Source organism: Aspergillus eucalypticola (assembly GCF_003184535.1).
Source record: "Aspergillus eucalypticola CBS 122712 chromosome Unknown BO83scaffold_53, whole genome shotgun sequence".
In the NCBI taxonomy this organism is placed as follows: Eukaryota; Fungi; Ascomycota; class Eurotiomycetes; order Eurotiales; family Aspergillaceae; genus Aspergillus; species Aspergillus eucalypticola.
In genome coordinates this window covers 1-126,098 of record NW_020290327.1, presented here as the reverse complement: position 1 = coordinate 126,098, position 126,098 = coordinate 1, and the positions used below count along the sequence as shown (strand labels likewise).

The window sequence follows — 126,098 nt, the reverse complement described above, 5'->3', positions numbered from 1 at the left end:
ACTTTGATTCTATATATTATTAATAAGACTAATACAGAGTTTCTAATTTAAAAAATCTATTATAATTAATTACTATTTAGTATATTTTCTTAATATAAATAATTTATTTTTATTTTATTTCTACTTATCCCGCCGCAGACAAGCAGGATGAAAATAATAAAAAATTAAATTAATTATTAAAATATAAATAAATTAATATATTTTTATTCTTATTTTTAATTATTAATACTGTCTGTAATATTACACCTGAACTGGTAGTTATTATCAAATATAATAAGTCTAATAAATAATTAGTTATTATTAATTTCCTATTATTAATATTTCCTGTATAAAACCTGCTAAATCCTGTATAAAACTTATATTATTATTTAAATATTTATTATATTATTTTATATATATTTATAAGTCCTCATGCGCGCTTCTTAAATCTCTGGAATTATATATTATCAGTATAAATAATAATCTAAATTTGAATATTAATATTATTTATAAATTACTTATTCATAATTATCTTGCTTATATTTTATTTTAAGAATATTATAATTATATAGTCTTTTTCTAGTTTACAGACAGAGGGAACTAACTTTATTTAAAAAAATTAATATTATAAAATATTAATTATATTTTTATTTTATATATTAATATTATAGCATGTACCAAGGCATCTAAATAACATAAAATAATATATTATAAAATATAAAAATAAATTAAAGAGGTTATTTTTTATATATTTTTATATTTTTATAATATATAGCTTCTTTTGTTTAAGTAAATATTTTAAATAAAATATAATAATATTTATATAATTTATTTTATTATCAAAAACCTCTGACAGTATATTAATAAAGATTATTAAATTAAAGAAATATATATAATACTTATTAAAAAATATTAGTTTTAAGATATTCATTACTCTGGCTATTAAATTATATTAAATTTTTTATTATTTTAATATTATTACAGCTTTTCTTAATATTGAATTATATAAATTAATATATATTAAGTTACCAGACAGCTTCCAAAAAAATAATATATATAATAAATTTATGAAATTATTATATAATTTAGATGAGATATTTTATAAGTAATATAATAAAGTTTATAATTTTTTAATAATTTATAATTTCAAATATTTATATACAGATTACTCTGTATTCACAGAAAAATATTTTTTTATATTTATTTATATTAATAATCTGTTTTTACTTATACTAGATAATACTGTAATTAATATTTTTAAAATATTATTAATTAAATTTATTAAATTTATTAATATTAGTCTCTGCACCCGCTTCCTAAATATTAATATTATATAAATAAATAAAAATATCTATTTCTTATAAAAATCTTATATATAAAATTATTTAGAACATTTTAATTTCTTTATTTATAAGATTTTTCTTATATTTTATAACTCCAAGAATCTCTTATTAAAATTTAAAATATAATAAAGTAGTAGATTCTGATAATTTTAAAATATATTAAAAATATAATAATATATTTTTATCTAGATTATAATTAATACTTATCTAAATATTATATTTATAATAAGTAAGCTATTTTCTTTTATTAATAATCTAGTTAGATTTTATTTTTAAATTATAAATCTTATTTAATATAATTTTATTAATTTACTTGACCGCTGTCTCTTCTATAATCATGATAAATCTAGATTTATTATTTTTATAATACTAATTAAGCCGGCTTTTATTTTTTTAATATAATATTTATTTTTTATTATATATTTTAACTTGCTGGGGGGCCTATCTCATAAATTTAAAAAAATAAATTATTATTATATCATTTTTAACTGAGAGTAAATATATTATTTTTAACTAAGAATAAATATATTATTTAAATATTAAAAATATAAAAATTATTCTAGCTCTAAATATTATTTGTTAAATTAAATATTTAAAATTTTAATATTATATCTGTCTTAATAACTTATTTTATTATTATTTATACTAATAACTAGTCTGCTATTATTTTAGTTAAAAATTCTAAATTTTATGCTTATACAAAACATGTCTCTATTAAATAATATTTTATACATTAAGAAGTATATAGTAAGAATATTAAATTTATTTATATAAATATAATTAAATAAGTAGTTAATAATTTTATTAAATTATTTAAATATATTATTTATTTCTGCTTTATTAACTCAGTATAGTAGATTATATTTAAAATCTTATTTAATATTTTTTTATTTATATATATTTTATTTCCTGTTTAGAAAATATAAATAATTTCATGTTTTTTTTATATATAATCCCGCTGACTATATTCTTGTTCATGGAAAGTATAAAAGAAAATCATGTAATTTTAAACTTAATTATCTAATTATCCAATTATTTTCTCTTGTAGTTAGCTAGCTAGTCTGTATATATATATAATATTATCATATTGCTTCCATAGTAATAATATAAGAATTACTCTAGTTTTAAATACTGTTTACTAAGTCAGATATTTAATACTAAAATATTATAATAGTAAGTAATATAATTAAAATATATAATATAATTTTTATTTATTTTATTTAATACATATAATCTTATTTTATTTATTTTATCTTATTTATTTATTTTTATTATTTATATATATTTTTCTATTCTCTCATGTTTGATATTCTAGTTTAAATATATTAAATAAGATTATTTAATTAGCTCTTATATAATATTAAATATTATAACTATTTATTCTTTTTTTTTCTAATATTGTAAGTAACTAATTATTTAATAAAATTATTAGTATCTATCTGATATGTACTTAGTAATATTAAAATAATTAAAATATAATAATTCAAACTCAATCTTTTAAGAAAATTAATTAATTAATAATTTTTCTAAATTATAATAGCTAGAGAAAGCCAGGCTAGCTTAAAAAAAATCTAAAAAATATCTAATTATTCTATTATATAGAGAAACTAATAATCATAAAAAAATTATTAAATAAATTTAATAAAATATATTAAAAGAATATAAAAAAGTCTTTTAATTTAAATCTTAATTTTATAAATAAAATAGAATTGGAACTAAATATTATAATTAATAAATATAATATATTTATCTTGAAATAGAATAAATTAATTAAGAAGTATAATAATACTTTCTAGAAATATAATATATAGATAATATTAATAATATATTATATAGTTTATAATAACTAAAGAGCTAAAATTCTTATATTTAAAGAATTTTTAAAAATTTCTAATCTTCTAATATTTAGTAATAAAAAGACTCTGATCTTTAAGAATTAATTAATTATAATATAATAAAAGCTAGAAGCTAATATAAATTATTAAATTATTTTAATTATTTTAATTATCTTTTATATATATATAAATAATTAATATAAAGAAAATACTTAAAAACATCTAGTATTTTATTTATATTTTAAATTAATTAAATCTTATAAAATATTACTGATATATTAGCTCATCTATAAATAATTTTTATGAATTTAATTTTTTTAAGAAAAGTTTATAGTATTTATAACTAATATTAAGCACTGAAAATAATATTTAAAAAAAGTTTTATAATTTTATCTCTATATTTTAGTATCTAGCAGTAGAGGCTGGTATTATTAAAATTTTAAAAAAAAGTTATTTATATTAATAATTATTATTAGAGTTTAGAGAAATAATTATAATCTAGTTTATTAAATAGTAAAATAAATTTTAATTAATTTATTAAGTTTTATATTAGTGCTTCACATCTTATTAACATAATAATAGATTAATTTAAAGTAGTTAGTTTATTATTTATTATATTTTATTAATAATTTTAAATATTATTACTTCTACTACTCCTGTTTTCACTGGTATTTAATTTTTTATGAATTATTAGTTATATCTTAAGTTTAGAGTCTGAGAACTATATTTATATAATAATTAAAAAATAATATTTTATTTATTATAGATAAAATTATCTGATTAAAATTATTTAAAAAAATAATTTATATTAAATAGCTAGAGACTATAGAAGGAAATAAATAAATAAAAAATAAAATTTAAAAAAAATTTTTAAATAAAATAAAATAAAAAATTAAATATATTAGACTTACAGACTACTAAATTAGAAAAAAAAATTTGAAAATAAATATCCTAATATTAAGAAATAAATTAGTAATATTTATTTATATTTGAATAGATATTAGAGTAAATATATTTATATATATAAATATTAAATTTATATTTAAGTTAATATACTAATTCTAAATTAAAATAATTGTTTTATCAATAAATATATTATAATAAGATCTAATAAAAAAGCTACCATGTCTTTAATATATATATTATTCATTTTGATTTTATTATTAATGAATAATAACTTAATAATATATTCTTTTTAAATTTTAATTTTAATTGATATATAATATTATACTAGCCAGGATATAATTCTTAAAATATAAAATCATACTAAATTATTATACTACTAGTTTATTTAATTTAATTATTTTTGATTATAAATAAGATTATAAAATAAGATTATAAAATAAGATTATAAAATAAGATTAGAGTAAGCTTGCTATACTAATATTTTAAATTATTTCAAATTCATATTTTATAAATTAAAATTATTAACAGAATATTATTTATTAAGACAAAAACAGAATATTATTTATTAAGACAAATATTTTTATAAAATACTCAAATTATGCTATCTCATGTTAATTTTAAAATATAAATTTATATTCTTAATTATTTACTAAAACTTCCCGCAGGAGACCTCAATTAAAGTAAATTATAATTTTAATAATGAAAACATCTAGTACGAGTAGTTTATATTATTTTTAAAAACTTTCCAAAATATAGTAAATAACATTAAATTAATATTAATAAGGGCTATTGTATTTTTTTTAAAACTAAAAATTTAAGATATTTACTATAATCCTGAATATACTAAGAAAATAATTTTAGATAAATAAGATTCCATAATTTAAGAGTTTAAATTAATGAAGAAAGAATAGATTAAATGAATTCTTAAATATTATTATAATTTATTTAATTTTTTTAAAAGGGAAATTAAATACTTTTCTATTATTTTATTTTAATAATCATTAAATAAAATTTAAAAAAAAACTGCTAAAAGTAGTATTTTTATATAAAATAATTCTAAAAAATATTCAAGATAGTTATTAAAATTTTAAAAAAGAATTTATTATTTTTAATATAATATAATTTTCATTTATTCTCATGGTATAGAAGCCTGGAGAAGATTTAAATTTTTTTATAGATCATTAAAAAAATAAATATTTTAATCCTAAGATTTTCTTTATTTTTATTAATTAACAGGATAATTTACCTGCTGAAAAATATTAAAATTTTAATTGATTTAATACTTATTAAAAGATTTATTAAAACTACATGAATCCTGGCTTTAAAAATCTAATAAAATTTTATATTTATTATAAAATTTATAAATATTATATACTGCTATATAGTTTTTTAAACAATTTAATAACTATTTAAAAATTTGATAATTAGAATTTTATAGATTTCTTAGATAAGTTTATTACTGTTTATATTAGTAAAACACTAATTCTTAGTAAAAACAAAAGAAAATATAAATTTTATACTACTGGTCTCCAGGCTATTATTTATATATATAAATTTTATAATTTTTATTACTAATATACACATGGATCTGGTTAAGATTATTATAATTATTAAATAATAATATTTTATAAGTATTAGTATTAAATTGTAAAAAAATATAATCAAATTATAGAATTTATAATCTAATTAATCTAGAAGAATATGTTATATATAATAATACTTGTAAGAAATATTTTAAAAATTAAAAAAGACTGATATATCTATATTTATATTAATATATTATAATTTTTCTATATATATATATATATATATATAGGGATATAAACTAATATTATTAATAAAATAGTAATAAAAAATTCTTTTCTAATAAATTAATAAAATATAATATTTTATATCTTATTATTATAAGTTTATGTCCTTATCTGAATATGATTATAATATTTATAATAAAAGATATTAATAATTATGTTAATTTTAGTAAAATAATGTATAGAGCTAGAAGAACTATAATATTTAAAAAAATTAAATATTTCTATAAATTACTAAGTTTTGCAATATTTTATAATTATTAAATAATTTAATATCTAACAGGTCCATTAGATGAAAAATTTTTTCTTATGACTTTATTATTTATTATTATCTAGAAAACAATGATACTCTAGTTAATTATTTTACTTATTTAAAATTTATTATTATATAGCTAAGAGATTATTATTTTAGAATATTAAGATTGTATTAATCAAAATTAAACAAAATTTCTGAGTTCTAGTCTATATTTTTTAAATTTATTATAATAATAGTTCTTATAAAATTAAATCTTTATATAATTAATTTTATATTAAATATTAAATATAATTATATATTCTCAAATTTTCTTAAAAAAATATAAGAATTAGATACAAGGAACTCTTCTAAAAATAAAAATCTAGAATAAAAATCTAAAATAAAAATATGAAATAAAAATATAAAAATAATTATAATCTATAAATATTTTACAGATCTTTGAAATTCTTTATATACTTAAATATATTTAGAAGTAATTAAATAATTATTATCTTATTAAAATTACTCTTCTTATACTAGATAATACATTTTATTTAAGACTAAATTATTATTATATTTTACCACTTTGTGGTCTCTAATGAAAAAATTTTTAGAAATATAATTATTGAATAAAATTTATTATTAATCATTACTCGCGTACCCAGGACACATGAAGATAATAATTCTTATAAAATATTAATATCATTAAAATGTTCAAAATAAAAATATCTAATATTATATAAATAATTACTTAATATATAAAAATAAATATATTTATTATAATTTATTTTTAAGATTATTTTATCCTATGCTAGTTTTTATATATATATAATAATATATTTTAATAAATCTTTATAATATTCTTTAAATAATTATTATAGTTATAATATAGTCTTTATTATAATAAATTATTTTAATATCTAATCTCTATCCTATATATTAAGCCGATCTTTATATAAAATATAATATATTTATTGAGAATCTAGATATATATTTAAATAAGTTTATTAAATATAATTATCTCTAATTATAGAGACTAGTTTATAATTAAATTCTAAAATTAATTTTTTAAGATCTTATAAATTAGAGTTTTTTATTATATATTATCTCTAAACTAATATATGAAGATTATTAATCAATATATATTTCAATAGCTTATTCTATTTATTAATTATATTCCAAATAATTAATCAAAATTATTATTTTTAATTAATTTTATTATTATTGCTCTCCTGCATGAATATACTAGATTATTATCATTTATAATAAAAAATTACAAATCTAGAATATTATTTAATTAAATATTTTTATAAATCTTTTATAACATATAATTATCTAAGATCAGGTATAAGAGTTTATCTATTAAATAAAATAAATCTAATTTTTTACTTTGAAAAGTATTTAAAAAACTTAAAATTAATAAATTTAATAAGTAAATTATTAACACTGTCCAGAAAACTTTAATATTCATAATAAAATCTTTATTTATATAAAAAACTAGTACTAAGACTAATTTATTCTATAATTTTTCTAATAATTAATACGGGCTGGTTCTAATTATTAATAAAATAAGAAATATATATAAGATTTATTTCTTTAAAAATATATAAATAAATATATCTAATCTTTCATTTTATACAATAATATTTATAAAGTATTTTAGAGATTTTTAATTATATTCAAGATATTATTATTTTTATTAATTAGGATAAAAAGTTAAAGAGATAATTATTAATCAATTATATTATAATTATTTATAATAAAATTAAATAGCTTGCTTTAAATGATATAAAGCATATATAATATCCAGCTAGAAACTTTAAGAATACTTTATTTTGTTTATATAATTAATATATAAGATATTTTATCTGCTCTGGATCTTTTAAATAACTGTTGTAATAGCTAGCTATTACTAAGACTAATAAGTTTATATTAGATTATAAAGATAATAATATACTCCTAACTAAGAATAACTAGTTTTAAAAAAAAGAATAATATAACAATAAGTAATATAATTAAGATATATAATATAGTTTTTATTTATTTTATTTATTACATGTGATCTTATTTTATTTATTCTATTTACTTTATTTTATTTCATTATTTATACATGTTCTCTTATATCCCTTTCCTTTCCCCTCTCATGTTCAATATTCTAGTTTAGACGCACTGAATAGGATTATTTGATTAGCTCTCACAAATATTATATCTATTTTAATAACTTATTTTATTATTTTTACTAATAACTGATTTATTACTATCCCAGTTAAGAATCCTGAATTCCATGCTTGTACAGAATATTTTTATATTAAATAATATTTTGTATATCAAGAAGTACATGTTAAGAATATTAAAATTATCTGTATTAATATAATTAAATACACAGCTAATAATCTTATCAAGCTATTTAAATACATTGTCTACTCCCGTTTTATCAAGTAATTAAAAATAATAGATTATATTTAAAATCTTATCTAATATTTCTTTATTTATATATGTTATATTTTCTATTTTAAAAATGTGAATAACCTCACATTTTTTTATATATAATCCTATTAACTATATTCTTATTCATGAGGGATGTTAAAAATATTATATAATTTTAAACCTAATTACCTAGCCACCCAGTCATCTTTTTATATAGTTAGCTAGTCAGTTCCTATACACATATAATAATACTATCATCATATTGCTTCCACAGTTATAATATATACATTAATTATAATTAATAATACTTATAGATAATATTATGTACATTAGCAGTGCTTATTTCAAGAAAAAGTTTCTATAATATATTTTACCTTTTTTCTTAATATTTGTCAAACTGTATCAATTATTCTAGGATTATATAGAATTTCAAGATAAAATTCCGTCTATTATACTAGCTACAAGAAATTATATAAGTCTATTTTTTTGAAATTATTTTATTAACTGCCTTTGTGGGCACCAATATAAGATGAAATATAATGATATTAATATTATCCAATAATATCATATCTCTATATTAAAGAACTTTCATAATAATCTTTATTAATAATTATTTAATTTTAGTTCTTTAATACGGTGACTTACATGGATCAGAAATCATTTTACTTTAGTTCTAGATTTAACAATAAAACCAGCAGCTGATTAACTAGTTTAAAATTATAAGATAATTTATAAAAAATCTATAATAACCATGTAGCTATTTCTCTGTATATAACTCTTTTTAGAAATAATGAATTTTAATTACCTTTCAGATTAATGACTAGATTGATTAAAAATTAAAACATTAAAGATTATAGTCGAATATGCTTTATATAAGATAATAGAGATTAAGATCATTGATATTTAAGTATTTACTATATATAATCATAGTTTTATAAAGCTATTTAGTATTGGAATATCTTTCTGTAATTTCAAGTTATAAATATTATATATATAATTATTTATATTTCTAGCAAGACCCTAAGAAGTCAAGACATAAAGATATCAAAAGTAATATTAAAAAAATAATGTTATAATAAAATAATCCTGGAGGGTCTGTGTAAGGAACTCTTCTAGGGGCAAAATTTCAAAACAAGACCATAAGGCCAGCATTATCCACAGATACTCTGCGGACCCCTAGAACCCCCTATATACTCAGGTACACCCGGGAGTAGGCGGATAATCATTATCTCTTGTAAGGATTACTTTCCTTAGAGTCTGTATATGTATAATTACAAATATAATTATTTAAGTAAGATTTTTAGATATTTATTAAGACATATATCTCTCGCCTATTCATCATAATTAAAAGATATCTTTAGTAATTAGCTTATAGAGTATTAAATTATCTAATTATATTTAATATACTAGATCTACTAAATCTACATTCCAATTTAAAAGTTAGGTAAAATTCATCTAAAACCTTTCTTAAATTTAAACATTAAGTCTTTTGAGGATCCCTTCTTCAATTAAACTGTTAGTTATATTGTATTTATCTATATTCATATTTATTATACTGCTTTTATATAGCTGTATAATTTATACCAAATAATAAAGTTAAAAAATTATATTATCATGGATCTGATTTTATATAATTTGTTTCATATTATTCTTAACCTTTTAATATCCCGATTATTCAGAATCTTATTAAGAATAAGATTAATTACATATCTAATATTGACAACCGTGAGCCGTGAGAAAATATTTATATATAATAAACTTTATAAAATCATAAAACTCATAAAGAATTGACATTTAATCATTTACAATAAATTATACTAATTTATTTACTAATCTGAGTAAAATATCTTACAAAAAAAGCTTAGTTCAGATTTTTTAATAAAAATCTAATAAAAATAAAAGGTTTTAGAGATTAAATATATATCTAGAGAAAGTATTATTACCGTCTATTTTAGGGAAAAGGAACGAGATTATTAACATTAATACCTTAATATTTATAATCAACAAAATATTATTATAAGAACAAGAATAGCCAGTAGAAATTCATTTATATATATATCATTTTTAAAAAAAATTATAATAAAATAAGATTGTAGAATCTTACATCAAGGATTATTTATAGTAATTAAAAGTTTCAAAGAATAGTTGTATTAGCTTGGAAAAGTAGATCTTATAAGGAATTACAATAAATGACAAAATCTTGAAATACTTTATAACTAATAAAAATTATTATAAAAGTAAATATGATAAATATAATACTTTATAAAAATTAAAATTTATATCATATATTATTTGAAGACTCAGAGTCCTATAAATATCCTATTATTATATTTAAATCTAAGAATTATTCATAAAGAATTATAAGAAATTAAGAAAAGTAATATTACAATAACTCTTTGATATATTCAAAATATATGATAAGAGAAAGAAAGATATTTATTATATTTAAAAAATTATAATTTATAAAAAGAATCTTTATAAAAATAACTTATAAAAAGTAATTGAAAACGCTATTACGGAAATACTAAATTATAAGACTTTATTTATAAAACTATTCAGAAGAATACTGTAAATACTAATCTAAGATAGATGAATTTAAGAGCTTTCTTAAAAAACCAAAAAATAATATATATTTCAGTCTTATAAGAAATAAAAAAGTAGATAAACTTATTTAAACAAAAAAATAATATATAATAAATAAATAGAAATTGAAGCTTTAGACACTTATAAAACTATTATTCAATCTTATTATAAAATATTTTATAAATCAAAAACTTTATATATCATAAAACCTGCGGGATTTATCAAAAAAATTTTTGTACAAAATAATAAAGTTTATTAGGACTATTTTAAATATCTATAAAATAATAAAAATACTAATAATAGACTTTATATATGTTCTCATAATAAAGCAGGAATTGTAATTTCATGGCGAGAGAATAATCTTTATCATTTAAAAAACGATAAAGATATGAAAAGTTAAATTATGAAATCTAAATAAATTATTTATTTATTATAGATTTTAATTATTAAACATATTCAAGTTATAAACAGGTACCATGATACTTATAAATCAATAATAAATCATATTAATTCTACCATATAAATTTTTGAATTAAAAAATCCGTAACTCTTACATTTAGTATAAAAAGAATAATGTGTTCTTAATTATAATATATTATATATTTTTACTTAAGGATATATTTTTGATTTATATGATAAATTAATCTCATGGAGCTGGACTTATCGCTTTAAATAATAAATAATATTTTCAAAAATATTAAATAAAAATATTAAATAAAAAGTAGTTCTACTATTTAGTAATACTTATGATAAAGTTAAATTTATTTTCTTATTTAAAAAATCCAAGAAAGAAACTTCAGATAATAAAAATAAGTCAATAAAAAGTTATTTCAATAATAATAAAATAAGCCTGCTTGATAATAATAATAATATAATAATATATAAAAATAAATAAGTACATTTCATATAAAGATACTATATTCTGTAAAATACAAGATTTATTCATAGAAAGTAATCTCTTTTTTACAGAAAAGGAAAATAGAGATAATTATATATAATAAAACTATATATATATTTTATTTTAATTATATAAGAGAGATATATTAATAATATTAAAAAAAGTAAGAAAACATAACATAAAAATAAATTATATATAAATATTCATACACGAAGAGAAAAGAGCTGAAAAAAAAATAAAAATATATTATTTTTTTAAAAAAAACTATATACAGATTCATTAGAAATCCTGAGTCCCGAGTCCTGAAGGGAAAGATTAATTTCTAATATATATACTATAGAATTTTAGAAAAAAAACTTTAGGAAAAGTTAAAATTTTATAATATTCTTTAGGATTTCATATATAAAGATATAATATTTCAGAAGTCTTAAAAGAACCTTTATAATTAAAAATTATAAAGAAGTTCAATATTCTTAAATAAATTGTAGAAGGTATCCTACATTTGAAAAAATATCTTATAAAAGATATTTTGAAGAAGTCTTATGAAATATATAGTAAAAAATATTTTTATAGTTTAACTTTTTCTGTAAAGGGTTATAAGCAGGGATTTTAATGATATTTGATTTATTATAAATAATAATATATATTATTAATCAATATAAATTAAAACCATAAAATAGAATAATTATTATAATTTTTATTGAAACTTGTAGTCTTAAAGCCCAAGATCTTAAAAAGAATGATTATAAGAATCTATATCCCTATATTTCATATGATAAGAAGTTTTTAGAAAATTTTATATTAATAACAATTTTATTATAAGATCTTGTTAAAATTATTGTATAATTTACGAATTATCTAAGGATATTTTATTATTTATGAATAAAAATAAGTTATTTAATGAAAATATCTTAAAACAATTAAAGCCTCTATTTCATATCTATATTTAAGATATATTTCTTACATTATCTCATTATATTCACCCTTATGTGAATAAGATACTGAAGAATAAAAAGAATAACAGGAATAATCTTATTTTTTGTATATTCATTTTAATATCATACTTTCTCTACTAGTTAACATAATCCCATCCTTATGCACTTCAAAAGTAAATCATCCAGAATTAAACCACTCAGCTATTCAGCAAAAGACTAGAATTCAAATTAATAGACTTGAAATATATATTACTTATAAGCTTTAATTTATCATCTTTTATTGATAATATAATTAAATTTTTAACTCTCTGTTTAACCAGATAGATACTTCTAATCAATGATTAGTCAGTTAATTGGTTTATAAACTAGCTTTCAATTGAAAATTGCACCTTAATCACGCACATATGTAATAATTAAGTATATACTTGATTAATTAAATAAATTATATAATATGACTATATAAATCTGTAATTACTTAACATAGAATTATATTATAATATTACTTTAGTATATTTCAAAAATAAGTTATCCAGAACTAAACCACCTAGTTATCTAGTAAAAAATTAGAATTTTAAATTAACAAACTCAGAACATGTATTACTTAGAATTTTCAACTTACTATCTTATATCAATAATATAATTAGTTATCACACTAGTTATATGGAGGAGGATATTAGAACAAAAAATATTTATTTGGAAAAATTATTATTCTGAAATAAATTCTACATCTTTCAAGTAATGAATAAATTTAATAAGTTCACAGAATAAGTAAGTATATTTATATGAATAAAAATCAATATTTTATAATATAATAGCCAAGTTAGCAGGAGTAAAACCATCAGGAATATAATAAATTATAATAATTATAAGAGTTATAAGATTTTTAATAATGGTTCTATACTCTTTCAATATCTATAAAATATTAACTTCTTTATATTAAATTACTATTTTTTCAAGAATCAGTTTATGTCGTGGATATGAACTACTTTTATTATTCGAAAATAATTCCATACTATTTAATAGTTCCTTTTTTACCTAGTTAACAGGCTTTCTATCTTAGTAAATAAATTTTATCATATTTTAATTTTTTTCTTTTTATACTATCTAAGAAAGATATTATTCATTTAAAAATAAAAAAGAATTAGAAGTAATCAGTAATTGAATTAATCTAGAATTATTATCAAGTATTATTCCCACTGTTAAAAGCATAATAATTAAAATATTATAATTATTAGTTAAAATAAACTAATAATATATACTAAAAAATAACTTCCCTTTAAGAAATTTATTTCTTTTATAAAATTTATTAAAAAATCATCAATTCTTTTCTGAATCAGATACAAGAAAAATTGAATTCACAAATATTTTTTATTCTAGATTAAATTTTAATATCTAAAGATAATAGACATAGATTATTAATTGAAAATATAAATTTCAGAAATCTATTAAGGGATTTTTATCAAGCAATATAAAGTCTTTACTATTATTAACTATACAAATCCAGTATGTAGGTGGATATATATGTTATCAATAATAAAAAAAATTTTTTTAAGAAATTATGATTCTAATTTAAAAGCCAGATCTTTATTTTAATTTGAAATATTATTACTCTTTGATCAGATATTATTAAATTTAAATTATTAGATCTAGGAACATGTTCTATATGTATATAAAAAATAAAAAAAAGGTAATCATTATTTATTATTTTTTAGATTATAAAATATTAAGTTTAATTAATATAAATTATATAAGCACTTCCAAAGCCATAACAATAAATCAATTAAGAGTTAATATTTTAGATTTTAAAAGATTCTTTTTAGAAGAATCAATAACTAATTATAATATTTTATATAAAAATATTTAATATCTTATAAACTTTTTTTCAACTAAAATAAAAAAAAATTAGTTAATTGAAATTTATTAATCTTTATCAGAGAGAAAAGTAAAAAAGTTGAAATAAATTTTATTATTCTAATTTTTCTATTTACATTATTTACAGTAGAGATTATTTATTATGTTTATATTTTTATTTATATTTAAAATAGTTTTAAAATCTTTATAAATTTATATAATTATATTATATAATATATTATCAGTTATCAGTTTATTGAGACTTATCAGTTTTATTATATTCTAAATATTATACTCATAACCTGAAAGTACTAATTAATTATTATCTATATTCATAATACACTACAAGGTCGAAATTCTTGGGACACCTGCCTTCTATCCTAAGAAATAATTCAATTTAGAACTTGATATCTCTACCAAACCTTTTCTATATTTAAAGAATGTTTGGTGTTTTTTTTAATACTAATATTATATATAATAGTCCTTAGATCTGTAAACAGCCTTGATATATTTTAATGTTGAATGAACAAATTTATCTAGTATTAGTTATAATATACTTTTCTAGTATAGGAATAAAGTATTATTAAATTTTTCTATTATTTTTTATATCCCTCCAGCCAGAGATTTAGATATTTCTTATATAAAATAAATTTTAGAAATTATTCAGGTATATTCAAAACAGATTTAAATCAGATAAATAAATTAATTATCTCATAATCTAGATTTTATATAATTTAAATTATCTTTCAATTTTATCTACTTAATAAATTAATATGTTATCTTATTAAAATAAAATCCTTATATATAATTTAATTTTTAAATATCTAGATATATAAATTTTATATATAATTATTTTAATGTATCTCTGGATCTCGCTTTATAATAATTAAATCTATACAACTACTAATATAGCTAATTATTAAATTATCTAATAATAGACCTTACCAGAAAATGATTTATGAGTTGAATTATATTAATAAATTTAATAACTTTTACTAATTATTCAGAAAATATATCCAGTATTTATAAGATATCATATTTAATAAAATAATTATTTAAGAATATAACTTTATTTTAAATTGAATATATTTTTGGATCTATTATCTATAGATTTTACAGTATTATATAATATTTTTAATTTTAAGAATATTATATATAATAAATTACTGAACACAAGACTCTAAATTAATATATTAATTCAACTAGAAATTACTGTATTTAAAGCTTATAGAGAATTGCGGGGTGTGTCTTGTGTCTAAAGTAAAAATTCATAGAAATAATTATAAAATATATTAATTTCTGTGTCAGACGATCTTATTTTAGTAGTATAATAATTATTTTAAGATATTGGATTTATTAACACATAACACGCGGGAGCAGAATGTCCCGAGACTTTTAATAGCTTATTATATATAAAGAGCTTTCATTATTATTACTAATACCTGAGAAAGTACTTATATTCAGATACTATTATATAAAAATCAATAAAGATTCTCAGCTCGATAATAAGTGAATATTATTAATAGTTATATTATAAAATTTATACACTGTTTATTAGTACAGAATTATTAGTAATAATCTAATATATGATTTAAACTTTTTATTCAATATATTATTGTAACTCAGAATTCAGTAAAAGTATATATTATTATGATGATTTCTAAAGATATTCAAATTTCAAAAATTATTTTGTAATATATTATTGAATCTAAAAATAATATTAATTAAACTAAATAATTTTAAAATATATTTTTTAAAATTATTTTCATAGTCTAGTAAACTATACTATCAAATTTAAATTTACTAAAATATTCTTATAAAGTTTTCCCATATCCTCTTCCAGAGACTGAATTGAAGATTTTATAAAAATATATTCAAAGATAAAGAATTAGATTAAATTTAAGCCTCTCGAAGTTCTGCAGAAATTTATAATTTTTTATATTTATAAAATACTTTATACCTTCATATAAATTATAGAGATTTTAATAAAGTTTTGTTAAGAAATACTATTTCACTTTCAAAAATTCTTGACAATGTTCCTGGTAGTAAATAGTTTTTGAAAATTAATATCACAAATATTTACTAGCAAATCTAGATAAAAAAAATTAAATAATATTCTATATTTGGCATAATTACTTTGAGTATATAACTATATTATTAAACTAATTAATACTTCTATTTTTTAATTATATATATACAGTACTTTGTGGACTTCTTAATAACTGTTATATAATATATTGAAATAATAATTTTATATCTATATTAAATAAATGTTTTATTTAAAACATATATATTAAATACTAAAAAACTTCAAGAAGCCCAGCTTTATATGAGATTATTAAGATATTATTTTATTGATTCTAAATTAAATTTCTAGAATATATCATTTATGTTAATAATATTTTTATAAATTTTTAATAAATAAATAATATTATTTTATAATTAATACTTAAAAGCTGTTATAATATCTAAGTTTCTTTATTGTCATTTTATTTAGTAATTTATTTAGAATTATTTCATATTATAGTTTCTCTGATCTCTCTACTTTATAAAACAATTAGTAAATAAGAATGAAAAAAGACTTATTTAATTTTATATATATATAATTCTTATTATCTAGTCATTATTTTTAATGAGTATTCTTATTAATATATTCGAATCCTATGAAAATGTGGTATTTAAGAATTAATATATTTAAAGAAATTAAAAAAGATTTCATTTAAATTTAATAAGATAAATATATTCTATCTATAATTTAAAAAGTTTACTAGTACTGAGCTAATATTTTGAATTAAAAATTATTTACTATTATTAAATTAATTAAATAATGACAATAATATTATAAAGGAGCTTGCTGTTAGGGGCGATGCAGGAGACGTGATAAGTTCGATTATATGTGCGAACACTAGCTATCGTACTGCTTGGAACTGATCGCTGGCCTCCCGCAGTGTTGGGGGGGCCAGCGAGGTGCGATATAGGAGTAGATCACATGACCTCGCCTACTCCACGTGATCCGCGACCGTGTGTTACTCACATGACCTGCCAGGTCGCAGCGAACCCAACGGCTCCGCTCTAACACTTGCTAAACAATCAAGATCTTGTTCAATTATTATAATTTATAATCTTCTATATGAAATCAGAGTTAATAAAAGATAAATTTGAAAAATGAATTTCTCAAAGTACCTTCTGGGTTTTATATAAAATCTATTTCCAAAAGAATTTATTTATTTTAATCTAAAATATTTCTTAAATATATTTTTCCTGGTAATCAAACACATAAAACTATTAATTTAGCTAGTTTATTTGGCTTAATTTTTTGATATTTTTTTTATCTGAATAGTAAAGAAGATTTGATAATTTTTAATTATTATATTGCTTAGTTAATCTGTCTATCAATTTTTAATTAAAATTTATTTTATTCTAATTTTCTATTCTGATTTCTATTCTAATTTTAATTATAATTATGATAATATGTTTTGTATTTTAATTAAGTTTGATGAATATTTACATGTTTAAGTTTAGAATAATATAATAAATATAGATCAATAAGAATTTATATAATTTATATATCATTATAATAAATATAAATAAATTAGTCCGGTTTAAATTAAATCATCTTAAAAATCTATATTTTTGATAGAGATTACTTACTAGTTTAAGTGAGAGATAAAAAGTTTCAGTTTTTATAATAAATAATAATAATATTTTTACTCTTATAATATCTAATTAATTAGTTTATGAAAGAAATTACTTATATAAGCCTCTAAGCTTGTTTTATTTATATTTTTATAAGTAATATATTACTAGCTTTTTAAAGAAGAGGATTTTTTAATTTTTTTTATTTAAGTAGGCTTTACTTGGATATTTAAAAGAATAAAATATTTTTAGTGGTTTCTGCTTAGCTATATTAAATTAACAATTAATTTTACTAATATAATCTGCTTTTGAAATCTATAATTTTCATTATTTTTATCTTAAATAGTATTAATACTTAAAAATTTTATTACTCTATCTATTTTCTTAATATTATAGGTATACATTAACTAATTTTTAGAATTTTCAAATTTTTTCTGATTCTTCTAATGAAAAATAAATTCATTATTATCTATAATAATAATCAAAATCAGATAATTATTTATAAAATTATAAAGATTTTTATTTACTGGCTGTAATCTTAGTTTAATACAAATTTTTCAACTAGTTTATTACTATAATAAGAGTAATTTTTATAATCTATATAAAGCCTTCAAAGATATAGATATCTTTCTTTATTTACAAAATTAGAAAATAGTATATAAATTTCTCTATTTAGCTTATATTCATTTCATTTATCTAAAGTATTTCAAGATTAAATATTATTCTTAGATATTGGGACTTTAAAATTAAGGTCTTTAATTTTTTTAAATAAATACAATCAAGGAACTTTCTGTATATAAATTCAGGCTTTAAAATTTTATTAAATTTATTTTTTTATTAAATTTATATATAAAAATCTATTCTAATAAATAGATTTAAAAATTTTAAGATTTTCTTCTGATATAAGGATCTATATTCATATTGTTTATAATTATTAATATTTAATTTCTATGGCCCCAATGAATTAATTCAAAAAATTACTTTTATAATTTCTTCTAGCTTACTAGAGATGATAGAAGATTATATTTTTATAATTTTAGCATTTTATCTGAAATTTATGTTATGAATAATTATAGAAATAATTTAATTTAATTAATTTGAGTTAATTTATGTATATTAAAAAGTTATATATCTATTATAAAGATCTAGAATCAGATAATTTTAATTCAATTTATTTTTAACCAATTGAATTATCAAATTTTTATAATAATGTCCGTATTATCAAATATATATAATAAAATAACTAATAAAGTTAAAAATTAATCTTCTAGAATTTAATCTGTTTGACTGTCTCGCTAAATTTAATTATTTTTATTAATCTAATTATTTTTATTATTTTCATTGATTTAATAGAATTCTCAATTTTCTTCTTCCATATTCATCTGCTGGGAATCAGTAATTCTATTTTCATTAATAGATTAATAAATTTATTTTATTTTTCTAAATTTGGGGCTTCTGGTGGATCTTGTCCTAAATTATCTTTATGAAATTTATTTATACTATTATATAACTAGCTCTATATCGAATAGTTATCAAAAATACAGTCTCTTGCTGATATAATCTTTTATTCAATGTGATTTATATTTTTTATATATTTACTATTATATAACTAATCAGATAGCTAATCAGAGTTCTGGGATTTAACTTATTAGAATAAAGTAATTTAGTAATCTATATATGAATTTTAAAATTATATTACTTTAATTTAGTTGAATCAGGCTTTTTATATAGAAAATTAAATAAATTATCTAGATGTTCATATAATTTACTGTGTAGGATTCCTAGTTATATATTTCATTTAATATAAATATTATAATCTCAACTGCTCTCAGGCTATGAAAATAAAATAATTCTGGTTTATTATTAAAATTTATATTTTAAATAATTAAGACTTCTGTTCTTTCTGTAAATATATTTCATCTAAAATAGTTTTTTTGATCTTAAACAATTAAAATACCGTTTTTTCATAGAATATAAATAATAAAATAAATTAAAATCTTTATCTGAGTGAAAATATTAAAGGTTTATTATTAAACTATATTTATATAGATTATATTGTTTATATCGAAAACAAAAATAAATAAATTTTTTAATATCCTGCATTTAACCAAGATAATATTTTGTAAATAAATAATATATATAATTTATATATTACTTAATTTTCATGCCTAGAGACATATAAATAAGGTTTTAATATAAATAATTAAAAGATGTTTAATTTATATTAGTTATTCAAAATTTATTTATTTAAATTCATAATCTTGTATATTTTACAAAGATTAAATCTACTTGTTTTGAATAAATTAAATATATAAACATTTATTGATAAGTTTTAACATCTTTAATAATTTTTTTGTCCGGGTAGCCCAAGTATTATTACTAAACATAATTATTATCCCATGATTAAATTATATTTATACTATTTATATAATTAACTAAATATTTATATAATTCATCATTTTTCAATTTATTTGCTGATTTATTTTCTTGAAGAATATAATTTTAATCAAATTATTATATTTGATTCTATTTAATAGATAAAATATAATTTTCTTTTTTGAGTCTGTAAATTTGTTGTTTTTTTGTACTTTAAACATAATCTTATATAAATTTTAACATAAACTATTTTCCTTTACTTTGCCTGCTGAAATGGCTTTTAAGTAAAAATAGAATATATATATAATATCTTTTGATTTATTTTTGAATAGTTAGCTTTAAATACAAAAATAAAACTGATATAAATAATTTTATGGTTATATATTTTTATGTCTGTATTATTAATTAAAACAGCTGTTTTATTAATTATTAAAGATATTTAGTAATGTCACGGTGCAAATCCAGAGGACCTACCCGGTCTACTCAACTTAACTGACCTGTTAGACCTGCTTGACCTTCCCTCTCTTAAACCACTTTGTATATAATTCATAATCTTCTTAATCTTCTGTCTACTTCTGATCCTGTTATAATTCTCTGATTTACATTTTATTTTTAAATCTGAGAATACTCTAATTGAATAATTAAAAAGAAAAATTCTATGAAGATTTATATTAAAAAGCCTTCAGCTAGAATTTCTAGTTTTATTATCTTATACATAACTAAGCTGGTCGGCTAATCAGTATTTTAATATTATATAATTCTTATTTATAAAATTAATAATTAAATAAAGACTTAAATATCCTGCAGTCTCCTGTAATATTCAATATTGAATTTATTCAATATATAAATAAATATCTTAAATCATAATATAACTATTATAGTTAAGTCTATATTTTTATTATAAAAATAAATCAAAATTATTTGTATCTCTAATAGATAGTATAAATCTAAGAAGAAACTTTTTATATTAAACAAAATAAACTCTAGAATTAACTTATTAGTTAAAAATAATTATTACCATCTGAGAAATTATATTTAAGAAACTTGATCAAGCTTAAAAAGAATATATGAAAAATAATCTAAATTATTATGATAGTAAATATTTCTATAGAAATTCTAGAACCTGTTTTAGTAACTGAAAATATTATAATTATTTTAATAAAAGTAATTATAATAATTATATTAATTATATTAATTAATTTTAAATTTCTTATCTGCTTTTCTGTCTGAATAATTATTTAATTTTAATAAGTTAAGAAAAAATTATACTAATTTTTACTGCTTTACTAAATCTAAAGAAAATTAATATTGATTATTATATTATTATTATTTATGAGATTTATATTATCAATTACCTTAGAGAAAAATCCTACACCTAAGTATAATTCTATATTGAAAATAAAAAATATGTTTTATAAGATTATATACATATTATTGTCCTACTCAAATATTTCTTTAATAATTTTATTAAAAAATAATTTCAAATAATTTATATATATTCTGTCAGGGATATCAGAGATCTTATTCTTATTTTATTAAGATTTAAAAATTAATCTGCAAGATTAAAATATATATTTTAATATTTTTTATTCAATATCTAAATGAAATATAAATTATAATTCACAAATCATATTAATAAATGATTATTTTTGGAATAAATAAGTTAATTCTAGTATATTTTCTGCAAGATATTGAAAACTGCCAAAAATAATACTTTTTTAAAGTAAATATTATATTTAAAGATTAAATAACAATTTATAAGTATGTATCTTTGTTAAAAATTCTTTAATAAATTTTTTATAAATTTATCTAGCCAGAGGTTTATTATACTAGATTATAAATTAATAAATTTATTTATGTTGGTGCTGGACACTTGGGTGAACCTTACTATATTCTGCCGCAAGCGGCCGCCCACTGTTGTAGGGAAGGCCAATCTCCCCACCATCCTACATAGCTTGAACAACTTGAGCAAGATAATGAAAAACCATACAAGATTCGTTCATCACTCCTCACTGGTAGCACCATGTGGAATATAATTATAAGATATATAATAAAAAATCTTTTACTATTATCTACAGCTTCGAAGAATGGTATTCTAAATTAAAAAAATATTATACATTTAAATCATTTCTAATTACTAAAATTTTAAATATCTTATATTTATTAAATTATTTAATTAATAATAGACCTGTTAATCCGAATTTCTACTAAAATTTAATTTTAACTTTATATATTATGTTAGAAAATATAAAAAAAATCTAATAATTTAACCAGAAAACCAGACAATTTTTTCAAAAAATGAAATAAATGTTCATTATACTAGAATTAAATTATTTTAATATATAAAAATCCAGACCCGGTCCTTATTAATAACTAAAAGATTTTTATAAAAGACTTTTATAGAAGAATCTTGATTTCTAAACCAACTGAATTTAAAGCTTTCTTCAAAAAATAAAGGTATTAATATTTATTACTAAAATTAATTAATACCTTTATTTTAAAAATAGATAAGAACTCCAGCTAATACCAGAGATATAAGAAACTTTTAGTATTTTTATGAAAAAAAAATTTTTAATGTATTTCTGGTCTTCTGTAAAAAAAAGAGATTTTTTTATATAATAAAAATAAATTTTAAATCTTAGATAACAATAAACCCAAAAAATTTTAATAATATTAATATATAATAAATTAATATTTAGATATCCAGAATAAGTCTATATATATAAACTTTTAGTTTAAATATATTGTTGACTTAATATCTATTAATATATTTTTTTCTAAAAAATGAAAAAAATTTTTAAAATTATTATTAATGTCTGAAAAAATATAATAAAATATATTTATAAATTTTATTATATATTTATTCAAAAGCCAGAGCTATGATACAGTTTCAATAATAATTATTATTTAGTAAAGATAAAATATTTAATCTTTTATAATATTACTGCTAATATATTCATAATAAATCATAATATTTATATAATATATATAAAAGCTATACAGCTTAAAATAATTAATTTTTGTGAAATAAAGATCTCTAGTTTATTACTAAATCCTAGAAATATTTAATATAATAATTAAAAACTATTTATTTATTTTTATTATATATTATTCTGAGATTATTCTGAGATTTTAAAACAAGTAAGATTGTATTAAGTGATATCTCCAGGCTTATATAAATCATTCATAAGGTAATTAAAACTAGTAAGTTTTTTAATTAAATTTATATTAAATTCTTTAGTAGCTAGAGATACTGACTAGTTTAGAATCAAAATATAAATAATTATAGAACTTACTTAAACTAAAATAAATATTATTTAAGTGACTAAGTCTCTTATATTAAATAAATTATCAAAGGAAAATATTCTATAAAATACTTTAAGAAATAAAAAATGTAACTAAATATTTATTATATCAGAATTCTATTATATCAGAATTAATTAAGAAAATAGACTAGAATATTCTAGGTTTATATATAATTAAAAAAATTATAAATATATATTTTTATTAACTGACTCTGCTGTCTAATATAAAATATATTTTATATTTAATAATAATTTATTTACTTATATTAATAATAATTTTATATTTTTGAAGTATCTTATATAAAAGTCAATGGACTTAAGAAGTAGAAAATAGAAAATATTTTCAAAGTTATATAAGATTATTAAAGCTGTGGATATTTGTATTTAAATTATATAATTAATTAGATAACATAATTTAATTTTATTACAGATCTTATACAGTACCGGGAAAATATTTATTAAATTAATAAGATTTTTCATTATTATTATTTTAAAAGAAGTCCGGGCTGTGATAATAAGACATGACTGAGACATATGACCTAGTTTTCATTTACTTTATTTATTACACATGATCTTGTTTTGTTTATTCTGTTTACTTTATTTTTTTTACTTATTTTTATTATTTATATATATTTTCTTATACTTCTTTCCTTTTTCCTTTCATGTTTAATATTTTAATTTAGACACTCTGAATATAAGTATTTAATTAATATTTATATAATATTAAATATTACAGCTATTTATTCTTTCTTTTATAAATACTATAAGTAGCCAGCTATCTAGTAAAACTGCTAGTATTTATTTAATATATACTTAACAATATTAAAACAGCCAAGATAGAACAGTCTGAACTAAATTTTTAAAAAAATTATTAATTAATAATTTCTTTAAATTATAATAGCTAGAGAAAGCCAGGCTGGCTCTATTCTATATAAAAAAAACCTGAGATAATATCTAACTATTCTATTAAATAGAAAAATCAACAACCATAAAAAAATTATCCAGAAAGAATTTAATAAAATATATAAAAAAAATTTAAAAAAGATTTTTAATTTAATTCTTAATCTTATAAATAAAATAAAATTAAAATTAAATATTATAACTGATAAGTATAATATACTTACCTAAAAACAGAATAAGCTGATTAAAAAATATAATAATATTTTCTAGAAATATAATATATAAATAGTATTAATAATATATTATATAATTTATAATAACCAGAGAGCTGAGACTCCTGAATCTAAAAAATTTTTAAAAATCTTTAATTTTTTAATATTTAATAATAAAAAGATTCTGACTTTCAAAGACTAGTTAATTATAATATAATAAAAATTAAAAACTAATATAAACTATCTAACTATATTAGTTATCTAATATATATACATGAATAATTACTGTAAAGAAGACATCTGAAAATATTTAATATTTTAATTTTATTTTAAAATAACTGATTCTTACAAAAATACTACTAATATATTAAAATATTTAAAAATAATCTTTACTAATCTAAATAAAGCTTATAACGCCTAGTACTAATATTAAAAATTAAAAATAATATTTAAAAAAAAATTTTATAATTTTATCTTTATATTTTAATACCTGACCGTGGAAGCTGGTATTATTAAGATTTATTAAAAAAATAATCTGTATTAGTAACTATCTTTTAAACTGAAAAAGATAATTATAATCTAATTTATAAATAATAAAATAAATTTTAATTAATTTATTAGATTTTATGCTGTTACTTCAGATCTTATTAATTAAATAATAAAATAATTTAATAAAGCTGGTTTATTATTTTATTATATTTTATTAATTATTTTAGATATTATTATCTCTGCTCTTCTTATTTTTATTAATATCTAAATTTTCTGAGTTACTAGTTATACTTTAAGTCTAGAGTCTAAGAACTATATTTATATAATAATTAATAAATAATACTTTATTTATTAAGAATAAAATTATCTAGCTAAAAATTATTTTAAAAAAAAATAATCTAGATTAAACAGCTGGAGATTATAAAAAAAAATAAATAAATAAAAAATAATATTTAAAAAAAATCTCTTTTCTAGATAAAATAAAAATTTATTTAAATATATTAGATTTATAGATTCTGCTAAACTAAGAAAATAAAAATTTTATAATAAATATTTTAATATTGAAGAATAGATTAATAATATCTATTTATATTTCAACAGATACTAAAGTAAATATATTTATATATATAAATATTAATTTTATAATTAAATTAATATATTAATTTCAAAGTAAAACAATCTCCTTAATAACTGAATATATTATAATAAAATTTAATAGAAAAACTATTATATTTTTAATATATATTATTTATTTTAGTTTTATTATTAATAAATAATAATTTAATAATATATTCTTTCTAATTCTTAATCTCAGTTAGTATAATATTATACTGGACAGGATATGGTTTATAAAATATAAAATCTTATTAAATTATTAATATTATTAATTTATTTAGCCTGACCAGTTCCTGTTATAAAATAAGATCAGAGCAGATTTATTATATTAAATTTTATAAAATATTCTAGACTAGTATTTTATAAATTAAAATTACTAGCAGGATACTACTTACCAGAATAAATATTTTTAAAAAATATTAAAATTATTATATTTTATATTAATTCTAGAATATAAATTTATATTTTTATAAATCTTCCGGAGCTTCCTGCAAGAGATATTAACTAAGATAAATTATAATATTAATAATTAAAATTTTTAATATTAGTAATTTATATTATTTCTAAGATCTCGCAGTAAGAGTATACTAAATAAAATTAAAATAATATTAATTAAAATTATTATATTTTATAAATATTTTTTAAAACTAGAAATCTAAGATATTTATTATATTTCTAAATATAATTAAAAAAATAATCTTGGAGAAGTAAGATTCTGTAAATTAAAATTTTAAAATAATAAAAAAAAATAAATTAAGTAAATTTTATTTAAATATTATTATAATTTAATAAATATTTTTTTAAAAAAAAATTAAATATTCTTTTACTATCCTGTCTCTATAATTATCAGAAAAAATTAAAAGAAAAAAACTTGCTGGAAACAGTTTCTTTATATAAAATAATTCTGAAAAAACTTAAGATTATCTAATAATATATTATTAAAAATTTAAAAAGAAATTTATTATTTTTAAAATTATATTATTTATCTTTTTTATTCTCATGGTATAGAAGCCCGGAGGAGGACTATATTTATATATTAATTATTAAAAATTAAATATATTGATTTATAAAAATCTTTATTTAATTTTATTTATTAATAAAATAATAGACTGGCTGAAGAATACTAAAATTTTTATTAAATTTAATATTTATTAAGAATTTTATTAAATTTATATAAATTCTAGTTTCAAGGATCTAATAATATTCTATATTTATTATAAAATTTATAAATATTATATATTATTATTTAATTTTACTAACAGTCCAGCTTCTTTCCAGTAATTTATTAATAAGATTTTTATAGATTTTCTAGATAAGTTTATTATTATTTATATTAATTATATATTAATCTTCAGTAAAAATAAAGCTGAATATAAATTTTATATATATTAAATTCTAGAATATTTTTATACTGCCAGCCTTCAGGCTGCTATTTATAAATATAAATTTTATATAATAAAGATAAAATTTCTAGACTTTATAATTTTTATTAATAATATATATATAGATTCAGCTAAGACTACTGTAATTACTAAATAATAATATTTTATAATTATTAAAAAAATCTAGTTTTTTTTAAGCTTCTATAACTTTTACTGCTAATTTATAAAAGAATATAGTTAAATTATAAAATTTATAATTTAATTAATCTGGAAAAATATTTATAAGAAAATCTTCCAGACTTTAAAGAAAATTTTAATATTTATATTTATATTAATATACTACAACCCCTCTAGATTTACGCGGGTGGAAATTAATATTATTAATAAAATAATAATAAAAGTTCTCTTCTAATAAATTAATAAAATATAATATTTTATAATTTATTATTCTAAGATTATGTCCTTATCTAAATATAATTATATATTTATAATAAAAAATTATTAGTAATTATACAAGCTCTGGCAGAGTGGCGTATTAAATTAAAAAATTTATAATAATTAAAAAAATTTAATATTTTTATAAATTATTAAATCTTAGAGTATTTTATAATTACTAAAAAATTTAATATTTAATAAATCTACTAGATAAAGATATTTTTTTATTATTATTTTATTATCTATTATTATCTAGGAAAAAATAATACTCTAGCTGATTATTTTATTTATAAAGAATTTATTATTAGATAATTTAAAAATTACTATTTTCAGATATTATTAAAACTAGATTAATTAAAGTTAAAAATTATTTTTAAACTTTAATTTATATTTTTTAAATCTATTATAATAGTAATTCCCGTGGAGTTGAATCTTTATATAATTAATTATATATTAAATATTGATTATATCTATTTATCTTTGGAATTTCTCTGAGAAAAAATATAATAATTAAATAATAAGTTTTTTTAAAAAAATAAATTATTATTATATTAAAATTAATTAATAATTCCTGATAAGAGAGATCTTTAAATATAATTATTAAATAAAATTTATTATTAATTATTATTTATATACTCTGGATACACGAAGATGATAGTTCTTATAAAATATTAATATTATTAAAATATCTAGAACAGGAATATTTAATATTATATAAATAATTATTTAAAATATAAATATAAAATATTTATTATAATTTATTTTTAAACCTGTTCTATTCTTTATTAATTTTTATATATTTATAATAATATATTTTAATGGATTTTCACTTCTTTCTAAAAGACTATTACAGCTATAATATAGTTTTTATTATAATAAATTATTTTAGTAAGTATATAGTCTCTATTTTATATACTAAATAAATATTTATATAAGATATAATATATTTATTTATAAACTAGATATATACTTAGACAAGATTATTAAATATAATTATCTCTAATTAAGAAGATTAGTTTATAGTTAATTTCTAAAATAAATTTTATAAAATTTTATAAATTAAATTAAAATTTTCTATTATATACTATCTCCAAACTGATAGACAGATAAAAATTATTAATTAATATATAATTTAATAACTTATCCTTTCTATTAACTATTTTTAAAATAACTAATTAAAATTATTATTTTTAATTAATTTTACTGTTACTACTCTCCCGCACAAATTTACTGGATTATTATTATTTATAGTAGAGAGAGATTATAAATTTAAAATATTATTTAATTAGATATTACTTACAGATTTTTTACTGTATATAATTATCTGGAATTAGATATAAGAATTTATTTATTAAATAAAATAAATCTAGTTCTTTACTCAGAAAAGTATCTAAGAAATCTAAAATTAATAAATTTAGTAAATAAATTATTAATATTATCTAGAAAATTTTAATATCAGTAATAAAATCTTTATTAATATAAGAAACTGGTACTAGAATTAATTTTTATAAAAACTTTCTAATAGCTGGTATAAATTAATTCTGATTATTAATAAAATAAATAATATATATAAGATTTATTTTCTTAAGAATATACAAGTGTATTTAATTTTTTATTTTAAAAAATTATATTTACAGAATTCCTTGGAAATTTTATTTAATTAAATTCAAGATACTGCTGTTCCTATTAAAGTTAATAATTAAATAAAATAAAAAGTTAAAGAGATACTAGTTAATTAATTATATTATAATTATTTATAATACAGGATTAAATGGCTTGCTTTAAATAAAATAGATTATATATAATATCTAACTAGAAATTTTAAGAATATTTTATTTTATTTATAAAATTATTATATTAAATATCCCACCTGTCCTGGACTTCTTAAGTAACTGTTATAGTAGCTGGTCGCTGCTGAGGCTGATAAGTTCATGCTAGATTATAAAGATAATAATATATTTCTAACTAAAGACAGCCAGTCTTAAAAAAAAAGATAATATAATAATAAAATATAACTGAGATATATAATCTAGTTTTTACTTATTTTATTTATTATATATAATCTTATTTTATTTATTTTATTTATTTTATCTTACTTACTTATTTTTATTATTTATATATATCCTCCCATACTCCTTTCCTTTTTCCTCCTATGTTTGATATTTTAGTTTAGACGCTCCGAATATGAGTATTTGATTGGCGCTCACACGGGCCAGTGTCTTAACAGAACTTAATCTAAAAAATATATTACTATAACATAAATGTAGAGTACTTACTTAATCTGTTTAATATTTATGAAATCTATTTAATTTCTTCTTTTTTATCTATTTTATATATAATTTATAATCTTTTTAATCTTCTGTCTGTTTCTGATCCTGTTATAAATTTCTAAGTTATATTTTATTTATAAATCTGAGAATAGTCTGATTAAATAGCTAGAAGATAGAATCTCAAAGTCTTATATCAAGAAGCCTCCAGCTAGAACTGCTAGTCCTACTATCTTGCCTGTGACCAAACCAGTCAGCCAACCCGTACCTTGACAAGTAAAATATTATTAAATATTATTAATATATATATCAGATCCTGTATCAAAGATCTAATTATATTAATAATCTAATTAACTTTAATAAAGATACTTATAAAATCATAAAATTAGATAAATTCTTTAAATTTTTATTGAAATTCCTAATATTTTTCATAAATCTTTTCTTTACTTTTTCAAAATATATATTAAAAATGATTATCTTTATAGATTCTTCTAAATTTTATAATAATTTCTGAATCAGATTTCTAATCTTTCGATTATTTTATTTTATATATATATAGATATTATTGAAATTAGAAATTATTTTTTATTTATCATTATTAAGAACGTTTGAGTTGATTATAAGCCTTAAATAATTAGTTAAATTTATTAAATCATTTTAAATTAATTTCTAAAAGTTGAATTTGCATTTAATTTTTGTTGATGATGATTATCGAATCATCTGCTTCTATAAGTTATCTTTAAAAAAACAGGAATTAATAATAAATTTCTATTTAACCAAGTAACTTCTTAATCTATATTATTTAGAATATTAGTAAAAAAATTAAATTTATTCTATAAAATTATATCATATATATAATAATTACTGAATCCCTAATATGTGTATCTGTTTGTATTTAGAATATAAAAATTTATATAATAGAATATAAATTTCAAGATTAAAATGAGATAGTATATAAAATAAATGTTATTTTTCAATTAACTTATATTTTATTGCCTCTGTAATAGACATTAATATTTTTTCCAAATTTTGAAAATTTTTCACATGTTATTTTCATCTAAAATTAATCATTTATAAAATTAAGATAGTAAATTATATATATATAATAATATTATTGTTAGAGTGGATCTGCCAGTTTGCTGCGACCCGGCGGGTCATGTGAGTAACACACGGTCGCGGATCACGTGGATTAGGCGATGTCATGTGATTTGCTCCTATATCGCACCTCGCTGGCCCCCCCAACACTGCGGGAGGCCAGCGATCAGTTCAAAGCAGAACGACAGCTAGTATTCGCGCATACAATCGAACTTATCACGTCTCCTACATCGCCCCTAACAATTATCAATAATCCAGTAGAAATCACCTGATGAGATATTTTATAATTTTTTGTATAATTAATAATAGATTTCTCGTTAGTCAGCTGATAAATTATCATTTAAGATATTTACTTAGTTTAGTCTGTTTAGTTACTTTAATATATTTAATTAACTTAATTAATTAGAGTTAATATATTATTATACTTGTTTTACTTCAGCAAGAATTCTAATCTTTTAATCTATATTGGCTAATCACGGGAAGTAATAAGTTAATTAATAAGCTTTTTTATTTCTGATATTATTTCAATAATGTTTAACTAATAAAACCTATTGAACAAAAATTTTAAGGTAAAAATAAGCCGGGCTTCTAACTGTCAAGCAGCCTAAGAATACTAAACTAAAATAAATAAGTAGTCTAGTAGGACTAGACCTGATAAGAAAATAAGATAATTTCTTTAATTTTACAGTTAAAGAAAATATAATAAGATAATAATTATATAATAATTATATAATCAGATTACATAATACTAGTCATAAATAGGAGACTAAATATAATCATAATATAAGATAAAATAATAGACATAAAGAATATAATTATTATAGTTATTAAAGAGAAACAATCCAATTCTTAAAATTAAAAGAAATAGATCCTTAGATAGAAAGTAAATGAATTAGATAATTAGTTTAAAAGATTTTGAACATAATTGAGCAGGAAATAAAAGGTTTTATTCATCTTTAATACACTATTTATAATAAATAAATCTTTTATAAATCATTAATTCAATTAGAAAATAGAGAAATTATTATATAATATAATCAGAATAATATAAGAATTATATATAAAAGAGAAAATACTAAGATCCATAAGAAGTAAGTCTAATATGCTTTATCAACATTAGAAACTCTATATATTTATATATGGGGCATATGATTAATCTAGATTTTCATGGAAACGATTAATTATAAATAAGTAGATAAGAATTCAATTAAGAGGGTAAAGTTGAATTCCAACCGATAAATAATATATATCTTTACTATTCTATTTAAAAGTTAATAGACTTAAAAAAAAGATTAAAGGATATTTTTAAATTTATATATAATTATTAGGACTGTAGACGCCCCCGGTTAATCTATATTATTAATAAATAAGATACTGTTACGGACCCCTGCTAGTTAATCTACTAGTAAGGCGGACTCGCCAGGCAGAAAGCGCCGATAAGGGCAGCGCTCGGGCAAAGCCAAGTTGTTATTTAGTAGAATTCCCGATTACCCTTACGACGCCCAGAACGGCCACGTATCACGTGACCATCTACCATCATGCCTACCATTGAGGGTATACTTAGGGTATACTGGAACCTTGGACTACGATTGGATCGACCATCGATCTACCCAGAAAGGTATATGATATGGTATACGGAGGATAGGATATATAAGGACACTCTCTCATGTACTTAGCTAGTTCTGTTCTCCGTGCTCAATAACACTGTCTTTAAGTAACCATACGTTTGGAAGCTTAGCGATAGAACACTCGTCCGCACTTACTTACGGATAGCTGCGCGGCACTATCTGGCCCTACTTCTCTTCTCACGTCCAAGACCAATTGTCCTCGGATAGTTATCGGCCTGATACCTCCTCGACCCAGTTCGACGGTACGTATACCAGTGAAGCTAAGCTAACCAGGACAGAGAAGCGATCCTAGGGTTTGACAGATACCTTAATCTTACCATAAAATCTGTATAGTATTTTCAGAATATTCATTAGTTATTAAGAATTCTTATTATTGTTATTTTAATAAACCTGAGCGCTGAGCCATTGCCTTAACAGAGATTGGCTTAAAAACAGAAATATATCATTATAGTATAAACCTAGAGTATTTATTTAATCTGCCTGATCTAACTAACTTATTTAATCTATTTATTCTTTTTTATTTCTTGATTTATCTATCTCTAAATCTATAATTTTTAACCCACTTAAATCTCTGCTAAATTAATAATTCTCTTATAGTTTCTTAAGCTATATCTTATTAATGAATCTGAAAATAATCCCACTAAGTAGCTAGAAGATAGAATCCAGAAGACTTATATTAAGTAGCCTCTAGCTAGAACTGCTAGTCCTACTACCTCACCTGACCTGCGACCAAGCCAGCCAGCCAGCCAGCTCCTTGACATAGACTTAAGAATTATATATAGTAAATTTATTTATTTTAGTTCCTTTACATGATTATTACAGTAACTCATTGCGGTTGAGGGCCTGAGACTCATAATTATATACTGAATATTATAGATAATAATATTCTGCTAACTGAGACTAGTTTAGTCTAATAAATAAAAATACAATAGCAAGCGGTATTTGGAGATAAATAGCCAGATTATAGAGTATAAAATCTATTTATTATCTTTATTTTGCTTTATTTACTTATTTTTATTATTTATAAATAATTTCTTATATATCATTCTTTATCTTCTTATGTTTTGTAATCCAGTTTATATATGCCAATCAATATAGATTTGATTGACTCTTATACCAATTTACTGATAAAAAGTTCTAGTCTTTTTACTATCTGAAGTATATTAGATTAAATTCTGATAGTAGCCAAGGCAGACTGGTATAATCACATAGAAAACCTTAAATCAATCTAAGGATGAATCATATCTGTCCTGAGCTGATAAGCTCATAATACTCGTATTTTATCAGATAGCTGAGTAGTTTGAATCCAGAGTATTCAGAGTTGGTTCCTGACAGCTGCCCCACATCTAACAGTAAGGTACCCGACCTTCACAGTCTCCCCGATGGTATGCGAGAAGCATCACACCAATTTGGACCAAAGGGAGCTATGCCACGAATACCCAGTAGAACAATTTTGGATGCACATCGACAGGATCATCTTCTTCCATTGCTTCTACAGGAATGTCGCTCCCTTGATCTGGCCAAAAGTGAATTGGGCTGGATGAGGAATCGGGCTGTTTCTCAAGCCCAGTCAAACCCTTTAAGAATTGAGACCACCAAACCCAAACTTCACCAGGGATGGCGAAGTACTCTGAGATCAATGTGCCGGGCACGGTCTCGAGGCCAACCTCTCCAGTACATACTTGGTGACCAGCCCTTTGGGGACTTGGACATCCTGTGTAGGAAAGAAGTCCTGATACCTAGGTATTTTGTACAAGATCGACCATTCCTGTATAGAATGTGCTAAGTGGGCAATTATCTTTCTAGGCCCGAAACTGAGACATTCACCTTCCACGCTGCCAACCTGATTTCGCGCAATGTCGTCAATGCCAGTCAATCTCTGATCAACCCTCATGCTATATCTGTACGTGTGATAGACCTTTGCACGGGAACAGGATGCATATCCCTCCTTTTGCATGCTCTTGTCGCGCCACATGTACAGCACTTGTCCATCGTCGGGATCGATATTAGTACTACAGCAATTAAACTGGCGAGAAGGAATTTGAAATATAATATCCGACAAGGAAAATTGTTGGATCGAGCGATGGCGGATATTACTTTCAGAAAAGGCAATGTCCTCTGCGGTGTACCTGTTGATGCATCGAATGAGGAGCAAGCTCTGGGCGATACTCCCGAATCAACGCTGCGTACAGCGTGCCATCTCGATGTGATCATATCAAACCCACCGTATATATCTGAGAAATCATATGGAAATGGGACCACTGCACGAAGTGTTCGGATGTACGAGCCGAGGATTGCATTGGTCCCTCCAGTGCTCGGTGACGCTCTGAAAATACCGCTGCACCGGCAGGAGGATATCTTTTACTATCATATTTTGTCATTTTCCTTCAAGAGGAAGGTAAGACTTGTAATGCTCGAATGTGGTGACCATTCACAGGGCGAGCGTGTGGCAGCTTTGTGCCGTGCCTTGGCAGCACAATATCTACAAGTGGATGATTTGTGCATCAGTATTTGGCCAGCTAATGATGGGACTTTGAACAAGAGCGCTCACGACGTTTCTGAGCCATGTATGGTTATAGTACAGAGACTTGGATTGGGGAATACTACGACCTGTGGTCAACCTACCTCTGATTCGAAGTGAAAGCACATTGGCTCAGCATGATACAATGTGGGGACTAAAGTGCAGCCAAGTCAATTGTATGACCAAGGACTCACTTGTATACTCTTCTATCGATAAGAAGGGAACAAGCACTGTGCAGTAAGTGGGCTAATGGGGATTCAGAGCAAATACCCTATCATGATGTAGGGCAGCCTGGGTGCGATTTTTTGATACAATAAAAGGTTATTATACCATCCGTTGATGGAAGATTAAACCGGTTATCCATGTTGACCGCTGCCATTATTCGTATGGATGCCCTAGGTGGTGACATTGGACAGGTCATAAAGGACTTGTTGGACATGAACATACTAATCACATGGGAGCTGTATAAATTGTGTTAGAGTATACTGTGTTAAATCTATCAGGCCTCATGTGGAGACTCCCGCAGCCTATTGATACCATTTGCTACACGAACGGGGAACTCACAGACCTGCGCCTCCCCCCGGCGTAAAAGAAGACGTTGATTTGTCTCTACTCCTACCACAGGGACCAGTAAGTCTCATAAAACAACGGTATCGCCAAAATATATTCTGTCCTAATCATCGAATTCGCGATCCGCACTCATAATCATAATATATATTCGGATTTTTCCGAGACCGTACAATATGTTTCACAATATGATAGTGTCCCACCAGGAACACAGTAAATAAGCGTCTGAAATCAAAAGCCATGGGTATCGCGAGTTTAAAGCATACCGAGTAGGCAAGGCCACTGGCGCATGTACAGAAGGGCAAGCCAGCATACAAAGAGGAAATGTCCAGTAAGTCACCTCCAAGTGAATGTGCATCAAGGAAGGTTAGAAAGTCAGCATGTACCCAATCACAGCAGCAGCAAAAGCTATAAGTTTTGTAGCACCCATCAGCCCTGCTGTAGCATGGCCTCCACTCGTTGCGGATGGAATGCTAGTGAAAGTTGCACCAGTCGGGCCACCAATCCTTGCACCAGAGCCATCAACTGCCACCGTCGTGACAGGATTAGCGACTTTAGTAGCACCGGGCACAGAGTCTTCTCCTGTTCCAATTTCCAAGATGTCGTTTCCCGTCGCATCAAAGTTAGTGTTGGCGAGGGAAATCTCATTGTTCGCTAGGTCGTAGACAACGTACGCACTGCGTAAAAAGGTGTCCCCCAAGACAGCGGTACTATCACCAGCGGGGACGATTCCAAAGACACAAGCGCGTTCTCCGTCCTGAAATAAGAGATCACCCACGTCGAGAACAAGCTCGTCTACCCCAACAGCAATAGTAGGCGATGAGAAAGTGTAGGTGATATTAGTGTTGTTTTGTGCCAGACTGCAAGGCACATAGCCAACACCAGAAGATTGTTCGTACACAACACTAAAATCATTATAGATGTCTTCGACGATGGAATCTGGAAGATATGTAAGGGAACTACCAGAATCAAGCAAAACGGCAGCCGGAAGCGCATCTGACGAGTAATTGCGACTGCTTGATCCCGAAGTGAAGCCGACTCCAGTAAGAGCGATTATGAATTCGGAATAGATGCCATTAACCTTCTGAATTGGAAGGGTTTGTAGTTCACCGTGATATTTCTTCGTATTCACGCCTCCAAAAAGAATGGAACCCGTATTGGCATCTAGATCGTTCAACCATAGGCTGTAGGCATTAGACTTTATCAAACCATTTTTCACCATTGCCCTGGGAAGGTTAGGATAGGCGCTATCACCGAAGCGGCCGACTTGGACCTCATTCGAAGTATAGCCGATGCCCAAAACACCCTCTATAGATAGGAGTCAGTTGATGATACACTAAAACGAGCGCCTGTTGGCGCATGGGATTTCTGTAACTGGGAATTCCACGTACCGGAGGAACTTGACGTATACCCGATACCAAATTGGAAGTCCTCCAACGTCGAACCACCTATATGGAGAGTATCGGTTGCGTAAACACCAGCCGCACCGGTTCCATCCGCATAAGATATATTGAAGTCAGACGAGACATATGTGTACGTTGTAGACTTGTCAGAATCGTAAGTGCCGGATGTACTGCACGGATCTGTCGACGAGGAGCAAAGCGTAGAATTCGCTGCGTTGCACCAAAGGTCACTGCTCCCAGTGTCCAAAACCAGTCGTAGGCTCTGTTTTGGCGTTCCAAGGGTTATATTACAGAAATAGAGCGTTTCCTTTCATTGACATGTAAGCCAACACGCACTGGTACAAATCCAGGATCCTTCGCATACCTCATTATCCAGGGCCTGAGAAACAGTGGTTGTATCTCGCTTGCGTCTTGCGCGGTCCCTCATGACAGGATCTGACACATCGTTGCGTTTGATATCTAGGGTCACAACAGCGGGCACTTCTCTTCGCTGAAGTATCAAGGCCTCTACTGTCTCGAGTGGAACAAAAGACACAGCAACCAAGAGAGACAGAACTCTCCACATTGTGTCCCCCACCCTTCTATCCGTTCTTCTCCGGGCTCAAAATCGCTCAGGTGCCGCAAAGTTGCGAGTTTTATTTTGTGCAATGAATTTCCAGTGTGGGCTCACTAATGGTGCTGGAAATGAGCTGGTACAGGGTGATTATTCCGGCGTTCGTTGGTTAGAGGGATAGGATAGGAGGTTGAAGCGGACTGTGACGATATTATATTGCAATAGAGAAAATCTAGTAATGAGAAAACGGATAGTTTCTGTTTCTGACCTCCACACATGCTTGAGGAGAGGGGGCATATTGCTATTATATTGGAACATAATACGTAGTAGGCAGTAGGCACACTGGGTTTCAGTTGTTGGTCCGGGACTAGTCGGCTGATTGACTCGGGCCCAGATCTCCATGCCCCACTTATTCTAGGCTGAGCTCTCGGACAGGACAGTATTATTCTGCTGTCGTCATCACCTGTGGGTCCAAGAAGATACTAATTCCGGATCTCTTCTAGAGAGACGCATAAGCATACAGGGTGATTCAATTAAAATACAATGTAGTATTGTACACGGAGTACAGGATCCCATCATTGGTCCAAGATAGTGCTTTGTACAAGCTACCTAGCCTAAACTTCTACCAAGTGTCATGCCCAAATAGTGTAAGCTAAGAGACTCCCTATTCTACGCCACAGTTGCTTCTTTATTGTGTTGGGTCTTGGCATACTATTGTTAGAAGTATGGACACGGAAGTTTCAATGGAACTGCCATTTGGGCGAAAACGGCACACCCGGACGGATTTGGTTTGCAAGCCAATTCCGGCAGTGATTCGGCTAGCTCGGGCGGCAAAGGAGAACCTTGAACAGTCTCACTCTTCGGTCGCGCAAATTGTTTATGTAATGTTCAGCCGTAAACTGAGTAACTGGGCAGACGGTTTGGAGAACACTGAAGTGTGTGTGGCAGGTGCGGTGTACACCGCCATGATCAGATTACTTTTTCCACAGCCACAATCGACTGATAAAGGCTGTAACCAATATATCACGTGCGAGTCCATAATGAAGTTACAGAGTAGATGACTACTCATAGAGTTGAAATCTAGCTACCTAGTGTCCTTTCATTTCTGGAACTGGTATGGCGGCCTTGGAGCACCCGTATAAACTGCATGTACTGTGTATGTGGGCAGATCACTAGTGAATGCATGTTTGAAATCTGCATTTAGGTCTACAGGTTCTTAAGATAATAGTCAACTTATGCACCTAGTGGTTGTTATAGAAGAAGCGTTTTCGAAGCTGAGATCCGTATGAAAAACGTCCTCGTATCATGGCTATGGATTTAATGTCGTTGGTGGGATGAACGCCACATTATACAACCAGTCTGCGCATATTGCTGTAGATATTGGCTATGCCGTTCACCCGCAGTACCGAACAATATCGGATAGCCCACATGTTTACGTATACAACGAAGTAGCAAGGGATATAATTTGTCGTCATTTGAAGTGGAGCATGTGGGATCTACTGTGCGCCCTGAACATGCACGTGGTATGGGGAGTCTCATTAGCCTGTGTGCACTCAATGAGACTTCTGCCTTGCTGTCTTTTCGTATTGTAGTGATGTACTTTGTAGCATGCTGGCATAGGCAGCAGCGATGAAACATGCGTTCTGGCCCAGCGCTAACCGAAAAACTGAAATCCCGAAGCCTAAAAGAGCCTCCACCAATCATTGCTTGAACACAGTGTGTCAAGTCATATAAGCCTTACAACATCTGTTTGGCAAAGTTCGTCGGTTGTTCCTTGGGCAGCTCCTAGCATGTATTAGAATATGATATGAATTATTACCGCATGGTAATCACATTGCCAACAATCATGCCAGCACGGCTAGTTCACCGGGAATCATATGTACATCTGGAGAAATGGGGGAGGGCTAGAGATTGGAGAAACAAGCGCGCAAACAGCGAGGGCGTAATGGTAAGGCGTAACGGAACGTCGCACCAGAATATACCCTCACAAGCCCATAGCTTCTCTGACTCGTGTCATAGTCAGCTCAGCGTTGGCTCGAGCGGCTCGAGCACCTTTCTCTGATATGTCCTCAAGGTAGCCAGTCTTATCCTCCATCAGCGAGAAATATTTTTCTCTTACAGGCTGCAGGTGATTGGATATTTTATGGGCGAGGTTCTCCTTAAGTGCTCGCAGACTGGTTGACTGGAACTCCAGAACTAACTCTTCGCACGACCGTCCCTCGAAGTGGCTAAGAAGCTCCAGAAGATTAGAGACGCCCGGCCTGCGAAGAGGATCGTAAGTTATTGTTGTTTCAGAGTCAGTAAGCGCCGCTTTAAGCTTTTTGTGGATCTGGCCAGGTGAATCAGTGAGCAGGATTCTCGACCGTTCGTCTACATGAGATTTCGACATCTTCAATGTTGGCTCTTTGAGAGACATGACTCGTTTTGCAGGTGCTAATAGGTGAAATTGAAGTTAGTCAATATTCTCTACCGCATGCAATGAAACCATCGTATGAAGGACACACATATAAGTGACTCTGGGGCTGGAAACACTGTGCCATAGACGTGATTAAAGCTGTTTGCTATGTTTCTGGAAAACTCAAGGTGCTGTTTCTGGTCATCTCCGACGGGAACATGTGTAGCTCTGGGTTGTGTTAGTGTGTGATCAAACTAAATGTCGTGATAACGAACCTGTGTACTAGTATGTCCGCAGCTTGGAGAACAGGATACGAGAAAAGGCCGAGTCGCAGCCTTGACCTGGCCTCTGAAGTATCTAGAGTTGTGTCTTCAGGCAATTGGAGTTTGCTCTAATCCGTGTCAATGCTAAGGCTCTAACCTCCTCAGAAGATCCCCAACACTTTCTGTAATATTTTCATTGTCATGTGTGCTTACCTTCCACTGGGTCATTCGTGACAGGTATCCCATGGAGGCTACTGTGCACAGGATCCAGAACAATTCCGCATGCGCTGCTACCTAGTACTGTTTAGCGCGAGACTCTGTTAAAGCCAATTAATCACATACAGAACTTTGGTAGAATATGGTTGAGCGATCGGGGTCAAGGCCAGCAGCTACTAGAGTAGCAAGTGCTTCTTTTCTCCACTGTCTCAGCTGGGCGCTTTCTTGGGGTACTGTCAATGCATGCAGGTCAACTATGGAGAAGTACAAACTCGTCCCATCACTGGCGTCGTCTTGTAGCTTTACCCATTCTCTTAGGGCACCCAGGTAATTCCCTAAATGCGGTACACCTGTGGGTTGAATCCCGGAGAAGATCGTTTTGGCAAAACGTGGTGAGCGTGGAGTTTGGCAACTACTCCATCTTCGGAAGCTGAAACTACTCGGCTTCCGACTAACCACCTCCAGTTGGGGCTGAATCGAACTAGGCCGATGAGCTATTGTCAGGATGCGGCTATACCGACATATGTTAACATGCATGGCTGTTCTTTTCAACACATGGAAGCCCGTCCCAAGGAGGTATATGTCCGAGGTTGTTTCGTGCTTTGCACAATTTAGGTCACGTGATTAACTAGACTACTAGTTGGCCCAGCTGTTGAATAGGATTGTCTAGTGGCTACTCAAATGAATCTCATAAAGCACGTATAAGCCGCAACAAAAGACATGACACCAATACATCTGCCTTTCTCTAGCAAGAACTCATTATGGAAGGCTTATGGACAAAGCTATTATAAAAAGTGGGATTGTCGAGATTGGCAAATTCGTAGAAGATGATGACAACTATGTGATATTATACAGAGTATTGGATGACATGGTGCTTATGCCTTGCGTGCTGTAGTTAAGGGGCCCTTGTATGCAACGAATCGTTCGTTGTCCAGGATATCCGAAATCGAGTCACAAGATGTTGCATCTTGCCGCTGACCAAATTGTGAAAGGTAAGGCTGAAGCGACTTCTCGACTTCTGGAAGAGTGCTGTCCATGTTTGCAGCTACGTCTGTGATCACGATATAGTTAGTGACGTGGCGAACAAAATCGAATACAAAGCAAGGTAAGAATTGCAATATACCAAGGCTTTCATGTTCCCAAACATTTGCTTTCATGCCGACTCCGTAGAAAGCATGCTTGCGCAAGAATGCTAGCCATGTCTGTACAACCTGAGGGTTGCCGTCTTTGATTTGTACCAAGCGTCGGAGCGTAATCCTTTCGAAATTCTCCTGACTCTTTTTATGCACGAAGTTACTTCTAGGAACGGTCCATCGCTCAACAATTCGTGGCAGGGGCACCGGCCCCGAGACAGGGAGGTTCAAATAGTAAGCCGCCCGCACAGCAAAATCGGCGAAAAATTCGACGTTCCGTACGCTGTAAGATCTCAACTGAAGATCACAAACTGGCAGGCCAAATTCGGCCTTCCTCCGGAGGGGTCGTAGGTACACAGCTTGAACGCTCCTGGGAAGTCGAGCCTTATTATTAATGCTCTCAAGGCGTTCTCTCCTAATCATGAGTGAGCGCATGTCATCGAGAGCAATTTATTGGAGATATAAATCAAAGTCCAGACCATTGTTTCGTTTGCGTCTCGGTCGATTTCCTGTACGAACACACAAGTCAGCTCTTCGAAGTTGTTCAAGGTGGTCGTGAGAGCGCTAACAGTGCACTGGATTCAGCTGAGCCTGCTGGGGGGAGAGTATCGGTCGTTGACGGTGCAGGATGGGTTATCCCAGAGGAAGTGCTGTAACCTCTGAAACCTGCTAATAACTGAAAGCTGTTGGTATGGTTTCGCTAAAAGGGTAGGATGGGGTGACGAAAGATTACCTGGAACTGCCTGCCAGTGCATTTAAGTAGCCGAGGGTTGAGGGATAATGTCATGGTTGAAATCAATGTCTGGAAGAGTTGAATAAATGAAACACAAAGAACAATGCGCCAAATCCCTAGGTCCGTAGTATTGCAGGGACCTTGTACATAAACTCACTTGAATACCTACAATCTTTTTTCCATCAGGGCCCCAAGGATAGCGAGCGGAAGGCCACCCTTGATTGGCCACGAAAATTGACCGCCTTGTTTGCTCATCCGATCACATGACTATTTACCAGCTTCTAGATACTACTACTAGTTGTGGATGATAAATCGTGCTTTCTTGGGAATTAAGAGCACAATCAAGTTGATTCTAACGCTGTAGATATATTTTATGGCCCCGGAGTACCTTTTTTGACAACCAACTTACCCACCACCACTACTATCGTGAAAGTGGAACGAGAATCATACTTCAAGCAATCATGGCATCCTCTCGCAGCTCATCATTTCAACATGCGAGTGAGGCATGCTCATTCCTGAAGGAACGCCTACCGGATTCATTGAAAGCACCTCGAGTTGCAATAATCTGTGGCTCTGGTTTGGGAGGGCTCGCAGGTACCATTGATCGCTTGCCTCAAGTCGATTTCGATTATGCTTCCATACCCCACTTTCCCCGTTCAACAGGTAGCCGTGTCCTCATAATTCGAAAGCCGTGACGCTTTACGCTCATTTATCAAGTTGCTGGCCATGCAGGAAAACTAGTCTTTGGACTACTCAGTGAAAATATACCTACAGTGTTGATGGTTGGCCGTGCTCAGTGAGGCTGCTCCATCAAGAGGGATTATTTACTTAGCTTGCTAATCAAACCTTCCAAAAGTTATTACGAAGGGCATTCCATTGACCAAGTGACATTTCCTATACGTGTCTTCAAACTCTTGGGGGTTGACACAATTATCTGTCAGTTATATGCTCTTTCTTCGTCGAAGCCCCAAGTGATGTACTACTGATAGTTTACTGGTTTATAGTAACCAACGCCGCCGGGGGACTGAATCCTGAATATATGGTAGGAGATATTGTTCTGCTGAACGATGTAAGTGTATCACTACTTGACAGCATCCAAGCACAGCTTTAACACATTCAATTTCTAGCACATATTCTTGGCTGGCCTGGCGGGGGTTCATCCACTACGCGGTCCGAACTCGGAGGAGTTTGGCCCCCGGTTCCCACCTCTATCAGATGCGTACGACCTTCAATTGCGTTGTAACGTTCACAAAGCATGGGCCAAGATTGTAAATGTAGAAAGCAAAAGAAGACTGCATGAGGGAGTGTATGCCTTCGTCGGGGGCCCTAGGTAAGCTTTGTCCATCTTGATGAGCTAATGACCAGAATTCTAAAGGATTCAGTTATGAGACCCGAGCAGAATGCCGTATGCTTCGCCAGCTAGGCGCCGATCTCGTCGGGATGTCGACCGTACCGGAGATTGTTGTTGCCAGGCATTGCGGGATTAGAGTCCTAGCTTTGAGCCTGGTAACGAACAACGCGGTTCTCTCACCAGTGCCTCGCGGAGACGACCACCGTCTTCATGGGAAAGATGTAGCAGAACTCGGTGAGATTTTGCAAGAAGGAAAAGCGGACCATCAGGAAGTCCTTGAGGCAGGCCGCTCCGCCGCCACGGACATGCAGGTATGCACCGCATGACTCCCTCCAGTTTTCGCGCACTGATAGTAACTATCAATTCAAGAAGCTTGTTATACAAACCATCGCGGATGTCTTTCAGTCAGGCTCGTATGGAGATACGATCGGTGGCCGGTGAGTCAGTGCGGATGGGGAGGACTATTTGAGCACTGGGGCACAACTAGACGCTCCGGCAATGTCAGAGACTTCAAATTAGGTTTCTTTTGTCCAGAGACTGGTCATTATGACTGTCTGAACAGAAACCAATTCATTCACTTGCTCCTCGTGTTCCGTTTCGCTCGCAAATTCTTGTAGTAGGAACGTTTGCCGCTCTGCTTGAGAGACTGGATGTCCTTGTACTTAGCCTCAAATCGCTTGTTTCCTTGCTCCGCTGCCAGTGCTTCCTCAACGAAAGTCTTCTTTCTATCCCTCTTAGCGATGCGGCTACTGAAAAACTCAGTCGGACCTTCGATGATGGTTCCCACTTGAGAATACTGAGGAGGGCGTGCTTTGCCGCCCTCCTTCTTGTAATGCCTCTTCGGATCCAATACCGAGCGCATTCGAAGCAACTGCAGGTCTCTCTTGAGTTCTGTGGTCAACTCCGTCTTTGGAAGATCGAACCAAGCGCTGCCAGCTGTGGCTTTGTCCTGAAAAGAAGACAAGTTAGCTATCGTCACCCATATAGGCAAAATAGCAGGATAGTAATGATGGGGTTGATGCTCAGAGTAACTATGAAACAAAAATGTGTACTCTCATAGGCACAGCGCATCCCAGTACGGGATGTTTAGCTGCATCAAGCGCTTACGCGATGGGATTAATTTTCCTCATAGCATCCGTGACAAACGACACAACAAAGGTTTTCAAGGGGAAGTAACGCGTCTTACCTTGGAACTTGGCTTTGAGCTTTTAAATCCAGTCGGTCGCATCTCGAGTGGCGATCTGATGCTGGGGCTTTTCATTGCCCCGATGGCATCTTCCACAACTGCAACATCATCTTGTTGACGGACATATGGCCTTAGGGAGCCTCCTGGTGCCAACTTAGGGATACTAAGCAACAACAAATTAGCTTTCGAAGGCGTACAAATTTCGACGGGTACACATACTGAACTGAGGTTGCTTCCAAACCCACATTGATCAAGCTATCGGCATTGGAAGCATTGGCCGTAGCATCACTGGGCCTCAAGCGATCCTCAGCCTCGCAAAGCAACTGTTCAATATCTTCATCATTTAACCTGACCTCATCCTGTGGTGGGACACTGGTAAGTTCAATGCATGTTGCACCTGTCATGTCCTATAGTAGAGGATTCAGGTAACTCGTGTGTGCACAAGTTAAGGTAAAAGGAAGACCAGAAAGTGGAAGCCCACAAGGTAGGTATTTATAGCGTAAATTCAGGGCTACTTTCCTGTGGAAGAAGTTCAATGGCAAGCTCGATGGAAAATTTGTGTTGTGGGGCGGAACCTCACCTTAACTAACCCCTTGGCAACTAGTACCTATGTGGAGATATGCCTGCAATACCGGGTTATTATTATTCCCGCCCTATAGTCTCGTTTTGGAACTGCTTCGGTATCAGTAGTAATTGTCTATCTGTTTCGCTCCTCTTAACACCTTCAACTTGCTGACCGCTAATGCATCAAACCAACTGGCTCTGCATGCACAAGAAGGGCTGATAATCTTCATTCTTCAAACTGTGGGTGTATATACAATTTGTCACATCTATTCTGTAACTTGCCACTTTCCGGCGGTCGAGTGAAATTCTTCCGAGCTGCTATAGCCATCTAACAGTCCACTTCAAGGTGTCGGAAATCAAATGTAGTACTTATCCATCATGTTACTACATAGTGATGATTGTCTGTCAATGGTTGGTTGAGTATGGATGCTAGTGTATAGCCCATATTGCAAGGTCCTGACTATTTAGAGCTAGTGTCGCTCGGTCCAGTTGCTTTGTATAAGATTTGAGTGCAGAGCACCAATGTGGCATGTGAGCGTCATGATCTCATAAAGTCATGCCATTTTCTAGTGATTTATCACTCTGTACAATTAGGTTATTCGTATACTGTTCGGATATTGTGAGCGCTCAGCCCGATGTATAAGTATCAAATTGTGTTCCCGAAAATCAATGCATTGACTTAAGTGTCGTAATACTGGCTGGAACTTAAAAGCCAGAAAGTGAAATTTGACACATGATTAAAAACTATCAAGCTCACTGGAAAAGAAAGAAACGAAATCATGGATCTCCTATACGTAGCACCGATCCTACGGAGTACTACTATGGAGTATGTTCAGAGTAAAAAGTGTGGGTTGTCATCGACCTCCGCAGGGTCTGAATGCCAAGAGGCTTCTGCTAGCGTCACTCGGGCTGCGCTACGCTTGGCGCCGCGTCTTTGCCATGGTTGCACGCTACCTACATACAAAGGCATCGATACACAATCATCTGTTTGGCGCCTTCTATCTCCATTATCGATCTGTTACTTCATAAAGCTCACTAGGTCACTATACTTCAAGACTTCGACCCCTCAACCAGACTTCGACCCCTCAACCAGACTTCGACCCCTCAACCCTCTTGGTAAACCGGCTGGGTTGCTTCTATCTAGTCTGTCGCGTCCCAACACCCCGCTATCGCGCCTGTTGAGATCGCCTTTTCATCATTTGCCAGACGAGTGTGTGACAGTACTGTTGCGCACGTCTTATATCTATTTACAAGTGGCTGGGCTAGTCATTTAATCATGGAGCAAACTGCACAAACCCCTGGAACACAGCAGGGCAGGCAGCAGCCTGTGTACGACACCCGAAATGGTGGGCATTATGGTGAATATTCCTCAAAATCCCCTACGCGTGTTCATGTCTACATACACATATACACGTGAAAATCCACGCTCAAGGCTGATGGCATGTCCTTAGGTGCTAGCGCAGCGGTATGGTCGCCTTTAGAAGCTTGCGAGTACGCCTACGTTCTTAAGGCTAACATGCTATATACGTCTAGCTTTCTGCGCAAGGCTATGCGCCTGTTGCCGAGCTCTATACCGGGACATGGGCGAATGTGGGTTTTCTACATTGGTAGAGAATATAGCATGACTGACATTCCGCCAGGTCAACCAAGGCTTGCAAGGAACCGCCCGTGATATACTTACAACATACTGGCAGCACATCATCAACCATCTAGAATCGGACAACCATGATTATAAGATACACCAGCTACCACTTGCTCGCATCAAAAAGGTCATGAAGGCTGACCCAGAAGTTAAAATGATATCAGCGGAGGCACCAATACTTTTTGCCAAAGGCTGTGATATCTTTATCACTGAACTGACCATGCGTGCATGGATTCATGCCGAGGACAACAAGCGCCGTACACTACAGAGGTCTGATATTGCAGCAGCACTATCAAAGTCTGATATGTTCGATTTCCTCATTGACATAGTACCTCGCGAGGAGGCCACGTCCCATGCGAAGAGGTCTAGCCAGACAGCTGGAGCTTCTGCAGGCGTTCCTGGCCCCGCAGGAGCTACCGGCCAACTGCCACCATCTCAACACGGTGTTCCCCATCACATGCCTCCGCCGGACTATAGTACGCTGGGTCAGCATGGGCTCCAAGATCAAGAGTACCGGCCGCCGACGATGTATGCTGGAGCTGTGCAGTCTGACCCCACGGCTGCCTATGGTCAGCATCAGCCTCAAATGTTCGAAGGAATGTATGCAGCATATCCGCATCTACCACCTCAGCAGGTATGTTAATATTATCACGAGAACCCCACCTCCTTTCTCGTCTCTTCCCTTTTGCTATTGTTTTAGCTGTTATCTACATTGGCTTAACCTTGACTAATGCACTGGACACCAATAAGTGAGTGATGATGGCACTCAAAAGTAGGCACAGCCTGAGCGGCACACGAGGATTATAAGTACAACGGCACCATGCCATCGTATCCGCTACCCGGTCAAGGAAGTGACCAGCTATGTACTGTGATGCAACAGCTATGCGTTGCAAATGTTACGGAGTTATCGTGAAGCAGATCTCATACCCACATATTTTTCAACACGTTCTTCCTGAATAAAATTGGTGCACTTGCTCGATGGTACATAGAATTGAAGTAGCCCAAGTAGTCAGCACAATTCATGACTTCTTGCCAAATCGCGAGGAGAGAGTGGAGAATTTATCTGCTTTTACAGGACTTTGAACGGTACGTATGATCCTTCTTGTTGGTTAGTAATAATATCCAGGCTATGGTGGTTGGTAACGCACTTCTCTAACAGGACGGGACCATGAATAGCGTCCACACGACCGTACTTCTTGTTCCGCGTAGATATATCATAGAACTCGTCAGTGTTATCTGCTTGCATCAATTGCACAGTCTGTTGCAGCTCGTCAAGGTTTTCTCGGAGTATGGGAACACCAAGACCATCAACAAATTGGGATAGGTATTCGACATCTTTTGCAAGAGCCATTACACCGTTTGGGTTGATCCTTTTCACCTCCGGAGAGAGAGGGAGTGCCTGACGGAGGTTAGCAGATATACAGTAGATTTATCGCTTAGCGCTACTTACAAGAATCATATTCGCGGCATGACTGAGAGCGTCGAAGTAGATAAGTTCTTTGATTTCTGTCGGCAAGCCGAGCAGCGTCGAGTTCATGATGTTTGACAAGAAGCGTGTTAGTGTTTGCATGTAGTTGCTAGGCTCTGCGGGTGGGACAGATGCCATCCAATCGTACTCAGCCGTTTCTATGAGGTCATCAATCTTGGAATTGACAACTTCGAAGATACGTTTCTCTGCCGCTTTCTTATTGCTTCTGAACTTCTCGGTAGCGTTCAAAGTGACCACGTCACCGGAGACATTCTGTGATCGAGCAGCAGCGAGTAAAAGCTCAAGTTCGCGACAGGCAAGCTCAAAATGCTCTAGGTTTATCAGAATCTGCACAATCTGCCCCAGATATTGTGAGGAAAGACGTTCGACAAGGGTGTCGCAAACTTTGTCTGATAGGAGTTCATCCAGTGCCTAGAATGGTAAGAAGTGTGAAGGTATATGTGATATAGCATACTTACATCTCTTAGGGTTTCGTCAATGAGACTGGGGTGAGAGAAATCGTCATTGGCAAAAAAGTAGAACTGATTCAGAAAGTTTCGGATGTCGATGCAGCATAAGGGATACATTTGGGAAAATGGTAAGACACACGGAAACCTGCGCTATCGTTAGTGATGATTGATTTAAGTGTCTTAAGTTAACAGTAGGAACGTACACTTGCTCCTCCCTTGGCTTGTCAGGGCTGTACCAACTGACATTCAGTACCTTGTCAAATTCCTCGATTGTCTGGATAGGCATAGGCATATAATCATCGGTCGATACTATCTTCACGGGTTTTAATATAGAGAAACAGAACCGATTGGTAAGGAAACATACCTCTCGGAAATCGTCACTAAATCTTTTCTTGAGAAGGTCGGCATATTTCCTAAAAAGTATCAAGAGAAAGTCATCGAACACCCCGACGTGAAAGTCCCATGTCTATTTTCAAATTCGTCAGTATGTCTCGCCAACATTCAGACTCAGAGGTCAACAGACATTCATTGTTTGCATGAACAATGCGATGAGATTTTTTATTTTCAGTAGGCTTTCAGCATTGTCAACTTCATGGAGAGCCCCCGATATTAGGATCACAGCAGTTTGGCACATAGAATCCCATAATTCATCGACCTTTACCAATTCGTTCAGCCCAACAAATCTACCCGTTCATTCAAAGAACAAACTCACATCAACAGAAGACCTCAGGTCCGGAACCCTCTTCATTGTAGAACGCTCGACAATGGCAAACCCTGCCATTTCTTCGAGAAGATTGTGCAGACTAGCCCCATCTTCATCAACAAGAGTAATGGAGGCTGGTAGCAAAAGTTCCTTCTGCCGACGCCGAGTATTAGCGTACTCAGCTCGAAATCTATCCATATGCCCTAATGATCGATGAATGTGGAGGCATTCAAATAAAGGCGTAAAGTCCACTTGAAGTTCCTCGTTTTGCAAAAGATCGTACTCTTCGCTCTCGTCGGATACCAGCTCAATTGCCGAATTGAGCTTGAATTGACCAAGATATGGAGATATCTCTGTCCGCTCCTTATGCCTGGTCTTTCGCAAGTCTGTATGATATAAAGCGATCTCTCCGAGGTACTGCGACATTTCTCGGATTCTGTATAGCCAAGTATTAAGGTCAGACATGACAGCTTCAGCTATTGCTTTTTGTGTTGTTGGGACTGAGCGCTGAATCATGTCCGCGATTTTATACTGCGTCACCCCTTTAAGATGGACATTCTGCAATTCTTCTAAAGCGCGCAGTGCGGCATAATGATTCTTCTTAGCGAGTAGATCATGAACTTGATTCGCGAGACGCAACACCTCGAGACAGTCCTGTATAGCTCTAGAAGTCTCATCGATGTTCTGCCGGTGACTCCGTGACTCTACCAGAGCTCTCTTCTGTTCAGCCAGCTTTTCGGTGCTTGCTTGTATCGACTGGTTAAGGTCCAATATTTCAGCAGTCAGGCTGACTGTACCTTCCCTGATGCGCAAAAGTTGATTCACTGATGTTACGAATTCCTGGTGATTGGTATTGCATATTGTCTCTATCTCAGCCTCCTTGTCACTAGCAAATCTAGACAAAGTCTGTGATAGTTGTGATGTTCGGTTGCCGACGCTGTACTCTTTGATGGAAGGAATCAATTGGTCGAGGTAGTCCGCGTCTGAGGGAGATATGATAAGCTATGGAGACCATGAGTATTAGTTAGTAGCCCGTCGCACAAACTCTTTTCCCATGCGTACTTGATTCAGGAGGTATGACGACTCATTGCGAGATGGTGCCACTGATGGCATTGTGACGAGTTTGTATGTGGGAGTCGGCTGCGGTAGATAACAGAAACCAATCGACTAGTGTGACAACTTGCTCACTATCAAAGACAAAACGCGCGTCAAATTCTCCAAAAAAAAAGGGGGCAGTAAAGACTTCAAAGGAACTGCCAGAAGCAAGTCAACTATTCGCGGACACAGAAGAGTCACTCGGTTTGCGCGGGTAAGGTTACACAGTATGCTGAAACCCCCATGATATGTGATAAGTTGTACTCTTAATGTTACGTTTCCCTGCCAGCTTTCCGATTCCTCAGCCGTTGCGGGGATCCCACGAGATGGGGCCGCGGGCATACATTGCTCTAGCCCGTTTTGGACACAGCCAAACTTAGTTATGTCCAATATCCAATGAAAGCGTGAAGCTCGGCGCTCAAGACTCAGATTACTACTCCAAGGTACTCTAATTGAACTATGAACTATGATCTCTAAACAATATCAGACGGGCATTTGTGAGTTGTCTAGCGACCAAAGTCATACCTGCTAAGAACAACTAGGGTTTCACTGTCTCGATTTTCAGTTCTCCAAGGATCATTTTGTCCGCTTCTTCATATACCTGGTTTGTTTAACCCCTAATATTTCCCACCGAGTAAATTTCAAGAGTTTCAAATTTCTCTCCTATAAAGTCTCCGAAGTGGTCTGTATGATCAGCTGGCATAGACCTGAAGGCGGCTATCGTTTCTTAGTCTATTCTGCGTTAACCTTTTACCTTCTAAGAAAAGTATCACTGGCACTAGCATTAACATTTTTTTTTTTGGAGCTGAACAGAGGCTTGGAGTCATTTGCAAAACCAGGACACTGAGTATTCCAAGCCCCTTCGTAACAAGCTATCAAGAGATGGACGAACCGTGAGGGAAGGTTGCTGATGTGTTTGGGTTCCTCTCAAGTATGAACAACAAGTAGCAATCTGATACCAGCCTTCTCTGGTTCATTATTAACCCTTGAAACATCTTACAATGGGCCACTTGCGCAACCGAGAGGATTAAGTGAGGGGTTTCTCCCATGTTCTGTCTTTGGGCATTGGTATCGAGGCAGTTTATTTGAGTCTGGGATTCAACCTCTTACTGTATACAGTGCTTTAACAACCCTCTTGCTCGAATGGAATGACACTACAAGTTCTCTGCATCTTGACTATCTCCCGAGTACCTACCCGTATTTCACATGTTTTGTGACTTTTACAAAAGATGAAATATACAAGGGGCATCTTCCCTGTGTTATTAACCCAGTGTAAATCGGTGAACTGTTCAGTCTCCACCCTTGGCGCCTAGATTGGGGATGGTGGTTGTGGTTCCAGTCCCGTCGCAGTATGTGTAAAAACAGGCTCTAGAAGCGGTATGCTGTTGGGGTTTATCTCTCTCTGTGGGACGTGCTATTCCACATCTTCCCCTGGAGACGTGTTCTGTTGGTCTTATCTCACCTCTCCTTCTGCTTCCGATATTTGACGTGACAGAGGATCTATCTTTTGTTCGATTGCTTTTTCGGGTAGACTTCTAGGCGGCCGAGGCCTCTACTTCAATATCACGGTTTCCTGGGTTTGTTTGCTGTAAGGTGCTTTTTATCCACAACTGACTGTGTGAGTCTGGGCTCGCTCTCTAAGACAGACCACCCCCGATAAGACAGAAATATCCTATATTCAACTGTATTCTATCAACATCTTCACAGCATGAGGCCAAACGATACGTCCCACAGCTTGAGCAGTCCTGTTTCTACAAATGACCTAGGCTCTGCCAATGGGTCCCCTGACACCAAGCTTACAGCATATTCACCTGAGGATATGCGATCTACCTGCCTTCGCTCTGACTCCAATGTTGGTGACCCATTGGGCGACATTGGCAAACGAAAGTTATACCTGACGTAAGTGTACGATGACTATCTTGGTTTCAGATCCGTCAGTGACAAGACCAGATCATCCTCTGACCCCTTTCTGGTGTCGACGAACACTTCTACCCGTGTTCAACTTTCACCAACAGCAGCAAGCTTCACACCAATTGGCGCGGCAGACAACGTTCTATCTAGGAGCAAGGCAACTTCACTGTCTCGAGGCTTTCCCGGCGTTGGCTATCTAACAGCAAGCTCGGGTATTGATCCATGCGAAGCTAGGAATGGCCCTCTCCAGGCCTCGGACAGATATTCACTGAATTATGGAGTCATAGGCAATAGTCAGGCTGATACGAGGAACCGTCCGAATATCATGGACTACCAGACATTCGGCAGCGAGAGCCATAGCCGAGCCCTGGTTATTGAAAATGTGCCGAAAAATCTTACCTATATGTCATTGGCTGGATTTTTCAATGTAAGTGGCCAATTTCAAGAGGAAGAACAAACATAAATGTCCTGCCCTGATCAAGATCGGTGAAAAGTAAGTTACATTACTGATTGTATGTTGGACAGCGTCGTGAATTTAGCTCCCTCAGAGGCCCCGTGCTTTCAGAACTCAATTCCATGGGCAAGGTCTATGTCGCATTTACGGACAGTCGGGAAGCGACCAAGGCAATAGAGAAGGTCAAAGTCCTGAGGCCTGAATGGCACATCTCTACGATTGCACCTAAAGAATATGTCAAGCATGTTGAGCCTTCTCTTCTGCCACAGACCTCTAACTACGAGGGTCAGCTGCTTGTCACCGTCTATTATGACGGCAGAAACCCCAACCTCAATCAGCACACTGTTGCTCGCTCACTTGAAACCCTCTCTATGACATTCGGTGACATAAGGTCTTTCACATCCTTGCCAACTGAGCAAGAAAATATTGGCGAATTTCATATTGAGTACTTCAACACGCGTGATGCTGAGAACGTTTTGACCACCCTTAATGGGACGTCGGTTGATGTACGCAGACAACCCATTTTCTCTGCTTCCAAGTGGCTAATAAAAGTTGTTAAAGGATTGCATCCTAGACATCTCTCTTTTCAGGCCAGATATAGAAGAGAGAAAGTGCGAGCTGCCATTTACGGCTGAAACATCTTCAAGAGAGGAGTTCCCTCCAGCCGAGGAGGCTTCTTTCACAAAGTCCACATCGTGGACCTCAGTTAGACCAGGCCGTGCTTCCTTCATGGAATTAAGCCCTACCGGTCGTTCCACGGTGCCCCCAGGTGAACATGCTAGTCTCATAGACTGGATGTCTAAGGCTGGTGAAAGGATCTTCCCCTCTCCTCGCCGCGAACTTAGCCGCTATCCTGATTTACGCATGGGCAGCCAAAATGCAGTCGATATAGAGAGAATCCGTCTCGGCTTGGATGTCAGAACGACGGTATTATCACCGGCTCATGCTCCCTTGTTTGCTGACTGACATGCGCTTTCATTCACAGATTATGCTCCGCAACATCCCTAATAAAATCGACCAGGTGAGCGAAACTCCATTGGAAGGATACTGTTGTCATCATATGCAGACTTGGAAATCCTAATAAGAGAAGGCTATGCTCAAAGCTATTGTGGATGAGACAAGCCATGGAAAATATGACTTTATGTACTTACGGATAGGTGAGTTGATATCCCAGCTCAAACAAGTCGATTTGAACCGACTAACCCCCATGCCATCCCTACAGATTTCGCAAATAACTGCAAGTATGACTGTCAATATATGGAACGCCGCCATTTCCAGTATCTGACATTGTCTCTGCCAGCGTCGGGTACGCCTTTATAAATTTCGAAGATGTGAGTTTTTCTCAACGACCCCGGCAGCCACTACTGACAGATCCTTAGCCGATTGATATTATTGATGTTAGTATCGTCCTGGTTCTCTTCATCGAAATCACTGATTTCATGTAGTTTATCAACGCAAGAGCGGGACGAACCTGGTATGCCGAGCCTGAAGGAAATACCATATGTCCATTGTTTTAACGCATGTACAGGAATTGTTTCAACAGTGACAAGGTGGCTGAAGTGTCTTATGCAAGTTCGTACTCGCTTATCCCTAGCAGACTATGGATTATCTAAAACCACAGGTCAGCTATACAAGGAAAAGATTGCTTGGTGCAAAAGTTCCGTAATAGTTCCGTCATGCTGGAACATCCATCATTTCGACCAAAGGTCCATATCATCCCTGCCATTCAGTCGACGTAAATTTAGAGATGAAGCTTATTCTCGCAGATTTTTCAGACCGGCACAGGCCCTCTTGCTGGGACCGAGGATCGCTTTCCTGGACCAGACAACCCTTCCAAAATGCGTCGCAGCATTGAAAATGCGGAACATGTTGGTAAGAGCACATATCTGCGTGCCTTGGAAGAACTACACTTATCAGCATTTCTCAGGACTATTTGCTCCGCGCGTCGGTCAGCAGTACCGTGACGAGCAGCGCCGTCGCCGTTCTCAATTCGATCGTGGAACCACTGCAGCCGAGCGCGAAGTAGTATATGTCCGAACATTCGCACCAAGACGTCCCTACGGTGTCGGTAATGGTCTCAGGAGTGGCCCCTGTACTTATCCTGGTATGAAGATGTGGCACGAATCAATGCACGAAAGCGGACCCTAAGCCCTTCAACTCACTATACTCAAGGGCTGCTTCTGGTCAGCTGGACTCTCATCTAATCTAGGGAAATAACCAAGGAAAATTGCCTACATAGCCGTGCCTACGCTTGCGACCCTGGAAAGCGTACTGGTAAAAGTCAACTCCTACCAATCGCTATCCCACCCTTTGAAGTTAGATCTTCCCCGTTTATGTTTTCAGCTTGTTTGATCTACTTATGTCGAATACCAGCGCTCGATTGGAGCGACGGCCAGCATTTGACCCATGGGAGAAAACCTTATGGCCCTGGTTGGCTTGGTACGGTGTCTCGAATTGTGTCTAAATGTTGGAACCCTTTCTCTGTGAGATTTCGGTGCCCTGCTCCTAATGTTCATTGATCCTTCAGATGTTTGGTAATCTGTGCCTTTAAATACATCCAGAAGAATCAAATCTTCTTCGTTGCATGGCCTTCTCGTTTTCCCGATGTGGCGGTGAAAATTGCGTTCTAGGCCTCACACGAGGTCACTGTAATCCAGGGGCGCTATAGGTGAAGCGGGGATAATGGAGTACATTTGAATGCTGCTACATAGTCTAGGAGGTCGGTACTCGGGTATTCTCCCCGAAGGAGCTAGACCTGTCGACTCTCGGCAAGGTTCCAAGGACTAAGTAATTTAATCCCTAACGGCGGCTACTCTCATATATTTCGATATCCATCGTCGTTCATATTCACCAGTCTTAACCCACAGGTCGGGAAGTCTACACAGTCAAGTAGGCTCCGAGACCAAAGTCTATTATTACACAATTCAAAGCGCTACATTTACTTGTTGCGTTTCCCTCACCTTGTGCAACAAAACCCCCGTTTGACACAACGCAGGACCGCCCAACTCACGTCCAGGCTAATTAGTAACTCGGCAGGGTCTTCTCGTTGTTGCGGCAGAGGATGAATATTGATGTGGATAGAATTTATGCGGTGCATTCTATACTTCATTTGATATTTCATCGAAATAAGAATCAACATCGAGGGACTAAGTGGTGGAAATGGTTGGCGATCCTGAAACGAGTTACCTTGAAGCTCGCCAGATCTCTCGACGGTCGGCAGCCATTTGGCAGTGATGAGTCTCCTGCTGATCAACATAGACATCATTTGGTGACATATCTTATGCCGAAGTGCTATCAGTAAGTTAGGAGAACGATTAACAGACAATATTTAAATAACCTCGCTTCATGCGACATCGCCGAGGATACTTGCTGATTTAATATCCAGAGCATTCTCCGCAGTTGTTGCCGATGGACAGTTTTCTACTCTGGGGACAGTCTTGATTGCCACCCTTGCCCGTTTGGCAAAAGCCACAGGGATCGATAAGGAGCTGAGATTGTCATCACAAACAGAAAAGGCTTCTACTGGCCCCATCTATGGCACCGATGCGCAACGAAGAGAGGATATGGGAGTCATCCTCTGTCGCCCTGAAGGCTCTTCAACACCAACGCTGCTATCTGGGACTCAAGTTCCGGAGATTTCACGTCGAGCCCATGATGGGGTGTCTCTAAAGGCTCCAGAAAGCACCGTAGGCTCAAAAAAGAAAAGCATGCGAAAGAAGAAGCGGAAAAAGGATGCCATCGATGATCTATTTGATAGCCTTCTATAGGTGCAAATAGCGGCTCTCGCTGACATGTCTTGAACGGTAGCTAGTAGATATACATCCTAAAGAGCATAACCTATGTATGCAGTATTCCTATCTTTCGGCTTCGGCTCAGTAGAATCCCTCCATCTGCTTTCATACTATAACAACTCCACTGCTGAATGGTTCGCCAGTTTGGATGATATTAGATGCAAGACCTCGCCAAGCAAGTTAACGGCCAAGTGGTTGAGGATGGCCCACGCCATTGCATAGAGGTACTTGGGAGAGAAGACCGTCCAGATGAAAAGATGCGACCTCAGGATCGTGCATGCAGCCATAACCGACATTAATGTGGCTGCCATGTGGAATGTGAGAACAGCCATGTGACTCTCTCTTTCATGCCTAGCCTGGTTTAGCCGGAGAGCCTGAGCAGCTGATACCCACCATATTGGCCCTGCCCAATTACTTATAAATGTTAAGATCCCAACCAAGACGACATTGTAGGTGCCGATGCCATTATATGCATTGGAAAGGTCGACTGTGGCTATTGAATTCGAACCTCCAAATGCGAAGAAGGTCATATACTGCGCGATCAAAGATGTGATAGCTAGCTCGAGGGCAGAAAGATTCATCGTAGCAAGTATATTTGCATGGGCCCTGAGTATTAGAAATATCGGAATGTTCGTAGCTCGTGATTGAGTTACCAAGAAAAGGGTGAGGGCGTCATGGAAGACGGTACTCGGGACCACTGTTAAATGTTAGCCGATATCCGAGGCGCGATTGATCTCGACTTGCCTCTCGTCTCACGCAGTTGCGGGGTGTTTCTGATACACATTGATAATGGAATGAGAAACATAATCCCGATTACGACCAGCCGCGTAAAGAGGACAGTAGACCCTCCATCGAACACCCTCTTCCAAAGGACAAGCAAAGCTTCAGGGAGAAGTTCAGGGGAATCTGATGCCACATATGACAGCTTCAACAAAAGTGCGCTCAATGCCATTGTGACACAACATAGCTGCCAAAGCTTTGATAGGCGGTGGGCTAAGAGATGCCTACAAGTGTTGGCATATGTTAAGATAACGAGAAACCAGAGTATTAGCCGATGGGAAGGGAAAAATGTCCGAGCGATGTCTGGTTCAGTAGCAAATTTCTGACCAGTTTGGTTCCAGCGCCTCAGAACCCTATGTGATAGCAGCAGCGCCAACGCACCAAAGTTGGAATAACTCAAATCATATAGGCGATAGAATCTTGTATTCCTCTCCTGGGAGGGCATGGAGCAACGTGGAAGAATGGATGATCTTACATGTAGGCAAAATACCCATGCAGTAAACATCCAATTCCAAAATTGTTGCTCTTCCTCAACATAGCTACTAGCGAACATCATGCCACCGTAGCCTAGGAGACACAGTGCAAAGAATGCCCCAGCACACCAAGACTTACAGAGCAGAGTATAAATCGTAGGGAGAGGAAGCAGGACAACGAAAGAAGTGATGGCTAAGCCCAGAAGAAGATTTCTGAGATCGTAGTCGCTAGCTGCGCTACGAATTACCTCCTGTGCATGTTTCAAGAACACAAACAAGGCTGACTCAAGCTCGGAATAAAGGTCATTTTTGTCGGCTCCGCCGGAGTTTTGAAGCAAGATATTGACCCGAAACCATGCACAGAGCGCCAGATCAACGCCGACTAAAGGCCCGCTATCGCAGGCGATATTCATCGAGTTGATATCGAAACTGCGGTTAGGAAACATCTCCGTCATCTTTCTCAATATCTGTCGGGAATTTGAGAGTAACACGTCAATTCTTTGCGATCCTGAACCGGCTATTCATAAGTATGCTGTACATTTGCACGCACTAGCAAGGAAGGTGTGCACATACTCGTTTCCCACAAGTCGAGAAGTTCTGGGATAAATACACCCAGACTATTCAATGGTATCGGTAAGCCTAAAAGCCCTGCCAGAGTTGGAGTTATGTCTGTTTGATCAACGGTTCGGTAATACTGGAAGTCGCTGTGCGAGTCTGTCGGAGACTGTCTGAGGATATCCAAGGCTTGAAACTTAGGAGAAATAAAGAGCAATGCGGGCGATGTCTCACCCACGGATGAGCCGCCATGATTTCCGGCATCGTTCATCCCATGGTCACCACATAAGACAAAAAGAGTGGACTGCAAATGTTGTTGCTGCTCCATGCTGGTATATATATTGGCAACAATGGAGTCCATCTCCTGTTGCTTTGTTGTCATGTAAGGGCTATGTAATACTTGTTAGCCCACCCCGAAGCCAAAGGCTGGCTGGTCCCTTACCTCTGAGGACCGGCTTTATGTCCAATGTGATCTAATCCAAGGTAATGCATGATGAATGCTGACCAGTCGTCACGGGAAAGCTCAGTAGAGACGTGACGAGTTACGTTATTGTCCACTTCGATGAAGTCCTGCGAGAACTAGCTTAGCTCTCCCATTGGATGCACCAATTCGAAGCCCGTTGGCATCTACTGACCGACACAAAGAAACTTGTAGTACCGTCTGCTCTTTCAAACATCCCGGGAAACAGTTTGAGCCAAGTGTCATCACCATACATGACAAGCTGGCCTCCATTTGCCTTCAACTGTGCCAACCAAGTATCTTGATATGCTAGAGTCGATGAAGTATCGGACTCGGCAATATTCAGGATTACATCCAGAAAAGATGGTTTTGAGCCAGTTGTTATTGCCTTGAGACGAGGCATTGTAACAGTTGGAGAACTAGCATAAGCAGTAAATGGCAGTGCAGCTCCTGATCGAATCAGGCTATAGGAACATAGGTTAGACAGACAGCACCTCATTTGAGATTTACTATTGCTGACCTTTGGGTGAATAGAAACCCGGAATTATTAGAGTAGACAAAGTCACTGAGTAAATTCAGCTGGAGGCACGAAAAGCCGGGAGCACTTCGAAACATTCATACCTCCTTAGAGCATCGATGACCATGAAAATGACCTTGTCAAAAGCCTTTGGAGTTGCAGTGTGGTTGCCGCCGTCTTCAAATCTTGCAAGTCCTGGTATCAATGGCTTATAAGGGAAAAACCCAGACGAAAATACTAAGACTGCTAAGGGGGTTAATACATTGGCGATGATGACCGCCCAACTTCGTGGTAGGATGGCCATTGAGTGTCTATTCTCCTCTGAATAGCCTGCGACAACCCAAAACCAGACATCCGAGGTCACAACTTCATATGAGGTGCGGCATTCAGTTTATGCTATGACTACTAGTCGTAATTGCCGTCGTCCAAAGGGGCAGTCGTCTATATTGATACCATATACCGCCTACTATATTGGGACTTGTGGGGTTATTATCGGGCATCTAGATAGCACTTCATAGTGGGTAATTCACGGACATTAATGAGGCCGCGCTACTTTGTTCTAACACTGCATCTGCTGATGCTTTACAGCTTTAGCATACAAGGTTTGTATCACGCTCGTGCATGGCAGATGATGTTTCCTTGAGGTCTTCAGCGGAAGTCTTGAGCACCCGCTTCGAGATAAATGGTAGCCATATACTAATTGGCCTTGACGAAGCTAAGACTATGTTCATATAAACTTTCTACGGCTGAGATACAGGGGATTAGATGCGTGAAAGCATCCACAGATGATATCGCTCGACTTCGGTCCGGTCTTCCTTTCCTAAAATGCCACAGGGAAGCAGAAACAACCAAGACAGTGGTAGTTATATGGCCACCTCTCCCACAGAACGCCAAACTCCATAATTGAACAGAGGCCCGACTATTTCACCATAAATGAAGCAAAACACGCCACGCGTTTCACCGTCTCTTAGTATTTCCTTTGACCTTTGATGGATGAGGACGGAAAACGATGGACGAGCGGGCTTTCTTATGACGTTTCTGAATTCGTCCCGACTTCCTGGTGTGAGCACGGCCACCCTTAGCAGTTCCTTGATCGATATCCATATCTGTGACAGAGCTAGGTTAGCAGGGGGCGCTGGCATGAAATGATTGGCAGAAACAATAACAAAATCGAAAAAAAAAACCCGATTGCACCTAGCTTACCTCCAGTGGAATTCAATGCGTTGCTAGCTTCTTTGTCACTGTTGTTGTCTGAGTTGCACATAACGCGTCAGCTGTGGTTGGAATATCTCGAGGAACTTTCACATACTTGTGGTTGCATCATCCAGTTCCATGCTTGACTTCTCCTCGTTCGGCCGAGGCTGAGAAGCTAGCTCTTGCAGCTTCGCAGAAAGTCTTTCGGTCCTTGCATCAACAGCTGGTCCGAAGACTGTGGCTCGGAGTTTAGCTCTATTGCGCTTGGTAACACTCGCCCGGACGCTCTTTGCCATGGTGCTCGTCAACAGAACCGGAACGGCCAACGAGATTATGGGTCAGGTAAAATATGTAGAAGGCAAATGTAGCGGTGTTGATGATGGATACTATGTGGAATCTGGAATCTTCATCCAGAGATCAAGCGTGTGTAGTGCAAAGTTTTTTGCAAGATTCGCCGCCTCTATTTGCCGGTTTGCCTTTTTTTTTTGTTCCACCACTTTTTTTTTCTTGGGAGGGGACTTTGTAACATAAGCGCGGTGGATAATCTTATGTCATCACATTGAGAGGCTCTTCTCACCTCCGCAATCGCCGCCGGCCTGGTCGATCGTATAGGTTGTCATTAGCATCTAGCTCACTCAGTGCCTTTTCTTGTTATCCTTTGACGGCCTCAAATATCCCGTCAAATCAGGACTTGAGAAACTACATTCCCCCATCTCCATCTGTTCAACTTCCTGGAGTATTGAGATGTCTTTGAACAGCGTTGTTCAGCATAGCGCAACTGTCTTGAGCCATCTTTCATCCTGAGATAACGCCTGCATGCTCATTTAGTCACTGGCTAGCATTCTTTCTAAACCCTAGTCATGGCCTCTACTGGTCAATTACCGGACACACAAAGCCTGGTTGCCCTAGTCAAGACATTGACCAACGCGCAGCTCAAGGATATCCTCAGGAACGAAGGGCTTGCTGTCTCAGGAGTGAAAGCTTCATTGCAGCTACGGATCATTGACTGTAAGTTGTACCTTGTTTTATAATGGCTTATGTTTTCTAGGCCTCGTCCAAAAATAATATTTACGAAGTTGTTAACTCTTATTGAATCACTATAGACATTGAGAGACTCAACCAAGGAGGCCATGTTGAACAGTATGATGACCTGAGGAAATTCATCTATGCCACGGCACGTCGGCCAATGCCTACGTCTCCAACCACGCAAGCATTCTCCAGCCAACACTATCAACCACATACTGTCAATCAACCTTTGCTCACGCAGCATAGACCATCACCTTTGAGCATACCAATGCCATCGCATGGACACACATCTGGTACCCACTTATATGTTCGTTTGCTCTGAGGCCGGGATGGTTTCTGACTTTCATACAGGTCGTTTAACTTTCAAAGACAGCCCATTCTATACCATCATAGAGCCATTGACTTCTGCCTCGGAATGCAAAGGTGGGACACTGGCAGTCAATTCCTATTTCGATGACAGTTCACATCTAATAATCCTTCCAGTACGCGAACAAACTAGGGACAGTGTGGAACTCAAAGTTATTCTTACACCAACCGTAGCGACTAGGCTACAGGCGGATCCCAATATTCGGGTGATGGTGTATTGTGCTGCAGACACGGGTCTTAATCAGTATACCAAATCTGACATCGCATTTCCTCACCAAGTTGAACTAAAAGCCAACCTGGATGAAGTGAAAGCCAACCTAAGGGGCTTGAAAAATAAACCCGGTACAACAAGGCCAGCAGATGTAACACAATATATTCGCAAGAAACCAGGCTACCCGAATAATATTGTCATGACATACGCCCTTACGCAAAAGGCAAGTATAGGACCCCCGTTCACCCCTTCACAGCATGATACTCGCTGGCCCCTAATTCGGGGCCCTACCATAAGGAGCTTAGCTAACAAAGTTTAGCGCTTTTTTGTTTTGGTCAATCTTGTCCAGCGACATCCGGTCGAAGAGCTTGTTGCCGAATTGAAACGGAGAAAGACAATTTCGAAGGAGCAGGTCTTGCGAGAAAGTACGCGCCCGGAACTATCATTGACAGGGTCATTGCTAATGCTTTACAGTGAGGAATAAAGCTGGTGATTCAGATATTGTCGCCACGTCCAGTGTTATGTCGCTCAAGTGCCCTTTATCAACGCTCCGAATAGAGGTTCCCTGTCGTTCTGTAATTTGCACGCACAATCAATGTTTCGATGCATCCTCGTTTTTGCAACTCCAGGAACAGGCCCCAACTTGGTCGTGTCCTGTCTGTTCTAAAGCGACGAGTTTTGAATCGTTGCAGATTGACCAGTAAGACATAATCTCTTGGCTCGAATCTTTGTGCAGTTAGTGACATTTTATTACTTAGGTACGTCGATGATATACTTCGTTCAACTTCTCTTGATGTCGAACAAGTTATCATAGAGCCAGATGGTCAATGGTCTAGCCCCAACCAGGCAGACTCTGCCAAAGTGGGCGGATTTACTCCGGCGACAGATGATGACGATGAGTTGATCGAAATACGGGAACCCGGGGTTACGCCTATCAAGCGAGAGTCATTCCCACCTACATCTCTCTACGTACACCAAACACCTACTCAGTCCCGAGAACCCTCAGCAACGTCATCTGCAGCTTATTTGTCGACAAACAAGCGTAATGCTGCCCAGGTGATCGACCTTACAGGAAGTGATGAGGAGGATGACACTCCGGTCAGACCTGTAAAGCGGCCAGCGTTTAATCAGATGAACCGGCCCTCGTCTCAGCAGGATTTTTGCAACCCTTACAGCGGTGGCTATGTTGACGGAGACATCCAAGTACCCAGCCAGCCTAGTTCTGATTTTCTTAGTCATGCCGGTGGTTATGATGCACGCAGTTATTGAAGCATACTTGCATGGTGTTGGGCGCATTCGGTTTCATGGGTATATCCACTACGCGAATTCATTGGGAGCATTGGACAAAGCATAATAGGGAAACAATGTTCTTTCAACTTCGATGGCCAACGAACATTTAGATCCAATATTCGTTTCACCAAAAGCAAAACAAGAAAAAAAGCCATATCTATCGGTCTCACAACGTCGCTTACGGGGATCCCTACGTAGTTTGGGGAGCCCAAAAGTCTCGTTCGTAAATAATCCGCTGCGTTGAATCCTAGTGCTTCATTGCAGAAGAAAAGCACTCGTTATGCGGGCTTATTCATCAGAGTAAGGGGGCATGTCGGCATAACTAATTGGAAGGTACTTCGTAAGTAGATAGGGGCCGCTCCGTCGGAGCTTGCGATATGTCGGCGGTCACCATGCTTGGCTGGCCTACTCCGAGCCGCATAATCTCCGCAAAACAACAGGGTACAACAGTTATCTGCTATCACAAATTCGCCGAGTTCACTTTATTCGAGTCATCCAGACCATCTCACGATAATCAGGCTCCCCCACAAACGTGGCCACCGTAACACCTTTTACAATGTCGTTGGATGCACCGGCTTCATCCCTCAATGCTTCAGATCCACACGCGCGGCTCCTGGGTGCCTCATGCCTTGATTTCCTCCTCATAGAGCTCGTCCCTATGGCGGAGCGTTTAGCGAAGGAACTTGCTTCAGAAGATAAGCTACCAGATGATGAAGAAATCCGGGAAACTACATTCTTTCGCCTTGAATCTCTAGGTTACAGGGTTGGACAAGGGTTGGCTGAACGGTACGCTTGAAACCCCGCTATTTGAGTTTGCGACGTCTTTTCGGTCGTCCAAGTTATGCAACTATCTGCCGCAAGAGTGCGCATCAGTGAAACAGGATCACCGACAGACTCGCAGGTGTGCTATTGATCGAAGTCCCGCAGCTAACGCGTATCTGTTGTCCACCGGAGCAGATTCTCCCGCGATCGCCCACGATTCGCAGATAACCTGGATGTCATAAAGTTTTTGTGCAAGGACTTGTGGACGATACTATTTAAGAAGCAGGTGGATAACCTGAAAACGAATCACCGGGTAGGCAGAACCAAATGCGCTCTAAAATCCCTCTGAAGTGCCCTGGTTGGCTTTTTGGGGAGGCTAATACGTGCACTGTCAGGGCGTGTATGTCTTGACTGACAACTCATTTCGACCATTTGCAAGGATGAGTACATCTGTGCGAAGCGAGGCGGTGTCTATGGCTCAAGCGGTACGTTTGTCCTAAAGGATACATTCTTCCTAAAGGTCAGCCTTACATGATCTAACGACTTGCGGTATATCATAGTATCTATGGTTTCCATGCGGCGTTATTCGCGGTGCTCTATCAAACCTCGGTATTACAACCACTGTCCAGGCGGAATCTACAGAGCTTCCAGGTGCAACCTTTCAAATTAAAACCGTCAACCCCAAGCCCTGAAGCCGCTCATACATAGGCGGCTTTGAGCCTTATCCAGGCAGCCAACCGTACAATATGCGTTCATCACAGGAGGGCTTGGATGGCAATGACATGCAGCAATCCAGGGATCTCTGCTGGAGCTGCAATTCTCATCAACGGATTGCCGGATAATCCTACATTCAAGTGCGGGCATGAAGAATACAAGGTTTTATCATTTAAACAGGTCACTCGTATCTCGAAGTCATAAATCCTGAGCCAGAGCAATCCATCGACCAACGCCCGTCATCTGCAGAGTCACATAATTCAAAGCCTATCTCCCCAGGATAACAATGATTAGCAGGGCTCCTTCCATGTCCGTGAACTTGTGATGCAACCACCGAAAGATATCTCCCCGGTGGTAAAGAAGTGCGATATTGGCATATCACTTATTGATGATTGGGAATCCTGTGACTCAGGGACTGGGGTGGGCGCGTTTACTTTGGTGGAGGGTTCTTGATGAATTCGATTCCCTTTTCGATGTTGCCCTTCAAGCCCTCGGTGCAGGTCTTGATGAGCTTCTGTTCCTGCTCGGTCACGCCCTCAAGAACATTGATGGCCTTCTCAGCTCCGTTGGTCTGTTTTTATCTAGTCAGAGTGATGTCCGATATTCAAATATGATGTGATGAATGACTTACGCCAAGTTCTACAAGGGTAGAGAAGAAGTCCAGGCCGGTGGCCTTGGTAATCTCGTCACCGCCAGTGACACCAGGCAGATAGACAAAGGTAGGCTCGACGATACCAGACTGGCCTTGAGAAGCCTTGATAACGCTCTGAGCAAATCTTAATATGAGGTTAGCGCTGACACCAAAAGTTTGTAAATGAGGGACTCAAACCTGAAGCCAGCGTAGGCCATCGACAGGGTCGCGGAGCCGGCACCATCCTTGGCCTTGACAACCTCATCTCCACCGAACTGAACGCCTGCATATAGTTCAGTAAACATTTCAATCGCTAAGAGTCTGCGCAGTTCACTTACGGTTGACGAGCGCATCGTACTTGTCTGCGGGGATCTGGAAAGCGGGGGCTGCCTTGCTGAAGAGGGGAACAATAGTCTCTCCCGAGTGGCCACCGACAACTGGGATGCGCACAGCAGATGGGTCCTTGTGGCCTGAGTATTCCTGGACAAAGGTCTCCGCGCGGACAACATCCAGAGTGGTAACACCAAAGAGACGCTTAGGGTCAAAGACGCCAGCGGCCTTGAGGACCTCTGCGGCGATAGGAACAGTCGAATTGACAGGGTTGGAGATGATCAAAACAAATGCCTTGGGGCAGTACTCGGCGATGCCCTTGACCAGGTCGCGCACAATACCGGCGTTGATCTTGAACAGATCATCACGAGTCATTCCAGGCTTGCCTATTTACGGCAACTTTGTCAGTCAGAAGCACCTCGGAATATGAGAGGTGGTTCACTCACGGGGAATCCCAGCAGGGATGACAACAATGTCAGCACCGGTCAAGGCGTGCTTCAGTCCATCATCCTTAGGCAGAAATCCGGAAATTTTCTATCGACAATGTCAGAGGTAAAGCCAGATTGTTTGGTGGAGATAGGGAGGGGGTTGTGACACGGTCACACATACAGCAACAGAGGAGATGTGAGAAAGGTCGGCAGCGACACCGGGGGTGTTCACAACATCGTAGAGCGCGAGGTCGTCCACCAGGGGGCTTGTCTTAAGCAGGAGAGACAGAGGCTAATTGATCAGAAGCACATGGGCAGTCAGTAAAAGTTAAAAGAAAGTAACAGGCCTGCATCGCGGGCTGCAGTTCTGGTAGGAGCAAATGAGGGGCACGTACCTGGCCAATGCCACCAGATGCTCCAAGAACAGCTGTCGAAATGGATTTAGTCCGGGGTCGTTCTCGTTTTAGAAAGCGGGGTCAAAATGCAGGCGCCGTGAAGACCACTCACCCGCTTTAACCATTGTGATTTCTGAGAACTTCTCTTATGGTAATTGTGACAAATCTATACACAAAGGTGAAGAGGAGCACGCAAGATTAGTGTCGGTATCAAACAAAAGGGAGAGAGAGATGTTTGAGAGTGAAAGAGGAGAAGAAGTTTGGGAAGGAACTAGTAGGGAGGAGGGGGGGGAACACCCAGATGATAAAAAAAAAAAATAAACGAAATAACAGGGGGAGGGAGGGGAAGAGGGGGTGGAATTGGAAAGGGAGGGGTTTAGTTTGAGGAGGGGGCGGGGTGGTGTTGCTGCAGCTGGTGGTGGTGGTGGTGGTACGGTCACGGTGAACAGGTCGGGGCAAGTGGCAGCACAGGGATTAGGAAGGATCGGGGGATCACTGGCTCAATCCTAGGCTCATATCATACTTACTGATAGTATTTTCTTCCGGAGAGGAAAGAGAGAGAGAGAGAGAGAGAGAGAGAGAGAGAGAGAGAGAGAGAGATGATAATGGGCAAGAAACAATGAATAGATAGATAAGGAATATGTTAATGGGCAAGTTATTTCTCAATTCGCATCGACAGAGGGAGAAGCTTCCAGGACCATTATATACTACGGAAACCGGACGGAGGATCACATGTGGGGTTAACCATGAAGCTGTCTTGCTAACTAGACCACTGGACCACTGGGCTATGTCTCCAGTGACCGAGATCCAGCCCATCCGCGGGTGTCCCCCAAAGGGTGCCCGGGCCCCTCCCCAATACCATTGTTCCCCAAACATCCAGTCGCCTTTAGTCGTACACTCGGCAAGTCAGGAAGGCATATATGTACATAGTTACATACACCCCAGCGGGCATCAAGTCAAGTGGAGTTATTACTCATTTCTACGGAACCCATCCCCTAATTATGCTCCATCCAGTAGTACATGATATACTTCACCATCAAGCATGTAGTTCCCGCAAGCTGACTTGTGCTTAATCAAGGCCAAAGCACCTCATCACTACCATTACAAACCTTCCCCGGGTCCATGTGGAACAAAGTCATCAGGCACACGCCAAATCTTTCCTCCGTAGTCCGGACATTCTATCTTTGCCTTGAGAGCGGGTTGTTGCTTCCGGTTCACGGTTGCTTAGTCACTTCTGGAGTCGTTCAGATTCATCCCTCGGATGTAGTCCTCCCCCATAAATCGCCGCCCCAGATTCCGGCAATTCTCGTCGACTCCTTCGTTCCAGAGTCCACACGAAGGAATATACCGGTTTGACCGGGGATTCCATCAAGGTTTCGGGAAAAGGCGGATATCAAACTTGTCTCACGGTAACTTTGCGGTTAGATACGTGCTTACGACATCGGTTCTACATTCTACTTCGGCCCGACAGGCGGCAATAAACAGTCTACCAAAATATGGCCAGGGGACATCACAGGCAGTTGCAAGCGGAAGGCTGATTGTTTTCCCGTCAGTCCGATTGTTACCACTTGTGTTCAAAATTGAAGATGGTAATTCTTCCATTTCCCCATTCATTTTGTTGTTGTTGTTGTTGAATTTCCCAAGATTTTTTTTTTTGGTTTCCATTCTGAATGGCCTGGCCGGAGAACAATGCCCCCCCTGGTAGCAGTATTGCTAAATTACATAGATGTTTACCGCCCTTGGCCAGCACGGCGCTTTTCTGGTCGATCATCCCAACCAGCTCTCATGACATCATGCCTCCTGGCCCTTCCCGAAAAGAGATAGTTGGCATTTACTCCGACTTCTCCTCGGCCTTTCTGGCCTTAGCACCACGGGGCTTCTGGGCGGGAGTCTCCTTCTTAGCCTTCTGGGAGCGACGGATGGCGCTGACACGGGCGACGGCATCCTCACGGACATCAGCACGGTAGCCGTTCTTGGCAGTCTTGTCGGCAACACCCTTGTAGATCCTATGCGAGAGCAGTATCAGCAAACTGTCGCGCCTCCCTCACAGAAATCACAGCACGCCAACTGCTCATATCGACTTACTTGCGGGTGGAGGCGTTAGGGCCGTAGGTCACGGTAACGACGTTCTTGGCAGGCTGCTGGGGGTTGCTGGGCTTCTTGGTGATGACAGCAACACCGCCGTTCTCGGTGGCCTGGACACCAACCGCCTGTAATTGCAGAGTTAAACATCCAATCCCCAACGGAAAAAATCTCTATGACATGAAGCGCGGGTAAAGTACCTTGGTGTTGGCATAGCCGGCGTACTAAACAGGTGATTCGACATTAGCACGAAAACATAACCCAGACCTTATGTCCAGGGTCCGTACCTTGAAAGAGTGCTTGTTCTGCAGGTTCAGGGGGTCACGGGAGAACTGAGAACCACCGCCGCTGTTACGCTTGACCAGATAAGCATTCTGGGTGCCTGTTGAGGTAGTCGTAACATTAGCCGGAGAAGACGAGGCGCGAAACGGCTCCTAGCGTTTCCATTGGGATAAAATATGCGTAGGAAGGTGCTAGTGACGTACGGGTGAGCTGCCAGATGAGGTCGCTGGAAACGTTGGCGGCCATTGTGAATGTCTCTTTCGAAGCTTGGGTGGGGGATGAGGACAGTTCCAAATCGTCGCAAGTCCGTTCGGTATATACCAGCTACGACTTAATATCTAGCCCTTAGAAGGTTTCAGTTGTGTGTGCAAGCGCCAAGAATTCCAACGCTGAGAGCCTCGCTAAGCGGGCCGCTTTGGGAATAGACCCATTTGGTAAGGCGGTTCGTTAGATGCCCGTGAGTGCTGCCTGAGAACGGGGGCCGCCGCCTGTCGTTCCAGCCGCGTCCGCGCCCTCGACCCACTTACACCTTCCGCGCTCTTCCATATGCGTACACTTAGGTATGACCCGACTGTCTATCATTGTTGTCTAAATGCCTCCTAAGTAGCAGGCTCTGGCAAAACGCCGGCCAGACTCGAATACTGTATATCGCTTATCCCTGTGAATGGTCTTATTCTTGTCGCTCTAGGGGAATTGAAGCCTGACTCCCCGCTGCGCTACGCTTTCATCTACCTATCTAGCCTAATCCCCGCTGCTGTTTAGCAGCGCCTGGTAACCCTCGTTGACCATGGCTTACTACCTTCTCTACTTCCTCACCATATCGGTTGTTGTGTGTGGCACAGGTATGTGAAGCTTCCAGCCTCTCAATCTTGCAAGTCATCCAAGCCTTCCTTCCTGACCTGCCTTTAGCGCTCTACCTCACCCGGTCCCGATGGCTACATCTACTGCCCGTTCCCGACTACATTTACGATCGTCTCCCCTCGACGTTTGCTGGCGATGTGGAAGCTGGTCTGGTCTCATCCGAGTTTGATATCTCCGCCAATATTGCCGAGGGTGACACCAGGGCGGGCTTGGATGATCAGGCCAAACGTGAAATCTTACGGATCATGAAACGGCGAAGAGTGGATTTCAACGAAGGTCGTCGGATCTACATGGAGCAGCGCTTTTCCAAAAACAATATCGGTCCTGATGGCCGACCTAGGGACCCAAAGTTCGTGTCGTTTTCTTGATGACATTTGCATCACAGTCGCTTGGTTTCACTTTGCCCTCGTTCTTTTTCCTATTTTCCTTTGACATATGCTTCTCACCAGCAGACTCTCCTCTACTTATACCCTTCCCTTTACTGAATAATATCAACAAGACTCCTTTGCAGCGTGTAGAGTATGTTTACTATTGCCGTCGAAATTTAGTGTTGGCCTCCCTGCTTGAAGATTGACTTGATATCTTGTGTTCAACTCTAATTCATGACTTCGTGGATCACTGCTGGCAACTAACTCTCAGTTACCATACATGGGGCATCTGGAATGCTGTAGTGTTTCAATTTTTGTATTCATTGCTACCACTCAGCATAAATGAGATATCGAGAACTGTGGACATCAGGTTTGATTATTCAGACACATTCCTCCTTGTTGAACGTTAATGCTGATTGGCATGTCAATCTTGCAATGTGTAACAAGCGGATATGTCAGTTTTATCCCGTGAGTTGAGGCATCTTGAGCCGTTCATTATCGGGCGCGGTTTGTATTCTTCCGTAGGGCATTAACAGCTACTCGGTTGTGGGTCGTTACATCAAGTCGAGTATTTATCATCCGACGATCCAAGTAATGGTTGACAATGATGGAATTGTTCTTTTAAGTACCACCTCGTCTTCGGTTCAAGCCAAGGTAATTGACCTAGGATGCTCAGCGCCCGCGCCCATAGCCAGGTTGCTGGAATCCCGGGGGCAACGGAGGTGGAGGACCAGGAGTTCCTGCCGGTGAACCGAACCCTGGGGGAGCGAAGCCTGGCGGAGGTGCTGCTTGAGGGAAGGGAGGTTGTTGACCAGCACCATTGAATCCCGGTGGGAGGAAAGACTGCGGCCCCCCATATCCGGCCTGAGAAGGCGGCGGCCGTGCTGGTAAACCGGGGGGTGGGTTCGCCAGAGAAGCAGGAGGTGGAACAGGTCGGCTTGCTTGTGGAGGAGGTACGTTTTGGAACGGTACATTCGGAGGAGCCATGCCTCTGCCCATATTAAGGTCCGGTGGATTAGTACTCATTGGCCGAGAGCTGTCACCATTGGCCATCGCAGCAGGCACCATAGGTGTCCCTGGGTTGGAGAATTGAGGAGGTAGCGGCTGGGTCGGCGGGCGCACGTTATGTTTGCGAGCCTGTGCTGCCAGCATTCGTTCTGCTTCATCACCGTGGCGTTCACCTTTCCCATCCTTCTTATAGGCGTATTGCACGGAGACCTGCTTGTTCATGAGATATTGCCCGTTCATGTTGGTTATGGCCGCGTCTGAAGACTCGAAGTCGGCAAAAGACACAAATCCATAGCCCTTTGACAGATTGTTATCATCTCGCGCAATCTATGTAGCAGCAATTGTTAGTAAATTACTCGAAAGCCACGGTGCCGCATGACACTCCTATAGCAGGGACGAAGAGATCCTACCTTGGGAATATTGACCAAGTTTCCAAAGCGGCTGAACGTATCATAAAGAACTTGTTCCGTAACCATGGGATCAAGATTGCCGACGAATAGCTCTGCTCCAATCTCCACCGACTTTTGCTTGTCGGCCGATGCTTTGTTGACGCGGATGGGCTTTCCATACAAGCGGATTCCGTTCATGATTCGCGACGCGTATTCAGCATCTTCCTCGCTGATGAATTCCACGAATCCGTAGCCTTGATGCGACTGTGTGACTCGATCTTTGGGTAGGTGAACGTTAACGATGCGCCCGGCCTGCAGCATCAGCTCCCATACCAGGCTATCTGTGACCCGTTCATCGAGGTTTCCGATGTAGACGGTGGCCTCTTTGTCTTGCTCCCTATTCCAACAATTGTAAGTACCGGCATTATGAGGATGTATATCCAGATGGAGTGAAGAGAAGCACTTACCAATGCCTTGCGCCGGACATAGCGCCTAGGTATTACTCTTGAAGAGCCCCCTCGACTGGATGAAAGCGAATGAACAGGAACAGAAAGATGGGGGAGGCGTTTGAATCAGCTAGAAGGAGACTACAAGTTGACAAGAAAGAATTGGGTAGTCAGGATATGTTGAGAGGTCAATGAAGGTACTGGGAGCACAAGGGCTGGAAGGATGATCGCTGGAGACTCGGACTCCAGGTTATCGGCGGAGCTTTTACTGATCCAACTTTAGCCCCGGAAAACTTTGAGCTTCACCTCCTCCGTCTTTCCCGTCACTCCGTCACTCCGTCAACCCTTCCGCCTTTCCCAATCTCAAGTTTACGGACATCAACAGCAGGGAAATTCTCGTGTTTATTATCACAGCCTTTGTGCAAGTCTAAACCGGCAATATGGTTCAGTTCTCCGAGGAAACCAAGGTTAGTCTGCGGTGCTCTGTTGCACGTCCTACATAACTAGTCACGCTTGATCTCGTTATGCTAACGGATATGCCTTTTATCTAGGAGCGTATCTCCAAGGTCATTGACGTCTCCAGAGTTGCCATTCACTAGTTCGTCGCATCTTGATCCTTTCGACCAATGTGTCCTGACCAAAGCTGACGGTTATGTTTGCATAAGTGGATACCTGCCGTTGATTGTCTATCTCGGTACGTGTGGTGGAATTATTTTTCGATGGACTTGTCGGGGACCTTTATGATGGAAGTTTCGTTGCTAACGGATATGGAATAGGATACACTTACAGTGAACCCAAGCCTTCTCTGTTCAAGTATGAGCGACTGCGCCTTGCCGACGCTTCCCTACGATTTCAACCCACTAACGCTACATATAGGCTGTTCTCGCCGCTCGCCTAGAGGAATGAGTTGCTTCAGAATACGGAAACGATGAATGTCCATCCACCAGACACATGCAACGCCTGAAATCTCCCTCTGCAGTTTAGACAGACAAATAAGACTGCCTGTCGGAATACTAGCGGATTCTGAGAAACCTCTTTCATCTCAACCCCTCGGGTCGATGTTGACAACTGGAAGTCTACATCGATGCGCAAACTACGATCAGTTTTCATGCTTTGTATTGGTTAACGCGAATGTTTTAATTTCATATACAGGTCCAGGGCAGGACCGAGGATACCATGCAAAGGGTTTCCGGAAGACTACATTAATAAAGACTTGCGTAAGCTCAACCGATGCACTTTGAAGCAGACTCCAGATCCAAAGACTAGGATATATGATCTTGTTTCTTGTAGTGAATAGTCGTAGAAAAGGTCTCTTCAGAAGTATCCGGTTGTTTCCCTCGGACATTTGGGGCGCTTCGGCCCGCCAAGCGCATTGAACTCGACTCTTAGCTCCAGCTCAGATCTTTGGCCAAAAGAATTCCGGACCGAATCCGGACTTCTTCAATCCTCCCGACACTTCCGGCTAGAATCTCAAACCCCTGCAAGCGGCACATTCCAGGAGGACTTGAAGGGTTAATGACTGGCAAGGATGGCTTGTCCTCGTCCTTTGTGGAGACCGTAGCGGGATTCACGGCCGGAATCGCTTCGACGCTCTGTCTGCATCCGCTAGATCTGATCAAGACCCGGCTTCAAGGTTAGTGTTTCATCTCTCCGGGGAAAAAAGACGAGACGTGGAGCGCGGATCAATCACGAATGTCAAATCAGTATTGAAGCTATGGCTGACGTAGTATCAATCTGCTATATCGTCTTCTAGTCGACCGATTATCCTCTTCGCGTGTCGGCGGTTCAGTCCCAGTAATCCGCGAGATCTTCCAGAATGAGGGCGGCATCAAAGCCTTCTACAGAGGTCTGACACCCAACATAGTTGGGAATTCCACAAGTTGGGCGCTGTACTTCTTGTGCTACGGCAACATCAAGGATGTAATGCGCACCTGGCGCAGTGGTTATGAAGACCAGGCCCTCACCTCGGCCGACTACTTCCTAGCCTCAGGATCTGCAGGTACGCTCCCGAAGCAAAAAGGAAACAGACCTGCGATGTCTTTTCCCCCCAAGAAAGCACCGATCAGGCAGTTCTGAAACGGCAGATTAGGCTAATTTGCGGAATTATGATTCTCACAGGGATGTTGACGTCCGCGCTAACCAATCCGATCTGGGTGATAAAAACCCGCATGCTGTCGACAGGATCTCAGAGCCCCGGAGCATACGCGTCGTTCACAACGGGAGCAAAGGAGATTCTTCGCTCGGAGGGTATTGCGGGCTTTTATCGAGGCTTGGTTCCAGCTCTGTTTGGAGTCAGCCATGGCGCACTTCAATTCATGGCCTACGAGCAATTGAAATTGTATCGCTCCCGCATGGCTCCTCCGGCCGGAACAACTGGCATTCAACGAGATGCTGGTTCGAGTCATGTGTCGTCGCTGTCATCGGACGCGGCCCGGTCGAGGATACGGGAGCTGGGAAATGTAGACTTATTCGTGATCTCCAGCTTGTCGAAACTGTTCGCCGGGTGTGTTACCTATCCGTATCAGGTGTTGCGGTCTCGCTTGCAGACATACGACGCTCACCTCGTGTATTCGGGCGTCAGGGATGCCGTTGCTCAGATTTGGGCCAGAGAAGGTATCACTGGCTTCTACAAGGGCCTTGGCCCCAATTTGCTGCGCGTGTTGCCCAGTACGTGGGTCACTTTCCTGGTGTATGAAAATACCAGAGCGTACCTACCAGGGTTATTATCCAACCTTTGATAGAGAGGAATTTGTTGCCTTTTCCGCGCGGAAAGCGGAGGCAACTACGTCTACCTATCGGACATATGTCACAGCTGCTCAGATCTCGCATCCGCCGGCTCGTGTGCAGGTTGTACCTTGTACCTTATATGATCTTTGTGTGTATATATGCGTTAAGGCTCCTGTCGCCTGCAATCAATAATGTCTATTTGCCAGGAATTGGCATGTATTATATTTGGAGTTGTAGGGGTTGTAGTATAATCATATATATCAACATGTTGAGAACCAGAACGTACTAAACGGGCTTTACCCGCCACAGGGATATATGTCCAGAAAAGAAAGAAAAGAGAAGGGGGAACCACGCTGATGTACATAAGAAGAGTCTTCAGGCCGAACGAAACATCTGGGAAGGCCCTATTCCAGGCGAACATCATATTCAACATGATATGCGGGTTATATGAGGCAAAACGAAATAAACACGAACGAGACTGGTATCGTAGTAACAAATGAGGGCAATGTAAATGATGCGACAAGATTCTAAAAATGTGGAGAAAGCCGGTATGGTATGTCAATGAGCCTGCCTCTCAATGTAATAAGGTTCTGCGTCGTCATCATCGCTGCTAGAACCCCCGTTATACATAGATGTATCTTCATAGCTTGCTCGGCGCATCTTGTCATCATTGCTGCTGAGAGGCTGGATCCTTCTGCGGGAGTCGGAGCCGGGATCAGACCGTGAAGTAGGCGAGATCCTGCGATCTTTCCCACGCCCCTTGATTCCTTTGTTGCTGTTCTTGTACAATGTAGCGAAGTATTCCCAGAGCTTCCTGTCTTGTGGGCTCATGTGATCTCCCTCTGTCACTTGTGAGAATCTTAAAGTAAGATTTCGTAGGGTTGTGGCATGGAACTTGTTCTGGTGTGACTGTTATACTAGTCAGCTACTATTGAAGGTGTTGGTTTCAGGGTTGAAGATTATTGGTCTCCGCACCTTGAGATTTCCAAGCTGGGTAAATTGCTTTCCGCAGTCATCCAGGAGACAAGTGAAAGGTTTGGCATGTTGATGTGTAATCTTATGAGCACGAACGTTGCCTCGTTGAGCGAATCGTTTCTGACATATATCACAGGAAAATGGCTTTTCCCCAGTATGGCGTCGTTGATGAGTCTAATTACCAATTGTCTCCGTTAGAGAATCTGCAACATCTTCGATGGCGTTGAAGCTCTCTTTATAGGAAATTATCTTGGGGAACATTCCATGACTTACCTTCAGATTACCCAACTGAGAGAAGCGCTGTCCACATGATGGCTCTTTGCACACCTTTTCGTAAAATATTAGTGTCATATCTCAAAAATTCTCGATTCTTATGCCACCTACAAAGGGCTTGTCCCCCGTGTGAGCCCGCATATGAATATCCAGGTGCGTCTTCTGCGCGAAGCTCTTGCCGCACTGTGGTAAAGTGCAAGCATACTTGCGCTTTTTGCCTGATCTCGATGGAGCCTCTTCGACCATAACAGTGCACCTTGAGGTCGTCACTGGCATCGTATAACTCTGAGGGTATCCGGTGCTTCCCCCGTGTGTCAACTGTTGCAGTGGTGGCAGAGACTGCACTCCCGGTGACTGAGCACTGGCTTTGGCCTGAATTGCCTTCATCAAGATATCTACCTCCGTGGAGAACTCAACCTCGTTGGAGCTGGAGCTCTTCTCCTGTGCACCTCCTTCGTTACTCGAGGACTGGGCTCCGAGAGGTTGTTGTGAGCCCCCGTTGTGCTCGACCTTCATTAAAGGATCCCTGGCTACCCGGTTAACGGCATTTTTGGCCGGCCGAATATCGGGAATTTGCTGGATGGATGGTGGTTCAGAGGATAGACGGACCGGCTGGGGGTTAATCGGTTGCTGGCCGGCGACGAAATAATGCTGGTAGCCCGGATGATGGTGGTGATGATGGTGGTGGTGGTTGAGTGTGTGTCCGAAGCTATACGCAGGGGACGACGATTGATGGAATGGAAGCGTATAGCCACCAGTCGGATTGGTATAAAATGGAAAGTTGTGGCCGACATTCGAGCCCATCATTCGACGAGGCGCAACCGCCCCAACAGCATGACCGGGAAATTCGTATGACACTGGTTCTGCAGTTTCCATCTCGACAAAATGGCGATAATAGGGTTGCTGGACTTTGCGTTCTCTCCACCACAGGGCCCCAAAGCGCCTTTATCTCCTGCTGAGCTGATTGCAAGCGGTTGGAGAGCAAGATGAGCGAGGGAACAGAGACAGTCAGATGGACCGATGAGAAGAACAGGATACTGCCTGCTATCACGTCTCAGTAACCCATCTACAATATTTGAAGCTATCTTCGCGGGGTAAGTCGTATTGAGTTGGAAGACTTGACACTCACCCACTTTCTTCGAAAGACAGAGCCTAGACTGCTTGTTGATAATGACACAAAACAAGGGAAGGTTATGATGAAGTGAAGAAGCAAACAGGTCGGGAACAAGCAAATAAAATATATAGGGTATCAAGTCAAGATCAAGATCAAGATCTCAAAAAGCAAACATCAGCATCAGCAATGGAATTTGAGTTCCCCACAAGCTGAGCGTGTCCCTGAAGGAAGAACCGACCAGAGTGGCTCCAGATGTATATAAGCTCTTGAGTAGGGCAAGAAAGAAGAGTGGAGAGAGGGACAATGGATTGTAGCCGGCAGTCGCAACGAGGTGGGCTATGACATTGATTTTGACAATGGGGGATCACCAATAAGCAAATATATGGCTTGATTCTTCAGCCTGTCTTCTTGGGTAAGGTTTATTCGGCTTTTTATTAATTTCCTTTTTTTTTTTTTTTTTTTTTTTTTTTTTTTTTTTTTTTTTTTTTTGCCCTTCTCTTTTCCTCTCTCTGTGTGTATTTCCCTTATATTGTTCGGGCCGTCTTGATTCCCTTCTAATTAATTGCTCTTTAGTTTATTTGTTGAATCGGGAGAAGAGAAAAGAAATATGAAATAAGAAAGAAGAGTAGGGAAGAAAACAACACGAATAACAAAAATAATATATCTTCTAATTTGCATTGGTTAGTTTCCTTGGACCCTCCGGAAAGATTGAGGTCGGTGATCTAGAACTAAACTACTACTAGATATACATCGCTAGCCATTCATCCACCCTCCCTTTCTCGGTGTCCCAGAGCAGTGGAAGCAGCGGGGTGGCCAGTGACAGGGATCTGGCCTGCTAGTTTAGTTGGTGCTAAGCAAGCTGAAGGCTTGTACGCACCAGAATAGGAAAAGTAACAGGCAGCTGAGGTATGGGGGTGGTTTCTTTTCTTGAATCGGGGGGTGGGTGTGGATAGGCATGTATGACTATGTATCATCGTATGAATGTATGGAGTGGTATTTAGTACATTTACGTATTGGATGTATGGATGTACGACAGCACTTGTCATGGATGTATTGGATCTCAATACGAAGCCTCTCGGGGAAAAAAAAAGGGGGAGGCAAATGATGAATGACTGAATGAATGACAGGCTAATGACGATACCATTTGGATATGAGAAATACATCGGAGTTAGGATAATAGTCATCGGGAATTATGTTCTCTCTCTCTCTCTCTCTCTCTCTCTCTCTCTTTTGCAAAATGCTCACGGTAAGACCGCTCCCATCAGTAGTATGTCTAGTTTCCAAAACAAAACCCCCATCCAGTCACCGAAATTTAGGTGCAAGCCGCAAAGTTCACAGTAGGTTATTTTCCACTCGTCTCGTCATGCATTTTGTGATTGATTGACGGAGCTGAATGCAATTATTCTGAATCGCGGTTGCCCCATCCATGTACATTGCAGTCCCGAACACCCAAGCCACCAGAGAAGGCTGACACATCTTACTCGAGTCCCACGAAGTTCCATCTGGTCCCTTTTTCTCTAAGCGGAGAATGGGGCGATAAATTACTAGTTCCGTCGACAATCATACTCCTCCTCTTCCCATTATACGAGGAGGTCCATAGAAAAACTCATTTTTTATTTTATTTTATTTATTTTTCTTTCCCGCGAGAGTACCGATTTAGATGGGGATCCATGGATGCTCTCCCGGGGGGATCGGGGTCCACTCGGTTTTTGGGGTGGCCCTTCAGTCCAATCGCGGAAGGCTTAAAGACCTTCCGATCGGGCTGACAGTCACGCACCACATGGATGGTACGAAGAGAATACATACTGTTTACTAGGTATTGATCGCCCGTAGTAATCAGGACTAATGCACTTTGTGCTGCCGACTCATTTTACCTAAGGTATGATGAAACCCTTCATATATCTTTTATCCTATACACGCATAATAGAAACGAGTGGCGCCTCCTTACTACTATTCAGCTCCCCTGTCACAGTACGAATATAAATAGTCTACCGGGGTAAACTCCCATATTTACACACTACCAAGACATCAGATTCAACTGGTATGATTGAGAGTTTCGGTATCCCTAATTAGTAGTAATCAGCATCAGAGCGGATAAGCATGACGAGGCAACCATAAGTAGAGCTGGCAATGCCGCCACCATCTTCTAGATAGGAGAGAAGAATGGCAGAAGCCCAGGCTACCATAAGCATGGAATGCGAACTCGTAATTGACATCCCACAAACCACGAGTAGTCATATCATCTGACCCAGGAGGTTGGGCCAAGGGCATTGACCTCGACTAATTCAAAGAGCGAGTGGAGTAGGCGCTTTTCTTCTGACACCTGTTAGATAGAGCTGATGTAGTACCTGACTAGTATTCCCCATGTCCGAACTCGATGATCAGCTACTAGATGTCGTCTCTGGCTGATTACGGTAGGAAAGGGAGGGGAGAGAATAGTGCCGTACATCGCTCTTACTCGGGGAACTAATGCTGCTCGACACAGCTCCATTACCATTCTCGTATCATTTATGGCTGTCAGCCAGTTACTTACTAGCTGCTAGTGAAACAACCAGGATACCCTCGTCACCCACGCAGGCACCTGAGCTGTTGGGAATCATTTCAGCAAATAGGAGGCGGTTTCATACCGGACAACCTTGCCGGTCGAAGGATCTTCATCGTCACCTGAATGGATGTAGATCTTTACGACTGGACCTCGTTGCCCATGGGGGTTCGCCCATGGATCCGTGAGCAAAGAGAGCCACTAACCGGCCCTAAGGCTCCCTCAAAACTTACCCGCATCCAAGCTTAATAGAGCAAAGGATTTGGGGTTGCCTATGTACGAACTACATGATCCCAGTACCCTGCACCAAAACTAAGGGGTACTTTAGGGGATGATAGTACGGCTGTCGGTCGTTTGGTTATACGCGCCGTGGGATTTCCGCGGCTGCGAGGCATGGAAAAACCCATCCCACTGATATCGCTATTCGGTTGCAGGAGCAAGCGGTAATTTTCATCCTGGATGCTGGTTCGCTGCCGGGGCGCCCGAGAACTCCGATGACGGGCTTAGGTAGGAGAGAGAGTAAGTAGGTACTAGTAAGTACGTACTATTATTATGTATCGAAGGAACTGGCTGAGCTGAATCGTCCTCCATTCATCCTTATTGACAGTAGAATGTGGCACACACACACACACACACACACACACACACACACACACACACACATCTACCTGCCTTAGCGGCAAGTAAATAACAACTAGTTGTACCTTATGCCATTGATCTTGCCTACTTGATCACATTGTCTTCAATAAACCTTTCCGTCAATAAGGTGTGAGATTCAATGTGATGGTGGACATGAATGAAGTTATTCGACTTTTTACTACACTGGTCTTTAGAAAGACAAGACAAAAGCATTGAAATAAGAAAGATAAAATAAAAATTAAGAATTAAAAATAGTAATCTAAATTTCAAAAGGGCTATATCTGCGGGAAGGGAGACGTGACATGATAATACCTCAGTACTTCTGGTCAGGCGAGGGAAAGCATGACAGGGTTCGCCCGGCAGAGCTACACAACGGACCGCTCGCGGGCGATCAATAGTGTAGCAATCGCCAGCCGCTCATTTGCTGTCAAGCCCCCACTGTCGCCCACCTCTACTTGGCGTGGATGTGCCTCACTCTTGCAACAGCCGCGTCTGGCGACTTGGAAATCCCAACACATCCCCCGCTCGTCCTACCGTACTGATAGATTGGCCCGGTAACCTAGTCTTACTGGTCGTTAGTTGGTCAGGATGAAGGCTAAGAACCTTACAAGAATTCCAACTGATGGGTATGATCCGGAGTAAAACATCATCGGGAACGTAAAAGATCTCAATGGCTGATGGCCCCAAACACATCTTGGCCAGTCCAGCAGGACCTCTTCCTGTCTTATCAGAAAGGTAGACACCAATGAGGTCCAGTTGTCTTCCCCCCATCCATGACCCACCCCACTCTGACTCTTTTCTTAGCACCGAATGCTGCATCCTCTGAATTTCTTTATGAAATACCATGTACTTCTGTACTCTGTATGCTTTTACCCCTGAAAAAGTGGGTTCATCTCCAGGTCGAAACATGCAAGACTCTTTTGCGCGTTGGTGCTGATGGATGGATGGCTGACAAGAACAGTAACTTTGGTACCAATATTGTATTAGACTCACACAGTCGCTGACCACAGAAATGTTGGCTATAGCTCTAGCTTTTTCTTTCTGTTGGTATCTTTCTTTCTCTCTCAGATCTACCTCGCTTTCCTCGTTTCAGTTCAGGCAAACCTAGTAGTATTGGGGCGAGTAAGGTTAGAAAAATAGGGAACATGCTAATGTGGGTACTAGGCAGGTAACTAGCTACACTAAGGTAGTGCAGACTGTGTAGTGCCTGACGTATCAATTATCTTGGCCAGTGCTTTCTGTATTCATTACGAGATTGTATTCTAACAATTTCAAAATGCAATTGTCGTCCCAAAAGCCCGATGTCGACAGACTGTGTCCGATCACTGATTGCACTATCTGCCTTTTTCCTTGATTCTGTGTAACATTGAATCCTCTGGCATGACTGGACACTGAAGTTTCACTGCTCAGGTCTGATGGAGCACGCCCTGCTGTCATTGAACGATCAATCAATCGGGTCTAGAGCTGCTGAACAAGAATTTTTTTTTCTTTCCTTACGGAAGGATTACACTGACTTGATGTATAACTATACGCGGGATGAAAGGGATGAAGATGAATTATCTGAATTAAATTATGAATTCAAGTTCAAACAAAGGGGTAAAGGAAAAATTGTGGGTTAGATACATATGACGATGATGAATAAAGAACTGAATGTACTCTGAAGGCGAGACTTTTTTCCTTATCCTTACCTGTCTGTTGCTGTGACGGGCCGGGCCTTCATCTCGGAACCGCTCAAACTCAGCCATGACCCGTGGATCTTACAGGTGACGGACAGTTCCATTCCATCGCCCAACCTCTTTAGGTCACGCTAATTCTATGAGGCAAAATTTTTGACTTGGTTACTGATCCCAACTCAAGATGGTCTTGAGATAGGTGAGGCCTCTGAGAAATCACTCCGTGCTCCAGCTGAACCGTGCTCCTCCACATCGAGGGGATGCTGGGGCCAAAGAGCCATACAAATTAACTACTCCATACCATGTAAGTAAAACTCCTATTCCCGGCCTCATCGATCGTGGACAGCGACCACTGCGTTCCCGACATTGTGGGCCCGAGGGCCAAGGATTCCCCTAGTGAGGATCTATTGGATTAGACTGCGGCAAAGTTCAAACCTATTCTTACATACAGTAACCTTACTGCACGGGCTGTAGGTACCAGCCAGCCAGACAGACATACCTACATAAGCAGACATATTTGTGGATATCAGAACTACAATCTTTTTTCTACCCCAAAGGAAAAAGAAAGAAAAAAAAGAAAGTGTCTATAATTATGAATGGTAACTAAGAACTAAAAATTCAAAACTATAAAATATTACAAACGGAAGAAAAAGAAAATTACTATCCGTCGCGTGTTTGGATCGGGTGAAGGGTGTGGTGACTCGCACATCCATAGGCGACAGCAGCTGATCCACAACGATCGAATCTCAAACATGGGATCTAAGGAGATGCGAAAGCTGACAGTCATGAGATGTATCACATTTGCGGTTTCACGCAGTGTCGAGGAGAAGAAAGTGAGATAATCGGTGACATCATAGGAACAACCATTAGTCGGTTTTTACTATACGGATGTGTCTTTACATGTTGAAGATTTATTTATTCATGGTCTTTTTCCTGGTAATCAGCATATGTTCGGGGTTTGTTGTTTCTTTTGCACGCAGACAGTAATCATATATATACTAGGTACTTACTCATATTGCTCTCTAGTCTCTAGATGTCCATTTTCGTGAAGACCCGAAATCATCAGGTATGGTTCATGCACGGTCTGCATGTATGTACCATGATGATACAGATTACATATTGTGTCAACACTAAACACAGCAGCTTAGCTCAGGCCAGTCTAGAGCTAGCCGAACCTGACCTTTTCCGGATTCGTGAGGACTACGGAGTAGTTTAGTTACCTACATAGTAGATACTAGGCAGGCATGCACAAATAAGTTTAGTCGTGATGATCCACCCTGTTACATCGGCATTCAATCCTCTCATGGTATTCAACAGCTTCTAAAGACAGCCTCAGTGTCTGTCTGCTTGATCCATTTTCCCCATCATGCACAACAAGGAGTTTTCTATATTCTAAGATTTGCTATTCCGTAATGATCAGATCTATTCTAGCAACGCTCATATCATTGAGGAGATGCTGAGTGCCCAACTGTTAATCATTTTCGGTTCCAAGAGAAAGTCAGGAGAAGACATTGGTGCTAATTATACTGCATGACCGCCGATTTCTTGATAAACAATATCATTAAATGATTTATTACTTGATTCTCATAATCCCAATCTGTACTTCTTATCGAGGATGCACAAGGAGCTCGTACAAGTTGAAATCTCGCCAAGCCACACCAACCCTGTTTCACCTTTTTTCCTCCCCTTCTTCCCGAGCGAGATCCGCCAGTCGATCATCACGGCTCCTGCTCGGGAAAAAGAAATGAGGGAAAGGAGAGCCTGGGAGCAAAAGTCAGATTTGACACCCCACGGCGATATAGGCGCCGGCTGGTGCCTGCTCGCAGCACGTAAGGCATGATGTAGGTCGACTGCCCAATGCACCAGCCTCTTCACCACCTCGTGATCGCAGGGGGGCTACTTGTCAGAAGATGCAGGAGAGAAAATCGCATCCGATCAATAGTGCCGGCTAGCACTGCCCGGGTCTGTGACGAACAAAAGCCGATTGAAAGTCGGTTCGACTCGTACCGCGACGGTACCTGATAATGTCACATTTGTGACCATGGTTTTGACTTGACATGACTTATGGAGAGTGCTCTTTTTGAAATTACTTGTTCACAAATGCTTCGGCTTTATTTTTCATTACTATGTTTCAGATCAAAAGAGTGAATGATTGAGTATAGAAAGAGAGAGAGAGAAATATATATATATATATATATGAAGGCCTTATTTCAATATAGACTTATCCAATTGCATGGGGGTCTGTGCTTTTCTGTTCACGTACTTCAGTTTGCTGTGTTGAGAGGCAATTGACTAGATAGTTACTACTACCGGCTTTGGGGGGGGGAAACAATGAAAACTTGGTCTGTTAAATACGAGCTTACTTACTTTACCACTAAGGTTACGTGACATTATCCCCGAGGAAGGAAGGAACCATTCGGCCACACCGCATGGACTGGAAAATCAGGAACGGAGCACCTAACGGGGCAGTGGAGCAGGTGCGATGGATCCCCGGAATCGACACAGTAATTCTCTACTTTTAGTCACTTGTTAAATGACTAGTTATTGACTAATCTACTAACTAATCCACAGTAGGTATCACTACTAACTGACTAGTAGTAGCTAGTTATGTCTGTGCCCTCGCAATTACTCCTATAACTAATCTCACCTGCTGGGTTGTCTCATGCCAATGCAGCATGTCAGTTCCCATCACACCGCGGGCATAGCCTAGGCAGTAGCCTTTCTCCGGGGGCCCTTGCCGAGCCTCGTTTATGTCGATTTCGACGGACACTGCGAGTGGGAGCAGTCTCAAAAAAGCTCACAGGGAGGATCCATATAGTTGGAGGATCGTCATCCGCAGGCAGACCATCCAGAGCTCCTCCCCCCCACTTGTGTTTTCAACCAACTACGTATTCCTACACTGAGGACGATGGAGTACAGCCCTGGTTGATCGTGACTTCAACCGAATACTGTCCGGGATCTACCTGTCTTGCTTGCCCTTAAACCACTGAAGCCATGCCGAATCCACACCTCGTACTCACTGCCTCTAAGGGAATTGTGCGTATGTGCGCAAGACGACAAGATACACAGGCAGAGCATGACCATGGCGATGCACCATTTTGATCGGAACAGTTGCAAGCTGTTACCATTCACAATGCAGTATAGTATGTACAAGAGTTTTTCTGTGCTGATCTGACCGTCTTGATGTTTGCCAATTGAATTCCATATGTCTTTGTGGTTGACACAGACCCAGGAATCCTTGCCACATCTCAACACTGAACTCTATTTAGCTCATGACGGAAGCCTGTGATTTCCCTTTAGTGGCGGCGGCTACGCAAATGCCTTATTAAAGTCCGGTGCACCTGCTGTGTTTAGCCTTCCCGGAAAAAGTCCGTGGACCTGGCCAACTAGGCAGGTAATCGATCTCGCTTTAGACCCATAGATTCACCGAGTGGATTCCCTACGGACCACGGAGTTTATATATTCTCAATATGTATGTCCAATGCAATGTACGCCGCTACTGCAGTCATTCATAATGTGAGGACATAGGTCCGTGACCAACTCAACAACCTGCATCTACTACTGATGCTAGTTCAACCCCGAGAAACTGCATGGCAGCCTATGCCCCTTAGTGACGGCGCTGCCGGTCCTTTTTTCTGGATGCCCAATATAAGCATTGATCTATGGGTATGCATTCATACGCACTGTGATCGAATAGTGGTGCCGACTACAGAACTCACCCCCCCGCAACGTGCAGGTGCCCGTCACGGGGACTGCGGATATCTCGATTGAAGGGTGATCTTACGGGGATAGGTAACCAACGGAGCACATCCCTGTGCTCTCCGATGTCTACTTTGTTGTCGCCGGTCAATCGTACGGACTATGAAGTCAACTGAAGAACGGGGAGGGTGACTAGTCTTTCAGCCGACTACAATATGCCGCAGTCAACAAGCCCTCTGGATTGTCGTCATTTCTGCGCGATGGCAACCGCTAAGGAAGCGCCTGCACCCCTACCGATCATCACACTGCTCTCGTGACAATTGCATTCAGCTTCCTCAGAATAAATTCACAACCACGTAATCAGCGCAAAATTACTACCAGTACAGCCTTTTTATCGTGCTTCGTTTTCTTCCTCTTTTTTTGTTTCGCTTCGCTTGTAGCATTTCGTCTCCTTTGGAAAGGAAAAAAAAAAACCCCAGGGTCACTTCCCCGTGCATGGAGTTGTGACAATAAAGCAATTGGCCTTTTGCAACGCAAATCCCGGTAGTGACGTCGAACAAGACGCGGCACGCAGACAAAATCGGAAACGGGAGATTCGAAAAGAAGAAACATAATTCCATAATTGCGCCAAAGCTTTCCCAAATCATTCACATCACCGTCCAGTGTATGTAGAGTATCTGTTCGGAGCGACCTTGTCAACAATGTTCATGATAGAGGAGAAGAAAACAGAAAGCCACCAGGACGATGAACGCCTTGTAGGCCAGTAGGAACGTACCTCCAGATTCTTGCCCGCATGTCACCACTACCAGTGGCAAACAGGTTATTAGTAGGGCTGGGCGCCACGGAGATGACTGTTACTGAGTTAGCAAAAGCCAAGATCACCTGGCAAGAGACATAGTGCTCGGAGGTTTTAGGTACGCACCTGAGTTCTTGTGTCCCTGGAGCATCATCTGCGCATTTCCGGTGACGGGGTCCCAGAATTGAACGCCCCGGTCTTTAGAACCACTCATGACCCAATGTCCGTCGGGAGTCAGGCAGACGCTGAGCACAAAGTCCTAATCCATGAGGTCAGCAACCACGAAACGAGTATTGGCCTTTTGCTAACGGAGAGTATGTATTTACCTTGTGACCTTCAAAAGTGCGGACGCATTTACCACCCTTAACTCCGCTTCCGGGGTAGGCGCCACGGGGCACGTTGAGCTCCCAAAGTTTGATTGTCTTGTCCAGACTACCACTGACGAGGTCCCGGCCGTTGGGGGCGAAGGCAACCGAGTACACGCTGTCCTTGTGTCCATCGGGGCTCTCCAACCGTTCCACAAGGTAGCCGGTAGTGGTATCCCAAACACGCACGCTCTTGTCGAGAGAGCCTGCGGCGACGTAGTGACCATCTGGGGACATAGCCACGGTGGTCACACCGTCTTCGATGCTCAGGGTGTAGACCAACTTGCCATCCAGGATATCCCAAAGGCGGACAGTCTTGTCTCCACTACCGGACGCAATGTACCGACCATTGCCAGCGAAGTCAAGAGAGTAGATATCCTGCTCGTGACCGGTAAAGATATGCTTGATCGTCCGGGCATTGATGTCCCAAACCTAACGGTAAGAAAAGAGGGAAAAAGGGTTAGCTGCGAAATCATTCGAATAACAGCGCACCAAAGCGGGGCATCAAGAATGCTAGTGATGTTAAAGCAGGACCACGTACCCGAATCTGCTTGTCTTCTGCACCAGTCGCAAGATACTTGCCGTCAGGGCTGAAGCAGACGCTGCGGATGTAAAGGTCGCCGTTCTTGTCCACATTCTCATCCTGCAGTGTCGCAACGTTCTGACCCGTGGTCACATCGAAGATCTGCGCGGAGCGATTGCAGCCGGTCGCAAGGTACTTGCCGTCACGGCTGAAACGAACACAGCAGACAACGCTGTCATGGACAAGGTGATGAACAAGTTCCACATCCAGCACGCGCTGCACCTCGGGATTGAACACGGCGTACCAATCGGCACCCTCTCGCTTCTGTGACGCCGGCAGATCGTCAGGATTCCAGTTGGCCAGCATGTTTCCCGGACGATCTCGCACGAGAGCCTGGCTAGGAGGCGTGGGGCGGGCCAATTGCGGCGAGGAGACACGGGGATCAGATGTGTAGGCCAGCTGGTGGGTCTGTTGAGGAGTGGCCGGACCGGGAGGAGCACGGGGCCGCTTGCCAGGGCCGGGGGAGGCAGCAGGAGGAGGGGGAGGTCCATAACCTGTTTAGAGATCGAGGCGATCACAATGTCAGAGGTCAGGCAATCTGTCTTTCAAACATAGTCATAACATACCGTTCACAGCAGCACCAGGCTGATATCCTCCAAAAGAGCTCTGCGGTGGTTGCGGCGCTCCTTGCTGGGCCGCGGCAGCAGGCTGTTGAAGGGTATGCTGGGGAGGCTGCTGATCCTGGGGAGGGGGAGGGGCAACTGGAAGACCGGGGCCACTACCTCCTTGGTTGGTCATGATGCCACCAAACAGATTGCTAGGGCCGTGACCCAGGGCCGGTGGCGGGGCCTGAGAAGGTCCAGCGTGCTGGGCCGGGCCGGTAATGTGAGATGACACGGGCTGAACACCACGCGATTCAAGCTCGTGTCGCAGCACCCGAATCTCTGCTTCGTAACTACAATGATGGATAAGTCGTTAGTACGGCTATGAGGTAGGATGAGCTGCCGCAGGCCAAGTAACGTACTCTTGTTTCATCTTGAGTTGTGCTTGTTCCAGTTGATAGACCTTCTGGCGGATCATCTCCATCTCTTGAAGCTGCCCGGTTACTAGGGGTGGTAGAAACCAAGCGTCAGCAGAATACACCAAAGGGGGAGATGACAATAACAATAATGACTCTGGGCGACACAAGGTGCTCTCCATTGCATTAAAACTCCGGAGTTCACCCGTACGCCGCTGACCTGCGCCACAAGGTGAAACCCGACGGAAACGCGCCGTGACAAGCAAAATTCTCGTCGCAAAGCCAATCCAAATAGCACAGGGACCAAGGAAATAACAAAACATACGCTGATGTTCAAACTCGCCAGTGCTTCGAGACTGATTCTCGAATTCCTGGCGCAGTTGGTCCAACAACTCCGTCAGACGGGAGTTGGGAGCCGGAACCATTCCGCGATGAGTATTATACATAGCGCGAAATGTTTGTGTTGTTATTATCCCGTGTTCGCTTGGGCAACAATAGAGGGATAGACAATCCGAACAACGAGACGTAGGAACGAAAGTCGCTTAGGCGGAAAGTCAGTGGTTGTGGTGGGGGGGGGAATGGTTGGTGGTCGACCGAAGGGATAAGTAGTTCAACGGCAAGAGTAATCCGCGACTCCGGGAAAAAAGAAGAAGATATGGGCGACGGGAGTCGCTGTTAGGCGACAGAGACTGGTGTGAGGAAATCGATCACCGCAGCCGCATCACAGCGCGCCCCTGAGGACTCGGCGCGGCAACGTGGTCGGAAAGGGGAAAACAGTAGAAGAAAATGGAAGGGAAGTATGTTGAATGGGGATAATTGCGCGTGGACGACGATCCGGGGCGGACGATGGATGAAAGGCGAGACGATAAAGGGACGACAAGGGAAGAGGGGGGGAGGAGCAGAAGCTGAGGCTGAAGGAGGAGGAGAGCGAGATGAAGTGACAGTTGAAGGTCCGTTCAGTTCAGGTTCGAGTTCGTTAGTCTTTCTTAGGTAAGGTTCCTCCGGGTCACGCTCGGCTGTTCCGGGTCCGGAGAACCACCACCGCCCAATGGACGTGCCCGCTTTGCCGCCCGAAGCGAGTCCCAAGTAGGCCAGACATTGAAGTATAGTCTACTTCGTACATACTATATATCAAAATTAAAAGTAACATTTTGAGGTATAAATATATACTCCTATTTGTTTCGTAGTTATAGGTTTGAAAAGACTCACAATTGACACTCTGGTTCCCACTATCTCCTGGGAATAAAGCTAATTGACTCAATGTCGAGACTGAAAAGAAGGGACGGCGCTTAAGTGTGACCGTATTGAACATAGACTTCTCACCTAAATGCAGTCATAGCCGCCACAATACTGCAACAATACAGAAAGTGTGCAACTTGAACATATGTTACTAAACCATATCATCCCGTGACCTTATCAGATCTGCCGGAATTGCGGATGTAGTTTACTCCCCAACTGGAAATACACGTTGGAACCTTTTTTTTTTCCTTTTCCCCTTCTGCGGTTGTATTTTTCTTGGGAAGGGGATAAGGAACACAATAAACTAATACTACCTAGTACTATTCAAGAATCCCACTTAAGTCGCTGATAGAACACTCTACAGTTTACTTATATTATAGATCTAATCACTATGATTAGGTAGATGTAGACAACTATACATTACTCAGTAGTAGACCATCTCCACCCTTTTCATAACAAATCAGACGGAACGGCAGGCCTCGTTCCGCCTGGTGTGATCCTCACGGCCATCTGATAGGCTCCTCCTCCACCAAATCGCAGATGAGTGCCATTCTGCAAATTATATTACTTAACTTCTTCTTCACCTTCTTCTCATCTTCTTTACCCCTTCCTTTCTTCTAACTATTCTTCTTCTCCTCGCCAATTTTACATTCTTTCATTTCCCTCCCCCCTTAAACCCCCGCCCAAATTGCCCAACCTAAAAAGTAGTACTTACCAACAACCACTACTGGCTGGCACTTCAATCATTTTTTAACCTACTCTCCTCCTTCCCCCTTTCCTCCCCCCGCGAACCATCCGGACTCTCCCCCGATTCCTCAACACCTTGTTCCGCATACCACCCTTATAATATTGTATTCTCACACGCTCAAATCCGGGCACCATGGATATCGCCCTCGAAATCTGGGACACCTTCATTGGTGATCGCCTCTACGCCTCTCTTCTCCCTCTATCTCTTGCCTCATCCGCCTCGCTCCCCGGCTTCACTACCGTCACCAACAGCACCCTGTCGTTCTTTGGCGCAACCCAGCCCTTTGTCTACGAACCGGCTACTCAATTGATTTACTTGGAGCCTTCCAAGTTTGCCTATTTGAGCGCCTGGCCAAGGAACAATATTTATCGTCAGTTCCTTTCTTTCTTCTTGATCGTCTGGTATGTCCACTTGCCTTCTTTTCTCGGGTGTTCGTCACCTTCCAATCTTTCCTTCGGCTAACTGTGTGGGCGCATTATGTGCGCCTTGATCAGGATTTTCGGTATCATCGTCTACTTCATTTCCGCAAGCCTTTCCTACATCTTCATCTGGGATAAGACCACCGTTCACCACCCTAAGTACCTCAAGAACCAAATCCCTATGGAAATCGCCCAGACTATGCGCTCAATGCCGGTTATGTCCTTGTTGACTGCCCCTTTTCTGGTTGCCGAAGTCCGTGGCTACGCCAAGCTCTATGATACCTTCTCCGAAGAGCCATTCCCCTACTACAGTATTTTGCAATTCCCGCTATTCATCATGTTCACCGACCTCTGCATCTACTGGATTCACCGCGGCCTGCACCACCCGCTTATTTATAAGACCTTGCACAAGCCTCACCACAAGTGGATTATGCCTAGTCCCTTCGCCTCCCACGCCTTTCACCCGCTTGACGGCTGGTCGCAGAGTGTCCCCTACCACGTATTCCCGTTCATCTTCCCACTTCAGAAACTGGCCTACGTCTTCCTCTTCGGGTTCATCAACCTCTGGACCGTGCTGATTCACGACGGCGAGTACGTTGCCAATAGCCCAGTGATCAACGGAGCGGCCTGCCACACCATGCACCACCTGTACTTCAACTACAATTATGGCCAGTTCACAACTCTCTGGGATCGTCTGGGCGGTAGCTATCGCAAGCCCAACGAGGAGCTCTTCCGCCGCGACACAAAGAATGGCGAAGAGGAGTGGAAGCGACAGACCAAGGAGATGGAAACCATTCTCAAGGATGTCGAAGGCGACGATGACCGGGCGTACCTGGCTGATTCTCAGACCAAGAAGAACCTGTGAATGTGGGAATCATGACCAGTCACTAAGGGATCTGTTCTCAACCTCACAGGTCCATGGAGATTATCTCTGTTTCCCGGGCCCAGACTTCACATAATGAGTTCATGGCTTCTCCCTATTTCTTGACCTTCTCACGCTACGCCGCCCTGACTACGTCTTGTATAACACGGATCCTAGTATATTAATTGTTCCAGCCCCCTTTATAGACGTGTATATTAATTCAACCTCGAGTCACTGGTTATGCCCCTGCTTGTGAAGGAACACCGGAACCGTACCGGCCAGTTGTCTGTTTGGTTCGTCCATTTCTTGTTTTCTTTTTGCTTTGTACATATATATGATCGATCAGCGGAAAGGGGAGCGGAGATTTCAACATTACATTTTAATCTAAAAATTCACTGCATTACGTTATTAATACATATCCTTGTACGTATGTATAGGTGTAGATACAACACCTCTTAGTTGACGAAGACAGCAGGGAAGTACTACCAAGAAACTCATGTTAGTAGAACATCACAAGAAGAATCAGTGAACTAAAACAATTCCTTATTTTTTCTTTTCTCCTCTTTAGTGGTTATATTAGACTCTTTTTTATTTTTAGTTTGAACGCCCTCACCCGCTGAAATTGGTCGAGATAAAACAAGTGCCACAACCTAACTTATGTATGTATACAGAAGAGCGAAGAGGAAAATGGAAAGAAATCCTGGAGTTGAAAATTGAAGGTCTCCTCCAAGTATATCTGATCCGATTACAGCCTAATCAAAGCTTCCACGCTCATTCGATGTCCACGCTCGCATCGGCTTCAGCGATATCCATTTCCCCATCTGCGGGGATACTTTCCGAAGCGCCAGTCTCTTCCAGGGCCGGAGGGGGAGCGACCGTGCCGACAGGAGTAGCTGTGGCCATGGCGTCCGCAATGAAAGATTCCTCGACGCCGGCTTTCCTGCGGAACACTCTGAGCCAGCGCTGGCCCCATTGCCGGATGATTTCATCCTCGGGCAAGTTTCCACTTCCGTCTCCTCTTTCCATCTGCTCGTCGTTGCTTCCGCCGGCCACTGATACGATGGAGTCTTCGATGACCTTGAAAAGAGATTGCATATCAACCTTCTCACGACTGAGCGTCTCATCGAGGACACTGAGCTGCGGCTCGTAAAGACCCGGCTGAGTACGTGCGGCAACAATCTGGCGCATGCGGTTGGTGACCTTTCCAACAGTGGCGGAGATCATCTCGAAGATGTGGGACTTGGCAAGAACGGTTCCTGCCTCTAGCTTGTCCACCAACGCCCATTCAATGACTGACAGTGGGGTCAAGATGGTGTAATTGAGAAGCTTGTCAATGATGTTGATTCCGACGCCGGGCTGGTCGACCCAATACTCCATGACGGAGGTTATAATCTGGCGCCTCGCCTGTGCAGACTGGGGTCCGATGGCCAGGAGTCGTTCCTTGTTCCGTTCAATGCAGGACAGTACATGAGACAGAGACTTGGAGCCAACAAAGCAAATAGCCGTAACGAAGGCATCAGTTGAAGGCAGCAGCGGGTCTTCGACACCGAGAGATCTGGCTTGCTCTTCAATTGCGTTGATAAAAGGCTGGATCTCCTCGTCGCTAGCCTTCTTACGGACCAGTTGCATGATTTCTCTGCCTTCATTCGCATACGGAGTAGCTGAATGAAACATGAATTAGTCAATCGTTTTGAATCCCAGCCAAAGTCGAGTTTGTAAATAGGAGTGACTGAGAAGAGTGGACCTGAAGCGAAGGGAAAAACTTACTATCAGACGAGTACTTGAAATCGGGAGTGTCTTTCTCTTTTCCTTCCGTGATCAAGTCTTGGTATGGGTCAGGGAGAGTGCCCCTGATACGCTGTGCAAAGCTCAGCCGGATCTCCTTGTCAAGGGCGCCGTTAATAAAGGCCATCCGGGGGTGAACGAGAGGCAGCTCCAAGTCATCAATCCTGAGCCATTGTTAGCCGATCTGCACTGCATTCTGCCTGCTCATGAGCCTTACCATTCACTCCATTTCCAAGTGAACCCAAAGTTGCTCAAGTGATGAGAGAACCAATCCAAGAATCGATGGCTTAGATCCAAATCCATTGTCTCTAGGCTGCGATACAAGAAACGGATTGCACGTCCTAAGCTCGGTGCGATAGCGGCCGGGGCTATCTTACAGCACTCCGTGAGAACCGAGTGGTAGTAAACCAGTTTGTGCTCGGGAGACGGCAGCTGGAATAGTTGAGAAAACACGGCGTCCACAGCAACATCCTCGGGTTTCCAGAGATTGATGTCTCCCGGTAGATCGCGCAGCCTATCAAAAGGAGTCGCCCGCTTCACGAAGGTGTGTGGAGTAAAATAGCAGTCGACATCAATCAAGAACTTCGCCGTCGCAATGCGGTTGAAATCAAGAATGTTGATGGTGTCGACAAGGGCATCACGCAGCAAGGAAGATGCGATATCTGAAGTAGGAGGGACTGTTTCCATGTCTTGATTCGCGTACACGGAAAGGTACGCCTCAGGGAAAATTGCCCTTGTTCCATTCTTCACCGGACTCGGAACGGTGATCTGAGGGAATGCATGCTTTGGCTCGTTTTCATAAGTCTTCGGCTCTGCGCCATTTTCTTGCGATTCTTGCCCCTCTTGCGCTTCCTCGGGCTCTTGTGCATTCAATGCCTCTAGCGCTCCTCTCCATGGCCTAGGAAGACACGCGAGCTCCCAGCCCCGGCCGGACTCTTTTTGTAATTGACTCTGGAGTAGGCTGATAACGCTTGGCGTAGCAATTGGCTTGCCGTTCTCAAGGCCGAATGGATTAACCAGGTCCACAAGAGTATGAGGGGTGGAAGCAATGATATCAGTTTTCTCCAGAAGTGCGGTGGCCTGGGGCTCGAAACCGGCTGCTGGGGAGGCCATTACGTAGGGAATGGTGAAAAGGATAATTTTCACCAGCTCCAGACCGATCAACTGTATGCGCATCGTTAGCGATCCTGCGACCCTTTGGGACTGTCGGTTTATCGGCGTCGCTTACATCTTCCGAGGATGCTGTTTGAAGGTCGACAGCGCGCGCAAAGAGCTCCTCCAGTACCGGGAAGATGCCATCCCCTTCGAAGACACATTGGAGACACCCCAGGAACCGCAGAAGAAGCTTAACCTCGCGCCACGCGCCAGCGTCAATGTACTTCTGCAAGCACACGCCTGACCTACTGAGAACGTCGGACACGAGCTCGGATTTCTGGAAATTTGCGATGAGAACGGTCGCGGCGACGAAGGGGATCTTGAGCGGCTGCTCCAAAACACTAGTATAATAGCAACTCCGTCAGCTCCAAGCTCGGCGGAGGTTCAAACAGGCCTAAGGGGGGGGGGGGGGGGCAGCCAAGTCAGTCAAGCCATACAGATCAAGCGCAATGTCGACAAAGGAGCTCCTAAACTCCTGATCTTCGTAGTTATCCGCCACACTTTTTGCGATACTCACAGCGTCGTCTTCTGCTCGTCTGGCAGCCTAAAGAACGTTCGCAGTGAGTGCCGGCACTTGCCACACTTAATCGAGTATTTGGAAGAGGGTATTCGTACAGATTCAGCGATCGTAAGCAATTGCCTCCGGACCTTGACAATAAGCGGTTCCTCGTATCGACGCCTCTGGCGGCGGTCATAGTCATCATCTTCTGCATATCCCAAGAAATTGTTAACGGAGAGTGGCCACGAGGGGAGCTCCAGCTAAAAATCAAAGACGGAGTCTGGGGGCATGATAGCGATTGGCAAGCAAGCAATTGCAGCCAAGGACTCGATCACAGCGAAACCGCATGTTTTACTGACCTCTGTAGCGCCTCTTACGCCCACCACCCCTGGGGCCATGAGGTCGGCGTTCGTAGTCGGCCATCGCTAGCGGGCCTTATGTCCACACGAAATGTCTCGCGCAACGACTGCTTCTGGGTAGAATAAAGAGCCAAACCAAGCTGTAGACAGCACAGCTTCTAAGGGCGGCAGCAGCGAGGAGCTCTATATCGGTAATGCCGTCGCGATAGGAAGGGCATGTGTCTAAGAAGCAAAACATCAATAGTGCTCAGCTGCTGGTCGGGACTCGGGATCCTCCGTCCCGCTGATTATCTAACCATGTTCCTTACTGTCTTTCACAGCTCCAATGGAGCCGTGGAAAATGTGCTGCGTTCAGCGAGGACTCAACTACTACTATTTGATACATACTACTTAATAAGAAGGTTCAGACTGTGTCATCTATGTCACAGCTACGGTGGCTGAAGAACATTTGAAGTCAAGTAATACCCGTACGCGTATATGCTACCCCAGTAAAACACAAGAGCATACTTGTAACCCATAGAAAACTGCAAGCATGCAAGCCAGAAGAGGTCAATCGAAGAGAAGATACAGAATGCTGTGGTTATACACAGTACGAGAACGAGAGTATCCAGGCAATGTTCTTTGGGGCCTCTAGGATAAATGACTAAGAACAGCAGCAAGCAGGTAAATAGGTGAATCGTCTGGATAGCTTCATGGCCGTCGACGCCAAGTGTATGAGGCTTAGAAGAGAGGAAAGGGGGCGGACTAGAGAGGTGAGGGTAGAGGTAAAGAGGAAGGAACCACGAGAATATGAAAACGGAGACGAAGAGATATAAATTCACAGCAGAAACAGCATGAACGGGGCTTCTAGCGTGGCAAGTCGGGAAAGAAGACCTCCAATACCTATATTCAAGCACACTGACAGGCACGCGGTATGGCGCATCCAAACAAAGAAATCCTCAAAGATATCTGACGCATTTGTAGGATATTCATCTTTCCGTCCTTGTGAATAAAACTTGCGGCAATTTGTGAACAGAGCCCGTTCAATCGAGATATGAGCTATGCAGACTTGATCCCGGAAGGCAGACTCACGCAATAAGGGTATCACTTTTTTACCTCCCAAGAGCTGTCTCAGACACCTCAGTAACTCCAGGCTATACCATCCCGTCAACCCCTTTGCGTGAAACGGTCATGATCCACTAAAACCTCCCACTCTTAAGAAATTTTTGTGGTCGTCAAGAATCACAATTCCCTCTGCTCCATCTAGTTTCCCAGAGATCCCGGCACACCTATCTCCCTCTCCCTCTCCATGGAAACCTTTCTTATTCTTTTCATTGCTTTTTTTCCCTTTCCTTTTTTTTTTGTGGTAATATTTTGTTTTATTTTCTTCCATTAACTTCCTTTCTCCTGCTCCTCATGCTCACGTTTCACCCTGTCTTTCAGTATTCTGCCATACAGAAGCCAGCTCCCGGATGCCCCAGCCTATGGATTAGGTCTACAGATTCGAATAAACCTTTCCCAGTTCAAGAACCGCCTGATGCATGAAGATAAGCTCGTAGGGCATGACATCAAATTTCCGCAATCAGGTGCAAACATGTTTGCACACGTAAGGGCGTGTAGTTCGTCAGATTTGCACGGGTTGACTCAGTCAAGACGCGCTATCATTTCTTCCTTCGTAAGAGGCTTGAAGTTGGTGATATCTAACCCGCGAGCCTCAAGTGCAGGACGTGCATGAGGGGGAATCAGCCGGCTGTTCATTGCGGGCGCGATAGAAAGTTCTATGACAGTGTCAGGTCGTCAGTATGGGGGGCAACCAAAACAAGTGGTTTTCAGGGAGACCGACCATGCCTGGAGAAGTCGAACAGATTAGGAAGCTCCCTCGTGGAGCCGTTCGGGTGCCGCGAGTCGGGCAACCGGGTGTTAGGATCCCGAAGTTCGTCGAAGAATGGATGGCACATCGCTTCAATTGCTGACAGACGTTGCGTCGGTGTGTATTCCAGCAGGGCGGAGATTAAATCGATGGCCTCATGGGGGGCCCTCCGGAAGACCTGATGGACATCAGCATTTTTCGCTCGAAATTGTTTTCGCTAAGGGATCCCACCTTATTGAAGGGGTGTGGCTTGATCTGCGGGAACTTGTGTTCCATGTAGTTCGGGTTCATGGTGCGAATCTGCTCCCGCGTCGGGGTGCCCAGGACCTTGATGATCTCCACGAGCTGGTCGATTCCGGATTCTCCTGGGAAGAGTGGTTGTCCTAGCATCAACTCGGCCATCACGCAACCAGTAGACCATACGTCTGATGTATATTAGTACATACGCAGAGCCCCTGGGTTAGATTTGAGAGAAATACCAATTTTCGTGGTGTAGTTTGTTGCGCCGAAAATCAACTCAGGTGCGCGGTAGTAGCGGGAGCAAATGTATGAAACATTAGGCTCATTCTCGACAAGAATCTTGGCGGATCCAAAGTCACACAGCTTCAGAATACCGGTGTTCGGGTCGAGCAGCAGGTTTTGAGGTTTTATGTCACGATGGCAGATTCCCTGCGAGTGAATGTAGGCCAGAGAACGGAAAAGTTGGTAGATGTAGAGCTTGACTTCCAGCATTGGCATGGTTGTCTTCAACTTGTTGAAATAACGCGAGGCCCGATACACCGTCTCTGGTACATATTCGAGGACGAGGTTTAAGTACACTTCATCTTTCTATGATGTTTCCATGGCATGGTCAGCAGACAAGTAGGTAAAACGACGAGTAAGACGGGTTGCAGCATGAACTGAGGGGAACCAAGAGAAAGGCAAGCGGTGTTGAAAAAGAGAGCGACATACCCTTTCTCCGTTGGAGTAGTAAAAAGCCTTTAGTTCTACGATATTCGGGTGGCGCACGATCCGCATGATCTGAAGTTCACGATTCTGAGGGGGAGGGGGGTACTGTTAGCGACCGGGTAGGCGATGACGAGCATTGGTGGCCTAGCATACCTTGAACCGCTTGTCCTGGAGAACCCTTTTGATTGCAGCATCTTCGCCGCTGGGCATCATCTTCGTTTGGAAGACGACGCCAAAGGATCCATTGCCAACGATTTTACATTGTGAATAGGAGATCTCCTTGGTTTCTCCCGTAAGTCCATCCTGGACTTTCTCGCGGACGACTTCTATATGATCGCAAACAAGAAGGAAAAGGTTAGCAATCGAGTCCAGCAGATGGGCTCAGCAACAATTGCGTAAAGAACGGCACGTCTCTTACCACCCATGCGCAGACTCGAGAAGACCCCAGGTCTATTCTGTGACATCACGGACGGCTAGTGGGGACAACACCGGGCGGCAACGTGGGCGATGCTATCGAGAATAAGGAGGGCTGGACTTCAACAGCGGATGTCGGGAAGGGACGCAAAAGTAAGGCGTGAGGTCCGTTTTGGGCAGACTGTACTCGGTGGAGCACTAGTTGGGAGGGGTGCTCTGGATGGGCGGAATATCCGAACGGTGGATGTTGAGTGGAGGTGCGCGTGAGATGAAAGGTTGAGAAGCAGGCGGGCGAATCGTAGAAGGGAAGGCTCAGACCAAGGGGACCAATGGACTTGGGGAGCGTGCCAAGAGTTGCAGACACAAGACCTGAGCAATGAACGCCCCAAAGATTGTGAAGCGGGTTTCTTTAGATGAGGGAGGGGGTTGGTGTGGGCAGCGGTGGGTGGTGGAGGGGAGGAGGGTTTGGATAGAACGGACAAATGTTTCTCGAAGAGAAGGAGAAGAAGAAAAATAAAATAAAATAGAAAGGAAAAGAGAAAAGAGAAAAAAGTGAAGTTATGTGTGAAAGAACCAGCAGCAGTAGCAAGTAGCAGTTTAGTAGTAAAGAGTACCGAACCGCAGCTGATTCGAGGAGGGAGGATTGTAAAGTGTAGGTATTGAATTTCACGCCTCAGCAGAAGTGTGGCAGTGGAATTTCAAGGAAAGGCGGGTAAAATAAGTAAGTGTAGGTAAGAGAAAGCTCAGGCTCTCAAAAGGGAGGGATGGTCGGTCGGAGAAGGAAGTGGGAAGAGAGGATAGTAAGAGAGGAGAGACTTGAGCAGGTGACGTTGATGGAACGACGAAGCCCGAACACGCGAGGGCTGCAGGAACGCGGGAATAAAGCACCGGGAGGAGAGGAAGAAGGCAAGGAACACACGAGCCAACTCCGGGCAAATAAGAGATATCAGTAAGAATAGTAATAGACGGAGTTGACCAGGGAGGTCAGTAAGTAGAATAAAAAATAAAATAGGTTAAAGGGGGGGAGAGAAAAAAAAAGAGAGGGACCTCTCTTTCAGAGAAGTAATAATGCTAATAATGAAATCAATGAATCAGGAGCACACGGGCGCTTTTCTGACTCTTGGAGGAAGATACCAATACCAAAAGGAGGGAAAAGATTACTAGCATCCGATCAAAAACCAGGTTAAGTTGTTACTGTTCTCTCCCTGTCTGTTACTAGTCCGTTAGGCCCCAGAAGGCAACGTTTGGGTTTGGCTTGGGGTGGAGGAGGGGAGGAGGAGGGGGGCGGGAGTGGTTTAACTTACAGCAGTTAGTAACTTTACCTTTCCCGAAAGAAAGAAAGCCTGGGTAACAACCGATGGGCACGGAGCTATGGCAGTGTGTGGAGAGGCAACAGAGATGTGGATGATGACGGTTGGGATTATTGGTACAGAGAACCTGAGGGATTGCTGTTTATGGCCGCCGGCATAAGAATAACCATTCTTTACACAGTAGCGTTCGTCCTCGAGTAGAGATAGTAGTATTCCCATTCGAAAAAATAATGCCCCAGTTAGACTAATAATAAGGAGAGCACTTATACCTATAGCCCACCAGCCTAGTCAAGAGTACCCCATATAAAGCTATAGGTATCTTAGCACTCTACTCCATTTCCTTCATATTTAATCTGATTTTATTTTTGATTATCTTTTTTTATTATGCCATTCCATTACGGCAACTGGTAGCTAATGATGAAACTCCATAGGCATGAGGGTATATTGTGGGCTCGGCCCCGGAGGGGCAAGAAAATTAAATAGCCAGAATGAAAGAAAATGGAAAATAAAAAATCAAAGGGAGGAAAAAAATGAGAGAGACAGAGAGAGCGGCGTATTGAATGAAAATAATAAGTCTGTATACCTAGGTAATGATACAATACAATACCGGATCGGCCGCTCTCTGCCCCAGGTCTTTGCGTCTGGCTATGACGCTATTGCCCTTACCGGAAGCAAGGTACCTGGGTACCGCTAGTAGATAGGCGGCGGTGCGATGCTACTTCTACCCATCTTAGATGATGCCGCTAAGATATGTCACTATATACACATTTGATGAGGTTTTCTACGTATGATGGTCACTTCCTAGATTCTATGTCCTGTACAGTGAAATTGTTCTTGCTCCGCTCCCCACCAAGTGACACACCCCTGCCTGTCAATCGAGAAATAATTGATTGGTATATGTCCCCCTTCAAGATTAGAAAAGGAGGCATTTTTGGGTCCGCGGCTGGCGTCATTCCTAGGCCGAATATGAAACGGAACGGTAGGCCCAGAAGTATACAGTAGATAAAACACGAATATAATCATACCAAGTTACATCTGATGGTAGAGTTGTGACTTGAGCAGATCAGTAGGTCGAGAAATATGATGACGGACTTGAGGGGCAACCATCCAGATTGGGCGGGAGGAAGACAGCTGCTGCTGGGATTGAGAGAATGAGGGCCCATTCCTAATGGGCATATGACCTTGGCTCCGAGCGCTTGGGTTCGAGATTTAGCACTAATATTGTCATTCAATATCTGACTATCTAGTGGTGCTTAAAACGGGCGAGTGGTGCATCTCCATTCCCGAACACCCTTGGATCGCAATAGTAATGTTTCTCGTTAGTTATGTTGGGTGGTTAACTCCCCCACCAATGCAAGCAGACCACGCTCGGGATCAATGGCCTTGATTCCTACCATTCCTGGCATCGCATTTTACAGGGGGTGGGCTAGAACAAGACCAGCAAGACCAAATCTTCCTTGTCCCTGCAGTAGAGAAAGGAGGGGTTGGTCAGGAGATCTCCGTAACTAACTAACTAGCAACCACGGCGGTACTTCTGAGTTTGTACGTAAGTGATGGAAGAGAAACCAACGCTCTTCTAGTGCTCGGTGAGTCGCGCGCCTCAACAATCTTTCCCCCCTATCTGGGGACGAAATAACCTATATCGACCTTAGGGGCGTATCTAGTGTATCTTGAAAGTCATATCCGTTGAGCTCAATAGCTAGCTACAACTAGCTCTAGGCTTTGGAAGGATCCAGGCCTTTCAAACCATCTCAGAACTTCTTCCCGCGGCCCGTAGAATGCCGATCGGGAAAGCCAAAGGCGAGCCACAGAAGAGGTGCCTGGATCACTAGTACCTCCCATCCATGTCATAGCCCGATGAAGATTTCAGACATGGACAGTAAAGTAAGTAGGTCGTGAGGTAGAAGGTCCACTGGGCGGTTCCGGTGACAGGCAGGGTAGTTCTGCCATCATGTGCTGCCATTGGCCCCTGGGTGTCAAGTGACCAGCCGCGATTTTCACTGGAAACCCGCTCATTGGCTACCCGTACTATTGCATACGTATGGTAAATACAGATCAAGCCACCCAACCCATGAAAAATGACGGAAAACTAGGGTTAAGTGCTAAAGTGCTGAAAGGTAGGATAGTAGTGCGGAGGAAGGCGGGTGTGTATTCGGTCGCCGCATATTTGACCAGGATCTAGACTTCAACGTATTTGGAGGGCGGGTGGGCTGCTCACCAGGGCCGGCTGCATATGTACTCCTGCTGTACTCTTTACTCTTACTGCGGTCGGATTCGAGGTCGGCTTGGAATCCTCTCAGGAAGACTGGCCATAAACATGTCACCATGCGACTGTTTATGTCCGACGCCACAGGTACAGCAGCAACAAAGGATGCTTGAGCCTATGTCAATACTGCAATGACGTAGCAATAATCACCATCTCAATACGGGATCATAAGGGCATCATGTCTGACCAGTGTCAAAAATAGGCCAATGCATAACGCATGTGTAGAGTTTCAGAGTCTTGGCTCAAGTTCTACGGAGTAGGAAAAGTATACTGCAAACGATCTGGATGCAGTGGGCGATGCCTTGCCCACGTGCAGTTTCGCGGTCCATGCTCATCGTGTCCACGCTTGAGTAGTAGACCAATACTTGTAGCCGTTGAGTATTCTTGGTAGTCTATTTACTCCATCGTTGAGATTCGTACTTCCTGCAGCGCCTCAACCGAAAATGAAGTACTTCGTCGAGAAGTACTCAACTGTATATATTCGTACCGCATGATGCAATTGCCACTCTGCATTCATCCGAACGGTCTCTTGTAAGCTCAGCCATCGCTTTGCATGGGCATGTTGCTTAGCGGCAATAAACTCTCGTCGGGTTACAAATCTATTGTATTGAAAGCGAATGACATATCACACATTTACATCATCCAGAAAAAAGAAGAGTCACGGGATGAGAACAGACTTACACTACTAGAAACGACGCTTCTACAGCCAACCCCACAATGACTAGGGCAAGCGCATATGGTACTAATGATATATCCACTTAGTACTAATAGGAGCAGCTAATGTTGGGCTTCTTAATATAGTAGCAAGGGTCATTGTAGTTCTGATAGTAAAGGCGATCATGTGAAGCTCATGTTTCACACGTTTAGCTGTCACCGGTAGCTCAAAGGGACAAAAACCTCCGTCTCTTGAATTTTGGCTTTTTCCTCAATACCATTTTCCATATCTCTCCTTTTTAGTATTCCGCTTTTTAAGGCTTGGCATGTATGCATCTCGATCGTATACGACCGCCCGACATACATGGATTTTCAATCATCGGCTCAACACAACAGTTGTCGGACTATCTAGAAACGCTCTGTGCCGTGTCCTAGCTCCCTTACCTCCTCTATCCTTGCAGCTTGCTTCTTCAGAAACATGAACATAAGTAGGTTGCTTATGAGACTCACGGAGGCATGTCGGGATTGGAAATTGTATACGATTGGACATCTCCCGCATTTGTTTTCTGACTTATTTGAATAGTAGCTTCACCGTCACTGAACTTTGGGGCGTAAGAATAGCAAGAGCACTTACAGAGAGAACCGGCACGGGAGATTATGCAAACCCCTTGCTGCGCAGACTTGCAAGCGTATCAGCTACTACAGTCAGTAGGTCTCAGCAGACCATAATCCCAGATAACACGACTTGAAGAGCTCCTACTTAAGATTAAGAGCATGCCATTCTTGAACCATAACCTTCTCATTTGCCACCTTATCTACATCAACTGGATTTACATGAGGGACTAATTGCAGCCACATACCGAGCTGAGACAGGGAAGGGCTTGAAAAATCTAATGTTCGGAAGCGTCGGGGTAAGCCACTCGGAACTCATCCAGGCGTGTCGTCGAATTAAAGACGAGGTCAGAGTGTATGTTGCATATTGACAAAGGGTAGAAAATTTCAATCATAATGACATTAGGCTATTGCGTTCATGAGCTGTAAGAGAAGAATGGATGTAGAGGAAGGATGATAGACCAGTCGAGCTATCGGTAGCTGTCCTGCAAACCGAATTCGAGACCACGCACATCCGTTGGGTTCATTCTTCTTTATTTATTTTTTCTTTTTCTCTACGTATCTAGCATCAAACATACATGAGTAGTTCATATGCGGTCTATAGCTCCGGTGACACTGCAGACAGTCTATACATCTCATTGAACTTTGCTGGGAGGTGTGAGTGAGTGAGTGAGTGAGTGTGTGTGAGTGTGAATATAAGCTGAGAATGCACGTACTTGGGAGCAGGTACCCAACAACATACATACCACATGTGATTATCTCTCTGCTGATGCTTGACGTACCTCAAGTTTCGAAATACAGATACAATACCTGGCATTCACACTAACAAGTATCATTTAAGAATTGCCCCACATCGACTCAATGGTACCTCAAAAAGGACCAAACTGATTGATGCACATAAGAAATCCTCCTGTGCGTATTTGTGCGCTTGGTGCACCACAGAAACTGGCAGGTTGAGAGTCTGGGAGTGCTGCGTATGCCTCGAAAAGATATCAATAATTGTCTATAATGAGGCCTAGTTGAATCCAACGTGACTAGCTAAATAAGTTGTTTAAAGTCGAGGGGTCAGGTGATTGTTAAGAAACGATACGACAAAAAGATCTACCAAACCATGACTGTGTGAATCAGGCGCAGGCAATTTTGTTCATATGCTTTGGATTAGGCTCTACTAGATACAGCCTCACCCTGCCACTGTGCATACCATCCGACATACCATACCCATCAACAAGGAGAGACAGGCAATAATACCATGGCTAACAGTTCCTACGAATCATGAAACATTATTAATATGTAGGGCTCTTCTTTAGGGCCATTGCAATCATGAGGTGGGTTACCTCATTCACTGATCCTTGGCTCTCGTTTTCAGAGTTTGGCCCGGTCGGCAGGCAGCTAAAAGGCATGCTGCTTGGTTACTGCGGATCGCCGGGGGGCCACACAGCGTCAGCAGATCACATTCAACTGGCTCAAGTTGTTGTTTCTTTCTTTCTTTCTTTCTTTTTTTTTTTTTTTATATTTTTTTATTTTTATATTTTTTAAACCCCCGAGTTACTCTCAGGTGACTGCAGCTTTGCTGTCTCGGTTAGGCAGCTCATGTAACAACCATTGGCCACCAAATGGTCAATTTTACCACTGCTTCAGATATACCTCCATAGTTCATGATGTGATTTTCGTGAAACAGACTAGGGGGCCCTGCTGGGACACAAGTGATACCGAGCTCTTATTTAGTAGTTCAGACTCAATGATGGCTTACTATCTGATAATGATGAGGACTGCTGCAGGCCAACAAGCAGGGGTAGAACGGTAGACCAGTAAAATGGATGACATTGATGGCTTTGTTTTCATCATTGTTGTTTCGGAAAGGCCTGCTGCAATTTATGCTTTACTTCCTCGGTCGTACTATGTAGGCTGAGAGCCTGTTATGTCCGCAACGTTGAAACCCTACTACTAAGGTACATATTGGCAGGACTATATCACTCACAGCGTTGATATATGTGAGCATTTGGTGTCCACCACTACGACTAGTACATTTCTCAATACCATCAAGGCTTGTTTCTCGGAAACGACAACCCTGTAGATGTTCGGGCAGGAGGATCAAAGAAATGTGCCTGCCTTAACCGAGATCAACATCATAACCAGCCCAGCCCCCCCCTCCCCCCAAAAGTTTCCGAGGTGCGTTTTCGGCCATCTCCAAGGCTGAGCCAATAGCGGTAGCTCGGCACTTCGTTTACTTAGTATCGTCCAGGGCATGAACCCAGCTCTACTGTGAACCAAAGGACGGATGTACCTGATCTTATCACAGAAGTCAAACCCTGCCTTGGCCATCTTGTCCATGAAACCTGGCCCTATAGCAACACCACATTTGTGTCTCTCAAGAGTCAAGAGTGCTCCGTATGTTGTGTCATCTTGGCTATTGCCCTTCACGGTAGACTTTGGGATAAATTCAGCCGCGGAAACCTGTTCCTTGTGTCCCGAGATGCCTTTGTGTCAGCCAGATCAAGCGTCCAATAAAACCGGGGGAGTTTAAATTAGGAGTCTCTCTCCCTAGTCTTTCTTTGAGCGTGAGAGTTACTTGGGCGGCCATTGAAAGACAATCACAGGAGCAGGAAAAGTGGGAAACAAGGGAACATGACCCAATGACCACCACTGTTATTGCAATCAACAATGAAGAACCCCCAAGAAACCCACCACACAAGTAGGTCCAGCACTAAGGACGAAGAACGAAAGGGAGGGATGGGGGGAAAGAGAGTGCGAGCGAGCGAGATAATTTCATGTCCAACCGAAGAGATAGGGAATGATGTCACCGTGGGGCAACTGTTGGCCTTCTTTCCGCCAGCAAAGGGTCATCGTGAACCTTCAACCATGGGTTTCTCCTCGCATTTAGACCCAAGGATTGCCACCAGCACGAGGCCCAACCAGTTGAGGATTTTGTGAGGCCTGATGAGCGAATCGGACCTTGGTGGGTAGTAGGACCATGTAACCGGGTCTGATTCCGTCATTTAATCCTTTCCAGATCTCGAGCTAGGAAAAGGCGGAAGGATAGGACACTGTAGGTAAAAGTAGATAGAATGGAGGCTAAAATAGCTGCTACATTGGGGGAGTAGGCAGCACTGGAGTCTCCAGAGTGAGGAGAGACCGGGGGGGGGGAAATGCGCAGTAGTGCAAGACGTGTGTGCCATCGGGCGGGATTGAAATTACATGGGCTAATGACCGGGCACGATGGCTCTACTTCCTTTCCGACTCTCCGTGACGAATGTAAATCGTCTAGATTATCTTGATATATTCCATGTAGTACCATCTTTAATGGGCCTTAGACTCGCGGAAAAAAAGAAGAAAGAAACAAAAACAAAAAAAACTGCAAGGCAGTTGACCCTGTAGGTACTACTGTGTACTAAGTATTCCCGTTTTCTATTATTCTATACAGTAAGGAGATGCTTGCATCAGGTCGTGAAATATTCCACTCTTGAGGGACAACGAAGATTCCATACCTAGTACTTACTACCCACTAAGTCCCTCTAAAGTCTAGACACTCATTGAGGATTTAGTCCTACTCGGGGCACAATGCCATCACCAGGCACAACAGTAACTAAAATACTGTATCATCCACCAAAAATTCAAGGTTGCCCTACTACGTATCTAACAGTGTTTAGTATCCCTCGAAGTCACCTGCCCATCACAGATTATAACGATGGAGTAAGAGAAAATGGAGTCCCCTCACACTAACTACGGAGTAAAGGTGGAGAATGCTAACCTGCGTGCCTCCAATTCCCAACTAATCCACTAGTCCAGAATATTGCCTAATTACAGCCGGACCATAATTATAGAGAACCCACCAGATTCCCACTTAAGCGTGACACTATCATCCCAGTTTGGCCCCTGCTGCTCCGTAGGAAAAAGGGTAAAAAAGGAATGGTGTGTTTGGGTCAAACAGACGACCACGCTATCTTTTTAGCGTCCAAGACGGCGTCTTTGCTGTAGCGGGCCAGAGAGTGAGAGAGACTGAGTTGAGTATACTGTTTTTGGTAATGGGCTGGAGAAGTGAATGGATCCTTTATCCTTGCACCTGCGTAGCATTATCTAGATATGGTAGTTTTGTTACATGAATGGTCGTTGCTCACCCGCAAGAGGTATATTTACTTGACAATTAATATTTATTCATCATCTTTCCTTTATTTGTGGCTCTGATTGACAACCAACTATCTAGATAATCATCGTGATCATGGTTCTGGACTCTTTAGTCCTCCGCTGCTCTTCCTTTCCCACTTTCCTATCTTACTGCTAAATCATTTCCTTGTTTCTCTGTCGTCGGGGAACTATTTTGATCGTCTGATCTGGCAGTCACTTCATCGAGCTACAACTATTGGCAATAACCTTCGTGTAGCACTCACGAGGTGTCAAGTGATTAGAGATGATCAGAGCGTGCAAAGGTCATGCTCGTGGAGATATTTCCGCTACATGTTCATAGCGCAAAAGTGGCCGCTATTATTGTTGGGGGAGATATGTTGGCGCAGAATACAGGTATTGCCAGGAGACATCTCGAGAACCCTCGTTCGGCAATGACATACGAGATGAGGGAAGGTGCTCCCGATGCAGCGTCGGCTATGTCCCGTGAAATCGATAAAATCTTGCTCTTACTCCATTCGCTGCAAAAGGTCTTTGGCTAACGCAGGTGACCCTGATGAATGACCCGGGTCCCTCAGCGACGCAAGGAGTCCATCCCATCACAAGGTCCGTCACTCTCACTTCGATTTTCCATGTCATAAGAAGCAGAACGTGTTTTACATTGCCCCATCTATGATGCGTTAAGGATAAAAAACAAACACCGCAACAGCTTTCCGCAGATGATGCTTCCATGCATGCCTAGCAGTCATGTCCATCGGCCAAAGGTTGCCGTCGAGATAAAAATGATAAGAAAAAGTAGAACAGCGGGGAAAAAAAAAGAGACAGGGGTACATTCATAGATGAAGGCATAGACAAAATCGAAATGATATCTCGACTGGACCGAAGATGGATCTATACAAAACTTGGTTCCGTGGCGCCAAACGACTGCCTCCCTGGACCAGCAAACCGCATTCGTGGGGATAACCGATGTGATACACCATCGTCCAAACATGCACATGGAGAGAGAAGAGCTACTAAAACAAATAGTGAAAAAGGTATAAGCCGAGGGCGGATGCAGAGCAATAGCTTCTGTCCTCCCACTTTCAGGTGGGCCCCATTAGCCCCAGCTGCACGTTAGAGCGTGCTTAGAAGGGAGGAGGGACCATGTCCTCAGGGCTCATCTTCTCTTGCTGCTCCATCAGTTCCTCGCCCGCGATCTCAAGGGAAACAGCAAGACCGAGCTTGGCCGTTTGCTACAAAGAGAACAACATGTTAGTGACTAATTATCCACCTGGAATGAAGGGACACTGCAGGAAGTGAAGCTCACCTTGGCCTGATCGATCTCACCGGCAAAAGTAAGAGCGATGGGCATAGCTATCCGCTTCTCCAGAAGGCAGCTGACCTTTCCGGTGCTGTCGACCTGAGCACGGAAAGTGGAAGCACGGAAGTCGTACTTGGCGCCAATGGCAGTGGTGCCGTCACGGCTGGGACCACCCATGAGAGCAGCAGCAGCGTTAGGAGCGAACTGGAGGTTCATGTCAACACCAGCCTCAACACGCTCGGAGAGCTTCTTCCAGTAGGAGGCGGTGATGACACCCTGAGCCTGCAGCTGAGCACTGGCAATCCAGTCGGCGGTCTTGTAGCGGGCACCGTAGGAGAGAGCAGATTCAGGACGAGCGTTCATGGCCTGGCGCTGCCAGATAGCCTCGAAACCAAGAGCCAGGTTGGGAGTAACAGACTGGAGATAGCTTCCGACGAAAATACCGGTAAGACCGCCCTCCAAGCAAGAGGGGTTGAAAGCCTTGAGAGACGCGGAGAAATCGTCGCCGGTGTAGTCATTATCAAGCTGCATCAAACCCTGGCCACCGGGCATGATCTGAGTGTTGGTCTTGGTGACAAACTTGGGGGTCCAACGGTAGTTGCCGACAGCAGCGAGACCTCCATCGCTTCCGAGGTTGCCTTGCATGAAGACCTAAAGTCCCAACGAGAGAAATTGTTAGTCATCTACACATAATATATATTCAGAGGTAACATATAATCATTGCACCTTACCTTAGGACTTCCGTACATGGCGGAGAAGTTGTATGGGGGCATGTTGCCGGATCCGCCCATGGAGAAAGCATGCGACACACGGAACAGAGGAGACATGCCGAAAACCTTGGTCAGGTCCGCCCGGAGACCGGTGAACATGAAGTTGGACAGCAGGACATCCTTCTGCACCTCCCGGGAGATGTTATCCAGGGTGCCAGGGTTGGGAAGGCCGAGGGCGGCCCTGCGCTCGGAGAACGAGGTGTATGCATCCTTGAAGGCCGCGGCCACGGAATTGTCCGTGAGGAAGGAAGGCAAAGCTAGAGAGTCGGACATTATGAAGTCTGATGAGATATTAAAGGTCGTTATACAGGACGGGAGAGAAACGGAGGATGATCGTTATACGCGGTTCGTCCTTGTTGGGAGGAGGAAAGAGGAAAAGAGAAGAGTCCTCGTTGAGACCAGCCCGGAAATTGAACCTGGAAAGGCGAAGAGCAACGTGAGGGATAACACGACGCTCTTGCTAATTGAGGAGTGAAGGTTGTGTCCGACCTGCTCTGGGGGATTGAGAGGAGGGAGGTTGAACACCAGGGCAGATGGATTGGGGGAGGGAGATGGATGAGATGGTGATGGGGAAGTTCAGTTTCCAGGCGTTCTTTCGACTGCCAGAGCTTTCGGCTTGAAAAAAGTGACTGGCGCCTTTCCGCCCCGGCTGCGCTGGGCCGTCGCTGTGCTGCGCCGTAGCCACTGACTCCCTCAATTTAGTTTAGCCCGCTTCGGGCTGCGCCGGGATTGGGATCTTTAGTTTGGCCGGCGATGATATAATCCTCGAAGCTATCTAGTTAATTAATTAACTAACTAGTTCATCTCTCTCAATTCGTGAAGTAGAGAAGAAGAGAAAAGCAGAGGTCTCACGGATCCTATATCATATTCTTCGGAAATTTGTTGTGCTCGAATTGTCTCGACTTTGTCACAAACCCTTCCTATCTCTGTCTGTCTGTCTCTCTCTCTCTCTCTTTTTCCTTTTCTCGGAGACGAGCAACCAATCGGGTGGGGATCGGTCTATAGTTTATACCACCGACGGTGTACAGCTCTAGTACACTACTAACTAACTACTACTTACTACTTGGTAGTCAGGTAGTCACTAACTTACTGACAGTTACAACAACTTGATTAGTCTCTGCTGCCGCCCGATTGGGCTGTCTTAACTTTTTTTTTCTCCCCTGAGAGTGTTTCCTTGCAAAAAGCAGTACTTATTACTTCTACTACCTAATCTTCCGTCATTACTGGGACTTGCTTTTGTGCGGGGATGTGCTGAGCGCCTTCCTTCGTCTCTATTGCTCTCTACCGATACCCCTCGTTAGCCCAGCCCAAGCTTGACTCTACTATTCTTCCTTCTCCCCGAACTACCCCATCCCATCCCATCCCATCTCGCCATTATTATCATTACCGCCATGGATACGTTACTGTAAGCTCGATTCAGTCCTTCCTTCCTCAATACGTTTCGCTTCTTCTCCGAATCGTCGTGCTGGGTCCGGAGTACTTTGCGATACTGCTGAACCTTTCCCGATTATCGATCCCACTTGCTCTAACGTACTCTTAGTACCGCGGATATCGTCGCCAACTCCCCGCGATTCCGGCGCAAGTCGTCGACTTTCGTCGATGCAATTCACGACCTGCCTGAAAAGGCCGATTTGGCTCCCGCACAGCTCTACAGCACCGAATCCGGCCGACTCTTCCACTCCGGCCGCATTGTCATCATCACGGTAGGATTACCGGCAAGAGGCAAGACGTTCGTTTGACCAAACCCATTTGTCATTGGTCCATACCAACTCATTAACCTTTGGTCAGGCATATGTCGGTCGCTCTGGCACGTTACCTTCGCTGGTAAGTACACCATCCGGCTCATGGCTGTATCGCTGGCAGAGCCGAATTGACATCATCGCAGGTTAGGTGTCAAGACAAGAATATTCCACCTCGGCGATTATCGACGTGCTACCATCCCCTACGGCCAAGATATCCCTGATGACTACTTCTTTGTCAACGGTACGTGATGGCCTCTTATATCTACCCAGACGTACCTTGGCCGGCCTCAGTGGCTGACCACTTTTATTTGGACAACCTCGCTTGCTAACTGAACATGTAGCGTCGGCTTCGTCTGTGCTCCTAAGGCAGAAGATTGTTAAGCGATGTCGCGAAGATATATACCACTTCTTGAATCATGAGAATGGGCAGATAGCGATATACGATGCAGTCAATCCCATCGCTTCGGGACGACGGTCACTCGCCAAGGAATTCTCCAAGCATGATATAGAGGTACTCGAAATCGGCCTACCCTTTATATCACACATTTGCTAATATTGCCCTCCATGGAAATCCAGACTCTATTCATTGAATCGTGGTGTGACGATGAACGTATAATCGAGGAGAATGTCCGACGGGTCAAGATATCCTCACCCGACGTACGTGTACCTACCATGGAACCCCAATTCTATCGCGCATACTCACCATTGGCAGTACGTAGGGTGGTCTTCAGAAGACGCGGTCAAACATTATTTGACTAGGATAGCTGCCCGTATCCCCCAATTCCAGACTATGGAGGAGACGGACCTGAATTACATCAAGGTATCTGCTATATCCTGCAAAATGCGGTTTCCCTTTCGCTAATATCTCACCAGATGATCAACGCAGGTGAACGTTTGATTGTAAACAACAAAAGCTTTGGCTATCTCTCTAATCGGATTGTGTTCTACCTCTTGAACCTCCATATCAAATCAAGACACACGTATTTTGCCAGAGTCAGTCTGCCTGTTGCGACGCATATTGACGGGAGATCTTTAATTTACTGACGAAAATGTGTGTGACTAGGCCGGTGTTTCACTGGAAGCAGGCTCATACAAAGCGGATGCCTCACTATCCGAGCAAGGAGAGGAGTACGCCAAAAAGATGACAGAGTGCTTGCTGCAGCACAGGGAGGCTGAAAGACAAGCTATGGCCGATCAAGGGGAGAAAGACTACGAACTAAAGCCGCTGACAGTCTGGACGTCTACGCGACGGAGGACAGTCGAAACCGCCAAGTATCTCCATGAGAAAGGATACAAAGTACGGCAGCGATCACAAATGAGCCAGTTGAACCCTGGGGTATGCGAGATGATGTCGGAACGGAAAATCCGCCAGGAGTATCCGGACGAGGTGGCGAAGCATGATCTTGACCCCTATCACCATCGTTACCCTCGAGCAGAGGTAGGCCGTGTTCTTGTTTGCGTTTAGTCATGGAGGGTTCCGAAACTGACTATATTGGTAGTCCTATCATGACCTTGCGGTACGGCTGGAGCCGATTATCCTGGAGCTTGAGCGCGAGCAGAATGATCTCTTGATTATCGCGCACGAGAGCGTATTAAGAGTGCTTTATGGATACCTGATGGCATGCAATGCAGCCGACATTCCATTCCTGGAGTTCCCACGGGACGAGATAATTGAAGTGAGGCGATTGTTACAGGTTTAACGGCGTTGAACACCTCAGCTAACTGACTTCTTCAGATAATACCCGAAAGCTATCAGAACGAGGCGCGCCGAATCCACATCCCTGGTCTACCCAAAGAGATCATCCCTGGCTCACCCGAAGACATCAAGATTCCCGTCCCGCCGAGTGGGATGATGACCCCGCTGGCTGGGGGACTTGGCAGCCCAAAGGAAGGCCTCGCAACGCCGCAGAGCGGCCTTCGAACTCCTCGGGAGCCCGAGAGGATCTCACAGCAGCATGTGGAAGATGTTGTCTAGATTCGCATTCCATCTTGTATATAGGACCCCGCGACCGCTTGCCCGTAGGAGTATCGTCGGTACGATTGTGAACGTAGATAGTCATTAGCGCTAGCCCCCATGAAGCGTAGAAACGAAGACAATGTTATCCTTCTGCTGAAGCTCGTAATTCTCCTCGCCTTCGAGCTCCCAATCAGCGTCGTTGATAAGGACCAAGATACCCGGTCGTCTGGCGCACAATGTCAGCCTGATCGCGTTGCACTGTATTCCCATGCGATGAGATGGAACGTACACGTTGCCTTCCAAAATGAACAATTCCTGCCTCTGATCCTTCATATAGTTCTTCACCAGATGACCCAGGAGGTAGCTGATAGTTGGCCGGCTGCCGTCGTCAAGGTGCGAAGGTAGGGTGACGTGGTGTTTGCGCTCGTTGGCAAACAGAATCTCTAGACCTCCTCTGTTTGTGCAAATCAAGCCAAGTCAGTCATGAGTTTTGAAGCCTGGGGTGATTGCATGACAAGGGTGAGAGCCGAACGTGAACTCAACGGTAATAGCAATGGAACCGGCGCCATCTTTGCCCAGCTCAGGGGCTTCAAGGTTCGTGACCATCTTATTTATTATAAGAGAGATGTATAACTAAAGCCCTAGTAAGGTAAGGTGATGAATTGGGGGGTTGCGCGGGCTCGTCAGGGCTCGTGGACAAGGCGTAGTTATTGCGGCGAGGATGGAGATGGAGGGGTTGACAAAAGACGGGGTCCGGATTTCTCGCAGCTTATCGATAAGCCGCCCAGTTTGCCGGCACAAAAAGTCGGCTGGCTGTGCGATCCATTCGAACATGGTTGGTTGGTGACGAACAAGCCCACCCCTCACTCTTACTTCCTTCCCTGTCTGTGGCTCCGTTGGCCTGCCTGACCTCCTTCAAGATAAATTAAAAACCAATTGCTCGAACTTCCGACTTAGACGAGCTCTTCATGGTCTCCATCACGACTGAGTACATCAGCGTCGGGGGCAATAGGCATCCCGCCGCCGCTGATTGGGACGTCCAGTCAGGCGTGCTTGCCTTTGGCGCAGATAACAATGTAGCTCTCTGGGATCCTCGAGTAAGTTACTCCTCAAGATCCGCTTGTTTGCTTCCGGGATGGTGTTAGTTTGGATACTGATGGCGGGGCCTTGGGTGATGATGTAGGAGAGCTCCCAGCGCGGGGTCTATTCGCTTCTTGTCGGCCACACCGACAAGGTCAGTGTCGTTCGGTTCTACACATGCCCTTCTACCGGAGCAAGACTTCTCTTGACTGGCTCTGTTGATCATACGGTCCGGTTATGGCGCCCCGATTCAGAAAACTCCCGCCAATTCGTCCACGCGCATACTTTGGAAGGACATACCGGCTCAGTCAATACCATCGCCATAGCCGAAGGATTGGACATCGTCGCATCGGGCGCAGCTGATGCTACTGTGAAGATATGGAAGATCAGCACGCAGGGGGAGCCGAAGGGCGAGCTCTTGAGATCTATTCCCATGAAGCCACGCTTCTTTCCGTTGGCTTTGGCGTTGACACCGCTTCGAACGGAGTCGAATGACAGACCTGTGGCTCTGGCGGTGGCAGGGACCACAAACATCGTGCAGGTATATGTAGCAGAGAACACTCTTGTCCACCCCGATTTCAAGCTTGCGGCTGTGCTGTCCGGACACGAGGCGTGGGTGCGCTCCTTGTCTTTCACGTCGGATAAGCAGAGCAAGACGGGTGATCTGCTATTGGCCTCAGCCAGTCAAGACAAGTATGTTCGACTCTGGCGATTTCAACGTGGAGAGGTTACTCAGGCCACGCCGGCGTGTGATGACGATCCTATGCTGGGTGGCTTCGAGCCGACGCTATCGAACAAGGCGCATCAGTTCACCGCGGCGGGGACCAAATACTCTGTTACATTCGAAGCTCTGTTGTTCGGAAACGAGGACTGGATTTACACGACTGCGTGGAACCCTGACCCAGAGCGCCAGCAACTTCTCACTGCTTCGGCAGACAACACATTGACCATTTGGGAACAAGATCCGGTCTCGGGAGTGTGGCTTTCTGCCGAAAGAATGGGAGAGATCAGTGTTCAGAAAGGTTCCACTACAGCTACTGGTAGTACTGGTGGGTTCTGGATTGGTCTTTGGGCCCCAGACGGCAAGCAAGTTGTAAGTCTGGGCCGCACTGGAAGCTGGCGCTCGTGGAAATATGATGCGGAAACCGATATGTGGGCGCAATCCCTGGGTATCTCAGGGCATGTGCGATCAGCCAACGGGGTCCAATGGGAGCCTACTGGAGGATATCTCCTGTCGACAAGTGCGGATCAAACGACACGTCTGCATGCCCAGTGGCTGCGGGATGGACTGAAGTCATGGCATGAATTCTCACGACCTCAGATTCATGGCTACGATTTGAATTGCGTGGACACTCTGGGCCCGGCTCGGTTCGTGTCCGGTGCCGAAGAGAAGCTATTGCGAGTGTTCAATGAGCCTGGGCCTATCGCACAGCTCCTAGAGAAGCTTTCTGGCTTCAAACAGACGACCGAAGGAGCACTGCCAGACACAGCACAGATCCCCGTCCTGGGATTGTCGAATCAGGCCCCGGCCGATGATGCGCCTACAGGTGAAGACGGAGTGGAGGGTGAGGAAGTTGGAAAAGCTCAGGCTAATCAGGCGCTTTTGGCGGAATCAAACCAACCGCCATTGGAAGATCAGCTGGCCCGCTACACATTGTGGCCAGAGCATGAGAAGCTGTATGGTCACGGATACGAGATTTCAGCTGTGGCCGTCAGCCACGACCGCACACTAATTGCCACCGCGTGCAAGGCGAGTTCGATTGATCATGCCGTGGTGCGTCTGTACGACACGTCGGACTGGCACGAGATTCGTCCATCTCTTGCCGCGCACACCTTGACCATTACTAGTCTCGCTTTCTCCAGTGACGACCAGTACCTTCTGAGTGTCGGGCGTGACCGGCAATGGGCTGTTTACCAACGCAGCGAACAGGACCCCTCTACATTCTCCCTTCTAACTTCGAACCCCAAGGGCCACTCCCGAATGATCCTCGATGCCGCATGGGCACCTGCGTCGGGCAAGCCCATCTTCGCAACCGCTGGCCGGGACAAGTCAGTGAAGCTGTGGCAAATGACCGAAGGCTCTTTTGAGTGTAAATCTACCATCCCGTTGACAACGCCTGTCACTGCACTGGCGTTCCTTTCGCAGATATTCAACAACTCCTTCTTTGTGGCCACGGGCGAGGAAAGCGGGGCAGTGTCTGTCTACCAGGTTGCAGTCGACAGTTTGGAAGCCAGCCATTTGTCGAGTATCGACAAGCTTTCATCACCATCGAAGGCGATCACGCAGCTATCCTGGCGGCCGGTCCCTGATGCAGACACACGGAATTTTGCATTGGCGGTAGCAAGCGAGGACACTTCAACTCGGATATATAGTTTTTCGGACATGGTCTCATAACCAAAAAGGCCGTATATGTACAGAACCAAAAACTAAATGAGCAGGAAAGAAAAGAAATTATAATACCATGGGTTGAAATTTTGCGTCATGTTGAAAGCCCAGACTCCTGAGATGTTGAATATCTCCCTCCCAAGTCTAGAAATCCATCTAGAGACACAAACAGTTGAATGATGCTCCGAACCCCTGCTATGCATATGCAGTGATAGTGGCTGTTGAACCAATCATGTTGAACGATGCCAAAGAAAGTATATAAGAAGAGCAGATGAAACAAATGAAAAGGCGCACTTGCATGTCATCACGCAGCAGGTCGCTTTTCCAAGCCATACCCGCCCAAACCTTCCAGTGTCGGGTAAGTCTTAGCCTGACTAGTAGACCCATTTCTCGGACCCCTAGATTGCAAATCCTCCTTGAGCCACTTGAGTACGAGCACACCAAGCTGACTATTCTCGGAAGTCTCCTTGACCTCCTCGCGGAATTTCTCAATGGGACCCCACTGACGCACGCTTCCCAAATGCATATGGACAAGGTGAGTAGGCCACAGCGACAAGTTATCCAAGATATGGGTCGCATAAACGATAGTGCAGGGTCTGATCTCGGTCTCACGCTTAAGGAAGGCCAGGAAGTTGGCGCGAGAGAGGAGGTCCAGATCGACGGTGATCTCATCTAGTAGGAGGACTTGCCAGGGTCGGAGGAGGCCCATAGCTAGCTGGACGCGACGACGTTCGCCGTCCGAGACGGCGTGCATGCGCCAGCTGAGATCGATGTCGAGGATGTCGACGAGTTCATCCCGACGGTCAGGGTATGCATTGCCGCCGACGGAGGCGAGGAGGGTAGGGACGTCAATGTCGGTGCGGACGATGTTGTTGAGAACCCATTCCATGCCGAGGTAGGTTACGCCTTCGAGGCCGTCCTTGAAAGGGTCTTTGCCTGCTACGGTGATGGTGTCTGTGGGAGCTAGACGTTTGCCTGCTAGGAGGCGGAGGAGGGTTGTTTTCCCTGCGCCATTGGCTGTTGACAGTGGTTTAGAAGTTTAGTTTGGCTGATATGTGCAGCAGCAGTGATATTGGACATACCTCCGATAAGTAGGGTTCGACTGCCGGCGGGGGCCTGAAGATTGACATCGGTCAAGCCCGGAGAATCATCGGGGAACTGGAAGGATAGGTTCTTGACCTCAATTGAGGGGGAGGGGGCGTTATTGTCTGTCATGGCGAGAGATGCAAAGAGGGCTAAAAAGATGAGGGGTAAGCCAAGTTGATAGTAGGATAGCAGACTGCTCTTATCTAACTAGTAGGGTGGGTCACTCCGGTCTATGTCGTCGTAGATATTTATTGACGGTCCAAACGAAAATCTATCATTGAAAGGAAGGAGATAAAGTCTCAGCGAAGTGTAATGAGATTCAGGGAGAGAAGAAAAAGGAAGAAGTAGAGGAATTGGAGGAGGAGCGATAAGACCCGATGAGGTAATAATGGATTGCGATGGCGGGGGAATTTGCGCCGGGAATTTTTCCAGAGCCGCACCGCCAGAATTACCTCCCTTCGAGCCCATCAGCTCGCGGTCTTCTTTGCCAGATGCATTTGTCGAGGCAAGGATGCTAATTCAGCCCTATTTCTCAATTTCCTCTCATGCAACCATTCCTCCGACGCTTTATGTCTCTCAAACGCCCCTCCGTTATGAAGCCGCTCATCGCTGTCGTCGGTGCCACGGGCACGGGCAAATCAAAGGTGAGAGCGTTTACTCCGCCAGGATCTTGGGATTGTCTTTTTTTCTTATGAGGCATTGATTTACTGACGGTTGTAGTTAGCTTGCAGTGGACCTAGCCTCGCGATTTAACGGGGAGATCATCAATGGCGATGCCATGCAAATGTATCGCGGTCTCCCTATCATCACCAACCAGATCCCCGTCGAGGAGCGAAACGGTGTCCCGCACCACCTGATTAGCTGTGTTGAGCTGGATGAACAGCCATGGTTCGTGGGCAGATTCAGAAGCGAAAGTCTCCGACTCATTGACGATATTCACGCCAGAGGGAAAACTCCCGTCCTGGTCGGCGGTACCCATTACTATACACAAGCCGTTCTGTTTAAGGATCAGCTACTTGGCGAGGATGCCATTGCAGACGATGTGCCAGAGGAAGCGGAAAATCGATTGACGGAAGATAACGACCCGAAGTCTTCGACTAAATGGCCCATTCTTGACGCTCCTACTGAGGTGGTTCTGCAGAAGCTGAGAGAAGTCGATCCGGTCATGGCGGATCGATGGCATCCGAATGAAGCACGCAAAATCCGCCGCTCCTTAGAGATCTATTTCCAGACCGGCAGGCCCGCGTCGGAGATCTACGCGGAGCAACAGCGGACGAAGCGGGCAGCCCTGACTCGGGATGACTCCCTTACGGGTGCCGGCCACTTGCGATTCCCGACGATGATATTTTGGGTGCACTCGGAGAAGGAGACGCTCAACACGCGACTGGACAAGCGGGTGGATGCAATGCTAGAGCAAGGGCTAATGACAGAAGCCAGGCAGATGTCGGATTACTTCCAGGAAAAGAAAGCCCAGGGCGTCTCCGTTGACCAGAGCCGCGGCGTATGGGTGTCTATCGGATACAAAGAGCTAGCACCCTATCTCGAAGCACTATATGCAGGCTCGGTGGATGAAGCCGAGCTAGAGAACCTCAAGAAATCTGGCGTTGAGTCGATCAAGACTGCAACGCGGCAGTATGCCATGTCTCAAATCAAATGGATCAGAAACAAGTTATGGCAGGCCCTTGCAGACGCAAGCTCGACCAATCGCCTCTACCTCCTTGACAGCACCAATGTCGACGCATGGGAACAGAATATTACCGAGCCGTCCGAACGTCTTGTCCGCGCTCTGCTGGAAGACGAACCCACTCCCGACCCGAAATCACTGTCAGAACTCGCAAGGACCGTCTTAGGCGCCAAGGAGTCGCAGCCGCAGAAAGAGTCGGGATCCGTCACCAAGTGCAGGACTTGTGACATCTGCCACAAGACCATGATGGGTGATGAGCAATGGCAAATACACATCAACGGCTCAGTCCATAGGAGAGCTCTTAAGAGCGCCGCCAAACGGGCCGCGCGTGATGAATATCTACGAAAGCGACAAAAGCTGCTACACGAGGGCCAGGAAAAGGGCCCTGATTCTCCTGCGGAGCCAGATGTACAAGCCCCTCCGTCCCCTCAAACCAGATAGACAAACAATAAATGTCTTAGAGAATTCCAACAGCACCGAGGTGCCTTGCATTAAGATGCAAAGGTATCTGTGAGACCCTTGGGTAACTATGTAGAGAGATACTTCAGCGCAGTGCATGCTAGCAGACCCATCTGCATCTTTGCTTTCACACCGTAAATGTTTGCAGATAGCGGGTGCAGTCAAGACATCATTTGAAGAGCCCATAACATCTGGCCGAGTTTGGTATAGGGCTTGGCCTTTGGGGCAGCAAGTAGATGTCAAATAGAAAGCATTATATGCAGTGATTGCACGGCACATACTAGTCACTGCACTGGTTAGATCCGTCCAGCGACCGGGTCAGTTCAGACGATGTCGCAAGCGAGATCATATGCATCAAGCCAAGAGACATGCATATCCATATGTGCGGTTTGATTAGCAGCCCTATCACTTTTGCGCAACTTGGGGCCGCGGAGAGTCTCTCTTATTGGAGTAGTCCACAGACGCAGAACCATTGGAATTTAAGAAAAAATGTCAATGATTCAGTGTTTGTATGGCTCAAGATTTGGATCTCCAGGCTGAAAATGCTGGTGAGATGATATCGCCAGTTCCACTTTCTTCCACCTTAAAGACTTCGATTAGTGACGATTTCTCACGCTTGCGTATTCTCCATGTGCCTTCCTCTTGGATAGTAGTTTTAAGCCCTGCAACAGTCAGTTTAGATCCTGTTTCTTTCTTTCTTCGAGAATTATAATTCGAGCAGGCGAAATCGAAGATATACGCACATTCAAGAAAGGTGGCAGCAAAGTTAATGCAAATATTTCCGTCCCAAGTCCCCCGGCCAAGCTTCTTGACTTTTCCAGGTATGGCGGCAGTCTCGAGCTCCTCAAGACGATGGACGATACCTTGTTGGTCCCGAAAGCCGACAATGATTTTGGGTACACCGAGCAAGAATGACTGGGCCCAGAATTTCAAAAGCTTTCTTTCGTATTTGACCATGTCCCGGTCATTCCTTATTTCGGCGGAAGTTTTCAGTTCTACCCAATGGATGGGATCTTCTTTTCGCTCAGGTTTGCAATCCCAGACTGTGAATAGGATGCGTTAGAACATATTCATATGCGTTGCTGCAAGTGGTGGCGATGGAGCGGTAGGTGGCCTTATGACATACTTGCATCTACCTCCCCACCAATAACTAGGCGTGCGCGGCCGATGGCAGTGCGCACCACTGAACAATACTGGGCATTGTTGTTTACAATGAGCTCCTCTCGGTTTTCAATTTCTCTGCGAGGAGTCGGGTCCCATGGCTGATCGAGCACTGAAAGAGTCTCGAATTTATAGCCTGACTTGGTCAATAACATTTCTTGCAATAAGGAGAAGTGAGGTCTCACCCCAGTAGGCCATCAGATCCTGAGACGCCATTCCCGGAGGCATTCGTTGGTTCTTCTGAACTCGTTTCTGCTCATTTTTGTAGCTGTTGTTCTCTTCGATAAATCTAGACGGTTATTAGAGTCGAGAGCCAATAGATATAGCAGGCTAGCATGAACCAACATTGTGCCCTAGAAGTACATTAGCAATGAGTCCCCGACCCAATGGCCAATAACATACCTGGAAGCAGGTCGCGTTCATTTCAAATCTGTACGTAATTCAATGGCTGAAGCAGGAAAGCGACGATTTGAGAATACACACCCATTCAAGTTATCAAATGGAGCTGCAAGGATCTAGATTTACCAAACATGAGCATATTTCTCGGTCCTATTCAATTGGTACACATTATAGGCGATATCTACCTTGGTCATCATGCCTCTCCATGTGATGATATCAGCTTCACATTTCTTCTGGGTTTCTTGTTCCAGAGCCATGACTGTTTCGAGCAGAGCGTCTAGATGCTCATCAGCTGAATCATCTAGCTTTTGAAATGACTCGAAACCGCGATTCAGGTCCGCGGGGAGGCATGGGGGATAGTAATATTTCATCGATGAATCCCCGAGATGGAACTTATGCTCATCATCGTAAGAGAAACATGCAATCTCCTGGACAACGGTTAAGGGCCGGCTTTGGGCATTCGGAATTGGATATACTAGTGAAGCTTACCTTCGGACGTCGAATGGCAGCGCTAGCTTCGTAGAAGCGACCAATGGGCTGAATGTCAAAGGCCTTGCGGTCCATGTTTTGAGATATTGCCCGGGTCTGGTTGGTGACTGGATGTAAATGCGCCGAAAGGGTTACTCTATGTTGTACTCTTTCTGCCGTGCGCGTGCGCCTTTCACGAGATTATACCAGGGATTAAGACCGCATGAACTCAAGTGTCAAAGGTGTACTGATGTTGCTTCAGTAGAAAACAATTTGTCGTAAGAGCGAACTCATCCACCTCAAATATAGCTAGGTAAGAACCCTGCAGCTCGCAAATGCGGAGTGGAAGAAATAAGTTAGATCGTCGTTGCAGTAGTTCAGTCCAGCTGCTCCCGTCATTCTGGAAGAACCGAAGCGCGTCCCCACCAAAAGTCGCCCGGCCATCAACTTTCCCGGCCGCAAGTTGGCTTGACATCGTCAACCACCCCCCGTCCAGGCCTGGTCGAACTTGTTGTGGCCGCTTTTATCTTCGCTTTTACTCTCTTATACTATTTTGTGTGGCTGTATTGCTATAGCAAGTCATCGTTTTCACTGCATCTCCGACCTCTTGACAGTCGCCCCTGGTGATTCATCCGTTCAAGATGACCTCACGTATCGACAAGACAATTGCTCGACAACGAGAGAAGTGAGCCAACCCCACCTTGCTTCCCCCACGGAGCAGTTTCTTGATGTCTACATGTTTTGCCAAAAAGAATATGATAACTGACGCATCTTGTCTTCCTGAAGGATCGCTTCTGGTGCTTACTATGAAGCTCACCAGCAACTGCGGGTCATCGCTGCCCGGTATATCAAGCAAGCGAACTACGATGCGGCGGCAGAGATCCTTGCTGGTGGCGCCGCCGCACTACTGAAAGCTGGATCTCAACAGGGTGCTTCTGCCAGTGGCGGCGATTTGGCGATCATGTTGGTGGTTGAAGTCTACACAAAGGCGGGGTGGGAGATCACTGGAGGAAATGACGATGCGGAGGGGCGGGCTCGGAAGAGTGAGTGCTTGTCTATGCCCTGTTACACATCGCCGCGCCAGGTTGCCGATGTATTACGATGCCTTTTTGAAGTATATGCGGACTGACCGAGGGCTCCCTCTATCTACAGAGCGCTTAATCGAACTTCTGCACGAATTCCCGCCCGAGGAGCCTACCCGGAAAAGGTTTATCCAGGAGATGATCGGTTGGAGTGGCAGGTTTGGACCCTTAGAACGCGGCGACCCTGAGTTGCATCATGCCGCTGGATCGGTATACGCGGAAGGTATGCAGACCCATATTACTTCTGATTTCGAGGGCGACTTCATAACAGCTATCTCTAGACCACGAACCCTATGACGCGGAAAAGCATCTCATCTTTGGTACCTCGGAATCAGCTGAGACTCTGGCCAAACTGGAATTCGAGTGGTACACCCATGACGAACCGCACAATGCCGCAATTTATGCCTCTCGCGCGGTATTCCCATATCTCTTGATCGGAAACCTTCGCAGCGCCAACAAAGCCTTCCTTATTTTCACGTCAAAGCTTTCCTCCACCAACCCCTCACTCGGCGTGCAGGATGTCAGTAGCGCTAGCTCTGACGTACGCGTCTTCCCCGCGCTGCCATTGTTGAATTTCATCAGCATGCTGCTTCTTACGATTCAGCGCGGTAGTTCGGATTTGTATAAGCAGTTGACGGCGCATTATGCATCTCATATCAGAGACGTCAGAATCTGGGATGACGCACTGTCTCAGATAGGCGAGCAATATTTCGCAATCAAGATCCCAAGACAGAGCAACCCGCTGCTGGATATGATGGGAAGCATGTTCTTTGGTGGCGGTCAGGATGGTGCTGGTGCCCGGATGGCACCTCAGGGCAGAGGAGGGTCGAAGAGGGTGGAAGCGCCTCCGACGAGTATGGAGCTCGATTAGAGGGGTGTCAAGGGAATTTGATGTTGTAGTAGACTGCAGTCTGATCGCATCATTCATCACGCATAGTAATTAGTATAGACCATCATATCGCAAACGAATCGGTTAGGCCCTCGAGTCGACTTCAGCCTCATACATCCAGTTATCTTCCTCCAAGGCGGCAACCTTATTGCGAAGGCTCTGGTGTATACGGTTGAGTATTTCTATAGACATCAGCCGAATCGCATCGCAACATAGACCCTGGGAATGTAATCGAGGCTCACCGGCAGGCTCGATACTCATTTGTCTGTTTCGATTCCGATACATCATCTCAACAAGGTTTGCCTCCATCTCTAACTCATTATTAGCTCGCCTGACTTGGGCCCTCGGGGCGCGGAGCTGAATCTCCACCTACTCTCTTTCTCCTGCGCACTCAAATTGCCCCCTGCTGCGCCGGAACCATCGCCGGCACCCACACCTTCTATACCCTCCAATTCCTCACCATCTTCACCAATCAAGGGGGGTAGTACAGGGACATCAAGCTTGTAGCTACCGTTCTTGTCCTTAACCACGATTTCCCCGTTGTCAACGGACCCGGCGCTCAAAGATGTAGGTGCTTCAGACGAACTTGATTGCAACAGCTGCGATGATAGGCCAGAGGTTCCGTTGCTGGTTTTGCCCTGCGCAGATGAACCTGCGGGGCCAGTCGAGCCAGCGCGGTTGCTAATGTGGTGGTGGAAGAGATTGCGGCGGACGGAGGTTGTTCCCATTGCGGGACGTGGGGGTAGTAGGTGTAGAGAAATACTGAATGTGTACACAAGTAGGTATAATGCGTAAGGATGCCTTTAAGCTGGTTAGCAATGTATTTTTGGGTCCAGGCAAAACTGGTGTCGGTAGTCGTGAGGTCGACGTTGTAGCAACCGAAAGGACTGAGTAATTGAATTTAGAAATGGATGGCGAAACTAAAA

General features: G+C 40.0%; 31 protein-coding genes across 31 annotated transcripts; 13 read left to right on the top strand and 18 right to left on the bottom strand.

Annotated features, from left to right (window-relative positions):
- Nucleotides 1–34,566: 34,566 nt before the first annotated feature.
- On the top strand, nucleotides 34,567–35,781 carry BO83DRAFT_327143 (N5-glutamine methyltransferase family protein; the record flags this gene model as incomplete). The annotated part of the gene is made up of 2 exons (XM_025528073.1): nucleotides 34,567–34,883; nucleotides 34,947–35,781. The coding sequence occupies 2 exons, from the start codon at nucleotides 34,567–34,569 to the stop codon at nucleotides 35,779–35,781; spliced, it is 1,152 nt and encodes a 383-aa protein (XP_025381906.1).
- Nucleotides 35,782–36,307: 526 nt separating this feature from the next.
- On the bottom strand, nucleotides 36,308–38,504 carry BO83DRAFT_383739 (pepsin-like aspartic protease). Its single transcript, XM_025532542.1, has 3 exons — nucleotides 37,996–38,504; nucleotides 37,620–37,938; nucleotides 36,308–37,536 (listed from the first exon to the last, which is right to left on the bottom strand). Exons 1-3 carry the CDS (start codon nucleotides 38,194–38,196, stop codon nucleotides 36,596–36,598), a joined length of 1,461 nt encoding a protein of 486 aa, XP_025381905.1. The 5' UTR covers nucleotides 38,197–38,504; the 3' UTR covers nucleotides 36,308–36,595.
- Nucleotides 38,505–39,956: 1,452 nt separating this feature from the next.
- On the bottom strand, nucleotides 39,957–41,619 carry BO83DRAFT_383738 (tryptophan--tRNA ligase MSW1). The gene is made up of 5 exons (XM_025532541.1): nucleotides 41,185–41,619; nucleotides 41,056–41,136; nucleotides 40,855–40,970; nucleotides 40,689–40,807; nucleotides 39,957–40,617 (listed from the first exon to the last, which is right to left on the bottom strand). The coding sequence occupies exons 1-5, from the start codon at nucleotides 41,593–41,595 to the stop codon at nucleotides 40,169–40,171; spliced, it is 1,176 nt and encodes a 391-aa protein (XP_025381904.1). The 5' UTR covers nucleotides 41,596–41,619; the 3' UTR covers nucleotides 39,957–40,168.
- A 105-nt stretch (nucleotides 41,620–41,724) lies between these two features.
- Nucleotides 41,725–42,978, bottom strand: BO83DRAFT_412920 (mitochondrial 37S ribosomal protein uS10m; the record flags this gene model as incomplete). The annotated part of the gene is made up of 5 exons (XM_025534450.1): nucleotides 41,725–42,109; nucleotides 42,182–42,606; nucleotides 42,671–42,700; nucleotides 42,761–42,867; nucleotides 42,925–42,978. The coding sequence occupies 5 exons, from the start codon at nucleotides 42,976–42,978 to the stop codon at nucleotides 41,934–41,936; spliced, it is 792 nt and encodes a 263-aa protein (XP_025381903.1). The 3' UTR covers nucleotides 41,725–41,933.
- Nucleotides 42,979–43,385: 407 nt separating this feature from the next.
- On the top strand, nucleotides 43,386–44,972 carry BO83DRAFT_373518 (purine-nucleoside phosphorylase; the record flags this gene model as incomplete). Its single annotated transcript, XM_025530043.1, has 7 exons — nucleotides 43,386–43,587; nucleotides 43,642–43,720; nucleotides 43,781–43,860; nucleotides 43,929–43,993; nucleotides 44,052–44,254; nucleotides 44,307–44,586; nucleotides 44,645–44,972. The coding sequence occupies 7 exons, from the start codon at nucleotides 43,386–43,388 to the stop codon at nucleotides 44,714–44,716; spliced, it is 981 nt and encodes a 326-aa protein (XP_025381902.1). The 3' UTR covers nucleotides 44,717–44,972.
- On the bottom strand, nucleotides 44,850–45,913 carry BO83DRAFT_373516 (Fcf2 domain-containing protein; the record flags this gene model as incomplete). Its single annotated transcript, XM_025530042.1, has 3 exons — nucleotides 45,681–45,913; nucleotides 45,462–45,624; nucleotides 44,850–45,224 (listed from the first exon to the last, which is right to left on the bottom strand). Exons 1-3 carry the CDS (start codon nucleotides 45,863–45,865, stop codon nucleotides 44,850–44,852), a joined length of 723 nt encoding a protein of 240 aa, XP_025381901.1. The 5' UTR covers nucleotides 45,866–45,913.
- A 1,025-nt stretch (nucleotides 45,914–46,938) lies between these two features.
- hapE (CCAAT-binding factor complex subunit HapE) lies at nucleotides 46,939–48,523 on the top strand. The gene is made up of 4 exons (XM_025528912.1): nucleotides 46,939–47,383; nucleotides 47,477–47,490; nucleotides 47,559–47,615; nucleotides 47,666–48,523. Exons 1-4 carry the CDS (start codon nucleotides 47,302–47,304, stop codon nucleotides 48,308–48,310), a joined length of 798 nt encoding a protein of 265 aa, XP_025381900.1. The 5' UTR covers nucleotides 46,939–47,301; the 3' UTR covers nucleotides 48,311–48,523.
- BO83DRAFT_383735 (Rab GTPase-binding exocyst subunit SEC15) lies at nucleotides 48,458–51,658 on the bottom strand. The gene is made up of 9 exons (XM_025532540.1): nucleotides 51,371–51,658; nucleotides 50,318–51,310; nucleotides 50,129–50,260; nucleotides 49,970–50,071; nucleotides 49,809–49,918; nucleotides 49,615–49,750; nucleotides 49,118–49,567; nucleotides 48,816–49,066; nucleotides 48,458–48,765 (listed from the first exon to the last, which is right to left on the bottom strand). The coding sequence occupies exons 1-9, from the start codon at nucleotides 51,419–51,421 to the stop codon at nucleotides 48,687–48,689; spliced, it is 2,304 nt and encodes a 767-aa protein (XP_025381899.1). The 5' UTR covers nucleotides 51,422–51,658; the 3' UTR covers nucleotides 48,458–48,686.
- Nucleotides 51,659–53,111: 1,453 nt separating this feature from the next.
- BO83DRAFT_373505 (putative meiosis protein MEI2) lies at nucleotides 53,112–57,609 on the top strand (the record flags this gene model as incomplete). The annotated part of the gene is made up of 15 exons (XM_025530041.1): nucleotides 53,112–53,302; nucleotides 53,354–53,741; nucleotides 53,840–54,274; nucleotides 54,330–54,695; nucleotides 54,754–54,789; nucleotides 54,859–54,925; nucleotides 54,991–55,009; nucleotides 55,069–55,099; nucleotides 55,148–55,165; nucleotides 55,214–55,242; nucleotides 55,297–55,340; nucleotides 55,395–55,474; nucleotides 55,535–55,636; nucleotides 55,686–55,821; nucleotides 57,156–57,609. The coding sequence occupies 15 exons, from the start codon at nucleotides 53,112–53,114 to the stop codon at nucleotides 57,533–57,535; spliced, it is 2,322 nt and encodes a 773-aa protein (XP_025381898.1). The 3' UTR covers nucleotides 57,536–57,609.
- A 60-nt stretch (nucleotides 57,610–57,669) lies between these two features.
- On the bottom strand, nucleotides 57,670–60,726 carry las21 (mannose-ethanolamine phosphotransferase LAS21; the record flags this gene model as incomplete). Its single annotated transcript, XM_025530040.1, has 7 exons — nucleotides 60,449–60,726; nucleotides 60,348–60,392; nucleotides 60,003–60,291; nucleotides 59,810–59,937; nucleotides 59,386–59,756; nucleotides 58,316–59,320; nucleotides 57,670–58,256 (listed from the first exon to the last, which is right to left on the bottom strand). Exons 1-7 carry the CDS (start codon nucleotides 60,646–60,648, stop codon nucleotides 57,670–57,672), a joined length of 2,625 nt encoding a protein of 874 aa, XP_025381897.1. The 5' UTR covers nucleotides 60,649–60,726.
- A 241-nt stretch (nucleotides 60,727–60,967) lies between these two features.
- On the bottom strand, nucleotides 60,968–61,955 carry BO83DRAFT_350585 (DUF2423 domain-containing protein). The gene is made up of 3 exons (XM_025528911.1): nucleotides 61,654–61,955; nucleotides 61,548–61,595; nucleotides 60,968–61,450 (listed from the first exon to the last, which is right to left on the bottom strand). Exons 1-3 carry the CDS (start codon nucleotides 61,832–61,834, stop codon nucleotides 61,302–61,304), a joined length of 378 nt encoding a protein of 125 aa, XP_025381896.1. The 5' UTR covers nucleotides 61,835–61,955; the 3' UTR covers nucleotides 60,968–61,301.
- Nucleotides 61,956–62,137: 182 nt separating this feature from the next.
- On the top strand, nucleotides 62,138–64,559 carry BO83DRAFT_383733 (Siz/PIAS RING finger protein). Its single transcript, XM_025532539.1, has 7 exons — nucleotides 62,138–62,546; nucleotides 62,642–62,857; nucleotides 62,916–62,987; nucleotides 63,048–63,364; nucleotides 63,461–63,566; nucleotides 63,616–63,841; nucleotides 63,900–64,559. Exons 1-7 carry the CDS (start codon nucleotides 62,399–62,401, stop codon nucleotides 64,408–64,410), a joined length of 1,596 nt encoding a protein of 531 aa, XP_025381895.1. The 5' UTR covers nucleotides 62,138–62,398; the 3' UTR covers nucleotides 64,411–64,559.
- Nucleotides 64,560–64,987: 428 nt separating this feature from the next.
- BO83DRAFT_327173 (trafficking protein particle complex subunit) lies at nucleotides 64,988–65,885 on the top strand (the record flags this gene model as incomplete). Its single annotated transcript, XM_025528074.1, has 4 exons — nucleotides 64,988–65,217; nucleotides 65,386–65,506; nucleotides 65,589–65,678; nucleotides 65,754–65,885. 4 exons carry the CDS (start codon nucleotides 64,988–64,990, stop codon nucleotides 65,883–65,885), a joined length of 573 nt encoding a protein of 190 aa, XP_025381894.1.
- Nucleotides 65,886–66,337: 452 nt separating this feature from the next.
- On the bottom strand, nucleotides 66,338–67,816 carry BO83DRAFT_394430 (malate dehydrogenase; the record flags this gene model as incomplete). Its single annotated transcript, XM_025533009.1, has 8 exons — nucleotides 66,338–66,478; nucleotides 66,539–66,683; nucleotides 66,737–66,821; nucleotides 66,877–67,254; nucleotides 67,315–67,402; nucleotides 67,478–67,588; nucleotides 67,692–67,723; nucleotides 67,804–67,816. 8 exons carry the CDS (start codon nucleotides 67,814–67,816, stop codon nucleotides 66,338–66,340), a joined length of 993 nt encoding a protein of 330 aa, XP_025381893.1.
- A 1,350-nt stretch (nucleotides 67,817–69,166) lies between these two features.
- Nucleotides 69,167–70,394, bottom strand: BO83DRAFT_383730 (60S ribosomal protein L28). The gene is made up of 5 exons (XM_025532538.1): nucleotides 70,259–70,394; nucleotides 70,061–70,155; nucleotides 69,974–69,997; nucleotides 69,777–69,901; nucleotides 69,167–69,697 (listed from the first exon to the last, which is right to left on the bottom strand). The coding sequence occupies exons 1-5, from the start codon at nucleotides 70,299–70,301 to the stop codon at nucleotides 69,523–69,525; spliced, it is 462 nt and encodes a 153-aa protein (XP_025381892.1). The 5' UTR covers nucleotides 70,302–70,394; the 3' UTR covers nucleotides 69,167–69,522.
- A 183-nt stretch (nucleotides 70,395–70,577) lies between these two features.
- BO83DRAFT_350572 (DUF2015 domain-containing protein) lies at nucleotides 70,578–71,741 on the top strand. Its single transcript, XM_025528910.1, has 2 exons — nucleotides 70,578–70,897; nucleotides 70,965–71,741. The coding sequence occupies exons 1-2, from the start codon at nucleotides 70,843–70,845 to the stop codon at nucleotides 71,282–71,284; spliced, it is 375 nt and encodes a 124-aa protein (XP_025381891.1). The 5' UTR covers nucleotides 70,578–70,842; the 3' UTR covers nucleotides 71,285–71,741.
- BO83DRAFT_209013 (U2 snRNP complex subunit HSH49) lies at nucleotides 71,724–73,396 on the bottom strand. Its single transcript, XM_025526699.1, has 3 exons — nucleotides 73,149–73,396; nucleotides 72,703–73,078; nucleotides 71,724–72,619 (listed from the first exon to the last, which is right to left on the bottom strand). The coding sequence occupies exons 1-3, from the start codon at nucleotides 73,166–73,168 to the stop codon at nucleotides 71,957–71,959; spliced, it is 1,059 nt and encodes a 352-aa protein (XP_025381890.1). The 5' UTR covers nucleotides 73,169–73,396; the 3' UTR covers nucleotides 71,724–71,956.
- A 46-nt stretch (nucleotides 73,397–73,442) lies between these two features.
- On the top strand, nucleotides 73,443–74,370 carry BO83DRAFT_383728 (mitochondrial import receptor subunit TOM7). The gene is made up of 5 exons (XM_025532537.1): nucleotides 73,443–73,594; nucleotides 73,679–73,725; nucleotides 73,793–73,821; nucleotides 73,904–73,940; nucleotides 74,004–74,370. The coding sequence occupies exons 1-5, from the start codon at nucleotides 73,568–73,570 to the stop codon at nucleotides 74,023–74,025; spliced, it is 162 nt and encodes a 53-aa protein (XP_025381889.1). The 5' UTR covers nucleotides 73,443–73,567; the 3' UTR covers nucleotides 74,026–74,370.
- A 174-nt stretch (nucleotides 74,371–74,544) lies between these two features.
- On the top strand, nucleotides 74,545–76,038 carry BO83DRAFT_383727 (putative mitochondrial folate carrier protein Flx1). Its single transcript, XM_025532536.1, has 3 exons — nucleotides 74,545–74,760; nucleotides 74,881–75,126; nucleotides 75,246–76,038. Exons 1-3 carry the CDS (start codon nucleotides 74,643–74,645, stop codon nucleotides 75,863–75,865), a joined length of 984 nt encoding a protein of 327 aa, XP_025381888.1. The 5' UTR covers nucleotides 74,545–74,642; the 3' UTR covers nucleotides 75,866–76,038.
- A 374-nt stretch (nucleotides 76,039–76,412) lies between these two features.
- BO83DRAFT_327137 (C2H2 transcription factor) lies at nucleotides 76,413–77,978 on the bottom strand (the record flags this gene model as incomplete). The annotated part of the gene is made up of 4 exons (XM_025528071.1): nucleotides 76,413–76,763; nucleotides 76,830–77,003; nucleotides 77,103–77,156; nucleotides 77,214–77,978. 4 exons carry the CDS (start codon nucleotides 77,976–77,978, stop codon nucleotides 76,413–76,415), a joined length of 1,344 nt encoding a protein of 447 aa, XP_025381887.1.
- A 9,028-nt stretch (nucleotides 77,979–87,006) lies between these two features.
- rcoA (putative transcriptional repressor TupA/RocA) lies at nucleotides 87,007–90,359 on the bottom strand. The gene is made up of 8 exons (XM_025532535.1): nucleotides 89,797–90,359; nucleotides 89,478–89,559; nucleotides 89,080–89,408; nucleotides 88,472–89,007; nucleotides 87,892–88,362; nucleotides 87,692–87,824; nucleotides 87,545–87,620; nucleotides 87,007–87,446 (listed from the first exon to the last, which is right to left on the bottom strand). Exons 1-8 carry the CDS (start codon nucleotides 89,894–89,896, stop codon nucleotides 87,422–87,424), a joined length of 1,752 nt encoding a protein of 583 aa, XP_025381886.1. The 5' UTR covers nucleotides 89,897–90,359; the 3' UTR covers nucleotides 87,007–87,421.
- A 941-nt stretch (nucleotides 90,360–91,300) lies between these two features.
- Nucleotides 91,301–93,142, top strand: BO83DRAFT_383721 (sterol desaturase family protein). The gene is made up of 2 exons (XM_025532534.1): nucleotides 91,301–91,859; nucleotides 91,953–93,142. Exons 1-2 carry the CDS (start codon nucleotides 91,591–91,593, stop codon nucleotides 92,740–92,742), a joined length of 1,059 nt encoding a protein of 352 aa, XP_025381885.1. The 5' UTR covers nucleotides 91,301–91,590; the 3' UTR covers nucleotides 92,743–93,142.
- Nucleotides 93,143–93,510: 368 nt separating this feature from the next.
- Nucleotides 93,511–96,601, bottom strand: BO83DRAFT_327138 (NCBP1 family protein; the record flags this gene model as incomplete). Its single annotated transcript, XM_025528072.1, has 7 exons — nucleotides 93,511–94,400; nucleotides 94,507–94,688; nucleotides 94,742–95,688; nucleotides 95,753–96,020; nucleotides 96,117–96,223; nucleotides 96,295–96,386; nucleotides 96,556–96,601. 7 exons carry the CDS (start codon nucleotides 96,599–96,601, stop codon nucleotides 93,511–93,513), a joined length of 2,532 nt encoding a protein of 843 aa, XP_025381884.1.
- Nucleotides 96,602–98,034: 1,433 nt separating this feature from the next.
- BO83DRAFT_460498 (GSK family serine/threonine-protein kinase) lies at nucleotides 98,035–99,798 on the bottom strand (the record flags this gene model as incomplete). The annotated part of the gene is made up of 7 exons (XM_025537212.1): nucleotides 98,035–98,294; nucleotides 98,360–98,564; nucleotides 98,618–98,811; nucleotides 98,866–99,214; nucleotides 99,338–99,421; nucleotides 99,488–99,714; nucleotides 99,753–99,798. 7 exons carry the CDS (start codon nucleotides 99,796–99,798, stop codon nucleotides 98,161–98,163), a joined length of 1,239 nt encoding a protein of 412 aa, XP_025381883.1. The 3' UTR covers nucleotides 98,035–98,160.
- A 9,613-nt stretch (nucleotides 99,799–109,411) lies between these two features.
- tom40 (TOM complex pore protein TOM40) lies at nucleotides 109,412–111,052 on the bottom strand (the record flags this gene model as incomplete). Its single annotated transcript, XM_025537211.1, has 3 exons — nucleotides 109,412–109,941; nucleotides 110,016–110,660; nucleotides 110,741–111,052. 3 exons carry the CDS (start codon nucleotides 111,050–111,052, stop codon nucleotides 109,834–109,836), a joined length of 1,065 nt encoding a protein of 354 aa, XP_025381882.1. The 3' UTR covers nucleotides 109,412–109,833.
- A 1,118-nt stretch (nucleotides 111,053–112,170) lies between these two features.
- BO83DRAFT_404275 (6PF2K-domain-containing protein) lies at nucleotides 112,171–117,953 on the top strand (the record flags this gene model as incomplete). Its single annotated transcript, XM_025533698.1, has 14 exons — nucleotides 112,171–112,184; nucleotides 112,320–112,508; nucleotides 112,568–112,603; nucleotides 112,665–112,762; nucleotides 112,863–113,032; nucleotides 113,098–113,178; nucleotides 113,234–113,341; nucleotides 113,395–113,514; nucleotides 113,585–113,959; nucleotides 114,021–114,197; nucleotides 114,257–114,478; nucleotides 115,166–115,361; nucleotides 115,436–115,575; nucleotides 115,662–117,953. The coding sequence occupies 14 exons, from the start codon at nucleotides 112,171–112,173 to the stop codon at nucleotides 117,951–117,953; spliced, it is 4,218 nt and encodes a 1,405-aa protein (XP_025381881.1).
- BO83DRAFT_383712 (putative ABC transporter) lies at nucleotides 117,898–119,058 on the bottom strand. Its single transcript, XM_025532533.1, has one exon. It carries the CDS (start codon nucleotides 118,831–118,833, stop codon nucleotides 118,249–118,251), a length of 585 nt encoding a protein of 194 aa, XP_025381880.1. The 5' UTR covers nucleotides 118,834–119,058; the 3' UTR covers nucleotides 117,898–118,248.
- A 516-nt stretch (nucleotides 119,059–119,574) lies between these two features.
- Nucleotides 119,575–121,155, top strand: BO83DRAFT_442354 (tRNA dimethylallyltransferase; the record flags this gene model as incomplete). Its single annotated transcript, XM_025536406.1, has 2 exons — nucleotides 119,575–119,674; nucleotides 119,755–121,155. Coding segments are annotated over 2 exons (1,501 nt in total), but the record flags the coding sequence as incomplete, so codon positions are not given.
- A 267-nt stretch (nucleotides 121,156–121,422) lies between these two features.
- BO83DRAFT_208444 (DXO/RAI1 family decapping nuclease) lies at nucleotides 121,423–123,416 on the bottom strand. The gene is made up of 9 exons (XM_025526696.1): nucleotides 123,223–123,416; nucleotides 122,919–123,161; nucleotides 122,818–122,849; nucleotides 122,737–122,764; nucleotides 122,680–122,687; nucleotides 122,520–122,623; nucleotides 122,300–122,470; nucleotides 121,917–122,216; nucleotides 121,423–121,835 (listed from the first exon to the last, which is right to left on the bottom strand). Exons 1-9 carry the CDS (start codon nucleotides 123,295–123,297, stop codon nucleotides 121,690–121,692), a joined length of 1,107 nt encoding a protein of 368 aa, XP_025381878.1. The 5' UTR covers nucleotides 123,298–123,416; the 3' UTR covers nucleotides 121,423–121,689.
- A 196-nt stretch (nucleotides 123,417–123,612) lies between these two features.
- BO83DRAFT_383709 (protein GET4) lies at nucleotides 123,613–125,262 on the top strand. Its single transcript, XM_025532532.1, has 4 exons — nucleotides 123,613–123,886; nucleotides 123,988–124,244; nucleotides 124,354–124,506; nucleotides 124,565–125,262. The coding sequence occupies exons 1-4, from the start codon at nucleotides 123,843–123,845 to the stop codon at nucleotides 125,152–125,154; spliced, it is 1,044 nt and encodes a 347-aa protein (XP_025381877.1). The 5' UTR covers nucleotides 123,613–123,842; the 3' UTR covers nucleotides 125,155–125,262.
- Nucleotides 125,206–126,098, bottom strand: BO83DRAFT_208454 (uncharacterized protein). Its single transcript, XM_025526697.1, has 2 exons — nucleotides 125,546–126,098; nucleotides 125,206–125,483 (listed from the first exon to the last, which is right to left on the bottom strand). Exons 1-2 carry the CDS (start codon nucleotides 125,898–125,900, stop codon nucleotides 125,257–125,259), a joined length of 582 nt encoding a protein of 193 aa, XP_025381876.1. The 5' UTR covers nucleotides 125,901–126,098; the 3' UTR covers nucleotides 125,206–125,256.

Bases quoted from the DNA above. Each gene is read 5' to 3' on its own strand.
- BO83DRAFT_383739 (XM_025532542.1), bottom strand. From the start codon at position 38,196: ATGTGGAGAGTTCTGTCTCTCTTGGTTGCTGTGTCTTTTGTTCCACTC. The intron at 37,939-37,995 runs GTATGCGAAGGA...TGTCAATGAAAG, and splicing joins CTCAGGCCCTGGATAATGAG to GAAACGCTCTATTTCTGTAA. The intron at 37,537-37,619 runs GTACGTGGAATT...TCCTATCTATAG, and splicing joins GTATACGTCAAGTTCCTCCG to AGGGTGTTTTGGGCATCGGC.
- BO83DRAFT_383738 (XM_025532541.1), bottom strand. From the start codon at position 41,595: ATGCATGTTAACATATGTCGGTATAGCCGCATCCTGACAATAGCTCAT. The intron at 41,137-41,184 runs GTATGTGATTAA...AAACAGTACTAG, and splicing joins CCATATTCTACCAAAGTTCT to GTAGCAGCGCATGCGGAATT. The intron at 40,971-41,055 runs GTAAGCACACAT...GACACGGATTAG, and splicing joins CACGAATGACCCAGTGGAAG to AGCAAACTCCAATTGCCTGA.
- hapE (XM_025528912.1), top strand. From the start codon at position 47,302: ATGGAGCAAACTGCACAAACCCCTGGAACACAGCAGGGCAGGCAGCAG. The intron at 47,616-47,665 runs GTGGGTTTTCTA...ACATTCCGCCAG, and splicing joins ATACCGGGACATGGGCGAAT to GTCAACCAAGGCTTGCAAGG.
- BO83DRAFT_383735 (XM_025532540.1), bottom strand. From the start codon at position 51,421: ATGCCATCAGTGGCACCATCTCGCAATGAGTCGTCATACCTCCTGAAT. The intron at 51,311-51,370 runs GTACGCATGGGA...TGGTCTCCATAG, and splicing joins CGTCATACCTCCTGAATCAA to CTTATCATATCTCCCTCAGA. The intron at 49,751-49,808 runs GTACGTTCCTAC...ACGATAGCGCAG, and splicing joins AAGCCAAGGGAGGAGCAAGT to GTTTCCGTGTGTCTTACCAT.
- BO83DRAFT_350585 (XM_025528911.1), bottom strand. From the start codon at position 61,834: ATGGCAAAGAGCGTCCGGGCGAGTGTTACCAAGCGCAATAGAGCTAAA. The intron at 61,596-61,653 runs GTATGTGAAAGT...TGTGCAACTCAG, and splicing joins ACTGGATGATGCAACCACAA to ACAACAACAGTGACAAAGAA. The intron at 61,451-61,547 runs GTAAGCTAGGTG...GCTCTGTCACAG, and splicing joins CGCATTGAATTCCACTGGAG to ATATGGATATCGATCAAGGA.
- BO83DRAFT_383733 (XM_025532539.1), top strand. From the start codon at position 62,399: ATGGCCTCTACTGGTCAATTACCGGACACACAAAGCCTGGTTGCCCTA. The intron at 63,567-63,615 runs GTACGCGCCCGG...AATGCTTTACAG, and splicing joins GGAGCAGGTCTTGCGAGAAA to TGAGGAATAAAGCTGGTGAT. The intron at 63,842-63,899 runs GTAAGACATAAT...TTTATTACTTAG, and splicing joins GAATCGTTGCAGATTGACCA to GTACGTCGATGATATACTTC.
- BO83DRAFT_383730 (XM_025532538.1), bottom strand. From the start codon at position 70,301: ATGGCCGCCAACGTTTCCAGCGACCTCATCTGGCAGCTCACCC. The intron at 70,156-70,258 runs GTACGTCACTAG...CTACCTCAACAG, and splicing joins CCTCATCTGGCAGCTCACCC to GCACCCAGAATGCTTATCTG. The intron at 69,902-69,973 runs GTACTTTACCCG...CTGCAATTACAG, and splicing joins CCGGCTATGCCAACACCAAG to GCGGTTGGTGTCCAGGCCAC.
- BO83DRAFT_350572 (XM_025528910.1), top strand. From the start codon at position 70,843: ATGGCTTACTACCTTCTCTACTTCCTCACCATATCGGTTGTTGTGTGT. The intron at 70,898-70,964 runs GTATGTGAAGCT...ACCTGCCTTTAG, and splicing joins GGTTGTTGTGTGTGGCACAG to CGCTCTACCTCACCCGGTCC.
- BO83DRAFT_209013 (XM_025526699.1), bottom strand. From the start codon at position 73,168: ATGTCCGGCGCAAGGCATTG. The intron at 73,079-73,148 runs GTAAGTGCTTCT...TTGTTGGAATAG, and splicing joins ATGTCCGGCGCAAGGCATTG to GGAGCAAGACAAAGAGGCCA. The intron at 72,620-72,702 runs GTAGGATCTCTT...GCTGCTACATAG, and splicing joins ACTTGGTCAATATTCCCAAG to ATTGCGCGAGATGATAACAA.
- BO83DRAFT_383728 (XM_025532537.1), top strand. From the start codon at position 73,568: ATGGTTCAGTTCTCCGAGGAAACCAAG. The intron at 73,595-73,678 runs GTTAGTCTGCGG...CCTTTTATCTAG, and splicing joins AGTTCTCCGAGGAAACCAAG to GAGCGTATCTCCAAGGTCAT. The intron at 73,822-73,903 runs GTACGTGTGGTG...GATATGGAATAG, and splicing joins GCCGTTGATTGTCTATCTCG to GATACACTTACAGTGAACCC.
- BO83DRAFT_383727 (XM_025532536.1), top strand. From the start codon at position 74,643: ATGACTGGCAAGGATGGCTTGTCCTCGTCCTTTGTGGAGACCGTAGCG. The intron at 74,761-74,880 runs GTTAGTGTTTCA...ATCGTCTTCTAG, and splicing joins GATCAAGACCCGGCTTCAAG to TCGACCGATTATCCTCTTCG. The intron at 75,127-75,245 runs GTACGCTCCCGA...TGATTCTCACAG, and splicing joins CCTAGCCTCAGGATCTGCAG to GGATGTTGACGTCCGCGCTA.
- rcoA (XM_025532535.1), bottom strand. From the start codon at position 89,896: ATGGTTCCGGCTCCCAACTCCCGTCTGACGGAGTTGTTGGACCAACTG. The intron at 89,560-89,796 runs GTATGTTTTGTT...TACCACCCCTAG, and splicing joins TGGCGAGTTTGAACATCAGC to TAACCGGGCAGCTTCAAGAG. The intron at 87,621-87,691 runs GTGCGTACCTAA...ACTCAGTAACAG, and splicing joins CCAGGGACACAAGAACTCAG to TCATCTCCGTGGCGCCCAGC.
- BO83DRAFT_383721 (XM_025532534.1), top strand. From the start codon at position 91,591: ATGGATATCGCCCTCGAAATCTGGGACACCTTCATTGGTGATCGCCTC. The intron at 91,860-91,952 runs GTATGTCCACTT...CGCCTTGATCAG, and splicing joins TCTTTCTTCTTGATCGTCTG to GATTTTCGGTATCATCGTCT.
- BO83DRAFT_383712 (XM_025532533.1), bottom strand. From the start codon at position 118,833: ATGGAATGGGTTCTCAACAACATCGTCCGCACCGACATTGACGTCCCT.
- BO83DRAFT_208444 (XM_025526696.1), bottom strand. From the start codon at position 123,297: ATGGACCGCAAGGCCTTTGACATTCAGCCCATTGGTCGCTTCTACGAA. The intron at 122,471-122,519 runs GTGAGACCTCAC...TGACCAAGTCAG, and splicing joins GGATCTGATGGCCTACTGGG to GCTATAAATTCGAGACTCTT. The intron at 121,836-121,916 runs GTGCGTATATCT...TGACTGTTGCAG, and splicing joins TGCTGCCACCTTTCTTGAAT to GGCTTAAAACTACTATCCAA.
- BO83DRAFT_383709 (XM_025532532.1), top strand. From the start codon at position 123,843: ATGACCTCACGTATCGACAAGACAATTGCTCGACAACGAGAGAA. The intron at 124,245-124,353 runs GTGAGTGCTTGT...CTCTATCTACAG, and splicing joins GGAGGGGCGGGCTCGGAAGA to AGCGCTTAATCGAACTTCTG. The intron at 124,507-124,564 runs GTATGCAGACCC...AGCTATCTCTAG, and splicing joins TGGATCGGTATACGCGGAAG to ACCACGAACCCTATGACGCG.
- BO83DRAFT_208454 (XM_025526697.1), bottom strand. From the start codon at position 125,900: ATGGGAACAACCTCCGTCCGCCGCAATCTCTTCCACCACCACATTAGC. The intron at 125,484-125,545 runs GTAGGTGGAGAT...ATAATGAGTTAG, and splicing joins GAGTGCGCAGGAGAAAGAGA to AGATGGAGGCAAACCTTGTT.